This window comes from Columba livia, chromosome Z, assembly GCF_036013475.1.
Source record: "Columba livia isolate bColLiv1 breed racing homer chromosome Z, bColLiv1.pat.W.v2, whole genome shotgun sequence".
Classification (NCBI taxonomy): domain Eukaryota; kingdom Metazoa; phylum Chordata; class Aves; order Columbiformes; family Columbidae; genus Columba; species Columba livia.
Genome location: NC_088642.1, coordinates 56,861,197 through 56,977,022, shown reverse-complemented (window position 1 = coordinate 56,977,022; position 115,826 = coordinate 56,861,197). Strand labels below are relative to the sequence as shown.

Below are 115,826 nucleotides of genomic sequence, written 5' to 3'. Positions count from 1 at the left end.
ACAAATATCCCTGACTTCTTCTATGACAGTGTCTCTTGTGTTAGGTCTGCTAACTCTTGTATACTTCAATTGCTTCCTGTTTCAGTAAAAACCGTCAAATTTTTTATTCTTCTATTTCCTCCTGTGGTCTGAATGCAGCCACCTACATGGATGACTTCCTGATTAATTCAGAGTAAGTTAGGCTGAGTTGGGCTTTTTATTTTGCTTTTATGTATTCCCTGAGCTTCAGACAAGACACAGACTCCCTCAGACTTGTATTACATGTCTCTGATCATGAGACTAGCACTTGAAAAGGGATTGCATACAATTAGTAGCCGCTTCAAAACGAAGAAAAAATAATAATTCACTGGCACTTCTCTTTCAAACAGTGTTTAAAGGAGCACTTCCAGTCCTGCCAGGCAGTGTGGTAAAGCCTACGATGTAAACAGGTGCAAAGTGCTCAAACTGGAGGCGTGATACAATGTGATGTATTTTGTGCATGCGATAGCTACTACTGCAACATTTACATGCTTCAAAGAAGAAATGGTAAATGATCACACCTGGTATCTGTCATGAGCTTAATCTTAAAATAATAAGACTTGCAGCGTGTTCTGGAAGCCCCCCGGTGCAAGTGATCTGCCGGATCCAGTAGATCACCAGTAGGAGGGAGCTTATGCACCCTAGGATTGTTCACTGGTAGCACCTCCTTTTGCTCTCTCTGGGACTCCTTGGGGCTACCAGTGCAAGTGCCTCAGCTGAGGTTCCTCCCACTTGCTGAAAAGCAAAGCCAAAGCTATTGTGAAGTATGCCAGTGCCAAGCCATTAATTTGGAACCTGAGATTGCAGACAGGAGGCTATTGATTCAAAAACTGTATCTCAGCCTAATTCTAGCCTGGTTTTGCCAAGCGGTTGGGGTGTTGCCATGACTGGTCTCTAAAACATCACATGAAATGCTGGAAGTACCTGACTTCAGGAAGCAGCTCACCAGTTTGGCTTGTTGCTGAAGTGACAAAAAATCCCCATCAAGAAAAAAATCCAGTTGCCTGGCTAATGACAGAGTCTTTTGGGGTTTTTTCACATTTTGTCGAGTAAGCACTTCTTCTGTCCGTGCTTCCTGCAAGTGTCTTTGGCTTGGCTTCCTCTGCCTCGCCAACAGATGGAACAGGCACTGACCCTGCCAAGTTCTACACTTCAGCCTTGCAAACCACATGCCACTGCTGCCTTCCCCAAACTAGGCTTTAGACTCACTCATGTCCCTCTCCCTGAGACACCTGTGCTATAATGAAAAGACAAAATGGAGGTGAAGTTATTGGTAAAATCACACTGCTAGAAGACACACAATCCAGAACATATCTTTTAACTTTCTTCCTCTGTGTAGATGACTCTGAACCACAGGATGGGACTCTGCAGAGTTGCTGTTAAGGAAGGTCATTCTGTGGAACTGACGATTTTTTATCTCCATCTACTGCCAGGTTTTAGATGAGGAAGGGCAAGGTACCGTTGAATTGTCCCATCTACTGCGTAGATCTCATCAGCAGGTAAATGAATGTACAAAACCAGCAGTGGAGCTGTTTGGTGCACTTTGGCAGCGTGCTGGCAAGGATTGCTGAGGGAAATGGTTCAGGTCAGAAAATAAAGGCCTGGAAAATAGGAAGCCAAAGAAATACAAGTGACATTGAAATGTCCTTACTAAGAAGCTTAACACAGAAGATATCCAGAAGGAAAATGCTTGTGTCACAGGAGCTTTTGGTGAGGGCAAAGAGAAGGCATTTTCAGCAAGACCTTGTTCCTTACCTCTTGCCTGCAAAATCCCTTCATACAACACAGCCACAGGGACATAATGGCAGTGCCAGTGGCTGTCACCAGGAGACCCAAACTCTCAGTTCCAGCAACTGCAAACAACCAGGATGCTAAGAACAGGTCAGCCCCTCAAAATTTCACATATGGAGGTAGCTGAGGAGGGGTATAAGGTAAAGTACATCAAGTCAGTCTTTTCCAGGCTCCCTGTGCTTCCTCTCCCACTGTTTGCATGTGCTGGCTCCTGTAACCCCCTGAAGATCTGTCAGGATAAAACAGCAAGGGCAGCTGGCATATTTAATTTAAACTTTTTATTCCTTCTGAGAGGTTCCTGATACGTAAGTTTTGCTAAAGATTCCCTTGTGCACCTGTATGAACAATATTAAAAACCCCAGTTGGGTGTATGAAACGTAAGATAACTGTCTTTGACTTAATTGGCCTCACTAAATATCACATGCTGTTCAAGGCTACTCCGAGAAAACACAGCCAAAGCAGTATGAAGCCACGTATTTTACACAGACAAATTCTTCAATCCGATTATAAAGCAAGGTGCTTTATACTCACTACACAAACACTTCTTTAGATTGTTATACCTAAAAAACACATTTTATTTTCCATCACTGTGGACATTAGAAGTCCTAGAGTGTCTGTATCGTAGTCTGAATAGACACTGTAATTTATAATACAAAGGAGATTTTCTCAAATTGTCTTTAAACTGCTACAGCTTTTTAGAAAAATATACATTTTTGGTTTATTCAACAATTCTATGTATATAACCACTACCAGCGTCATCGCTTATGTACGCTTATGTCTCAAAAAAACTGTCTAAACAGTATGAAAAAGTGACTTATTCACTAGTGAAGGGGAAGAGTGAAACAAAATTCTCTACAGTGTGCAGAAAGGGAGATAGTGAATTGAGAGTGACCTTCAATAGATTACACTCCTTTAACATATTTCCAGAGCTTCAGAACTGCCTAGTTTAATGTGTTATTGCTGAATTCCTCAAATACTACCACATAACTCTATATTATCTATAAGGATGATTCCTGACTGATTATTTGTTTCCTTCTATTATACCTGAAGCTTTCAGATTTTTTTGATGTCTTTGGGAACTTATTTATTTTGTGATTAAGTCTATCGCCTAGTATTCTGGAGGGCACAGCAGTTTTACTTTATTATACCCCGAAGAGCTTTCTGCCTGCCAGCTGTCTATTTAAGGCCTCTTCATGGATGAGGCTTCATTCTTTATAATTTAAATTAATTAAATATTTAGTGTATGGTCCATCAGGCAAAGTAAATGTTTCAAAGCATAACTAGTGATATACTGTCCCCTTAGACTATGATAGCATTAGAAAATGGGCAATCTCTTTTTACAGGCTATGGGTGGGCAGACTACAATAATTGCAACCCACTGGAAGTGAAGTTTTATTTTCTAATGTATGGGATGCCTGCTACAAGGCTTGCCCAATAAGATGAAGTGAATAATCAGAAAATAAGATTAGTAGAAATCTGCACTGAACTTTTAGGGAGGAATGACCAATGTTTAAAACAGTACTAGGAGGCTTCAAGGGGCAGTGGATCCCAACTACTTAGAATCATTTTGGTCAAAAGTGACCCTCAAGATAATTGAGTCCACATTAGAGGTTATCTTGCTGGCAAATTACGAGATACATTCAAAGAAAAGGGAGAAAGAGCATTTACAAAATAGAAACTTCGAGATATTCCAGTACTACCTTAAAGGCTACACCTATTCAAGTGATACAGAAAATGCCAGGCATTCTCCATGTGCACTGGTCTAGTGCTCAGTAGTGCTTGAATATATTTGAAGGTATCATTCCCCCACAGGAAAACAATTTACGAAGGAAATTGCCTGTGGAACCTAACCTATTTGCTGCTAATAAATTACAGACTGGATGCAGACACACAGAGCAAAATGTTACAGGTACGTTATATGGTAAATGAGTACAGCTGACAAACTAGTGGCTTCTAGGCTTAAAAAACATAGATCTGACTCCATGCTCCTGACTTAGTTATTTCAGATCAAGCTAATCAAGAAGATAAGATGGTTGAGTCTAGGAGATTTTACTCATAAAACTATCGTCCTTCAGTTCATTGGCCCAGTATCAGAATTTGAAAACATTTCAGTTTCTAAAAGCTACCTACATCAGTACCAGCAAGCACCTCTGAAACAGCCCACACTCTTCTAGCAGCAGACACTTCACACACCACTGGAGTCAGAGATTAATGCATTCTGACATATAAAAGCTGTAATCCCAAGCTTTCAGTGAGTAAAAAGCATTCATTTCTGTCCCTCGTGGATCTTGAGCTGACCTTAAAACTATGTCAAGCTTGCATTGGTCTTTTCAGCCTGTAAGAGCTGTTCTGTCATTGGCCCAAGGCTGAAAGTAGCAAGTCACAGACCTAAAACCATTACAGTGTCCAACTCCTGAAAATACACCCAAGCTGACTAGATTAGTAGACCAAGGCAGTAAAAAGTGTCTGACCTGCCATGGCCAAGGCTTTTCTCTAGGCTACTAGATATATATATAAATAGAGGTGGAATGTAGACAAGCTGAATACAATTAATGTACTCTGTAGAGCATGTTTTTTTTCTGAGAAGAGAAACCTTCAGCATAACTTCTCCCCCTTTCAAATAGACAGGCCCAGCTAATGAGATGTCTGCATGAAACCTGTGCCAGGCTCTTCCCTGTGAAGTATGTGCTTTCTCAATACTCACACAGCAGCTTGTGCCAAATTACCCTAAAATATTGCAAGAATAAAGGCAGACCATGGCATTCTGGAGCAGATTTAGAAACCCCATACGACTCTGTCCACAAAGCCCAGAGGAGTTCTGTGTGTATGTAGGGAAAAAGGGGAACGAGGGCTCTCTAAAATCTGACAATTTCCATCTGCCTTTCTACTTTCCCAGCAATGCTGAGCGGCAAGCGTAATCACAGGCCATATGTGAGGCAGCAAAGCTGGTCTCAGTTGGTGCAGGACTTCTGGGAAGAAAGGCCTGTTTACACTCATTTTCCCCTAAGACAAGCATGTCTTGGTCACTGGGGGGGCACCGAGCCTTAAAAACCATTGACAACAGTATGATGCAAATACTGGTCTTTAAACTGAAATACAGGGTGGGGAACCTACATACAATGAAAAATGGGTTCACTGTAAATAGCATTATTTACAAAGCAAGAGTGCCTGAATATGCCAGAAGCCGTCTGATCTGCATTTTTTACAGATTACCCCAATGACTTGGAAAACTGTCACCCTCATAGGTTACCATTTAATGTCCAGCAGACTGTATAGATTCATTCACAGCATTACTTCATTTTATAAATGTTGCAGATTAGTCTTGGTGCTTTTGATAGGTTTTATTTACTAAATTTAAATGCAAACGGGTCGGTTTTAAAAGGGCAGCTTATGTTTGTCCAGCAGCATAACTTCATGTAAGCATGGTTTTACAAATCTCAAACACGTTTCTACATCTGCAGAAAGAGGCAGAACAAAACTGTGTTGAATAAATAAAAGCTTTACCTTGAAAACAATCAGACCTCAATTTCCAGCATTTCAATTGCAAAAATGGAAAGAGAAAGAAATTGACTAAACAATGGTCAGATTGAGAACATGTAAGAGCCTGAAGGTCAATGCTAATGCAATGTACTAGTACTGTTGCATTAGCAGTAGCATCTCTTCTGTTTCAGAGACAAACTCTGTGCTAGAAGACCTGTCATGATGACTTGTCAAACAAATGGGGTAAAATGGAGCTCTGGAAGAAAAATGCATTTAGATATGGAACTTTCCTTGGATATAATTTATCAGTTATGAAGACTGTTATTATTAGCATTTTGAAATTATAAGAACATAAGTGAATAAGGTAGCTCGGGAGGGACCTCTTGAGGTCATCTGGTCAAATCTCCCTCTTAAAGCGGGGCAAATTTAGATAACATTCAGTCCTAACTGCTTCATTATTTTGAGAAGAAGGAGAGAAAGAAGGAATTTAGTCATAGGTAAACTGTTTCACCTAATGTAACTATCCAGGAATCAATAGCTTTGGAAGTCTCTCATGTGCCTTCTATACACCCTAAATTGTGGTAACATACTGGGAACATATATTGGGAATATACTGGGGCCATATATCCCAGACATAGAAAAGAAGAAGAGCACAGAGATCCGCCCCAGGTTTTTTCATTTTCACTACAAAAGTTATTAGATTGGAAGATGTCTCCAGGGTAAGAAAGAAAAATATCAATAAATAAGAACTATTAGCAAACGAGGAAAAAAAATGAAGTGTTTCACTGTATTAAAATAGAGGAAAGGATTTTGCTAGCAGCTATCTAAGCAACAAAAGTAACTCACATTTTGTTAACTTCTTCCTTCTTTTTAAAAAATATTTTTTCATACTGTCATTTTCGTAGTCTTCATTTATGCAGTACTGCAGGAGTTTGGCTAGGATATAAAAGTACAGCTGTGATTAGGAGATGGCTGAACCATATCACAATGGGGGATACCCTATCACCAAGAACCAGAAAATCTCTTTCAGATATGTATTTGGGTGGGGAAAAACAGAATTATATTCCAAACTAACCCCATGTTATAATAGCAACTAATTACAAGCCCTTATATGCATAGATGGCTTATAGATAGTTTGTAGTGGGGTATACCTAAACACAGATGTTTACCGCATTCTTTGAAGACACAGGTTCATAACACTGTCAAAATGTACCAATTTAGTTTGCAAATACTACAATTTTGCATTAGTTGTTAGGCATCTTAGTCTCCTACCCTTTTTTAAATGGAAAACTGATCAGATATCAATTGAAAAAAAAAAAAAGTTAATTTATTCTGCTAGTTTATTTGGGTTATGACTGTCCAGCCATATTGATTTAAATACCACAAAATGAAAGACGCTAGCTTGAGAAATTTAGGGTTTTGTTAATACATGTGGAATCACTGAGGCAGTGATGTATGGGAGCAGCACCTTGGAGCAGCAGTTACAAAATACAATAGCTATTCAGCCCGGCCTTAACGCTACGTTCATATATGCGAACAGGGGCATAAGTAGCCCCCTTTCAGGGAAGAGGAACTGGTAAAAACTCTATGGTGAGGCAATAAGCCTCCACAGAGGCTGCTGGCACACTTTGGTTAGGTGTGCGGCACCACGGTGTTTGCTTCTTCTTCACAGCTGTGGAGGATGCCCAGGGCCGGCTGGCAGCTGCACTGCCTGGCACATCCACCTCGACACGCCGCAGCTCCCCACCGGGAGCCTGCTCCTCTCCCGTGGGACAAGCCACGGCTCCGGGCCCGTGCGGAGGGGAAGTTGAGAGAAAGAAACGGTCAAGGTCCGCGCCCTGCCGGGCCACCCTCGCTCTGTACTACCCACGCAAGAACCGGCATGTCAGAGGGTTTTGCCAGGGGCTACTTCTGCACCGTCCGAGGAGTAGCGCTGCTCGGTGCCGGGCACCCTCTGGACGACGACGGGCCACTCTGACCCCCCGCGGGGCCGTCCCTCAGCCCGCCGGGGCAGCCCAGGGCTTCACCCGCCCCTGCGGAGCCTCCGCCCCGGTACCCCGCGCCCGCCGCTCCCCCACGGCTCTCCGCGGCGTGCGGGGCTGAGCGGGGCGGGCGGGCGCGCTGACGCGGGGAGGGCGGCGCGGCAGGAGGGGCCGGGCCGGGCGGTGCTGGCGGCGGCAGGAGGAAGATGGTGGCGGCGGGAGCAGCGGCTGGCTGCCGGGCTTTCCGCCCTGCGCTGCGCTGCCACCCCCGCCGGAGCCGCCCTGCCTGCTGAGGAGGGGGCGCAGACCCGCACCAGGTGCGGAGGGGCCGGGAGCAGGAGCGGAGTCCTTGTCCCCCGCGTCGGTGGGTGGCGGGGAGGCCGGCGGGCCCTCGGGCGGGGGGCGCGGGTTCGGCGCCTGCTGCTGCACTCGCGGAGCCTCCCGGCCACGGGGGACTGCGGCCGGGGCTGCGGCGGGGCTCCGTGTGCGCCCGCAGGGCTGTGCGGGCATCTGCGAGCGGGCGGGGGCGGCTCTGCACCTGCCCCGGGCCGCGGGCAGCGGCGTCAACACGTACATGGATGCCTCGGTTCCAGCCTCCGGCGGGCAATTACGTGCTTTCGTTTATTTCGTCTTTTTAATTATTTTATTCGGTGTTGGTGTGATATGCGTGGAATAATACCGCGTGGAGGTGGGCATACCTTACTGCACTGGTTTTGATTTATCCCTCTCCCTCTATGCATCCTTTCTGTGGTGAAAGGAGAAATGGGGGGGTGGGGGGGATGTGGAGATTCTGCAGCCGCCGATCGAGCCGTCACGGCCGCAGCAGGACGGGGAGCCAGCCCTCTCCTGCAGGAGGTGCTGCCGGTCCCTCCGCCCCCGTCCCGGTTTGCAGGGGGGAGCCCAGCGGCGCCCGGATCTTCCCATCCTCTCTGTGGGGTGCTGCGAGTGGCCCGTTCTGCTCTCCATCACTGGGCTGGGGGGTGAGGTGACATCTGCTACCATCACGTACTAGTTTCAAGAAAGGGAAGGCATCTTGATCTTTTCTTCCCAGAAAAGCAGTCTGGTATAACGGTTGCCTAAATGACAGTCATGGTCAGTGCAGCCGTATGTGCTGCATCTGCTTTCTGGAAAGATCAGTGGTAACAGGAGTGATTTACCAAGACTTCTATTGCCATCATCTATAAATCTGCCTTTTAAGAGAGAAGGGAACTTGGGCCTAGACTGGAAAACTGCAACATCTTTTGCTTTCCCCAGTTGTAGCTTTTTTGGATTATGGAATTACAGTTTGCTTTAGAGAGCGTGTTGCAGATCTGGCTGTTTTCATAGCTGCTGAGGAAATAGAAGGCAGAGATGTTTGCCTGACTCTGCATATATTAAGACTGAGCTAATGTGGGTGTAGGGCACATCAGGCATGTAGCATTTTTCTTGTCTTTGACATGCGTCATCTTATAACAGCTGATAAGAGTACACCCAGGTGGCTGCAGGTTTGCGCCTGCTCTGCGACTGCGGCCCATTGGGTCCCAAACAACTTGCCCTGGAAAATATTCCAGTCACAGTACTCCAGGTTCTGCTGCATTGCTGTCAAAATCTGGATGGGCTGCACCTGCCTTTGCAGCATGTGGCTGGAACAAGTATGTGATGCCTGATTTTTCCCAAACTATGACAGTGACATAGTGTGTGCTTATTCTCTAGGTGCCATGTTTTAGTGGTATGCAGATGACCAAAAGTGAGGTGCCTGTTTACCTTGTGCTGTAAGGGGGGAAAGGTGTGGGCAAGGGGAGCAGTAGGCTGCCTGGAAACACTGTTTGGGAGTGAAAGAGAACACTCACCATCAAATTCTGTACATTTGTGTTTACTTATACTGAAAAATCACATGCTCAGGAAATAATAATGGAAGACCACAGGAAACTCTGCAAAAGCAGAAAATTTAGCATTCTAATGTACCTTGGGACAGATGTTGTGGATGTCTAACAAGTAAGTGTAAACCTGAGAGGGAGACAGCGTGCCTTGGTTAGAAAATGTGATGTGAGACTGAGAGATCTATGAGCTTTTAGGCTAAACTGATTTCTGCAAACTAATGGCAGTTCCAGGTTGGCTTTATAATATGAATTATATGATTCATTGGCCTAAGTTTTTTTGGACACTTGTAGTTGTATCTTGAATCAATACATTTATGTTAAATTAGTGCATAGTCCTCACTTAAAATAGCAATTTTTCTGGCTACTGTGCTGTCTTTTAACAGATGCAAGGCCAGCCTTTTGGAAGGCTATTAAAATGGAGATATTAACAGATGAACACTTCGGTTATAAAGTGTATGGCTCATGGAAAGGTGATTTGGTATACTTAGGTAGATAGAAATGGTGTGTTGAAGAGAAGAGAAAGAAACCAAGGCTTTTTAGTATAATTCTTTTTGGTTACTTAATGGAAAACAATTTTTGTGATTTCCTGAATTAATGATTTAATTTTTAACCATTTGTTTATGATAATTTTGCAGTTCCTTATGTGTTGGGAAGAGTGTAAATGCATTCCCGATTTTTTACTTGTTAAAACTGTCTTTATGTGTTTAAACCGTAGGAAGCAATGCTTTGGAAGAAATGTGGTGGTGCTGGATGTGGTTGGTGCCAGGAATTGGCTTCTGACTTCTTTGATATAGTTGTAAGCCACAGTCATATATAATGCTTATGTTCTGAAACTTTAAAAGCCTGCGATACAAGGGTTATGTGCATCTCTGAAACGTCGTTAACCTTTTCGTAAGCGGTCCCTACCACTGCTAGACCTGACATGAAACACACTGGGCGCAGAGAAATGGAATCTCCCGTTCAGCTGCTTATTTTGTGTTTTTAACATGTCGACACGGGTAGTCATTAGTAGTGGTTTTGCTGTTTGCCTTTAGGTTGTCTCAGTGTGTGGTAGTGTTTATGGCACACAAAATCAGAAAAATCAAATAGTAAATCCAGAAAAGGTAGCTTGGAAAATAAACACCACATTGATTCTGTAGTGTTACTGCACGTGTGTGAGTTCAGAGTTAGTATCCAAAACTAATCATGAGGATACGAAAAAGCAAAACCAACCAACCTACCAAACAAAAAAAACAAAAGAAAACCAAACCAACCAAGTGAAAAAAACCCAAACAAAACCAAACAAAAACCCCAAACAAAATCAAACAAAAAAACCCAAGTGAAAACCAAACCAATAAAACCAAAAAACGACCCACTAAACAAAAACAAATAAAACCCAAACAAACCAACCAACCAAACAAAAAAACAAAACCAAAAACCCAAACAAAAACCAAGCAACAACCCTCCCCCACCAAAAGCAAACCAAACAAAAAACGACCAAACAAAAAAACCCAACCAACCAAACCAAACTTCAGAATCATCAAGTAGACAAAATGAAGGAAAAATCAAACAGAGAGCTAAAACTTTTAATTTATATCTCGTGGCCTAGATACTTCAGACCAGATTCAGTATTTTTCCCTCAACACTCAACTTGTCTGCTATTGATCATTCATGTTCTGGATTCATATGTGATTATGAATTAGAAGAATCAGACCTTTTCCTATACTCAAAAAAAAAAAAAAAGTAGTAGCAGTAATAATAATAATAAATAGAGGTGCTTCGCATAGTTTAATACATGTTGCCCATAGGCAGTGCAGCTTGATTAATTGAAACTTAACTTTGAACAGGATCCTATTACTGTGGGTTTGAGTCAAACCTTGATGTTCCACTAATGCATTTTCAATGTGTTTTTCTGGTTTCGCAGAAGGTGAAGATTGCTGCCTAATGAGAGGTCTAGCAAGCAACCCTCTGCTCATTTGTGTCAGGCAGATTGTGCGTAACACATATTGTGAAGGGGTTAAAGGTTTCTAAAAAGCAGATTGATTGGTTTTGCTTCATAGTATTGATTGATTTGATAAGCCAGCTGCTCAGAGCAGTGTGATAGTATTTTTGTTTTCGCTGCATGAGACTGTATTCTTCTAAAAAAGCTGTATGTTTGTTGCTTTGCTGAAAGGGCCTAGGGAAACATATTTATTTGCTGCTTTCACATATGTGGGCAAATGATTATAATAATACCTGTCCTAACTCTGAAGAAATAAACACAGGGGTAGCATAATGGGTACGCAACAGCTGTGAGTGGCAGAGGACTTAGCTGAGGACACTGTAGGACCAAGGGATGGTATTTTTCTGCTGAACTCTTTCTGCAGGAGAGGGTCCATCTTGACATGGGAGGAGGAGTGAGAGTGCAAATCTGTTTCCATGGAGCCAATAAGGAGGTACCACTGGGAAAGTAGCATCTTACCTGGTACATCACATTGTCCTTGCAGGATCATGTCTTACAAGGTATTTCGTGTGCTGTGTTCTAACTGCAAATCCTTACCGGGAGAACTTTCCATCATCCAATAAGCCTGTATAAACAACTATTTGTGGATCAGCAGTGGGGTTTTGTACATTCTCAAGGAAACTAGTGAAGTAAATTGATTAGAAGTAGTTAAAACAATAAATAATCTCAGTGAGGTAGACCACTCTGGGAGCCTCAAAGGAGGAGAAAATGCTCTGTGACATTTAGCCAATGATTTCACAATGTTTAAAAAATGTAGAGTGTTTAAATTATCGTGTTTTTGTTGTTAGACATGTTCCCTTACCCCATGCTGTCCGGTATATTATTGGATTATCTGTTTGGTCTGTCAAATCTTACTCATAAACCAGCAATTACACATTACTTGCTTATTTCTTTTTAATAAGCACTTCAATTGAAATTACTCTCTGTAAGAAGGTGTCCACCTTGTCACCCATCTGAAGAAAATGTGAAAACAGGGAATGAGATACTTCATTGAAAGTCTGTGAGTGAATGTGGCAGATGAGCAGAACATCCTTGGAATTTGGGCTGAATCCTTTTAGTGGTAATTTCTTTTTTTCAACTAAATAAACTCTTCTGAACTTCTGGGCACCTTTTTGTGCATCAAGAGCATCCCTGTTGAATTTGATATTCAAACTTTCACATCTAAAAGATGAACACAGATCCAGAAAACATTGGGACAGCAGGGCCGGAGTGTCTTCAGAACTTGGCCATCTGCTGCCAAGATCAATAGAACAACTACCCTAAATTCAATCACTTGCTTTATTTTTTCTAAGCTGGGGATATATATCAGGGAAGAACTACCTTTCTATATGTGTGTGGTTGAGGTATTGGTTTGATATCTAGCAGATAAGGTTTGATGCCCTGTATTGATCTGGATAAATAATTTTGTTTCTCTGCAATTATTTTCATTTTTGTATATAAGAGAAAAGGTTTCTGATTGTTCATTTTCGGGTGACCACTCAGAATTTTTGTTTTTTTAAAGAGACATATTTTGCTCAAAAATTGGAGGGGAATTCAGGTGGGCAAGAGCTTAGGGGCTGGGAAAATAAGTTATTTCTAAACAGAAGGAGGTGGAAAAAAATAAGAACATAATAGAAGATTTAAAACATACATGAACGTGGCTTTTTTTTCTCTAACATATGCTTAGGTTTTATTCATGATTAAAAAAAATTATTATATGAGTTGCAATTCTTACCAACAGTGCTACTGTTACTGTGTATTTATACAATGTCTGTTCTGATGGGACTTTGATCATCTTTGAAATCTTGGTTCTTTGGAAATATTAACTATAACTCTTCTTTAGACTAAATAAATTTAAATTAGAAAAGCATTTAAAAAAAAAAAAATCGAGAGTAATATCTAAAAAAGCTCCCACCAGAGCAGGGGGTGAAAGTGGAGGGTAAAAGCTCTTGTTCTATGCCTTCTCCAGGCTAGCGTAAGCAAAATGCTTTAATTAACACTCTTCAGATTCAAAGAACAGGCAAAGCCAGTAGTTTTCTATATGTTGACTGTCTCAGGTGAATTTTGGGAGGGTGGGTAGTGCCTCCACTGCTAGAAGAGGGAATCGGTACGTTTTGTGTGGTGTGTGGGGGGAGCTAAGGGTTTTTTTCTTCACTTTTCTTAACAGCTTTCTCGCACCAGCATTTTTATGATCACAGAGTAACTTGAGTTGGAAAGGATCCCTAAATGCCATCTGATCTAAGCTCAAATTGGGTGACTAAGGCAAGGGCTGCACATGCCACCTTGGCTTAACTAAAGCAAGCCTTCCTCCGAACTGCCTTCCTCCTCTTCCTCCTCTGGCCAAGCCGCCGTGCAGAGCTGCTGGCTCAGGCACTGCCACCGGGGCAGAGGAGGGCTGGGGTGAAGAGTGCCTGCTGTGTGACAGAAACGGTGACTACCTCCTGGTGGGCACTGGTTTCTAAATCCATCTTACCATAGTCATTCAACTCAGGAAAGGGCTGAAATACAGTTATATTTGCTGTATTAGGCTTATCCAGTGACCGGATAATTTTTTACTTCTTAAAAATTGCATTTTTAAGACCATCAAAACAGAGAAAAGTAGCATTCAGAAGTTTAGAAAACAACTTTTTGTGTTAAATTATGTTACAACAGTTTAAAAATTAGAGCACTGTTTTTAAAACATGATTCTATGATTCGAGGACAGCCATGGACCTGTTGGAGAGGGGCCAGAGGAGGCCACAGAAATGTTCAGAGGGCTGGAACAGCTCTGCTGTGAGGACAGACTGAGAGACTTGGGGTTGTTCAGCCTGGAGAAGAGAAGGCTCTGGGGAGACCGTATCACAGCCTTTCAATACTTAAAAGGGGCTTATAAGAAAGATGGGGACAGACCTTTTGGCAGGGCCTGTTGTGATAGGACAAAGGGTGATCGTTTTAGACTAAAAGAGGGGAGATTCAGGCTAGACATGAGGAAGAAATGTTTTTACAATGAAGGTGGTGAAACACTGGCCCAGGTTGCCCAGAGAGGTGGTAGATGCCCCATCCATGGAGGCATCCCAGGCCAGGCTGGACGGGGCTCTGAGCAACCTGATCTAGTTGCAGACGTCCCTGCTCATTGCAGGGTGTTGGACTATATGGCTGTTGAAGGTCTCTTCCAACCCAAACTACTCTATGATTCTTAGAAGTGAAAGACATATTAAGCAGAATTCCTACTAATTATGTGCTGTGCAGTTACCCTTTACTTAAGGAAGAAAATCTCCCCCAGTAACTTTATGACGAGCTGACAGGAATTTGTGTTAAACAAAAGAATCGGTGTGAAACTGGTCTGTATCTTTGTAATTCCGTTGCATTTTCAGTGGACATTTTACATACCTTTTCCACAAACTTAACATGTATTTATCATACCCCAGCTATTGTACCTTTTGTCTCAGAGTGATAAATAGGGATGAACTCGAGGTTCTGCTCTCGCTCAAGAATTATCTTCCCTTGCTGATAAATGATTAATGTAATCCACTTATGAGATTGCGGTGACATCATTCAGATTTTGGCATGCTTAATTTTATTTCATAACAATGAGAAAATCCCAAAGCCCTTGAAAGCTTCTTCTCGCACAACTGTGCTGGGGCTGCGAGGAGCTTGGGAGAGACATTTGAGCTCGATGCCATCTTGGCAGGGGGCTGGGCATCAGTCCCAGGGAACAGCCCTGTGCTTCGTAACCTTGGCTCTGCGTTAGCTTCAGCATCCAGGCTTGAGTTTTAACTACAGCCTTACGATAATTAGTCTGATTGCTTTAGCCATAGTTTAAAGTCCTGTCCAAGTCAGGCAGTTTTAGTGGGTTGTGTGAGTGCAGTATCCTTTGGGTCTCACCAGTTTTGGAATCGGCAGTTTTAGTTGCAGTTGAAGTTGAGTTGGAGACTTAGCATGCTGTCACGTATTAGAAAGAAATTAGAAAGAAATTCTTTACAGAGAGAGTGGTCAGGCATTGGAATGGCCTGCCCAGGGAGGTGGTGGACTCGCTGTTTTTAAACTGAGGTTGGACATGCCACTTAGTGCCATGATCTAGTAAACGGACTAGAGTTGGACCAAGGGTTGGACTCGATGAGCTCTGAGGTCTTTTCCAACCCAGTCGATTCTGTGATTCTGTATCTGTTTATTTTTATACCTAAGAAAACTGTAGAGACTGAACGTCTTTATTTCAGTCTAGGTCAAGCTGCTTTTAAATGCAAATTAAAATGTAATTTAGGTTAAAAAAAACACATCTATGTTTTAGGAATTACATTTAATGCTTCACTATACAATATGTTGAAGCATGTTATGGATTCAAATCTAACTACTTTATTAAAAAGAACTAGTATTTCTAGTTAGCTTCTGACTTGATTATTTCTGGTTTTGAAGCCACGATCTCTCAGTCTCCTGAACAAAATTTTTGTCTCAAGGAAATCCAGATAAGTAATCTGGACAGAGAAGGGAAGATTTAGTTGACTTGGGTATCTATAAGCTGCATCTATGACTGCTTATTTTAGATAAAAAGTAGGCTCAGTAATGTGTCAGGTAACTCTTTGGGTTACGTTATGGGGAGCATCACCTGATGTCTTCTGCTGCACTGATTATGAGAGTTGGGTTGTTAGCTGTCATCAGGCAGGAATCACAAAACCTTTCCCAGAGGAGATCTGGTTCTCTGTCAGATTCCTCTCAGCATAAATTACCCCCTGATAACCGATAGAAGCATTTTGAACTCAGTGGCAGTGTGGTAATAAAGTTGCATGAAAAGTAAATGTTAAAAGCACAGTCCTAGCTTTTATATATTTATGATGTTCTCAAAAAAGTAGTAAGTTCTCTACTCCAAAAATGGGTGCCTTTTGGAGGTACTCTAGGAATTAAAACTGCAATTAGCAGCCTTTTTGCACATGGCACAAAGGCAATTTTTATCGGTCAAGTTTCTGGTGTGCAAATTCATATTTTATTGAAGATACTTTTCTTCAGTATCTTTATCCATGAATATAATGACTTCATATGTAGAGGTCCAAAGGAATTTTTGATTTTTTTTCCTTCCAGTGCATAACTCTGTTGAAACCTGAGCAGTTCATAACTCAATTTTGATCTGCAGTGTTAAATTCTGTGTTATCGTCTTGTCAGCAGTGGCCTCCACAGGCACTGTGGTACAGGTTTATATACATGTACTAGATACATTCTGGATAACAGAACAGGACAAACAGCAGTAAGATAAGAGTTTAGTGGGGGTTTTTTTTGTTTGTTTGTTTTGTTCATTTGTTTTTTGGTTTTGTTCTTTGTATGTGTGTGTGTTTTGTTTTTATTTTTCTTTTCCCTTTCCCTCTCCCTTTCCCTTTCCCTTTCCCTTTCCCTTTCCCTTTCCCTTTCCCTTTCCCTTTCCCTTTCCCTTTCCCTTTCCCTTTCCCTTTCCCTTTCCCTTTCCCTTTCCCTTTCCCTTTCCCTTTCCCTTTCCCTTTTTTTTTCTTTTTTCTTCTTTTTCTTTTTCTTTTTCTTTTTCTTTTTCTTTTTCTTTTTCTTTTTCTTTTTCTTTTTCTTTTTCTTTTTCTTTTTCTTTTTCTTTTTCTTTTTCTTTTTCTTTTTCTTTTCCTTTTCCTTTTCCTTTTCCTTTTCCTTTTTCTTTTTCCTCTTCTTTTTCTTCTTCTTTTTCTTCTTCTTTTTCTTCTTCTTTTCCTTCTTCTTTTCCTTCTTCTTTTCCTTCTTCTTTTTCTTCTTCTTTTTCTTCTTCTTCTTCTTCCTTTTTCTTCTTCCTTTTTCTTCTTCCTTTTTCTTCTTCCTTTTTCTTCTTCCTTTTTCTTCTTCCTTTTTCTTCTTCCTTTTTCTTCTTCCTTTTTCTTCTTCTCTTCCTCTTCCTCTTCCTCTTCCTCTTCCTCTTCCTCTTCCTCTTCCTCTTCCTCTTCCTCTTCCTCTTCCTCTTCCTCTTCCTCTTCCTCTTCCTCTTCCTCTTCCTTTTCTTTTTTTCTTTTCCTTTTCTTTTTTTCTTTTTCTTAATTGAGAAACTGCACTTCATTTATTTGGAAAACAGAGACTTTTTTGACTGTCTGTTCAAGAGCCCTGTAGGGCAGTGACTTCAGGGCCGTTGGTCTTTGGAAATGCTGAGGGTTATGTACTATATGTTTGTAGGTGTTTTACACCTGAAACCAGCAGGTGAAATTACCAGAAAGGAATTCACAGGGTGGGGTTGAATAATTCAGGGCTTCTTGTGGTGCAAGGAAGAAGAACATATTTTTTCAGCCAGTTAAGATACTTTTAAAGTCAGCTTGAAGGTTTAATAATCCTGTGAACTGCAAGGACTCAGTGACAGTACATACACACAAAAATCTGTTATTCTTCCTATTTGATAATATTCTGTGTCTCAGTTATCAGACACATCCCACTTAAAGGTTGACCTTCTCCAACTAGGTGCACATCTACCATCACTTTAGTTACTCTGCGTGTTGAAGATTTTCCCGCTTTCCAATGTTGAACAGGAATTGTGCTGCTTCATGGCCTTTTGTAGTATCTCACACAGTTATTATGTGGTAGTGGCATCCTTTTTGTGTTGGCTTTTCAGGTGTAGTGAAATGTTGAACAGTGGGTGTACCTGATAATTCTGATAAAATTCACTGCTTTAGTGGCTCTGAGAAGAATCCACTGAAGTCTTTGGGTGGATTTCCATGGTCTTCACCTGGCACCTGTGGGGCTTCATGCTAGGGAGAGAAGATAGTTCTCAAAGACAAAGTCATCAAACCTTTCAAGTGTGAAGTGGTGTGCTGTGTAGTCACGTATGATTATTCATACCTAGTTTGAATAGCGTGGGAAACCTGGCTGAAGTGCTGGTGACTTTAGGAAGACTCCGCTTGCAGAGAAGTTGCTCAATGTCAAGCTGGAAACCCACCCGTGTTCCTCTGGTGCCACTCGCTGGGGAAAAGGCCCTGCACCATTGTTGTGGCCGTTTTGTCCAGTGTCAGGAGTCGACAGGTGGCCTGTGTGCATAAGAGGGAGAATACGGTAAAGGAAAGGTTCAGTTAATTTTTTTTTCCCCGTAAGAAGACCAGTTGAGATGTTGAAAATACAAAAAAAGTATCAGTCACCTGTTAAGGCAGTGTCACGGGAGCTTTCATGAGGTTGGCGGCAGGAGTGGATTATTTAGGAGAAAATCAAACTTGCCCGAGACTTCCAGTTGTGTATAGTTCTGTGTTCACCCTGGTCTAACTACCCCTTCCCGCAGCCTCACAAGCACTATGGCAGTACAGCTTTGTAAGTAGTTTCAAGATCAAGACTGCATTTTACCATTAGTTTTGACTAAAGTAATTGGAGCAGTCATTACACTTTGGTAGATAAGTAATTATCAGCATAGTATTTTCCATGTTGTCATCCATCATTGCTCTTTAAAATTTACATCCTGTTTGGAGCAGAGGAGTGGGGAAGGGAAGAGACTTTGTGTAACCGGAGTATCCATCTGATGCAATTTGATGACACAGCATGCTAGGGAGTTATCTCATAGTTGCTGTAACCATGCCAATGCCATCTGCATAACGAGGACTTGGCATACAGTATAAAAAGTACCTCCTATTGTACTTGAATATTATCTATTCAGACTCTTAGAATTTCTGGTCTGTTTATTCTTGTTTATTAACGGAATCCTTTGAAGACATTCTAAAGATGTTCATTAAATAAGAACTTTTTTTATCAAGAGGAAGGAATACCCCTAAAGATCTCCACCGTCCTTTTATTATCCAAAGAGCAAATTTCCTGTATGTAGTCCTCTCTAAAAAGAAAATGTATGAGTCAAGATGCTAAGCTTCAGGGAAGCAAATCTGGAAGCCATTTTCTGCTGCAGAGCGACTGAAGCTTCAGAAGTTTAGTCTTTTTTTTTTTTTTCTGTTGCTCATTAGCTGTGATACAGTTTCCCCGCAGGCAGTGGTTTCTGAATTATCTTTTATTGGCTCCCACATCTGTTCTTACTGATGTTTGCAGCTTACCAAGCAGTGACACAGAGAACTGACGAGATTTTTGACACTTCGACTGTGAGCAGGCATTTGAGTGTCAGAAGTAAACATGGAGTAAAAACATAACAGGTTCAGTTTGCATTTCATGAGATGGCAGTGGTATTGTTGCCAGTTTTTGTCTGGGGACTTAGGACAGTAGCAGTGCTTTTATTTGTATTTCCAGGATTTTCTTTATGATCACAGATTCTTCAGGCTCAGACCCAGATACCTCAGAGGAAACCTTCCTGTGTGCTAATTATAATTTTATTTTTCCTGTCCCTAAGTGTAGCATGTGAAAATTGAATTTCTTCTTGTAAGGCACAGCATTGTCATCCTTCAGCTCCATCTGTATGTACAGCACACTTGTGACAAGATCTGGAAGGTAATCTTGTGTTCACATTTTATTTTGCATCTAGTGTGTATCAGTTCACATTTTGCTGTGGGTACTGTGTATTTTAAATGCCTTTGAATTGTGTGTGGTGAGGACTTAATCCTCTTTTTTTTTTTTTTTCCCCTCTCCCCTCCCATCTGTATCTGGTTTGTAAGTTATGTCATCGTGTTTCCACTTGTTCTTCTTTGTCCTGAGGAGGCTAATTCTTCCTCATCTAAATGTAGCCCCATTCATGAGTTCCCAGTACATGTGACACATTCCCCAAGGCAGAGCAATGATGTCATAGTGGATTTTTATCTGTGAGGGACTGAGGTTAGAAAAAATGTCTTTGCAAAGGATTTGATGAAGCTTTGGGGGACACATGGGGAGAGAGTTGAGTGAGTTCATCTCTGGGTGTGCATTTAATATAGAAACACTTGTTTTTAGTAAAAGATAACTTTATCTTTCGGGAATTACAGAAGAATCATGGACTGAGTTAATGGGAAAACCTTAGAGTTTAAAAATTGGCAGATGCCTCACCATTGTGACAGAAACAGCTTCACAGTTGATTGTGTGGAGTCAGTGGCCCACAGTGGCTAAATAAATCTTAGTCTCTTCATGCTAAAGACTTGGCGGTGAGTGGTTACTGTTCTGCATGGCACTGATACTCCAGACTGGGGGAAACTCTTTCCATTTTCTGTGGCCTAGTGAAGTTGCACTCAAATAAATTATTGTCAATTTTACATTTTTTTTTTCTTTAATAATGCTGAATATATTGCTTGGATGATATCTGTATGTACATGAATAAGATTCTACCACACTAATAAAGATGCTCAGTGAATTACAGAAAGAGAAGACCTTGTTGTGATGGGGGTGGACACAGTTTCTCTTGTTATCATCTGCATATAAGTACGTGGTACTTCTGTAGTGTTCGGTTGGCAAAGCGGAGTTACCCCATTGTTGCTGCTGTGATTGTACACTGCCTTATGTGTTTTATTGATTCGTTTAGGAACAGATGCATTTCTGGATTGCAGATGCAAACTTTATGCCATCAAGAAAAGAATTACAGTAATTTGGGACAGAAGTTGGGCCATTAGTCTACCCTATGAAAATTACATTTTGTTTCAGCACCAATAAAAGCCATATTTTGTTCAACTCTCTGAATTGAGACATGGCAGAAGTCCAAGGTTAGTGGTTTTGAGTGCCTCTTCTGAGACAAAGATTTCACTCTTCCAGTTTTTGACAACTGAAGAGAGATGGCAAGGAATACACGAACTGAATTAAGGGTAAGGTTAGAATCCTAGTAGCAAGTTTCCAGTGTTGGAACCTAACTTGCCATTGAAGCTCTTTGCTTCAAAAGAACCTATAAACTTTTGATATCTGTCTTAGTTGTGTGCCTCTTACAAGGTGGGTTGTTTGTCTTGAAATAAATAACACAGGGATTTTCAAAGGGTAGGAATGATTCCTAGTAACTGGCGAGGGCTGGAATGTTATCTGTCTTTTGGGGAATAATCTTACTTCCTAACTGAAAAGCCCTAGCAGAAGCAGCAGGAAACGAAGCTATGTGTGGTCAGAAAGACCTAACTGTGAATCATGGGATAAGATACAGAAAGAAGACTCAATGGAATCAATGATCTCAAGGGTCCCTTCCAACTGAAATTATTCTAGGAGAACTAAGCATTGGAAAAACAGCTTAGCACTGAGGTCTACTAGACTGTGAAATCATCTTCCAGGGAGTGAGGAAAGATACATTTTTGGAGAAGTGAATACTCAGTGGTGCAAAAGCTTCAACAATACAATAGGGAACAATCTTCAACTTGAAAAATCTCGTTCTGAGAGATTTTGACCATCTAGGATGACTATATCCTTAAAATGGGTATAAGCAGATTTTCTTTTCTTCTTTTGTTTCTTTGTTTGTCACCAGATGTAGTTTTCTCATCATGCTGTTTTTTCCCACGAGAACAAGCATTTAGTGATGTGGTAAATTATTTTCTATTTTGGTTTTGCCCTTGAAGCAGAATTCCATGACTCTTTCAATGGTCAACTGCTTTAGGTTGATATTTAAAGTTTGATTAAAATACAGTAAAGGTTAGGAATTAACATCAGTATGTTTGATTCTTGCAAAATAAGGTCAGGAGTTATTGATGAGTCAGTATCATCTGTCTCACAGGTGATAATAGTGTAGTTGTATATGGTGATGCTTTGTAGTGATCTTTTTATTCCTTTGCAAGTGAGTGGAATGCTTATAACACACGAGCCCTGTACCAATGGGTCTGTCTTTGATGTAATTCCAAACATGACCACAATTTGTGCTACTTGTCTTTTCTCCTTAAAAAATACAGGGAAAGTAAAATCTGTAGAAAAATCAGCTTAAATTGTTAGAATCAGTTGGATACACAGTGAGTGGCAGAGGGAGCGCAATACACCTGCTGGGTTAAAAGAGATTAAAAGAAAAATGGGAATCCTGTACAAGCAAACTCAATGAAATAATGTCCAGCATGGGGAGGGGGCTAGTTAAATTTTTGAAAGTGGTGAAACAAAGAAGGATGTTTGGGTGTTAAAGGTGTCAGAATAAATAATTCTAAATGTTACAAGAAACCGTGATAATAATGCTGGATTAACTGGAACACCGCTAGGGAATATGTTTGGAAATGATTGATAGGATTAGAGAGTTAATATAGTGGATCAACAAAGAGGTTTTTAGGTGCTGATTGTTAGAGTTTTTTCCTTCCAGGGAGAGTATAATTTCTAGCTGAGGTGTCTTTGATTGCCACAGCTAGCTATCAAAAGAAGGTATTGTGTGTTTGTACACAAACTTTTTCTCCTGGAAAGATGAAGTGGATACTATGATTGCAAGATGCTTTTAGCTATTTCAGAACACCTCCTCTCCTTGCTTCCACTGTGGCCCTGTGGACTCTCATTGTTACTTCTCTACAAATCTTGTTTCCCCATGCTCTTAAAATCTGGCATTGTGGCAAATTCTCATGAGTGATTGAAGAATGATTAACGTTATTTCTGTAGACTATTGCTGTCTCTGTAATCATTCTGAATTTCATGATGTTCTTTATCATAAGCCCACATTTACACATTTTACCCATCACTGTCATTGCTTCAGCATGCAAAGCAGACAGCGCTGCCTGTTGATCCGTCACAACCTGTACTTGCACAGGATCAAAAGACAATAATTAGGCTTCAAACCTGACTCCACTGAGTAGTGAGGTTTTGATTGCAAATGGTGTATTTTCAATTGTGTAGAACTGGTGTAGTGGCTTCAGTGCTACTCAGAATTGAGATTATTGTGTAGCATGTCATAGAATTAGCTGATTCCTTGAACGTATTTTGCTTGCAAGTATTTAATGGTCTAGCTGGTTGTATATATTTTTTCTCCTAGTGGTCTAGCAGGTTGTACATATTGTTTCATCTTGCCTTGCTCCTGCAGCTTTTTTGCCAAAGAGGCTAAATTTCGAGTCAGAGCCAAAGAACTCTCCAGTCTCCATAAAGCAGCTTCTGTAAGTGGTATTCAGCAGATATGGACATATTTAATCTCTTCAAGATATTTTTCCTGCTTTTGAAAGCTGTGTGAAATCCATTAATTTACCAGACCCTTCCAGACCTGGAACAGTGGTGAAGCAGAGTGGAGAAGGCAGCGTGGCCCAGTGGGGTGACCCAAAAGGCTGCTGCAGCCGCGGTTTCTGATGTGGATGCCTGGTCAGAGAAGCCGAGAAGTTACCTGCTGTACTCCTGGTCTGCCTGCCAGTGGTGCCTCACAGCCGCTGTACTATTCCTGGGTTGTGTCATTAGTGTGAGGAGCTTGAAGACATGCTATGGCATCGAGGAACTTGAAAGCACACCCTAAAATCTGCCGGAGAACTATCAACATGTGGTTTTGGTTTTTAAGTTCCATAATAAATTGCTGATGTTGTTATTGCATGTGTAAACCAGATCAGAAGTCAGTGAGAGAGTGGTGGAATGGTAGGGCAGCTCTGGTGCAGAATTTGTGACTTCCAGAAACCTACTGTGGTTTAGAATAATACTAACTTTGTCTTTTCAATAAATACAAAATATGTAATTTAACAAATACTGCCTGATGCCTGGGACTTGTTGTTAAGGCAGTTCACAATTTTTCATGATTTTTAGCTAAATTCACTGAATCTTGAGCAAAGGTTTAACTTTTATGTGTATCATGTGAAAAGTGCTACAAAGACCTGGAAATGAAAAATATTTCCAAGTGCCCTTCTACTTGTTTCTTTCTATACAGAGCAACCAAAAAACCCCAAAAGGTGACATTGCTGCTTCAGTGTTGGGAGAGTAAGTGTAGAATAATGAATTCATAATCCTCTGTGTGTGGGGGATTACCTTTTTTTTTTTTTTTTTAAGTAGCACTTGGTTTATTTTGATAGTAGTTATTACATTGAATGTTTCTGTTTACATATCCACTAACTGCTTGCCCTAGAATAGCTTCTGGAAATGCCTCATGGAGATGAGCACACTGGTGTTTTCTGAGCTAATAGAGCGTGGCATTGTGGAAGCCATGGGTAGAAGGCTATGTTTTAAGCCACAACATCCAAAATCTATGAGGTGGAAATTAGAGAAAGTGAAGGGTATTATCAACAGTGTTCTTTCTGAATTTATCTGTATCTTTCCTAAGTGGGATTTTCTTCTGGGGGATCCCAGGGTTACAAATCCTTGGGGAGCTGAAAAAGAAGATGACAAGGAAATAGAAAATATCTGAGAGTCTCAAAGAGTATTTGACTTAGCAGGTCTCACTGATCTGCTTCTAGCATAACTAACCAAGGCCCAAACACTGATCTTCACTTGCTCCAGGAATGTAGAAGCAGCAGTATTTTTAATAAGGAAAAAACAGTCCAGAGGCATCTGATTTAAATCTCTGTAGCTCTGCTATAATCCTGTCAGTGACACAAAGCTGTATTTAATTTCGTGGAGTTACATTTATTTGGAATCCATTGGGGCCAATCCTTAGTATTTAATCCATGTGTTTGTTACTGTCAAAGGTTTACTGAGGAGCTAAGCTGAGGTGGCATTGACGTGTTGTGGGTGTCTCTTGGGGATATGCCCACATTCTATTTGGAAGCAATTTTGCCACGTAAGTTTCCACATTTCCTTTTTTTGCACTATTCTCAAACCAAATCTGTTTAAGTAACTCTTTTCTCATTGTACGCATGACAAGGGTATGGTATACAGCTTACACTCTTAAATTCAGAATAGCTCAGTTTATTAAAGGCTTTTTCAACTTTCTTGTGAGCTCAAAAGCAAAGATAAATTTTTAAAATTTTTACACTTGTAGCTAGGGACAAAATACACCGAGGGAAATCTGTGAGAGAACAAACATACTGAATAAATAGACAGATTCCTAAATAGTGTTCTTATCCATATCTCTCTTCAGGAAAAATGACTTTATTATTATTCTATCTCTTTTCCTCACAATGGTCATTTTGATTCTTTTCTTGCTGGAAGAATTTACTTCTCTGTTTTTTATTTTGTTTGTTTGGTTGTTGTTGTTTTAGTTAGGAGATCTATTGGGAAATATAGTAAAAATGAACAAACAAACAAAACCCACCACCAACAAAAAAACCTCGCACCCCAGGCCATGAAACCAGTCAATTTAGATTCTGGTCAGCTGTTTTAAGGAAATTTTGGTGTTAAGAGTTGTGGGGTTTTTTTTATTATGAGCAACTAAAAATTGTTCTCCTCTAATGTACAGGTTTATGAAGCTTGAGAGAAATTAAAAAAAAAAAAAAAAAAAGAAAGAAAAGAAAAAAAAAGAAAAAAGGAAAAAAGTTTCCTAGCCAGATCTTATTTGTGAGAATGTAGACAGGGTGAAAAAAGTATTCTAAATCAATAGTTATACTCTGGTTTCCACATGAAAGACTAAGGTAGTTTAAATTGCCTGCCTTAAACAACATGGATGCATTTCTTTAGATAAAGCTTCCAAAAGCTTTTAATTATTGTTTTGTTTGTTTATTTCAAAGTTTTCACACAATTTAGTGTTTCTGGCATTGATAAGCATCATGAGAGTTTGATGCACAGGATTCTTTAGTTCTTTCTCCACAGTGACAGACTGTGTAGCACACATGACTGGAGTGTGGTCATGGATGGCTATGTCCTTTTCAGGAAAGACAGGCCACCCAGGCGTGGTGGTGGAGTTGCTCTTTATGTGAGAGAACAACTACAATGTATTGGGTATTGTCCAGGCACAGGTGAGGGGTGAGTTGAGAGTCTGTGGGTGAAAGTTAAGGGACAGGCTGGCAAGGGTGATACTGTTGTGGGCGTCTGTTACAGGCCACCAGATCAGGGTGAGGAAGTTGATGAAGCCTTCTACAGGCAGCTGAGAGCGGCCTCACAATCAGAGGCCCTCATTGTTGTGGGGGATTTTAACTTCCCTGATGTTTGCTGGAAGGACTACTCGGCCGGCCAGCCACTGTCTAGGAGGTTCCTCCTGTGCCTTGATGATAACTTTCTGATGCAAAGGGTGGAGGAGCCAACTAGAAGAGGTGCACTGCTGGACCTCATCCTCACTAACAAGGAAGGTCTGGTTGAAGCAATAAAGGTTGAGGGCTGCCTTAGTTGCAGTGACCATGAGATGGTGGAGTTCAGGATCTCATGTGGTAGGAGCAGGATAGCAAGCAGAATTGCAAGCCTGAATTTCAGCAGGGCAAACTTTGGCCTTTTCAGGCAATTGCTAAGGGAAATCCCATGGGCAAGGCTGCTTGAAGGTAAAGGAAGGTCAAGGAAGGGAGCCAGGAGACCTGTGTGGTTAAACAGGGAACTGCTGGGTAAGCTCAAGTGTAAGAGAAGAGTTTATAGATCATGGAAGGAGGGGCTGGCCACTTGGAGAGAATATAAGGCTGTTGTCGGAGGGTGTAGGGAGGCAACTAGGAAAGCTAAGGCCTCCTTAGAATTAAAGCTGGTGAGAGGGGTCAAGGACAACAGGAAGAGCTTTTTCAAATACGTGGCAGATAAAATTAACAGCAGAGGCAATGTAGACCACCTGATGAATGAGGTGGGTGCCCTGGTGACAGAAGATACAGAGAAGGCAGAGTTACTGAATGTCTTCTTTGTCTCTGTCTACTCTGCCGGAGGCTGTTCTGAGAGCCCTGAACCCCTGAGGCCCCAGAGGAAGGCAGGACAATGGAGGAGTTTGCCTTGGTTGATGAGGACTGGGTTAGGAAGCAATTAGGCAATCTGGACATCCATAAATCCATGGGTCTGGATGGGATGCACCCGCCAGTGCTGAGGGAGCTGGCTGAGGTCATTGCTGGACCGCTCTCCATCATCTTTGCCAAGTCTTGGGAAATGGGAGAGGTGCCTGAGGACTGGAGGAAAGCAAATGTCACTCCAGTCTTCAAAAAGGGCAAGAAGGAGGACCTGGGTAACTATAGACCGGTCAGCCTTACCTCCATCCCTGCGAAAGTGACGGACTGACTTCTCCTTGGTGCCATCTCAAGGCATATCAGGGATAAGAGGGTCATTAGGGGCAGTCAACATGGCTTCACCAAAGGGAAGTCATGCTTGACCAACCTTACTGACTTTTATGAGGACATAACAAGATGGATGGATGATGGCAGAGCGGTAGACGTGGTCTACCTTGACTTCAGTGAGGCATTTGACACAGTCTCCCGCAGCATCCTTGCAGCTAAACTGAGGAAGTGTGGTCTGGATGACTGGGTAGTGAGGTGGACTGTGAGCTGTCTGAATGGAGGAAGCCAGAGAGTCATGGTCAATGGGGTGCAGTCTAGTTGGAGGCCTGTACCTAGTGGAGTGCCTCAGTGGTCAGTACTGGAGACTGTATTATTCAATATATTCATCAATGATTTGGATGAGGGAATAGAATGTAGTATCAGCAAGTTTGCTGATGACACCAAGCTGGGAGGAGTGGCTGACACGCCAGAAGGCTGTGCCGCCATCCAGCGGGATCTGGACAGGCTGGAAAGTTTGGTGGAGAAAAATTTAATGAAATATAACAAGCAAAAGTGTAGCATCTTACATCTGGGTAGGAAAAACCTCAGGTTACAGTATAAGTTGGGGAATAACCTATTAGAGAGCAGTGTAAGGGAAAGGGACCTGGGGGTCCTGGTGGACAGCAGGGTGACCATGAGCCAGCACTGTGCCCTTGTGGCCAGGAAGGCCAATGGCATCCTGAGTTATATTAGAAGAGGGGTGGTTAGTAGATCGAGAGAGGTTCTCCTTCCCCTCTACTTTGCCCTGGTGAGGCCACATCTGGAGTATTGTGTCCAGTTCTGGGCCCCTCAGTTCAAGAAGGACAGGGAACTGCTGGAGAGAGTCCAGCATAGCGCAACAAAGATGATTAAGGGAGTGGAGCATCTCCTTTATGAGGAAAGGCTGAGGGAGCTGGGTCTCTTTAGCTTGGAGAAGAGGAGACTGAGGGCTGAGCTCATTAATGTTTACAGATATATAAAGGGTGAGTGTCACGAGGATGGAGCCAGGCTCTTCTCAGTCACAGCCAATGATAGGACAAGGGGTAATGGGTACAAACTGGAACACAAAAGGTTCCACTTAAATTTGAGAAGAAACTTCTTCTCAATGAGGGTGACAGAGCACTGGAACAGGCTGCCCAGGGAGGTTGTGGAGTCTCCTACTCTGGAGGCATTCAAGACCTGCCTGGACACCTTCCTGAGTAACCTCATCTAAGTGTTCCTGCTCTGGCAGGGGGATTGGACTAGATGATTTTTCAAGGTCCTAGCATTCTGTGATTCTGTGATTCTGTGTAGGTTAATACAAAAGCCAGTAGTGAAATCCAGCATATGCTTTTTGGATGGAAGAGGCATCATTTAACCTTGTTTTCTGGCTATATTTTTAACTTCTCCTAGGAATGATTAGGTGGATGGGAAAATGCCCTTTCAAGGATTTGCCTCTTCTAGATCTGTATTTCTGTATTTGAGAAGTGCTTCTGTACAGTTACTTCTATGTTTAATCTTTTGCTTCTTGTCACAGTTTGTCTTCATTTGATGGTACTGTCAGAACCCAACGAAGTTTAATAGGCAGGCTGCAAAATTTGGAAGACATCAGTCCTGGAGTAAAGCCAAGCAGGAGCATCCATTTATCAAAGAAATGATTGCTAAGTAGCTGGGAAGGAGCTACACTTTTGAGTAGTTTGATGTTTGAACGTTTTTATAGTTATTAAACTTGCAGTTGATAAGGATATAACCGGCAAATGGAGTATCTTCCCTTGTATCACTCGTAACCCATTCCATACCTGCCCAGACATCAGCACCTGGCAGGCAAAGGTGGGACTCCTTCTGCTCCCTCCTACAGTGGTGTAGAACTGTGTCAGCACCAGGTGATTTAAAATTTAAAGCCTTTTCAGTTTCTTGGATAAAGCAGCAGGCTGTCTGTACTACTCACTTTCACAATACAGTTTACATTTGGGGATGATTTAAAGTGAATTTAGGAAGCCTGGCACAAGACTGGCTAGCACAGCTAGGGGAATGAATACAATCTCTTCCCCCTGCCTCTGCCAGAGACCTAGTGACCTTTCCATGTAGTGTGCATGTCCCATGCAGAACCCTGGTGTGCTCTTGAATACATCTTCCTTGTGGCTTTTTCCATGGGATTTTGTGGTGTGCTTTGTAATGTGCATCAGGTTCATTGTGATAGCGTAATGCAAAACCTGGGGAATCACAGAATCACAGAATGGTTGGGGTTGAAAAGGACCTCTGGAGATCAACTAGTCCAACCCACCTGTGAAAGCAGGGTCGCCTGAAGTAGATCACACAGGAATGTGTCCGGGTGGGTTTTGAATGTCTCCAGAGGAGACTCCACAACCTCTCTGGGCAGCCTGTTCCAGTGCTCTGTCACCCTCAAAGTAAAGAAGTTTCTCCTCATATTCAGGTGGAACCTTTAATGCTTCAATCTGTGGCCGTTGCCCCTCATCCTATTGTTGGGCACCACTGAAAGGAGTCTGGTCCCATCATCTTGACATCCACACTTGAGATATTTATAAACATTGATGAGAATCCCTCTCAGCCTTCTGTCCTCCAGGCTGAACAGAGCCAGCTCTCTCAGTCTCTCCTTATAAGAAATGTGCTCTAGACCACTCATCATCTTCGTAGCCCAGCACTGGACTCCCTCCAGTAATTTCTTGGCCTTCTTAAGACGGGGAGCCCAGACCTGGACACAGTACTCAGATGCGGCCTCACAAGGGCAGAGTAGATGGGGAAGAAGGGATGGGCAGGTCTCCTGGCTGGCATCAGGGCCACCCAGTAAGTGACAGGTGGGTGCAAGGTTTTAAGCATGGATGTGGAAGTGCAGCTATGGGGAAGAGCTTTCATGAGAATGACTGGGAGCTGGGCCTGGTCTGAAGACAGAATTGATTAAATGACCAGAGTCTGGCATTGGGTATCTGAGTGATGCACTAAAGACAGCCACAGGACTGCAATTTCCCCAGTGCGTTGGAGAAGAACACAAATCTCCCAAGAAAGCCAGGAAATTGGTTTGGAATCAGCAGAGGGTGAGGATAATGTCAGGCTGAGCACCTGCTGAACTGCTGGACTGGCCGTGCCCACGGTTCCATCTGCCCACTGCTGTCAGACTTTGCTCACCTTCCCCCTGTGGGGAGAATGAACCAGCATTGCCTGTGTAGCTCAAACAAAGTCCATTGTCTTTAAGACTTTCATAAAACAAATCTATAATTGGCCAGTGTCTAAAACTTAAGGATAAGAAATAAATGTTCAATCCCTCTAAAGTATTGTTTGTGGATTATCCACCTAATAAAAGAGCCTGCCTTCCAAGCTGTTTAGTCATAGAGGTTTCTTTTTTTTTTCAGTGTAATATTATGCATAGGTTTTAAATCTTACAAGCTTGTGTGATTCTTTCTTTTCTTTTTGGTAATCAGTAGCTGAAAACCAGCAACATAATATATTAAGTCTTTAATTAAGCTTTAATTATGTCTTTGCATTTTTGCTCGAGTCATATCACCTTGTATAAAAACATCATGTATACTTCACATATGTGACAGCCTCTTCACAAAACTGATTACATACAGATAAAATAACATTCATCTGGTTTTTATTTTATGAGAAGTTCTTTCTTGGTTGTGGCTCTGGTAAACACGTGTGTGTTTGGGTTTTGTATGGGTCTTCAAAGTGTTAATGTTTTATAAAGTATAGAATTCAGATTTATGTATCTAAAAACAGATTTTAAATGATTTACTCTTGAAGAAGAGAATTTACTTTGTAATTCTGGATAGACTATATATCAGACCATGACTACTTTTTCTTCTTCTTTTGTACTTCACATTTTTCTTTCTCACAGACACTTGAGTTATGATTAATTGAATAAACAATTACTGAAGGAGATTATTAGAAACCTTATGTGGCTTTTCTTAGTTTCAGTACTTGTCATTTTGCATTTGCAGTGATCTTTCATAAAAATATCAGGCAGTTAATTGTAATACTTCTATGTGCACAATTTTTGCAAATGAATGAGCTCTTCAGGAGAGTATTTTCTGTTACTTTAGAAGAAATGTAACTTTGTGATAATCAGAGTTTTGCTTTTTCAAAGTATTTTCTTTTGACATTTTTCAATAGACATTTGAAATAATTTTTAATCCTTGCCATCAATATCAGTTGTGCCACTGCTGCTGTACGATGAAAAGCAGTGGGTTATGGAGAGGAAACTCATCAGTTAGAAATCTGTTTGCTAGACACTACACTGATTTCATGTGTAACCTTTTCACTGCCATGAAACAGGATTTAAGCCATCGAAAGGTATTAGCATACGTAAGTGGAAAGGGATAGCATTTAGACTTTTTTTTGTATTTTGTTTTCTATCTTGGATGTTATTATCTGAGAAGTGAAAATACAGTGGGCATTTTTTATTCTCGGCAGCAGGATGATAACAGGATGTGTTTCTTGCCAGCATTTTTATCTGCCTTACAACAATAAGCCAGCACAATTTCTCCATAGCTATAATTTTCTGACAATACTGTTGTATTTTCACGCTATACGTCTGATTACTCAGGTAGACTATGACAGAACTCTGCCATATTGGAAAGCATACAGTTGCTATTGAGGTATTTTACTTTTTTGGGGGGTTGGTTTTGTTTGATGCTAAAATTTAAACGGAACACAAAGCTTATTTGAATCTCAGAAGATTTGAATTTCTTTAATTTTCTAGCCTGTGCTTTGACCTTCCACTCAATTTCCCATTTTTCTTTCCCAGTTGATAAATTTTCATTCAGAAGTACTGGACTATTAATTCCACTTAAGCAGGAGACACGAGAGTGCCAAACAGTATTCCCACGCAGTCTTTGTAGGATGTCTTTAGCAGAGGGTGCTGCTCAGTAGCGTTCGTGGAGGAGGTGGTACCTCATTCCATCTCAGAGGTCAAGAATGCCCTTTGTGGTTTCACACACCAGCACTCTCTCAGTACCGGGGATTTTACTGCTGGGCCACAGAACCAGGTGTGATGCTGTGGTGGGGTTTACTGGCTGAACCTGAACTGAGGCATTTTGTCCCTGTTTTCACACATCTTTTATGGTTGAAAACTTGTTGGTTAGTGGCTGAAGAAGGGATTTTTAGCCTGCTGCTCGTTATTATAAATTAGCGTTTGCTCTTCTGTGAAGTGCCTGCATACTCAAGTAATGGGAGCTCTGTGTGTTGTTATAGTGAGAAAGCAGTTAAGTCTGTAGGAGTTTTAAAGCAGGATGCATCACACTCTGTCACATTGAGTGTTGTGCAAAACTATGTTGACCTTACATTGGTACAACAGTGCTTTCAGAGGCTGTGAACTGTGGAACAAGGTTAAGTAGCTTAAGGAGATATATGTGTTCTTTGTCAGTGCTGAATCAAGAGATTTACTTTGAAAAGCAGGTTAACGATGTAAGAAAGCATCTAATCATAGTAAGTTACTATTTTTTCCCTTTTGAATAATTAAAAAAAATTATTTTTATTTTATTAATGTAAGATTTTTTTAATCTGTTACCTTCTACATTTTTAATTCCACTTCCTGAGGGAGAATTGTGCAAAGACTATGACTGTTTTGATGATTGATTATTTTTGCAATGTTTTTAATAATTTTTTCCTCTGGTAAGTGTGAGGTACAAAGGTATCCTTGTTGTACAAGTTGAGGCAACTTTTTTTTTGTTTTAAATCTAGTATTTTTCTTCTCTTTGCAGAAGGTTTCCTGATATGGTTCTGATCTAGATGTTGGGGTTTTTTTTCAGTGGCAGTGGGAAGAGGCTGGGTGAGTTCCACTTTGTTCTTTCTGTGAGATTCATATTAATCTCGGCTGTAAACTATATTATGCAAATTGCAGAAAGGAATCTAGTAACTCTTTGCGGAAATGAAAAAGTACATCAAGGTGGGTTTTGCAGGTTTTGTCAGTAGTAGTCAACATTTTCATTACAGTTGTGAAAACCAGAGCAGAGCCGCTGCAGTCTGGGCGCACCCACCAGGGTGTTGGAAGATGGAAAAACATTCACAATGAGTCTTCAGAGGGGAAAGGAGGAGGGAAGTGCTTTTCAGCAGGGACCAGAGCAAGGGGCATGATACCACAGTGAGGGAGCAGCTGGCTAAGTAGCTGGTCTGCAGAAACATCTGTGGGGGTTGCAGCTAATTACAGTGTAAAATGGGTTGTTAGTGTTGTATTAGTACCAAAAGGCAGTTGCTGTACTGAGAGAAAAGGAATATAGCCTTGGGAGAGGCACAAAGGATGCTTGGTGAAGGTGCAGATGCTGTATTATGTTTGGCATGCTGTGTTGGAAAGAGTTTGAAGGAGAGTGCTTGAGGTCTGTAAGTGGAAAAGCAAGACCATGAGGAGTGAATCCTATCAAGGAGGGACTATTTAGGCCAAAGAATCACAGAACCGTTCTGGTTGGAAAAGACCTTTAGGAGCACAGAGTTCAACTCTTAACCTAACACTGCCAGGTTCACCTCTAAACCATGTTCCTAAGCACCACATTTTTGCGTCTTTTAAATACCACTCCAGGGATGGTGGCTCAACCACTTCCCTGGGCAGCCTGTTCCAATACTTGATAACCCTTTCCATGACAAAATTCTTCCTAATATCCAATCTAAGCCTCCCCTGGCACAACTAGAGGCCATTTCCTCTTGTCCTATCACTTGCTACTTGGGAGAAGAGACCAACACCCTCCATGCTACAACCTCCTTTCAGGTAGTTGTAGACAGCGATCAGGTCTCCCCTCAGCCTCCTTTTCTCCAGGCTAAACAGCCCCAGTTCCCACAGCTGCTCCTCATCAGACTTGTGCTCCAGGCTCACCAGCTTTGTCGTCTCCTCTGCACTCTCTCCAGCCCCTCAATGTCTTTCTTGTAGTGAGGGGCCCAAAACTGAACACAGGATTCAAGGTGGGGCCTCACCAGTGCCAAGTACATGGGAGACAATCACTTCTCTAGTCCTGCTGGCCATATTATTCCTGATACAAGCCAGGATGTTGTTGGCCTTTTTGGCCACCTGGGCACACTGCCGGCTCATATTCAGCCAGCTGTCAATCAACACCCCAGATCCCTTTCTGCCAGGCAGCTTTCCAGCCACTCTTTCCACTCTTCCCCATGAAGAGAGGTTCCATACAAGGCACTGAAAGCAGGTGTGGTAAAAAGGCAGCGGGCAAACTGTGGTTGGTTTGGCAGTACTGGGTATAATTAACCAGCTCCTACCAAAATGGTCAAGAGTCAGATGAGAAACAAACAAATCTGAACAACCAATCATGGATGTTTGGAGGCCTTTGAGAATGGGTAAATGTCAGCAGTGTCACTGATGCTGACGTCAGGGACAAGGACATCAATATAATTGTGTCAGGCAGCATCTCAAGATAGGACTCAGTGACTGCAGAGTTTTTGGTATGCTGTCATGTGACTGTGTGGTTTGATTGTTTTTGTGCATGTGGGTAAAATCAATCCACTGGAGGGGATTTGAACATTCTCTTTTTTTTTTCTTCTTCTTTCCCTCCAACTTGGTATTGTAAAGAAGTAAAGAAATTTGCACAAGCCTCTGTTTTCCTTTTTCTTCCCCGCAGTACCCTGGCTGATTAATTTCAGCCAAATTTGGAAGAAGAGTAGCAATGTTAAAAGTAAATAAAGCCATTCATTTGTAATAAAACTGATGATCAGATAATGAGAAGATACATTGATTTTCTGCTCTGAGAAGAAGACAAGCTGAACTCATTTATATATAAATTTTACAGTCACCAGTTGCCTAGGCAGTTGTGTGTATTGGACAACCATTACTTGTGTGACTCTGGACTCATTGTAGATTGTTCTGATTCCTGTCTGATCAGGATTTCTTCAGGTGTTAAGATTAACTTTGTTATAGTAATAATGGAAGATGGTTTAGAAAACAAATAATAGAAAACCATAGCGATATGCACTCCTTTTGAGTTGTCTGAGTCAGCAGAATTGTTTTAATTTATAAAGCAGTAATGTCAGCTGTTCACAGAAAGATTACCTTTATCACAATACTTATGTATATAATTTTATGACCACTTTTATAGCTATTGATTCCATCCATTGTTTTTCCTTTGTACTTCTTGGATTTAATATGTAATCTGTAGTAGGCAAGGTAAGAACCGTGTGTGTGTTTTTAAGAGTACCAGTGGCCTTGTCAGAATTGTCACTGGTGATTTCCAACATATAATTTAGATGCTGAGCTGAAATCTTAATGACATATACTCAGGAGGCACCTGAAAAGGGAGTCTGTTTACAGTTGATGGTTTTAAGTGAGGGCTGTAAATCCAACGTAATGGCTGCTTGTTTGCTAGTGGTTTAAACCTGTTAACTTGTATTCTGTATTGAATGCCAGCTGTCTCCTCTGTTGACTAGAAATTGTAACACATCTGAGCATCCTCTTTACTTGGGTAATACGTAGGTGGAGTGGAATGAGCCTGGCTTTCTTGCTTTTCGGATAGATGTGAAATCTCAGAAAGCTCAGATTGGCTGAGCCTCTCTCTGTTAGAAGCAGAAGCCTCCACACTTATCTATACTTGTGAACTATTTTCACCTGACATGGATCCTCTGTAGTTGGTAGTCTGACAAGAAGCTTTGATTTATAGTGGAGCATGGGTTGAGGTAGGACACATTTACTCTGTGAGCTGTGATTATGGCTTGTTTCCTGCCCATTTCCTTGTTTCCTTTGAATGCAAGTTCTGTGAGTAGATGCTTGCAAATTAACAATGTCAAATCCACAACTGAAACCTGGAGTAATCAGTTCTGCAGGCTGATGTTGCTGTTGCTCAGTTTTCATGGGTGTTGTCTTAAAAAACACTTGTCCTCTGTTTTTTTGTTTACTGAGTGATTCTACATGGGGGAAAATGTCCAAGATAATTTCCAGAGAAAATGAAGAAATTTGGAGCAGATTGATTTGTTGTGAAATACTGTCATATCTCTAAATAATTCAAAATAGCAATATTGTTTGGTTCATGTCACAAATAGAACAGTATGCCTGAGAGAATGCAAATGGAAATTGCTTATGCAGGAAGGGAGAGTGAACTGTCATATGGTGGGTACTATTTTGCAAATATAATCCACAAATCCATTCTGCTCAGATTCTTATCCTATGCCTTTCTCTGTAGTGTTACAGAGGGCTTCAGTATAAATGAACAGGTAATGTAATTAGTTTCTCTCAGCATTTCTGTATGTTGAGTTTCAACACAAATTGTACCTGGGGACATCTTGTTTTCTGGTGTGCTGTTAAGTTGCTAGAGCTTTCAGAGGAAAGAGTATAATTACATTTATAAAAGTGTTTCAAACTGTAATTAGGTTTCTTTTACAGTACAAAAGCAAAACAATAATATGTAAAATCAAAACAAAGAAAAGGAGTGCTAAAAATGAACAATCAGGAACTATTCTGGTTCAAGAACAGCTGTTTTCCATCTTTTATTTTAGTTTTGGGTGGGTAGTGACTACACAGAAGTTATTTATACTGTCTATGTTCCAGAAATCAAGTTTTAATCTGAAAAGATTTGCATGGGTGTTCTCTCATCTTCAAAAGATCACGTGGATTGGGAAAAGTCGTCTTTAGCTTGAGAAAGGCAAATGTTGCACCCATCTTCAAAAGAAAACATCAGTCATGGAAACTACAGTCTGATTAGCCTCACTTATATCCCTGGAAAAATGTTGGAGTGAGTCATGTTGGAAGACATTTCTGGGCACGTGAGGGAGGAGGCAGTCATCAGGAGCAGTGGTATGGGTTGACCAAGGGTGGATCATGCCTGACCCAGCTGATTGTTTTCTCTGATTAAATGACCAGGTTTGCAGACAATGGGAGAGCAGTGGATGTTAGTTTCCTTGACTCCAGCAAGGTTTTGACACTGTCTGCTCTACAATATTCTTGTATCCAACTGGGATATTACAGTCTGAAAGGGAGGACAAGCAGATGGGTAAAAAGCTGTTGGAATGGTTGAGCTCAGAGGTTATGGTTAATAGGTCATGCACTGTCTGAAGACCAGTCTCAAGGGTTTTTGGAGAGGTGTGTCCTGGGACCTGTTGTGTTCAATATCTCTCAGTGACTCTGAGGAGAGAACAAAAGGCACTTGCATAAATTTTAAAAAATGGCACTGTACTGGAGGGACAAGTCGATATGTTGAAGGGCAAGGCTGCTATTTAGAGGACCTGACCAACAGAGACCTGATGAAATTTTAAAAGGACAAAGGCTGAGCCCTGCTTCAGGGGTTGCAAAGCCCCTGGCAATGCTGCAGGATTGGACAAAAGGAGGCAGAGAGCAGCTCTACAGAGACCACGAACGACTATGTGCAGGAGGATGGGGAATAGGGGGGATTGCAGTCAGTCCATGACATCTCTCTGCTGTTCCTTCCTCCTCACACTGTTCCCCTGCTTCAGCATGAGGTCCCTCCCATGCGATACAGTCCTTCATTGATTGCTCTGTTACATGGCATGGGGCAGCCCCTAGTTTCTGCTCACAGAGGCCTGCGGCCATCTGCTACCAAAACCTTGCCGCATAAATCAAATGGCAGGACTAAAACTCATGAAGACAACTGTTGTCCACCAAAACCTCAGACAGTTGGGGAAGCACATGGCATTGTTGCACAGACTTACTTAAGGCTGCTGGAAGGGAGGAGAAACAGAGGAGACATGTGGCTGGAGCTGTGCTCTTGGAAGGAGATGACCCACACTGGATGGATGAAATTCCCAAGGGACTGCAGCTTCCAAACAACCAGGCTGAGGCAGGTTGCTCCAAGACATCACAAGTCTTGGAGGACCTTCACCAGTGCAGGGACACCCCTGACAGGCTGCAGCCCAATAAGGAACTGGAGGATGAGTTAGAAGCAAGCAGCAGTGGAGGAAGGCAAGTAGGAAGCAAGGAGCAGCAGAAAGAAACCATACAATAGTGGCTCCAACCTCATGCATTGCATGTTGCATGGCCATCGCAATTAGGAATGACCAAGTGAAACATGCAGTGAAAACAAGAGAAGTTGAGACTAGCGAGGGGAAGGAAGGGGTGTTGGACTGAAGCTGAGCGTGGAGAAGGGAGAGTAAAATGCTTCCCTAAGGGTTTAATTGTTTGTGTTTTTTTCTCAATATCCATATCAGTAGCTATGTACAACTACACTGTATTACTGTACATTTTTGTAAAAATATAACAAAATTTCATAGATCAAAAAAAAGCCTACAAGAATAGTTCTACAGTGTTAGTAAAGTCCATTGTCCAAGTGTCCTGTTAATAGCTATGAATGCTTAGGAAAAAGTATAAAACCATGGACAGTGTGATCTGATGGTTTCTCAGCCTCACAGCATTTCAAGAACTTCCTCATTCAGAAGTACAGAATTATCTTTTCAAAACAAGAAGAGAGAGAAACTTACATAGAAATACCATGCTACCGCTATTTGGTGTGTTTTCACTAATTTCTGATGTCTCAGGTAATCCCTTACATAAAATTTTGCTGGTTTAAGAACAGCTAGGATTGCAAGTTTTTTGTTGCTTGCACTAGAACTCCCATTTGAAAGCTGCTGCACAACCATGTTATTTCCTGTCTGGATCTTATTTCTGCCTATTTGTCGTTTTACCAACATCAGCCTTCAGTTTAAAAACGGGTTTGTGGGTTTTTTCCATTTTTCTTTTTTTGTTTGTTTGTTTTTTGTTTTGTTTTGTTTTGCTTTGCTTTGCTTTTTATTTCCAGCATCTCAAGTTTTTATTTTGTTAAGATCAAGTTCAGCTCTTCCAGACTTTTTTTGTAGGGAATGAGAAAGCTTGTCCTAATTATATCCTTGTGCATTGCCTCTGTGCCTGTTCGTTGTTTCCGACTGTGAGATTCCAGCTGAGGCCTGAATGAGGTCTTGTGGTTTGGTTGTGGTTTTGTTTGGTTTGGTGCTTGAATTCTGATCCCAGTTCCTGGGAACTCCAAACAAAAGCTGTCCTGGGCTACGCAGACCAAGAGAACCCCTGGTATTGAATACACGTAACTGTTTCTCTTTGGCAAATATGTGAGTGAGTATATTTACCGCCCCCTTGGCCCATGAAGATGTGCTTACAGCTTTTTAAATTGATGTCTAGTTCTTGAGCAGTAAATCTTCAGATGCAGTAGTCTAGAGGGCGTTAGAATTATTTTAAAATATGTGAGATCATGAAATCAATGCAATTAGATATTTAATTCCTCTAAATTTTATCTTTACCTTGATTACCCTGGTCTTATAGGTCCTTATAGGTTTTCACAATTCATTTTTTTGTTTATTTTGTTGGGGGAGGGTGATTTGATATTGTTGATTTGTGTGTGTGTGTGTGTGTGTGTTGTTTTTTTAAATTCTGTGCTCGTCTTTGTGCTTAGTAACCTTTATCTGAAGTTTAAACTGTGATCCTTTGGGGGTTTTTGTTCAATGCTGAACTTGTAAATAAAATACACAACAGGATGGCAAAACAACACTTGCATTCAGAAAATCAGTTCTCAATGTATTTCTGAAGTTATTTCTCCTCTCCAAGGAGGAAGTTTGACAATATTTTTCACAACACTATATTTACTTCACTTTAAAAGTATTTCAGACTGAACCCTTGTTAAAGTACCTTTTCAGTCTTCCCAGGACACTTCTGAAAAGTATGTTGTGAAGGCACTGAAAATTAGCTTAAAAAAAATTAGGATTTGTTTTTGCCAATGTGTTTGTGTTTACCTCTTGTAGATGCTGGATGAGTGTGAGGTCCATAACCTTGTTGGACTCTCAAATCAAAGGGAGGACTACAAGAACTGATCCTTCTGCGCATTCACTGAGATTTGCTTGTCCTGTAGTATGAGCTGTTGGGTCCACTTGCAGGACTAATGACATTGAGGCTGGAATTTGCAAATTGAGGTTGTCACTCAGCTGCATTTAAGAAACATGAAATGGATAGATTGGTTAAGTAAGGTTTTCCATACAGCATGGTTGCCTATACACTGCATTCATTCACCTTGTTAGTGTGTCTGCAACTTTTAATCCTAAATAGTTAAAATGTAAGTTGTGTTCCATATCTCTATGTGCATTCAGCTCTGTCTGCTGAGAAAGCAAATGTGTGGATCACAACCTCTTGTTCTTACCTTGAATATGGACATGCTATAACCCAGGACAGTGGACAAGTTTGCCTTGTTGCGTAGCTGTCCATGTTTCAGGAAGCCAACTGGAATGCTGCACATTATGGTTCCACCAAAATCCAATCCCTTGGGATTATGTAGTTAGCCGAGAAGCTGGGACTGGTATCTGTGTTTACTCTGGAAGGAAAAATCTGATCCATTTTTTCTGAGAACAAATGTGCTTAAACTTGCCTCCCACCCTGTCCACGGAATTAGAAAAAAAAATACTTAAAGCAGGTGACATTAATCCCTGATAGAACTCAAGAAAGTTGAATTGGGCCATTATTTTGAGGCCAGTGTCGGTGAGATTATAGGTTTTAAAATCCTATGTCTTGAAAACTATGTAGTCTTTTTTAATTAGTTGTAAGGTGGCATTGTTAATGAAAAAAATGTGTTTGGAAGGTTTTTTAGCTTTTTCTCTTTGTCACCCCACTCTGCTGAGTTGAGTGGTCTTAATAAAATGCCATTATTGAATTCTACCATAAGAAGGATTTGCATTTTTCAATAATTTTTTAAGGCAAAAAGAACTGGGATTTTAAATATTTTGTAGCAGGTGACAAAGCCTGAGACCTCTCCCTGAGCTCTGTTAGAAGCCACTGGCAGTTTTCCTTGCAAAGTAGTTTCAAGATTAGATAGGCAGCATACGTGGATTAATGGGATCAGTCTGTCTTGGCTTGTGAGCCTTCTGAAGAGAATCTGGGTCTGCCCTGTGGTGGGAGTGGAACCGCTGTGCTGTGAAACTGCCAAATTGCTCTTTGCCCTAAGAAGTGGTTCCCATTATATGTACAGACATTTACAAGGAATCTGACCTATTCCTGGTGCCTGTTTGTTTCACTGAGGCTACAGCAAGTAGGACTCGCCAAGCAGTCCTAAACCATATAAACTGAGATATTCTGTACTTTTGCTGAAAAATTTAGCATTGATTTCAAATGTAAAGCTGCCAACAGCTATCTAATACTTGGAGGATCTCAAAGAGTAATTCAGCTCACTTCATTAGTGAGACCTCTTCACTGTCTTAAAAGCATACCTGATTTCAAGTGCTGTCCAGTTTGATTTAAAGAACATAGAATAATCCTATTCCTAATCTCCTGCGTTTCTGTCAGGGTGCACAGAGAATTTAGTGATACATTTCACAGTTAAATTCACAGTTCCTATTTATAGATGTTTCAATCTAAGTCAGCTGCAGTATGCCTGACTTAATTTGCAGTCAAAAATTCACATCACGTATAATTAATGTGCTTGAGATATGTTTGATTTCATTACTGCTGTTGCATGTGCTTATGTACCAAGTCCATATTTCTGATAAACACTCCCAGATGATTAAATTCAGATTTGTTTCAGGATGACATTGTTTCTATATTTATAAACTGAGTGTTTAAATAGACTTGCCTTGGTTTAAGCTTTATTTTTGTCCCTGCTACAAAAATAAAATACATGAAGGAAATAGGATGCAACTGTTCCCTATGCTTATAGAAACTGTATTTCAAAAAAATGGTTTCTCTTCCTTACTCTTCATGTTGTCAGTGCTGTGTCATTTTAGGACTCCTTGCTGATGCAAATTGTCCTTTTCACTTTCAGAATTCCCTGCAAATAAGCAGTGATTAATTTTAACTGCTGTCTAGTACCCTGATAATTTTTTGTGTCGTGCTATTTGTTTGTTACAGATAGGGACACTAAAGGAGAGATTTTATGCTGCTCGTCCCTACTGTCAGTGAAGAGATTAGACAGAAATCAAGAGCTTCTGACTGCAAGCTTGTCCTTAGAGGATTCCTTTCTGTTGTAGTACAAAAATAATCAAAATATTACAAACTTGAAGCAGTGGAACAAGGTTTATCATAGAAATTGCTTAAGCATTGCAGCCACCTATTTCTTTGTTAGTCTTAATGAAGAAAATTGGACTCTTACAATGTTTCTTCAAAGACACTTTCCTAGTGGTGATTGGTAGAAATACTCCATTTTTGTCAATACTGCTTGTATTTAATGATTTTTCAACCCATAATATTGTGAGTCAAAATGATTTTGATTTATTAATAGCTTGGTGGGAGTATTGTACATTGATGGCATATATGGTTTATAGAGCAGGTACAGTCTTGTCTATATTTGGTTTAATACGACACTGCTAGAGGAAAATAGATCACACCAGATCCAGCAGCCTGAGCAAGGTGAGGCAGCTGCTGCTCCGTGGCTCCACATCCATCCAGTCGCAAGGTTGAGCCAGTGTTCCCAGTGGACACGTTGCACGCAGCACACACAAACACCAGACATTACACATGTATGCACAGATGGATCAGATGGGCAGACAGAGAACTCATTCAAGGACAGACAGCTCCAGGGGCCTCATCCTGCTCCTCTCTCTCACAGGGAATGACTGGGTCCCCTAGTGAGACCCACATATATAAATATGGGAAACATGGATCCCATCAGCAGCTGCGGGCAGCCTGTCTGCCCTGTAGCTGCTGACATTGGGGCATACGAGCTCCTGAGGCCACAGCCCTGCTCCAGTTGCTGATACTGACCATATCACTTGCACACACACACACACACACACACATACACACAGAGTTGACCAGGACTCCCCTGGTCCTGTAGCTGACCCCACTGTGCTCTCAGCCTCCGAGATGCATGGGATCCATCCCACCAAGGGCTGGCTGTTAGAGGCCACTCTGCCTCTGTGTCCTTGGCCACTTGCCCTGTTTACCAGCTGGTCCCAATTTACATTTGATCACACACTCAGTTGCATGTGCTGCAGTGCCAGGGACACACAGGCACTGCAGCTGGTGGTCTGACTCCAGCTGTTGCACCCAGACTCCCAGTCACATACACCTGAAGTAAACAGTCCCTCACACAGGAATGAGTTAGAAAAGCATTTATGGAGAAAATAGGTCAGGCTGCCCTGCTCAGGCACAGGCCATGGCCAGACAGGCATACCAACCAGCCCACTGTTCACATGCAACTAGTCCTTTTTATCCCCCTGCCCCTTCATCTTCCTTTACTTCCTCACCAAATCAACTAAATCCATCCCTTCCCTTCTGTCTTCAGTTCCTCTCCTAAACTTCCTGTTATGAGTCCTGTGCAATCCCCAAATGCTCTTCTGCTGCATCGCATCATGTTCCCTCACACCCCTGAACAGCAGCCCCACTTAGTCTGAAAGGTGATCGAGTGGGCTGCTGCAAATGACTCCTTTGGTGGCTTTCACACCTGGGCACAAGGGCTGAGGCTCTCCTGGGTGAGCTCTGGGGTGGCTCAGACATGGTGTTCCTTCCTCAGGAGTCTACGGTTTAGGTTCTTATCTGCAGTTGCATGCCCTTGGCTCCTCTGGGCTTGTGGAGATGGACCTTTGATGGGCTGATGGCTTCTGGGGTGGGACAGGGGTAGCTGAGGCAGTGTATTATTTGAGGTTTGCTCCCGCCATTGTTTCTCAGTGCTGCTTTGTGGTTGAGATTTTGTCACATAGCCTCACTCATACATCCTACAGGGAAGTCAGAAATAATGGCTATGTGGATACATTTATGTTACTGCCACGGTTTGACACTCTACCATTTAGAATGGAGACTTGAGACTTAGCTGGTGTGAATTACTAAGATGTTTATTGATTAATGAGCACTCTAAGAGGAAATAGGAAAAGCAGCAAAATAATCTATACTCTATGCAATTAAATATACCAATTTCTTATTTTATTATGATACAGAATGCAGATTCTATGGAATCATGTATGTGATTACTACTAAATTACATTTTTTTAAATATTGAGGTGTAAATCTGTTTACTGCCTCCCACATCTTAAGAACGTAAACCTGAGGAAGAGTCCAGCATGTCTTCCAAGGGGATTTCCTCTAGCCTCCTCGTGGACTTGAATCCATATGTCAGCATTACTACCATCTGTAGGTCCACACACCTACCTTTGGAAGACCTATCTTCCTTTTTTCTCCACTCAGTTTGCCATTTTATTCTGTATTTGGTATTTTATTCTCCATTTTTTTCAGAGTTTGGCCCCAGCTTTTCATTAGCCTTACACCTTCTTGTTTCTGTCAAAGCTGTTCTCAAGCAAACAGCCCTCTCATAATTACTGTTTTGACAGTGGTCCCAGTTTTGCTACATCCATACCGAGATGTCATATTTCATATTATTATACACATAATGTAAGCTTTATGTAGTGTTATAAACAGGATTGCCTCAGTATGAGTGGCTTGGCAGCCCAAAATTCATCTGTTATTATCAGCTTAGAGTGATTGCATTGGGTTTACGCTTATCAATCACTAGATATATTCTGTTTTAGCCCTGGATCTCTACCTAGGTCCAATTCATCATCATCAGGTTCTTACCATGTATGCTGGAGCACATGCCAGAGCAGCAGAGTAACTTTCACACTTTTTCACACTTCCGCTGTGGGCTCTCATGGTGAGGTGCAGAAATGACCTTACAGCCCTTGAGGTTGTAAGGAAGGTATGTATTTATGATGTCGAACACTCACAGGGAATAGCTTCACTCAAGATGCGTGTGTGTTTTACAGTAGTTGTGAGCTTGGTTAAATACAGTAAAGTGTAACATATTAATGAAAGTTTTTAGGAACGCATATACATATTCATAAACTGTCCCCAAGAAGGCAGTTCTTGTTACAATGAGTTCCGGCAGACCATTTCCATAGTCTCCACCTCCGGCTCCTCCTGGTTGCAGCTGCACAGTGATCATGAACCCGGGTCCTCTTTCTCTGTACATGGTCACCTTTGGTCCGGTGTGATGAGTTGGTTAGGACTCAGACTGCTGAGTTGGTTAAAACTGGTGTATCTCCTGTCCTGTGCCCAGATTTCTGTTATCTAGTTCACCCAAGGATGCACCAAGGATGCACCCAAGGATTATTATCTCTGCAAGGCATCAGCAAATTCCTGTTTCTTGTACAATAACTTACACAAAGCTAAGCAAGGCTATGTGGGTTAAAGGGTTAGCTCTCTGTTGGCTCTTTAGTGATGTGGGGTAGGGTTAGTTCTTTAAGTGTCAAGTGTTAGTTCTTCAAGTGTTAATTAGTTAATTGTCAATTCCCTGTATCAATGGTTCCTTACCAGGGCCCTAGCTACTGGGAGGCCTTGTGCTCTGGTTTGGCTTCATAGTCACAGTTTCCTTTACATACAATCCATTTGTTACTGAAGTACTTCTGTTTAATTTGCTTGGAAATAAATGAGTACCTTGATTAAAGACCTAGAGCTGAATTTCCTTATTTTCTTGCCTTAAAGAAGCCTATACATGTTTTAATAAGCAAGAAAAGCTTACTACTGTGAAATATGTTTATCAGTAATGCGGAAATACAGGGCCAGAAGGTTTTTCCAGACATTAATCTAATTCATTGCTCTGAATAAAGGCATGACAAATCATACCTATATGATCTAATCATCTTTGATTAGATATTTTTCTAAGCTCCTCTTACGTCTCCAGAGAAGGAGACAGGATATTCCACAGCCTCTGAAAGTAATCAGTGTCAAAACTGCATTATCCTTTAAAGTTACAAATGTAATTTTGTTTGCTTTGCTTGTTTGGTTTGTTAGTTGCTTTGTTTTTTGTTTCTTTCCCCTTCCACCCCGCAAATCTGAGCTCAGTATTTTTAAGTTGTCTTTTTAGGCTGATTTTTTTTTCCCCACATGGGACTAAATAAACTCATTTCTTTAAATCTTTTCTCAGAGGCCTTGTGTTCTAAGCATCTTGTAGTTATTTGTTCTTCTCTGGTGCCTCTCCCAAGTCCATTACCCTCATCCTGTCACACTCAGAATCCTGCTGTTTTTACAATGCTAAACTTCATTGTTTTGTGATTGTGACACAATTATCTATCACAGTTCATTTTTCACTACTAATTCCTCCATGTTTAGTCAGAATAAAATGTCCTTTCCTCGTTACCTTTTCAGCTTTCTTAAGTAACAAGATCCTTGCACACCTCTCGTGACTACATTCCATCACTTTCTCACCAAGTGCCAGAGTTCTTGTATTTTACCATCATAGGCTGTTGTTTGGGTAGTTAACTAGTTAAGAAAAAATGTCTGTAATTGCTTCAAAACTTGAGAATCTGTTCCACCTGTAATAGTGCTTTTGTTGTTTTCTTTGTGACTTCCATCTTAACTTCAGTCCTCTCTTTTATCTTCTCTTGAATGCCAGAATAAATGCACTATTCTTGAAGTATGATATAGAACCTTGTTACTCATTTCTTCTTGCCATGGTTGCCCTTCATGAATGAGCTGTTGCCTTCTATGTTACTATTACAGTTGGTTTTAGTTGTCCCACAGAGTTTATGGTGCTGGCTAGGACATACTGCAGAACTTCTCAGATGGCTTGGTATTTTTGGCATTTGTGTGAACATCACTAGTGTTTAGGAAACTGTCTTTTGACCTTTTGTCTTTATTTCTTCCATAATCCTATTGCAATTTCTAACTGCTTCCTAAAGGCTAGTTCTAAGACAAAGTTACTGTTGTCTTCATCTATAAGAGCTTTTCCCATTAGTTTCCCCAAAAACTAGTTTAGTACCTTTTTGCTGTTGCTGAGTTAGCATGCTGAACAGCTCCTCCATCTCTGCATTTTTTGGTCCATCTCTCATTTGCCAAACAGGCTCTCTCAGTTGAGAAAATTAAAAGCCTTCTGCTGATGCTGTTAGTGCAGCCATTTGTTCATTTCCAGTTATGCATCTGCTGCTACTTGGGTCTTTACACCTGACTAGAGGATTGAGGAGGGAGCCACCTGTGTCTCTGACTACTTCAGCTGTTTCCTAGAAACTAAATATTTCTGATCTGTTACAGCCATATCTGTCAATGTCTTTAGTACCAGGTGACTAGGTAGCATAGGGCAGCAGGGGCCCAAAGCGGAGAACAGACAGGTAATTAAACTATTTGAAACAAATAGTGTTTTAATATTATAGAACAGAATGCTACATGTTTGTTTGGAAGCCTGTACTGTTTTCAAGTCATGCAGTATTTAAGCTTCCTAAATCACTTTTGAAAGTGAGACTTAGGCAGCAGCATTAACATGGCTGCTTCCAAATCCATCTGTGGTCCTTCAGCTGTATTTCAGAGCATGAGTACAGAGGAAATCCTGTTACCTCGATGTTCTCAGTCTGTGCTCTTCAGATTAATTAGGTGGTCGCTGCAGTTTCCTTTTTTTTTTTGGTCCACCTTCTTGAATTGCAGAGACCTGAGACATTTCTGCAATGAGATATTTGCGGACAGAATCATATGCATGGATCTGTCAACCCATTTAATGGAAGAGTTGCTAGCATGTTGCTCTGAGGTGCCCTAGACCAACCACATTTTACCAGCTGAAGCTTTTTGGAAGTTTGTTTGTTTGTTCTTCTTGCTGAAATAATTTGTAGGAACAGAATGATAACCTCTTGTTTAATGAAATGCAGAAACTTAGAGGTTTTTAGGAATGGATTTCAAAGAGAAGCTGATTTCCTCTTGCAAAGTGGGTGACATTTATTTCTGAAAATTTAGTATATTGACTTAACTTCAGTGCACCATATGCCATGTGTTACAATAAGGACAAGTATGTGGATTTTGGTCAAGGAGATTGTTTGCACCAGTTGCCTGATATCAATGATGTTCAAGTTGCACCAGTGATTATTTACATTGTTAATGAAAAGACACTTGAAATGTAACAACGTAACAACTTACATGAGAATCATTCTGAATAATCATGTTGGCTGTTACAAACTGTAAATCACTTTGTAAAAAAATATTGTTAAAACACAAGTCAGATATAATACATTATTTAGTTTAATTCAGACGTTGTTGAATAGGTCATTAGATTTGGACATCAGCTTGACGTTTTGTATAATCTGATGTTCCTTACAAGAAAAACGGAACTAAAGTTGAATTTTGGACTTCTGCGGCATTCTAGCTCCAAAGGATGTCAAGAAACTTCTAGTCAAGTAGTCAGTAGGTTAACCCAAGCTTGAGTGTAAACTGTTAATTTTACCAATATTAGCTTCCTGGGACAAAACCAACTTCTTTGGTATTCCCAGCAATGCATTCTATTTAAAAAGAAAAAAAAAAATCCTTACAGTGTAAAATTAGCAACCGTCTGTATTGCTGATATCTGTTTTTAGCGCATTGTGTGATGCCTGCAGTGTAGCAATTAACTGATCTAAAACATTGCAGTTCTCATAGAAGGAAAGTAAAATCTGGTCTGAAAATTATTAGTTAATTTTGAGTTCTGAAAGTTCTGACCTTTAGACTTCTCTTTGCAATTCTGTTAAGGCAACACCATATGTTGCCATCTGAGGCAGCTGAAGGTCACAAGTAGCACAGAGCACTCCCAAAAGATTTGGAGAGTATTAAAAATCATGGTGTTTGTGTTTTGCTGCATCAGAACATCTAGAGAAACTTTGTATTAAAAAACCACAAAGCAATTCTGCATGAAAGTACTTCCACCAATGACAAAATGGCCCGGAGGAGAGAGTGCTCACTAAACTTGGAAGAACCATGGGAGTATGTAGCTGCTTATCTATGCTGCTTTTGAGTATACAGGTTGTTTCAAAAAGATGGACCCAATCTAAAATCACAAGGCTTTGAATTTGGGTCCATCTTTTTGAAAAACTGTGTACTATGGTAAGGCGGCACAATGGCTTTACCTTTGTCATAGTGCTACATTGGGTGAGAAGGAATTGGACTTTGTGTTTGAGACTCTTGTGACAGAAACTGCCACCAGAGCTGAAAGTATACAAAAGTATACGCAAACCATACTCCATTTAGATTTTAGGACAAGACTTAGCCCTGACAAAAAAACAGACAAGAGTGTAGATAAGGATTTTGAGGATTTAAATCACTTATGTTGCCATTGAATAATAAGCTAGGTGAGGCAATTTCAGAGAGGGTTTCTAATTTATTCCTACAGTGCAGTCTGTAAAAAGGGCTTTTCACTGCCAAGATAGAGGATTGAAAAAAATCAACACAGCTTTCGAATCTCTATTCAGTTGATATTTTTGTATTATTTTTACAAATACCACCTCTGTTTACTAGTGCTGAAAGGACTTAGAAGGAAAAAAAAATATTTCGAGTGTTTTCCCCACCCTGCCACCCCTTCCTATAATTTTAAGTTGTATACCTATTAGTATACCTATTAGCAGTCTCTAATGTATGTTTTCTTCTGCGTTGAACAAAGAGTTCCAAAGGCTTGGTCTTGAGAACACTGCAAAAAAGAGCCTTGTTACCTACACATGTGAAGCTGGTTCTCCCCATATCTGTACTGAATTAAAGAGAGTTGAATACATGTTGATACTTTTTTTCTTAATATTTTTCTTTTGGTGAGCATGCGGTGGGTTGATCTTGGCTGGCTGGCAACCTGTCCCCACCCTCAGCCTCTCTCCCTCTCCTCCCCGTCAACAGGGCAGCAGGGAGAAACGAAGATGAAGAAGTTTGTAAGTTGAGATAAAAGAGACTGGTTTCCAGTTGGTGTCATGGGCAAAACAGACTTCACTTGGGGAAAATTAATTACCAATTAAGACAGAGTTGCACGGTGACAAAAAAAAAGACAAAAAGCTAAAACCACTTTCATGCCCTCCTCCCAGCTTCTCCCTAGGCTCAACTTCACTCCTTCACTCCCCACTCTTCTACCTCCTCCACCCCAGGCAGTGCAGGGGGATGAGGAATTGGGGGTTGTGGTCAGTCCATGACAGCCCCTCTGGCGCTGCTCCCTCCACATGCTGTTCCCCTACTCTGGCACGGGGTCCCTCCTGCGGGACACAGGCCTCCAGGAGCTGCTCCAGCGTGGGTCCTTCCCTGTGGCTCAGTCTGTCAGAACAGCCTGTGCCAGCGTGGGTGCCACACCGGCCATGGCTGCTGCCAGCAGCCTGCTCCTGCCTGGGCTCTGCGTCAGCTGCTGCTGCCCTCAGGGGCAGTTAGCTCGGAGGGGGAACAGCAAGGTGATGTCTTCTTCCTAAATTATGACTCAGGTTTTGCAAGTGTGTGTACTGGGAAGCTTAGGGCCTGGAGGTGGTTACGGCAGTGCGTAGCTGAAGAGTTGTGCGTAGCTGTGGGTTCACTCAGGGTACACGGGGTGGGCGGTTTTGGGGTTTGCCAGGGGAGAGCAGTGCAGCTGCCTGGCACCTCAGGCTTTTTGTGTAGTGACAGGAAACATGCAGGCCATGGGACAAAAAGGGTAGAAAGTGTGGTTTATTGAAAAAAATACAACAAAACCCTCACATTGGTAGAAAATCTGGGGAAGCTAGTGATATTGCAGATAGTCCTTCAATACAGTCACCAGAGTGCATAGGCTTGTGGTTGGCAATGCCCCTACACCAGCTGGTGCTGCAGGTGTTGGTCTGGGCATGGACTTCTCTCCCACTTCCTGGCTAAGCTGTCACAGAAGGGACCCTTCTTTCCCATATGTGTGCATGCATAAAAAGCATTGCCTGGCATTTCACCAAAACAATTTTTTTTGCTGGGGGAAGAGGCAGGGAACAGAAATAGTTTATTACCACATTTCTTTAATACTGTTATTTTGAGGAGTTCAGATTCTTCTGGGCAGAACAGGCAGCAAACAGAAGCACAGCTGCGTTTTCTAAAATACGGGAATGGGTCCACAGTGAGGAAAACACGGGCAGTGATGCTAGGGCCTGATACTGGCAAAGCCAACCTCTCTAGGACCCACGGGGAACATGTGGGGATGGCATCGAGCTGCACTTGCCATGGCTGGGAGCCAGGGGAGCTGCCGTGTTGTCGCTGCTTGGCGGCCTTCAGCTGCTGTGTTTTGTAGTCACTCACATGCTGTCATTGCCTGCACGGTCTCAACCAACGCCCTCTTGCTTATTTTCCTTTAATGTTTTATGGTTTAGCTCTTCAAAGTAGGTGTGGATTATTGATCTTGAGCTTGTTGACTCTGATTCAATCTGCTTTGTTGTGCCTTCAGTAGGACTGGTGGGTTTGCTGCTTTTCTCTAATATTCAGGTTTCCTGGGTGAGCCATCTAAACTGTATGTCTCCATGTTGTTATTCCTATAATCTGAAAAAATAAATCAGCATTTCAATTTCTCAGTATGTTTGGTTACCTGAATTATGATTGGTATTGTTTTTCCCAAACCATGTGACGTTACTGTAGTACAAAGAATTAATTGTTTTGCTTTGAATCTTTGGGGGGAGGGGGGGAGGGATTTTCTGTGTTAATTTTTATAATGTAGCAGGGTTTTTGTGTCACTGTAGTCTATTTTTTTCTGTTAGGCTTTTACTGTTAGGTTTATCTATTTCGTATTTTCTTTCAACTTTGCTGTGGCAGGTGTTTGCATAAGATGTATCTTGCTTTGCACATGAGGCACAGTGCTTATGTTTGTTCTGATGTGCTTGGAATTGTATGCAGAGTTGGGAATCTTGCTTTACTGCTGTTATTTAGGTCCATTTTAATACTTCGTAAAGTAATTGAGGTCGTAGTTTATCTTTTCTATTGCTGACCTTTTTCTAGCTTTCAGTATTTCCATTTATGGTTACACACTGTCTCCTTGAGAAAATAATCAGCCTAGTATTTGCTAATTTGCTTTTTCCTTGATGACTTTGCACACCACTATAACATGCAAAATTTTTACTGCTTGGTTCCAGGCTGTTTTAAATATTTGGTATTTGGTTTATATACTTGGGCATTATACTCGGGTGCGAAGACCAGTCCAGTTTGAGCTATGCGAGGAAAAGCTATTTTTACACTTTGGATTTTTTGTAACCTGCTTTTAAGAGGAAGGTTTTGAATGCTTGCCTCCACCTTAGAGCTTGGTGGGGGGCGTATTTCTGTAGTATTTCTCATGTTTGTGGCTGTGAGTAGCTTACAGCTAAATATGCTGGGTTTGCAAAGACATGCCGAGAGGGCAGGGTGGCAGGGCATTGTGAGATTCCTTTCCCTGTGAATGTTAGAGGTTTTGTGATGTTGGAGTTTGTCCCTCTGTTGCATCTTTTCTCCCTGAAATCTGTAGTTGGGGAGCTTGCAGGAAAATCTGAGCAGTCTGTTCCACTTTGGTGGACCTGCTTTTGAGGAGTCAGGACATGACATCATATGATCCATTCCCACGGTCTGATCCATAGTGTCCTGCAACTTTTCCTGTGTGTGTTGGAATGCCTGTCTCATTGGATTAAAATAGCCTTCTGATGTCAAATGTTTTGACAAGTGCCTCCAAAAGCTGGATATGCACTTGTTTTCCTTTGGTTTGTACATTATCCTTCCAGCCTGATCTGAGGCTTGCATGTCTATGCTTTGACTAATGTAGACTCGACCTACTGCTTATCTCTGCTTTGCAGCTGATAACCTCTTAGAGTGTGTCAGGTGTTTGGTATATAGATGTTTGAACCAAATTTCAGACTTAGCTTTACAATAGCTTAATGTTAGTAATTCAAAGAGTAAAAATAAATAAATAACCAAATAAATAAATAAATCAGTTTTATGTGGAACATCTTATTGTCTTTGTTACTGGAGATAATTCTGAAAATACAGCTCAGAAGGGAATAGGTCATATAAGTTTGGGAATTTACTTTTTCTTTTGATAAATATAATTCTACAAACAAATTACATCAGAAATGTCTGTGCTTGCAAGGGTCGTTCTAGATCTTAGCAGAAATTAGAGGCAAATTTTATGTTAGCTGTTCCTAGTCTGGATACAGATTAATACATTGCTCTATTTTTTCCTGAAGGAGGTTTACACATTTATCGTAACAGTCCCTCTTGTGATGGCAGCTATCTAGAAAAGATACATTTCCAGTGGATGGAAAAGACAATCTGCAGGCTTAAAAAGTGGCCTTTTGTCTGGGATAGAGGTAGAGAAGCTACCTCTTCAGGACTAAGATGAATTTTAGATCACTTGTTACAGAATGGTTTGTCTTGGAAGGGACCTTCAAAGGTAATCTAGTCCAACCCCCCATGTTGTCACAAGGATCATATAGCCTGGGGACTTGACCTGTGAGCAGTGTTACCTTGTTCATAAAGCCAGATGACCCTACTGTAATTTTGGTTGACAAAAGGTGAGATCTGCTTAGTTTAAAACAGCTGTCCTTGTCTGTTTCTTACCTCAAAACAACACACAAAAGAGAAAAAGGATTTGAACACTGCTTTAAAAAAGTAAGTGCTATTAAAACAGATGTATGTCTCTGTCAAATCTTAAGTAATATTGAAAGACAACACTGTCATTAGCTAATCTGCTTCATGGACAAGTCTTTTCTACTTGTGCCATTTCTGGTTTTTGTTTATTTTCTTAAATGTTTGGTCTTTTTAGGAAGCTACTTGTGATAACCTACACTGCAAACTCTTTTGATTTTAAGCGTTCATCTAGTGGTGGATGCAGCTTTGGAAAGGTGCTGCCTGTTTTCTGATATCCTGTCAGATTATTTTGGTAGGACCTGAAATGAAATAGCTGACTCTGTCTTCATGCAAGAAGTACCACGGGAAGAAGAAGTGATGCAAAAGTTGAAACTCATGGGAAAACATTTTTGAACGTGAAATGTTTGTCAGAGTCCATAGATGGCCCTTAGTGATTGTTAAGCCAGAATAACTCTGGCAGGTAATAGCAGAAGGAGTTTTGAGTAGCATAGTTTTGTTTCATGGCAAAGCATCATAAATTGTTTTGATTTCTGCACAACAAGCCATGCTCTTTCATTCTGCCTAAAGTGCTGTGTATGCTTGTAAGAGTGATAGAGCAACTGGTGCCATCAGTTTGGAGGTGAATTTTGTCTGTCGAACATTACTGCTTTTCCCTAGTTTTGTGGTTTCTTGAAGCAGTTTTCTTCCAGTGGCTCAGAGGTAAATTTACTTGCAGAAATCAAGTGTTGAGAGGTGTTAGATCAGACACTTTTGACAAATTACAATGCTGTATTAAGGCTTGCAGGTGTTTTTCTGAGAATTTTCCCAAGGCTGCTCTGAAGGCCTTAATTTTGTGCTTGTACAAGTGGAAGAGTCATTAAACTGTGCTGCAGCCTCACGTTGCCAGCACCATTAGTCATTTCAGGAAGTAGTGTGAGTATGCTTAGGAGCCTGTAAACAAACCAACATGTAGACAGAGTTGCTCTAGAATTACAGGTTTAAATTTTTTAGCCTTTAATAGGTGGGAGGTCAGGGAAGATTTTTTACTGGTCCTAAGAAAAAGTCTGAGTGCCTGCATGCAGTGCTTACCTTTCAGGAGTGACAGCATAACGGAATTAAGTCAGAAAGCCATTTTTTTTCTTCAAGTAGTGGAAAGTGCCTTCTTGATCATCACTAAAGTTTTACATTGGTACAACCAGTACACTGTGCTCTTGAACCCTGTGTTTGCGGGGCGAGGTTTTGGTAGCAGAGGCCTACAGGGGTGGCTTCTGTGAGGAGATGCCAGAAGCTTCCCCTGTGTCCAGTAGAGCCAATGCCAACCAGTTCCAAGACATTCCCACTGCTGGCCAAGGCTGAGCCCATCAGTGATGGTGGTACCACCTCTCTGATAATGTATTTAGGAAGAGGAAAAAAACTGCTGCACAACAGCAGATGGAAGAGAAGTGAGAACATGGGAGAGAAAGAAACAGAGCTCAGTGGAGCAGGAGGGCAGGAGGTGCTCCAGGCGCTGGAGCAGCGATTCCCCTGCAGCCCGTGGTGCAGACCACGGTGAGGCCAGCTGTCCCCTGCAGCCCAAAGGAGGCTGTGACTCCCTGGGAAGCCCGTGCTGGAGCAGGCTCCTGGCAGCACCTGTGGCCCCATGGAGAGAGGAGCCCAGGCTGGAGCAGGTTTGCTGGCAGGGCTTGTTGACCCCATGGGGGACCCAGGCTGGAGCAGTCTGTTCCTGAAGGACTGCACCCCGTGGTAAGGAACTATGCTGCAGCAATTCATGAAGAACTGCAGCCCAAGGGAAGGGCCCACATTGGAGAAGTTAATGTAGGACTGTCTCCTGTGGGAGGGACCCCATGCTCGAGCAGGGCAAGAGAGTGAGGAGAAAGGAGTGGCAGAGACAATGTGTGATGAACTGACCACAGCCCCCTTTCCCTGTCCATCTGTGCTGCTCAGGAGAGGAGGTAGAGAATTTGGGAGTGAAGTTGAGCCCAAGAAGAAGGGAAGGGTAGGGGGAAAGTCTTTACGATTTAGTTTTATTTCTCATTGTCCTACTCTCTTTTGGTTGTTAATGAATTAAATTGATTTTCCTGTATCAAGTCTGTTTTGCTCATGATGGTGATTGGTGAATGATCTCTACTTGCCCTTATCTTGATGCACGAGCCTTTTGTCCTAGCTTTCTCTCCCTCGTGTCCAGTCGAGGAAGGGAGTGACAGAGCAGCTTGGTGGGCACCTGGCATCCAGCCACTGTCAACCTATCACACCCTGGTACATAAAAGAAGAATCTGTTAGTTGCTTCTTCAGATGTGGTTGCATGGGAAGTTACAGTCTTTTGGTTAGAAAACATTGCATTTATGCAAAGATACTGGAGCTGTAGTTTCACTGAACAATTCCAGTCTAAAATCACAGTCATTCAGAAGTCTGTTTTTAACTGAATTAGGTTAATGTGATTTTTTGAAACTTTCTAGTGCCACCAGATAAAGCCAACATCTAATGATCCCAGACAATGAAATTCACAATATAGTAAAGAGTAAAAAATGGAATTTCTAAATACTGTTTAGAGAAATTAAATGCCAGGTTTCCCTCTCTCATTATTTTTCCCTGGGGCATCTTGTTTTTCTTTATAGCTTATATAGTTTTGTTATGATTCTTAATGCTTTTTTAAGGCAAAAGATACCAGGACATGTGCAAAGAAAATGGAAGCAAAACATGGCCATGGATTTAATAATAAGGAGGTGGCATTGACTCTCATGTCTTTCTTGTTTTTGTAAGAGTGAGGAGTCTGAACACTGATGTGAAGAGTAAAGAATAATTTAAATTATTGAACAATTGTACTATTGGCAAGGTTTTAAAATAAAATGCCAGGTCTTTAGCTATATTACTTGCAAGTACTTGAATGAGAGATAATTGGAGAAGGCACTATTACAAAGCAATTCTTGCCTTGTTAATACACCTTATGTGTCATATTCCTCTTATTTTCTGTGCCACTCCACCCATCATTTTTGCTTTAAGTTGCTTTAGGACAAAAGGAAATGGCCTCAAGTTGCTCTGTGGAAGGTTCAGACTGGATATGAGGAAAAGTTTCTCCATGGAAAGGGTTGTGAAGTATTGAAACAGGCTGCCCAGGGGATGGTTGAATGGCCATCCCTGGAAGTTTTTAAAAGATGCACAGATTAAGTACTTAGGGATATGATTTAATGCCAGAGTTAGGTTATGGTTGGACTTGATGATCTTGAGGGTCTCTTCCAGCCAAAAGGATTCTAAGATTCTAAGTTCTTCTTTCTCCTGGTCCTCTGGATGTTTTATTCCCTGAGCAGATCTATAAGATGAAATGTATGGTACCAAGGACCAAACATACAGCCTTATGCACATTTGATGAGTCTCATATCATGTTAGCTCTGGACTGGTCCTGTGCCTGAATGCTCGCCAGCAGGTTGAACAAATTAGGTGCACTACTGGATCACATTCTACCAACTGATTGCTGTTTGAAAGAAATCCCTTATGTGATCTCCACTTCTGCTCTGCAGTGTGTACTGACCTGCAGTGTGTGGGCACCATTGGAAGTTGCTCTTCAAAAGCATACTTCGGATCCAAACTAGAACACTATGTAGACCCACTCTTGAGAAATCTATTCACTATTGCAAGCTGCAGATTTTTTTTTCTCATTCCCTGCCTTCCCCTCCCCTTCCGCACCCCTCTCTTTTTTCCAGACTTTTTTTTTCCCTTGGAACCGATGAGAGTCAGAAGTTCAGAGACTTTCAGAAAATCTAAAACTCCAGTCATAGGTCTGAAGGAGCAAATGGTTTTTTCCTGAGAGTGACTGTGATTTATTTTTTTTAATTATGTGTCTGCTTTAACGTAATTTTTGAAACATTACTTCATCTTGTAATGACTCTTGTAGTTCCAGATCTTGAATGTTGTCTATTTGAGCTCAGGATCTGCACAAGTAACTGTCTGCAGAAACTGGCCTGTTCAAAAGTCTTGAAACTTGGCCATGCTAAATTCCTGCTGTTGACCAGCTGCTTTTCTACATATTCAGGTAACTAATTTAAATTTTTAAAAGGGTGTGGCACAAAAGCATTTTGGACTGTTAACTTTCAATAGCTATGATAACAATGTCAGAATCCTAGAAAACTCTAAGGAAGTGTATATAGTGCCAGTACTTTAAAAGGTAAAGTGAACTGATATAAAGTGAATTGATAATAGTAGAGTGGCAGCTTAGCATCAGCCCTGTGTAGGATAATGGAATGGATGTTGTGGGTTGATAGACTTTGAAAATTGCAGATATTTCTAAATGGTTTTGCTGCAGTTCAAGCAAGCAAGAGTTTAGGGGGTTATAATGTGGAGGTTGGATTTACTGATCGCCATGGGTTTTTACAACTTTTATAGAGTTCAAAGCTTCACTTCTCCAGAGAAGTCTATGTAACAAAGCCAATAAAAGCTATCTGCCTGACCAATTTGAAACACAGTGTTAAATTCTGTAGTAAAGTGGTAATCTTAACACAATCCTGTAGCAACCTACAGAGCTGTGAGAAATATGGAATTCTTTATTTTCATTGCTTTTTTAACCCACTTCCATATTTAGAGTTAATTCATTGGCTTCCTGCCTTCATTTTTAAGTATGTTTCCTTGAGATGGATCATGTCCTCAATACTTCTTGTCCTGAACTTGAGAAATTAAAACCAAGATGATGCTGTAGTAGAGCAAAGAAAAGGGATGTCAGCATGTGCATGCTTATAAGGTCACTTTCGCAAAGGTCAGATATTTGAAGAAGGATGCAAACTGTTCCTTAGCCTGATGGATAGCAGAGACCAGACTAGCATGGTGTTTAATTTGAGTTAAATATCAGTAGAGAATAGAGCCTTCAATGCCACACTTCAGCTTGGATGTCAGAAGAGAAAGACATTCTGTTGTTGGATGGATGATCCTTCCTTGAAAAGAAATAAAAAGATAGAACAGAATGACTTTAAAATTCCATTCTCTGGCATTGTTGAATCCGTCTTCTCTAGGTTTCACAAAACATTTAAGAAGCATCTTGTTTTCTCTGTATAAAACATAATAAAGCAAAATAATTAGGACTTCTGTTTACTGGAGAGAAAGGTTCTTCAGTGTCTTTGAAATACATTGCCTTAATAATTACTTCTGAGCCTAAGTGAAAGGAGCCACTGACTCTCAGACTGTCTGCAAGCAAAAAGGAGAAAAATGTTAATAGATGAATACCTAAATATTTTAATTATTTCAGGTATTGAAAGATTTCAAGAATGCACTGTTCTTCCTCTAAGTTTACCCACGTGAAATGTATTTTTCCTTAAAACTGCCCTTTTTAGTTGCAGCTTTTCTCTGCTATAATTCCACTGGTGGGGTGTATTAGGAATATAAAAACATTTGCTAAGGTTAAGAATTAATAATAAATATATTTTAAATGGAGTATACCCTTCTACTAAAATCTAAGTATTGCTGTATAAAAAGACAAAACAAAGTAACCTACTTTTACAGAAATGTGAGCCATCTGAAGTTGTTTTTTTTTTTGAAGTCAGCACTGTTTGGAAGGGAGACAAGAACACTGCAGGGGGGAATTAAATAATTTTTAAAAGAAGATGACTGCCACACTACATGCGTTTAGAAAATGTTTTATTTATGCTCTGTTTCACTTGTGACTGCATCTTTAAATGCTGTTACACGTTTTGGTTTCCCACCCCATTGTCTGTATGTATTACTTGACTTGGAATCATTTGTGTGGAGGTTTTAGCTGTAAATCTTGCACAGGTATGTTAAAAGTGTGTTTGGGTGACACTCCTAAATTGTCTTTCTTTTCTTCTGAATTCTCTCCTGTGTAATTATGTTCTGCTAAGTTTGTTTTCTTAGTGGATAGAGACTGGCAAGTGTATGGAAAGCTTTGTGGTTTTGACAGAATGCATCTGGTTTTGATTTTCTTGATCTGGCAGTGGTGTGATATCTGGTTAACTTGATTAGCATCAGCAGATCTTTTTTTTTTTCTTAACCTGATGGGACCCCTGTGGCTGTAGCTGGGCATCAATCCCATCTCCCTGGCTCAGGCTGTAATTTCTGAGCAAGCTGCCATTTGAGAGACAGATCTGAGGACCCTGAGCTGTGCACAGTGCAATTACTAATACTCGTCAAGTTCTGTTCTATGCTGAAGTAGTGGAGAAATGCCAGCCTTCATTAGGGTTTAATTATGTCTGGGGAACAGATTTCATACGTAGTTGCCTTGGAGCAGCTAGTTCCACTAACAGAAATGTGCTTCTGCTGAGAAGTAGGTCTCGGTCAAAATCTTCCTCAGTGCAGAGAAAACAAAGTGATGTTGATGTCCTGCTTGTTGGAATAACTAACCCTTCTCATCAGCTCTGAAAAAGAGCACAGAATGTTGCTTCCTAAGTCACTGAAGGTGCAGAAATTGTTAATGTTTTAGGTTAGAAAAAGCTTTGCTGTTGGGAAGCCTGGAACAGGCAGACAGGTCTGGTTGAGGCCAGTCAAATGCAGGCAGGTACATGCTGGTCTACCCAGACAGGTCTCTTGCAGTTGAAAATTGGGTTTGTAGTGCCCAGTGGTGCATCTGCTGTGGTGCTGACAAGTGGCCATGGCATTTGAGAAGGGTCGTAACAGTGGAATATGCGCTTGAGAATTTTTCTCTAATCACTCAGGACTAATGCTTGGGAAGTAAATATATAACCTCCTTCCATGTGGTTTTGGAGAGGACCATGGGGCTGTCTTTACAGTATAGCACTGTAATACAGTTGCAAATCTGTGAGAAAATGAAAGTGGAAGATCAGTTTTCCTTCAAGCCTTTGGAAACTCATGAGCTGGTCTGTGCAGCTTTGGGTTTGTGGTTTTTTTGAGGTTGTGTTGTTTTGTAATGTGGACTGATTCAGCAGTCTGTCCTTGAAGAAGTAAGAGAATCTGAAGGTGTTGTCAGAATTTGATAGTTGTATATGACATTTGGCTTACTATGTGGGCTAAAATGGCAACAGAAATTACAACAGAAAAGAAAGCTGTCCATGGGCGGGGGTGGGGGGGAGTTAATTTTGATCTCCTGTAACCTACGTCTGTGCATTCCTGCTTACTCCTCCTTTGCATCTGTTGTTTTGTTCCATAGTTTCTTGTGACATTCTTCCCCCTGCCCTGCCCCGAGAACTGAAGTTATATAGATGCAAGCTCAAATCTATTGAGGTAGCTTTTAATTCCAGGAACATTGCAGCTTGAAGCCAGTAAGATTTTATCTTGTTGTTGTTGTTGTTGTAACTTTGTAAATTTTCAGCTGTGTCTGTACCTATACATGAAATCTTCTTGTTAGTGGGATTTCACTGTTTCTTCACACAATTCTGATAGCCTACAGCACTTATGTGTTCTTGCTTACCTAATTCCCGTGTATAGAAGCAGATATTGGTTGTGGTGTATTGCTGCCACTCTGAAGGAAGACAAACTATTTGATACTTAAAGCTGCCCTCTCAATAATGTAATCCAGGCATACATCAAGTCCTTGATAATAAACTTGTGGTATGACAGCTAGAAAGTGTTAATTCAGCTGTTTTGAATGGTTAGAAGTGGATGCAAAAGAGATTATATGCCCATCATATTAAAATACTTTGGAATTTTAGTTATCCCTATCTCTCTGTCTTCCTCATTCTTCTGCAGTCTGAATAACATCTCCACATCTTATATATTGCCATTTTCAAGCCTTTCTAGAAAAAGTCATTGTCAAAAAACATGTTGTAAAGTCTAAGTTGAATTGAAATAATAATTGAAATAAGAGCTGTTAGGTTTGAGGCTTTTGTTTTTCTAGGAGGCAGGCAAGAGCGGGAGTGATTGTAAAATCTGGTGTTTTCAGTGGCTGGGTGTTACAGTTGCCAGGCAGGGGTACATTTTTAAGTACATGTTACACTGTGAAAGGTAGGCAAATTCTGTATCCCATCCATCCTGCTTTCCCAGATTAAGGTGAGTATAACTCCTTTGAAACTTGTGAAATAAAGTGAATTAAAGGAGGATCAGGTCGCTTATACTGTCTGAGCCATGGTTGCTTTTTCCTGAGGGAGTATCCACAGTTTGAAGCTCTGGCGTAATAATGAGCGCCTCAGAACTAATCCTTCTACTGATCCTACTGACAGAATCTAGGAAAATAACTGGGGTTTCAGCACTGTTTCTGCACCATTTCAATATGATCCTGTACTTTTGACTTTGGGTTTGGAAAGATGGGAAACAGATTTTTGGATCAAAATGTGTTGCTCAGTTATCTTGCTAACTACTAGATTTGTTACAGATACATTTAAGAACTGAAAAAGTTATTGCTTAGGTGTCCTGAGGCTTTTTTTTTGCCCTCCACATGTGTACTATTTTGCTGCTTTAGCCTTTTTTCTTTGAAATGATCTCTCCTGGAAGCAATATTCTGCAACTTGTTTTTCTCAACTGAAGGGATATCATTAGACTAACAGACTAACTAGCTGAACTTTCTGTTGTTTAACTTGGTTTTCCTGAAGGCTGCACATTTGCTGAAGAGCCTTCTCTCATATTCTAGCTGACTTTATTTTCTTGAAGTAGTCTCAACACCATCTAAATGTTTCTGTGTACCCAACACAACATATGTCTTGATTGTGTTAAAGAATTCAAAAAATCTAGAGTTTGACTCACTTGAAAACTTTGCTTTCCATAACAAAATTGATAAACTTGATTTTTCTCTCACGGTATAATTTTAAGTTATTGTATCTGGAGGACTGAATGGCAAAAACGTTTCAATAGATGAAGAGTGTTCTCAGTTTTGGTTCTTGGCTGGTACATCTTCTGTTTCGCTTGTATTGAAGATAACGTTGCATCAAGACTCTGCAGCACCGACCAAGGAGACATCTGAGTAGATTGTCTCAACCAGTTTGGATGAAGTCCTCATGTGTAGGCAGAGGAGAAAAATCCAAGGTTTGGTTTGGTTTGTTGTTGTTGTTTTGGTTTTGGTGGTGTGGGGTGGTTTTTTGTTTGTTTGTTGGGGGGGGGGGGTTGTTTTGTTTGTTTGTTTGTTTTTGTTTCTTTTTCTTTTTTTACATACTAGTAAAAGTATGTTGTGAGTGAAGCTTGAGGCATTCTTAGTCACCCCGAAGGACTATCATGCTCTGCAGCTTACTGAATCATATTTTTTAGCTCTATCTATGGTTTTCAGTATTACACTTTCAATGGCATCTGAAAGGACATGGAAAGGGTATTTGGCTTGCTGGGTTGATTTTTTTTTTTTCTTTTTTTCTTTTTTTTTTTTTTTTTGTAATATAAATCTAATCTCTCTTTGTATATTATTTTCATTGATATAAAAATATCGCTACTGTAAAGATAACTTCATTTGCATTCAGGATTTATCACTGGAGAGTCAGCATTTTCCGTTGTGCTCTCTGAAACAGTTCTGCCCTTTTACACAGAGAAGAAAAAATGGTAAATTACAAACAACCATATGCTCAGATTTAGTAAAGACTCATTTTTAATGATAGTACCTGTAACGGAGATTGAAGCTAGACTCATATTGTAATATTGATATTAAATGTTGTGCTTTGACATTGTTTATGTACTATTTCAATTTATTTTTCTTCTTTGGAAATTGATTTTATTAGTAACCATAATTTATATACCACAGTATTTAAATACCAATTCCAGTAGTCAAAATTTTAGATTATCCAGCTGCTAATTAAACATGCAGTCCATAAGACACCCAGGAATTAAACCAGCAGTAACCTGTCTGAGGATCACAGCAGAGTGAAAGAGAAGCCCAAATTTCCTTAGCTTAGCTGTTACAGGACTCTTACTTAAGATGCTTAATCATTCTAGTTGGTGAGAACAGACATTGCCTGTGGATGGTTGTCAAGATTTTTCTCCACTGCTTTTGGTTCATGTCTTCTGTTTGGGCCATAGTATCAGTTAACCTTCCTCTGGCAGCAGAGGGATGACTTCAGATACTCCCGGAGTTCATTGCCTCTGTTTCTTCTGTGGGCAGGAATTCAGTGTTAAAAGGTGGTGAAAAGGGTCTGTTACTTTCCTTATCTCTGTCCAGTGCCCTAAAGCATTGCCAACCCTGTTCTCAGGAGACCTCTGTCACTTGCTTCTTCCTCATGAGATCCGGCCTGTCCGCTCTGAAATTACTGAATGGTGTTTCTTGCTACAGTTTAAATATGAGTTTTGAATAAGATGTGAATGGGAGGGGAGAAAAGTTGAATGTTTTTCGAGAACTTATTAACTCTGGTAGTTCTACGTCTGTTTACTATTCACAAAAGATTTCTTGTGTGCTTTCAGTTGTGAGGAAACCTAAATGATCAGCCACTGAGTATTGTGCTATGGCCAAGCTGATGTTGTAAGCATAGGCTAGTGTACAGTTCACTTTTATTCTAACAACAGTATTTCCTTACTTCATGTTACAAATATGTGTAGTCTTCTAGACTAGTTGTAGTCAGAAAAGACTGATGCAGGTAGAAGCTACCTCCTTTTGAAATTCATGTACCTTAGTAGGTTTCTGTTGAACATGGACTAGTGTGTATTTCTCCTGCTGGGTTCAGCAGCAGACATAGGACTCAGAAATGGAAACTTCCAGGGATGTTATGAATAAAATTGGAGTAAAATACTTGCAGAAAATATTAAAGGCAAATTATAGTGTTGCAACTAATGTGTTAAACTTGTTTAAAATAGTACAGTGGTACAAGGATGCCACAAGCACCTGCAGAAAACTGTGTACAGAGCAATTTTGTGCATGCAGCTTTTTGCATTACAGTTACAATATTAGGAATGCTCGTAGTTGTTCACCCTCATCAGTATGAACCATGTGTGTATGTGTGTGTATGTGGTGAGGTTTTAATGTCACTTTCCAGGTGCTTTCAGTGACTTGCACAAAACATACTTAGTTTAAAGCATTTTTGGTTGAGTTTACTTAGCACACGTCAGCAGAAGCAACCAGGTTTCCAAGCAGGTTAGAGTTCAGAAAAAAGAGTTGTCTAGCACAGGAGAGGTGGGGAATTCTCTTGATGGGAACATTGCATATGCTGTTGAATTCTCAGCCATTTTAAACCACAGTGGCTCTTTAAAAAAATAACAATAAAAATTGAAGATGTGTCTCAAAGACATGTGTTTGCCGAGATACTATGTTGGGTTTTTTGAAAGGTAGTTTATGTTCATATGAGAGAACGTGCCAAGACAACTTGCACTCAGGGTGAGATACCAGAGGTCTCTCTGCTTTTACTGTGGCTTGGAGTTATGGGTAAATATGTTCAAAGAATAGGTATTTTTTACAGAAGACATAGGTAAATATGCCCAAAGATTTTTAGGGGAGAAAGAACCTTTTTTGTTTACATGCTCAACCAGCATACCAACTTTTCCTTTGCAAAAGTTCTGCAAAATGAGAGGAAATTGTTATAATTCCTATAAATAAAAGCATTAATTAAATATATATATATATATATATGTGAATACCCTTCACAGTGATGCAGGCTGGGGTTGATGAGGGCAAGGAGCAGCTCTGGGGCATGGCCTGGGTAGCAAAAAAAGCAACAGTGAAGCCCGGTGGGGTGTGAGCAGTAAATCGCCCCAGAGCTGGGGGAGGGCAGTGATTGTCCCATCTGCTCAGCGCCCTGCCAGGTGCCACTGGGGTACTGCCTCCAGTTTGGGTCCCCAGTACAGGGATGACATTGCCAAATTGTTGGGAGGTGAGGGGAGTCCACTAAGGCAGTAAGGATGGAGCCCTTGTCCTGTGAGGAGGGGCTGCAGGACCAAGGCTGGTTTAGCTGGGAGGAAGGATAGCATTGGGGTCACGCAACACCAGCCCATGGGATGGAGATGTGGCTGGTGCTTCCCAGTAGCGTGTGGTGGAAGAGTGGGTTAGAGATGTCTGGCACATGTTGGAATGAGGGAGATTCAAACTGACTAGAAGGAAGAAACATTTTTCCCACAAGGACAAGCCAGCAATGAAGCCAGGGCCCAGACAGGTTGTGCCATCTCCAGCCTTGGAGGTTATCAATCCCCAGCTGGATAAAGGCCCGAGCAGCCTGGTCTAAGCCCAGAGCTGACTGTGCTTTGGGCAGGGCTTGTAGTGGAGACCTCCTGTGGCTCCCTCCTGAGTTATCCTGTTATCCGATGTGTGGCAAAAAACAGTGTGTATATGTGTGTGTAGTTGTAGTCTTGGTTCCACATGAAACACAGCTTTGTTTTGATATAGCAACAATACTATACAGACTTATCGAAAGCATGATATTTTTTTTTCAAAAACAGGATTGGCCCGTGAAAATATGGTGCATAACGCTCCTATAAAGTAAGGTCTAAAATGGCATATTTGGAATTTAAAAAAAAAAGTATATTAATTTCTGTCTGCATGCACGGGAGAGCAAACAATTACACATCTGGACTTGGGAAACAAATAGTAAGCCAAACTGTAACCTGAATACTCATATTTTCTCCTTTACTTATTGCATGTCTTTTTCTGAGTAGTACTGGGCATGCATGTTGTGATCTTGCTCCAAGATGACAGCGTGCCCTTTGCTGCTATTTTAAATACTTCTTTTTTAATGTAAAGTAGCAGAGAAAATAAAAATCCTTAAACTTCAAGCTTTTTCTTTATGCTACTGGAGAAATATGTGGAGATGTTTAATTTTTCATCTTTACAGGCAGTAAGGTAGTTTAACCTTCAGCAAAGAGCTAGTTGCAGTAGTACTCAGCCTCTGATTTCTCTATTTTAGAGACAGATTCATCCATCAAGTCCTGAGTGCAAAGCTGAGAGTGCTTACAGAGCACTTTCCCATATATGTTTGATTACTGGAGCACAGCTGCTGTTCTGCGTAATTAATGTGAGGGTATAATATCTTTCAGATGGGTGCTGTGTCTTTATGTCCAAGGTCAGATGGCCTCTCTTGCTTATATTCTCTTCTGTTTATGGCAGTTTATGTAGCTTATTGATTTTTGTTTACTTGCTGGAACTCAAGTGCCTTTCTGAAGGCCTGGTGAGAAAAATCAGGCAGATCTTGTATCTGCTTGAGGGAAATGCTACTAAGAATTAAAAAAAAAAAAAAAAAAGGTGAGTTTTAATAGTCTTCCAGCTACTGTGTATGAAAAGAGATTTAGTGCTTCTAACCTCAACCTAAATAGGTGGTTCTTTACATTACTGTCCTGAAGACTGATTGTTAAACAGCCAAATAAATGTACTTGACTTAGAAGCTTACTTTTCATTGAAGGTTATTGGGGCATAGGTGACCTAAGGGTGTTTATTCAGATCTACAATTGTATAAGTAAACTTCTTTTTTGACAATCACAATTTCTCTTTTGGAAAAAAAAATCAGAATACATTTCAAAATAATATTTTATTGTTTGCAAATTGAAAAGTGAAATTAAATTGAAATTATGGGAGGGAAGGGCAAACAGAAGACAACCTTTTCCAGTAAAAAGCTTTAAGTAAAGCTTAGAGTTTCTTCCTCATCCCCTCAAAAGACACAACCTTGAAAATTTCAGGATATCTGTATTTGAAATTAACCTGAGATCATTCTTCAAATGAGAGCAGTTTCACAAGTGAAACTTTCAGTTTTCAAAAGAAAAGTGTTAGGGCGCTCAGGTCGTTTATAGCAATATTTTGTAATGTTTGTAATCTCTGTAATTTTTTTCTCATAGCTAGACATGTCAGCGATGCTGTCTGTCGATAGTATGCTAATATGTGGTGGGCATATATTAAGACTATTAAAACAGGATCACATATTTTCAGCTATTATCAACTCTTTAGTTGTAAATATCATGACATTCAATACCTTATTTCACTTGAGGTATAGGTGAGGTATAGTCTTCAAGCAGCTAAATTTTACCTTCTTTCCTAATTCAATTTAATTTAATTTAGTTAAAGATGTGGCAGGACACATGTCATGAAGATTTCAGGAAGCTGGTCATCATCCTCCGTTTCTGTGGCACTTAATTTCTTTCAACTAGTACTGCCCTTTTTCTACAGGTGACCAGTGACAGGTGCAAGTCAGGGGCTACTTTGAATGTGACAGATTTAAGGTAGAATTTTTAAACAGTCCTCTATTTTAGCCTAATTCTGTTTATGTGCAAAGCAATGGAAATTTTGTAACTCACTTCAGTGGAAGCAGGAAATCTTTCTTGGGGTGGATGTTTCAAAGGGTTGTTATGTCTTGGAATCTTCACCCTTCATTTTGTGGGCTTCAAATGGAAAGCTCTCCAATGTTGTTGTTCTTGTTTACTTAAATAATATTTCGTATGCTGCGAGGAGGAGAGTGTTTGGTTTATTAGCTCTGGCACACACCTGTGTTCTTTCCCAATTTCTTGGAAGCCTCAGCTGGAAAAGATCTTGTCACTGAAGGCTTCTTGCTAACATACCTTCTTTAGCTGGAAAAAAAACAAACTGAGTTTTTTCATAGTTGTTTTGAAAAAGGACTAGTTTGTGTAGAACATATTTATCTGTTCAGTTAATGTGATGTTTTAGCTATTATTTTATAACTGTATTGGTTGTATACTATTTGGTATACTATACGTTTTTATTTTTTTGCAATGTGGGTGAGAAACGTGAATCTTGGAAGTTAAACACAGCATGCTAGATTTGCAAAAAGCTATCTGTGTATGGACGGTACCTGAGCATGAAAATATCTGTCTGTAACAATGGCCAAGATGTATTTTGTTTCTTTTTCTTTCTTTGTACTCATAAGTTGTACAGGCTAAAACATTAGGCATATTACAAGAAGGAGTGCACTCACTAGAAGAACAGCACAAGTAACTCCCCTCTAGCCTTCCCTGCCTGTCAGCTTTTCTAATAGCAACTGAAATTACTGTTCCTTTCTCATCACAGGAAGTTATTGCCACGGCTCTTTTGCACAAAGCTCATTTAGTCAGGAAAGTGTCACTTGAGTCTCCCTGCCTCAGGGCAGTAGATTTAGTTCAAGTTCTATTTTACATTCAGGTTATTTTTTTTAATTGGTAATTTACATACACCTTTAGAGATCCCTCGAGTTCGAAGTCTTCCAAGAATTAACTTTTCTTTTAGTGCTGATCAGTAAGTCACAGGCTAGAGCTGTATTTTACTTGTGGATGTGCCGTTTGACTTAGAGACCTAAGAGGACATAAAATATCCTTTTTATTGCACTGTGTTTTAAAAACATAGGGCAAGGTTCAAAATAGCTGAAGCTGTTAGATAAAAATGAAACTTTCTGAGCTAGATAGGTCTGTTTGCACAACGAAACTTACAGAAGATAATCTGTATTCTTAGGGAGTTTTCCTATTTCTATGGCCAGCATGTTTATTATTCCACAGCTCTCTAATAATATATCATCTTTTGAGTCAGCAAGGCTAAGATGCCTCACTAGTCTCAATGTGATCATGGTTATGAATATTAGTAATGTCTTCTCCATGTTTTAGGAAAGGTGTTCAGTGCAGAAGCCATCTTAAGTGATTATAGATACATTCCACAAAGGTAACTATAATATTTAGCTGTTATGTGCTTCTCTAGGGAGAAGAAACAGGTGCTTCAGATGCACCCTGAGAGTGCATTTTTACTTCTAATGATTTTTTAAAGTACATGGGGTGACTAGCTCAGCTGAAGATACTGTACTGAAGAAGTGTCGTATGCATAGCTGCCATGTGTCTGAGCAATTGCAGACTCCTGTGATGGGACTAAATCTGTCATTTTACATTACAGCATCCTTCCTTTGCACTGAGTTAGTGAGCTGTAGGGAGAGCGGTGGAGCAAAGGTGGAATATTTCTGTCTTATTTCTACCACAGTTGAGCCTTTGGCAAAGGTTAACTTTTCTAACATGCAACATCCTCGAAATGCCACAGCAGCCCATAGAAGCATCTCCAAGGAGGTGCTTGGAAATTATTTTTCTACAGAGAGTTTGTCTGTAGAAGTGAGAAGTGCAGTCCCCAAAGGGATAGTTGTTGGTTGCTGCTGTTGGAGGTCGTTTTCATGGGAGATCACACTGTTGTGCTGGCTGTCGACTGACTTCGGAGCTGATGAAGTCAAATGCTTGTCTGCTGGGGAAAGAGGGACACCTTTTGTTACTTCTGTTTATTGACTCCACTTTTTTTTAAGAGTAACATCAGAGTTTGTTTGTTTGTTTTCTTTCCAGCTGTGATAGACAAAATGTCAATAGAATAAGTGACCTGCCCACCAGAAATTGCCATGAACCATTTGGCTGGACCGCCTGAGGGGGAGGTAAGTGAAGAGCCAGCAAATGGAGCAGTGAACGAGTCAGTGGAGGCTGACCTGGAGCACTCAGAGCTGGAAGAGGAACAGCGGTATGCAACTCGCTACCCAAGACATACAAACAGCAGCCAAGGGGGCCTGTCTGGGCAGGAGGAGGAAGGGATGTTAGCTCGGTCAGCCAGCACTGAGAGTGGTTTCCACAACCACACGGATACTGCAGAAGGGGATGTGATAGCCACAGTAGAGGACAGTTATGACACAGAGAGAGTTCAGGAAAATGAGGATGAGAGTGCATATGCGGTGCAGTACAGGCCTGAGTCTGAGGAGTACACAGAGAATGCAGAGGCTGAGCACGGCGAGGCCATTCATAATCGAACATTGCCGAATCACTTACATTTCCATTCCATTGAACACGAGGAAGCCATGAATGCAGCCTACTCGGGTTATGTCTACACACATCGGCTCTTCCACCGAGGAGAGGATGAACAGTATGCTGAACCTTACGCTGACTACGGACTGCAGGAGCATGTGTATGAGGAGATAGGAGATACACCAGACCTCGATGTCAGGGAGGGGATCCAGCAGTATGAGCGTGAAAGGGAGGAGGCTGACAATTATCGCAAGGAGGCACTTGGTGCCCGCCTTCACCATTATGATGAACGGTCTGATGGAGAGTCTGACAGCCCTGAGAAGGAGGCAGAGTTTGCGCCTTACCCTAGAATGGATAGTTATGAACAAGAGGAGGACATTGACCAGATTGTAGCAGAGGTGAAGCAGAGCATGAGCTCCCAGAGCTTAGACAAGGCAGCTGAAGACATGCCAGAGGCGGAGCAGAGTTTAGAGCATGGTCATGCTCTTGCCGGTGGTGGGCATGAAAGTAACGGCCAGCTCCCAGCTGGTTCTCGAGTTACGTCCAGTTCAGGAGAATCTGTACAGAGGTACAGCAAGGAAAAGAGAGATGCGATTTCACTGGCCATCAAGGATATTAAAGAGGCTATTGAGGAAGTGAAGACAAGGACCATCCGTTCTCCTTACACCCCTGATGAACCTAAAGAGCCCATCTGGGTGATGAGGCAGGACATCAGCCCGACCAGGGACTCTGACGACCAGAGGCCACTAGATGGAGACGTAAGTATACAAAGCTTTCATCTCTCAGGTTATGTGTGTCTTGTTCGTTTGCTCCTTTAATTGTGACATACATGGCAGTGAATGATGGTGCATTTTGTTCTTGTCCTGTGACTCATCATTCATTAAAGTATATAGTGCTCGGTCTATTTTATATTCGTACTTTAGAGGGCATGTAAGAGGTAAGTAAGTGCATTATCAGTGGGCCAATTTTTTCTTTTTGAAGCACTACTGACCCCAGAATTTGTCACATGAACCTCTTAGTTTTTTTTTTTCCGGAAACAAATACTGTTAAGTTTTTTACAGCCATGAGATGTTTTAGAATAGCTACTGAACGCTCCATCTTCTGTTATCTATCCTTGTGTGTTTCTCTTAATTCTAGGTTTCTAAGTTTCATTTTCTGTCACATAACCCTCCTAACAGTTTCATCAGAAATCTGTTAATATTCTTTAAGGTGATATTATAGATCAGATTAATATTGCAGAAAAGTTGCAGGTTTTTTGTCCAGTTGCAGGCTCTAGAAATGTGTTATGAACCTCCGTATATTAGATTACCACTGTAAAGTGTATTCACTTTACAGCAACCCAAGTATTAAAGGCTGTTGTTCAGATGTACAGCATCAGCATTTCTGAAATTCTGTACTTTTGACATGAGGCTTTGCTTGGATCAGAATCAGTTCACAGTTTGTGGTTCCAGCTGCCTGTACGATAATCTTTCCTTGAAGTTTTATGGATTTTATGCATTTCTAATAAAATAAACTCATAAAGAACTGTTAACGGCATTAAATTTATGCCTGATATGAAAATAACTGCTAGGCTAAATTTACTGACGAAAAATGGTCTATCATATGGAATGCTATTACTTCAAGGATAACTGCACTGGAAACATCTGCTCCATCCTTTTTATTGCTGTGCAGTGTTTTCTGTGACCTTTGCTTTTTTTGAAAGAACACCAAAAGCTAGAACTCTTTGTGTGTTGTTTGGTGTTTTAAACTGAGTTATTGTAACCTTCTAGGAATGCATCAGGACTATCCAAAACACCTCAGCCTCTGCAAGGTAATTCAGATAGTGAAAACACATCACATACAGGGTAGACATGTAACAGGCTTCTGATTTTTTTTATCTGCCATCAAAACACTGAAGGCTGGTATTTTACAAATGGTAAGGCATTTTTGGAGCGTGGTGTTTGAGTTGCTGAAAAAACCTACAAGTTGACTGAGACATGTAGCTTACAAATTTTATTTTTCCTTGAAAACCATTGGAAACACACAGTAGTGAGTATGTTTTGGTTGCTTTTTTGTTTCTTCAAGGTTTCAGTGAAATTTTTGAAAGCCCCAAACAAAACAAAAACATTTATTTTAAATATTACTTCAAAAAATATTTTTAAAATTATGTTACAGAGTGGATTAACAGTCATGTAGAGGGCTAAAGCAGTCTTCCTGGATTGGGAGAACAATTACTTTTAACTTCTTTAAACATTTCCAGAAGCTGTAATTATTTCTCTCTCCTTTTTGAAACAGATTACATTATCCATTTGCTGTGCATTTTGTTCACCATATTGTCTGTGTCTGTAAGTGCTGTCTTTGGGAGGATCAGAGAACTTACTGTTCTTCCTGACTGTCGGATCGTAACACTCAGTACCATGATGGTCCTGGTGACATTAGGTTTGGGATCCTGAGATCCCTGAGTCCTTCCTGAAGGTGCTCCAACTGCTCTCCAAAATCTTGCTGGACCTTTCAGAATTTGACTTTTCTAAGGTATGATGGTAGGACTTAGCCAGGTGTGTTCATATAGAAGCCCAGGTATTTGTGTTGGTCTGTATCTGTATTAGTATGGAAGTACACAGGAGTTTCTGTTTTGCATAAAAAGTTAATTTCTCATTTGATACTTTTCATTGCTAGTCAGATAAGAACCTGACTGAGATTTTCAGTGCTGGCTGTAATCAGAACAGTGATGTATAGTGACAGTATAGCTCAGTGCAAAGATAAATGATGGCTGTAGATGTGCAGTATGTGTTCTTGGAAACAGGAATTAAATTAAGCAAATAGTTAGGAAGATCAGTAGCAGATTGAGGGGAATACATGTTCTAGAAGAATGGACTTGGGACTGGGTAGGAATTTTGTTTTTCACTGAAGATGAGGTAAGTTATGCACTTTACTGGACTCTAATTCAGACACCACCTCATGAACAGTCTGAAGAGTCTGTTTCTTCAACAAATACTCCTAGAATTGCTTAGCAGTGAATTGGTCAAAATTAGTTTGTGTTAACTATGTGACCATGAGTGATCCATTATAATAAAAATATACTTGAAGCATATTCATCTAAATGTCTTATCTGTCTCCCATGAGAAAGAAGCAGAATCTCAGACAGGAGCTTTTCAGTGTAACAAGTATATGCCAGAGATGTTACTCAGTCTGATTTGTAACATTGGCCTTGAAATAACAAGGAATTGCATAAAGAGAGTAATTATTCCCACTGTACTTCAAACTGATGGTCTGTGCTGTTTCCCTGTTTTTTCAATTCAACAGTTTCAAACTTGACTTTCACACCAAGAATCTTACCGGTTCAGCTCCTTTTGCACCACTTGAGCAGCTTTGGAGAACACAGGAACTAAGCACAAAGCTCCAGCTCTTGATTATTCTAGTGAAGGAAGTCTCTGAAGCCTGAGAGGTGCCTTGGCCACGGTTAAATCCTTCTTTTGCTCCAGCTGTTGTGGCCAGTGGCTGCAGGTTGCTGTCACTCAGACTCGTGCCAGGTAGCACAAGCTACAGCAGGTTTTGTACTGCTTAGGCCAGGACTGAGGAACTGCAACTGGTCTTTGCCTCAGCTCCTCTTTCTTCCCTCTCTTACCTGATTGCAGTTAACGTGAGGAGATTTCCTTACCTCAGCCACAGGGAAATGGCTGAAGTTGGTCTGTTTTTCCTGGGCCTCTCTCCCCAGCCTGGCTTTGACCCCTAACACAACAGGTTTGTGCTGAGTGCAGGCAGTGAGGAAGGGCCAAAATCACCCTTGGAATCCAATATTTATGTTATGTTCGGGAGCTTGGCTCTTAACTGCTCTTCTCCTGAGCTAGAGCAGCAAGCAGCTTTGGACCACTTGGGAAGAGACTGAAATACTGCTGGATGTGTCTCGGGGACATGCATTTGGAGCACCATTCTGAAGGGGAGCAGCTGAGGGACCTGGGGTTTCAGCCTGGAGGAGGCTGAGGGGTGACCTTCTTGCTCTCTGCAGCTGCCTGAAAGGGGGTTGGAGCCAGGAAGTTCTGGCTCTGCTCCAAAGGGACAAGCATCAGGATGAGAGGAAACAGTCTGAAGTTGCACCGGAGCAGGTTCAGATTAGATATTGGGGACAATTTCTTCCTGGAAAGGGCTGTCAGGCATTCGAACAAGCTGCCCAGGGCAGTGGTGAAGACACCATCCCTGGAGCGGTTGAACAGACACAGAGATGAGGTTCTCAGGGACAGGGGTTAGTGCCAGGGTTGGGTTAACGGTTGGACTCGATGAGCTTGAGGGTCTCTTCCAACCAGAATGATTCTGTGATTCTGTGATTTTACCTTCAGGAGGGCACTACTTTCTTCCCCCAGAAATATTAAGGAACTGCAGACAAGTGATACAAATTGTGTGCTTTTGTTACCTTCCATTATTTTGTGGGTCATCTTTGGAAATTGTCCCTATATTATTTTTTAAAAAAACTATTTTGCTTTTAGAGATAAAACTTTCTTGAAAATACTTGTAATAATTTTATGTTGTTTATCATATGATTTTGAAACTGGTAAGACCTCTTTAGACCAGGAGCAAGCACTTTTTATTTGGCTAGGAGCATTCCATGATAGAGCAGTAGAACCAGGGAGTCAGAAGAACGATTTGCAGTTGAGACTCATTAAATATGACAACCTTTTTTGTCTTTTTTTTTCACAAGAAAGCACCTGCCATTCCCCAGTGCTGAGCATTTGAATGATACATTAACAGCAGAATGTTTGGTAGGATCCCCATTGGTAGTATCCAGAGACTATTTCGAGAAGCTAACAATCCTGAAGTGTTCAGCTAGCCTGCAGCTGGGTAATTGTTGTGGCTATTAGGAAAGACATGCAACAACTGTAGTGATAAGAAAGCTAACAGGTCAACTGTATACATTCATTTTTAAGATGCCCTTTTTTCCAGGTTTGTTCTCAGTTTAATTTATCAGGAATTTGAGTCATTCCTAGGAATTTCTTCTTAAAATGAAAGTTTGGTACGCATGCAAAAAAAGGAAAAAGGCTCATAGCCCACGGACAATTTGACTGTAATAAACTCTTGCCGTCATGTGATGTAGAGGCAGGCAGCAGATTTCTTTGAATAAATAAATAGTGTACTAAAGTATCTGCTTAATATTTAACAATGGAGAGTATTTGTTGTTGTTTGCCTTGTGTACCCTGGTTTACTGATTCGTGCTTTCACTTGAATAAGAGATGATCTGGACATCTGGTTTGTGGGGAAGGTGTTGTACCTGTGTATTTGATAAAAGCCCAAAAGTTATCTCAGTGTCCTTTGAATAAATATGGTAAGTTGGATTGGTTTGGGGTTTTTTTGTAGTTTTCCACACATGAGATTTGAGCAATTGACATATATTTCCAAAATCTATTTATCAGAAACGTTTTTAACCAAAGCAGACTATCACTTTTTCAAATACAATAGCAGTTAGAGCTGCACAATTGCAAGGAATGTGACATCAGGAAACTGACCCATGATGGAAAACACTGTGGAACTGCAGTTAGGTTGCATTTTCTGAGTGTGAAATGGGAGATAATCTGTTCACATTGTACTGAATGATGTTACTTGTTGGAGACCAGCATGGAGCTTATAGTGTGCACATGTCTAAGAATGATGGAGGGGGATACCCTTTAGGAAAAGGTGTTCTTCCAGATGCACACAGTTATTTCACTGGAAGGGGAGGCCCATATCCTATTTAGGTAGCTCTTGCCTCTCATTCTTTGTCAGTTTCTCTGCCAGAAACCTGCTGTGAATGTGCCTAGCCACATACAGAACTAGTGGTGTTTAAAGGCCTAAATAAAAGACATCTGGAGTGCATGGATCTGGATTTAAGGATTAACACGTGTTCAAGTGGAAAAGAAAATAGTTTTGAGTAGTAGATATCTCAGAATACAGTTAAATATTCTGGTGTACAAACTGTATGGAAGGTCTTAAAAAGCATCTTTAAAATGTCATAGAGCTATGAGAAGAGTGGCTTGCTTAGTTTTGGAAGTACACAGATTTGCTTAGAAAAACACTGAAAGGCACAGTTCGAGATTTTTTTGTTTGTTTGTTTGTTTGTTTTTCCTGGCATTTAAAGAACATTTGTATCTTCTCATATCTAGAGAAGACAAGCAGGCTGTCTGCTTCACTTCTGCCATAATCAGGAGAAAATGGTGGTTTGGAGGGAGAAGTTCTCCGTTTCAGAACTAAATACTGTGACCTTTTGCTGAGGTCCATTCAGTTATCCATGGGGTAGCAGATCTGAAAGCCAGGTTTTGCTGACATGCCGGGCACAGTTTGTTGCTGTGTGCAAAGGCTTTGGTTTTGCAAAGCCCTTTCATTAGTGTTCACAGCCTCTGTTCCTCTGCAAATACTTGATGTGGTACAATGTTAGATTAAGTCCTGTTATAAAATAAAACCACTTACATGGGTGGTTTGGATTTGTGAAGTAGAAATTCAGAACTGAAGACAAGCCCTTTAGGCAAAACAGAGCTGAGATGTATTGTTCTTTTTGGTTATGTATATTTTATTTCAACCTTCAGCTGTAGGATTTTCTCAGTTCTGGTAACTCCAGAAGCAAAATGCTTTCACAGAGATGAATTTGCTTCACTTTTTCCACAGCAGGAGTAATGTATTATTAACAAGGCAATAGAGAAGTCTGTTTTAAATAATTAAGCAGGTTTCAGTAATAGATGAACAAAGTGGGGCGGGAGGGAAAGAAAAGAAAGTAAATGAAGATGAGTTTATATTGATGGAGTACTGTTTTCTTCTTCTGAGCAGACCTTTTAAATTTGTTGATTGAGCGCACAGAATACAGGTCATCTTTCTGTCATCTATGCAAGACCACAGTCTTAACACTATACAGCAAAAAAACCACTCCAAAAACTGCAAGCCAAAAATGATCTAAAAAAAAGACCAAAACGAAGCAAAATGCATCTTACCAGCTTATCTTATCTTATCTGAATCAGCTTTATGCTGATTCATCAATCACACTGAAGAAAGCTTAAATTTATCAATTAGTTTGCTTGAAATTAAACACTCTGCAGATGAGTTACAGGCTTTTAAATTATAGTGAGCACACATAACCCCTTGAATTTTATAGTTCTGTTATGTTTTTTAATTATTGAAAGATGAAAGTAATTTCAAGTGTTTTTTCCGTGCTGTTTAAAACTGGAACAGCACTTGTCACACTTTCGAAGTCTTTTGAAAACACAGGAGAGCGCTACACTAATTTTGTCAGGCTGACACATGAAGCTCCATTTGAACTAGAAGTTAAAGTTCAGCTAAGGAATTCCATAGTTGAGAGAGAGCATCAGCCAGCACTGACCCAGCTCACAGGAGCCTTGCTGTGCTGGCAGCTGTCCATCCAGCCTGAGTGCTGCTGGACAGACCCTACCCATATAGCTCTGTGTGTGTGATCTGATGGGCAGTCAGAGTCTGTACAGCCTAAGGTTTTATTCAAAGGGAAGTTAGCAGTTCACAAAGTGTAGCTGTGGTACTGCATGGTTACTGCTACTGACTTGTGTGGCCAAGAGACTCTTTGAAATGAGCAAAATAAAGGGCCATCTTGCCCTAGCAGCCTCAGTTACTTATATTGTTTCCTCACTCAGACTTTTCTCTGTCAGATCTGAACCTCTGTCTATTCGTAGATATATTTTATTTTGCTTTTAAGACTTAGTAATGTAACAGTAACAGATGGGTGTCTTTCTTCAAAGACTTTGACAGAGGTACACAGTTACTGCTTATGTCAAAACCTCTGGTTTTGTAACAAATTATTTTTACTGAAGAATTACAACTCAGCGGTGTTCTGCAGACACTCTTGGACAGTGTGTTTGTTTCTAAAAAACTGCTTTATTCAGAGCTCTTGCACAGTGTAACGTGTGGACAGTCAGATCTCTCAAGTAGGATTGTCAGCCATTGTCCAGATGGTGGTATGTGGCAGGAGGCTCTATCTTTGCAGGGCATTGTCAGCCGAATCAGGAGAGATTCCCCAAACTGCATTTGTTCTCAGGTCTTACATGCAGCTGGTCTTTGATCCTACATGACCACTCTAGCACCTCTGGTCCATTGCTATAGTTTACCTACGCACAACACACTTCCTATGGTAACTGTGCACATTAGGACTGTCATACATCTGTGGGAATAGCTTCTGTTGACTAGCAGCAAATATCTTATCCATGTAGTGTTTGGTCATTTTTGTAGCAGAAACTCTTCAGGAGTGCTGTTGGGTCAGCCAGAGTCGATAGCCAGGACTGTAGTTAGCACCCTGAAATTAGGAAAGGTGCCTCTCCCTTCTCATGTGCGCAGGAGAATCCTGCTGGGGGAATATTCCTGTATGGAGAGGTCCTAGAACAGTTAGTTAAATGCTTTGTTCTGTAGGGAGCAATTTAGTCAGTCACCTAGTCTCAAGTCAGCTTGTGTCAGCTGTGCACAAACTGTCAGGGGTAGGTCCTGGACCACCCAGCAAAAGGATGGGTAAGTGCACTGGGCATGCGCGGAGGCAGTTACACCACAACTACAGTTACACGACAACCACAAACTTAAATTTCATCCTTTGTCACAGTTACAAAAATTAAATTGCATTGCTTGTGCTATGGTATGCATGTATGTGTACAACAGTTCTGAGTTGGTTTTATTTTTTCAAACTCTCCATTTTTAGCACTACAGTTAAAGTAAATTTAAACAAAGACAGCTGCTGATGATGATGATTTATATTGTGAGGACATTTAGCTTTCAGCTCCATTCTTCATGGGTACTTTATGCTGTCTAAAAGTTGTGAATATATGTTGATGATCTCAGTCTACTTTTCAGTGGATAGAATTCCAACTGTTCAAGCCACGGTAGAAATTCTGCCACAACATGGTTGTGCTAAAACCCAAGAGATTTACTTCCACAGTTCTGTACTGGGTGGTGTTTGTAAAATCATGCATCTGACTATACTTCCATGTTGGACCTGAATATTTCATAGTGCTTTGACCTTTGCCCAGTGTGGTTGGTACCTCTCAGAAGACTTTTTATCACTGAAATAAAATAAATTTAAAAGCCTTGCTTTATCCAGTTGTTGCCTGACCTAATGTACAGGAAGACTCTGCCATTCCTCTGCCAGGAAGCCAGTAGGTGGACATTAGTGTCATATGAGTAATGGACTTTTGTTTAAGTAAATCTTGCATTGCTGAAGTATTTAATCATTTCATCCCCTATCCTGGCCTTCTATGTGGTGGTGCGACCCACTAGGTTACACTCTTGTCAGATAAGCAGCTGCTAAATGCAGGTAAAACAACTCTGCTTTTATAAAACAAGAGCAAGTTGTTGTATAAGAAGATGTTTCAATGTCAGTTATGTTTGTCTTCATGAGCTATTCAGTAGCCAGCTGGGTTGACCTGGATAGGTTGCATGCAACATGATGCAGATGCAGCACCATCCTCTCATGTTACAGTTTCTGTTACTAAATCCCTCTGCACAATAGCAAAGAAGGTTTCTCAGGTGGAGTGGGTTGCATGTTAGTTAGAGTCAAACAACACCAAAATTGAGATGGAGAATTTTTGGATGTACCAGATTGAGTATCGTAAGAAAAATGTAAGTAGATTTTTTGAAGGGGAGAAATGGGGTAACTCGTACTGTTGTTTTTTATTGCTGTGCTTAAGAAAACATTTTGTAATTCCATTGATGGACTTCTTTCCATAATTGCAGCACACTTCATATGAACTTACTGTCTTTGTTCTGACAGCATTTTTGTTAGACTTCTAAAAGTTTTTATGTTAACAGCCGGTGAAGCAGTCACTCAGCATTTATTTTAGACTTCAGTTGTAATGTTTTGAGCAGGCATTCATTTGTCTATCCACTACAATGTATCAAAATATTTCTTGTTATTGCTGTGACTGCGTTCTTTCCTTGTGCATGGTATATGTACCTCTAAAAATACATTTTGATGCAGAAGAGAACTGAGTGTTTATTGTTCAAATACCGAATTTTTTTGTACAAATGTTTTTGAGGACAGCTCTCCTGTCATGTAGAGAACTTTATAGAATGTTTGATATTTGGGTCTGGTAGGTTTGAATTTGTGTTTTTTTCACAGAAAAATTTGAGCAGACGTTCAAACAGCACATGGAAAGCTGTGTGATCATTTTGAATAGTTGCTAAATTCTGATACTTTTAAATGAAAATAGCTGAGTAAAGGTATTTGTAGTGCTACTGGAGCAACTGTTAATACATTTTAAATGGTGCAAAATTTCTTAATGTCAGCAACCAACTGGTTTAAATGAAATAATTTATTATCACTTTAGTGTGCAAATATGAGAGCTTTCAGGGATTTTTTTTTATGCTAAAGTATGGTGTGTTTTGCTTCCTTTATTTGTTTACTATTTAAAGCTCAATCCTACAATATCCTGATGCAATTATTAGGTTTATGGTATTGTGCACCTTTTATATTTAATCCTAATACAGAAAGACTGTAACTACTGGGAATGTGACCACTGTGAGGATGCTTCCTCAGGTGAATAGGAGCTGCTGTTTGTGCAGTTGAGCCACTGTGTCACCGTAACTCTGGTAGTTACACAGCAGGTCAGGGGAGCCTGTATCTCTCGCACCAGCCCCGCGTGGTGCAGTGACCAATACTTCAGTCTGAAGGCACCAGCACAGGCCAGCATTCCTTGGACCATTTCACAGCTGCATCTCCTTTTTGCCTTACAGTTGTTATTCAGAATATAGGGGTATGCAAGGACTGTTCTTTTACCCAGGAGATATCTGTAAAAGGAAGTGCTTCTGTACTCTTTGGAAGCCTTTCTTTGTTAACTGTAATTCTGATATTTAGTAATTTGCCAAGATAAACCTTTCAAAGGCATGAGGGTGAAGAGAAATATAAGGGAATTGTATTTATGCTTGTTCCATATCTGCGAAGCTAGACTTGCAAAACTCGAGATTTTTTTGCACACAGTTTCATTGAACTCAGTGTTTCAGCTGAAGTGGAGGCATAGCAGGAGAGCACCACTGGACAGGAGCTGCTGCCAGCTCAGAGCACTGGAAGTTTAGCTCTTCTCTGGTATGACTCATTGGCTTAGAGAAAAGCCATGTCATGTAATTGTTTATGAAACCAGTATTTGACTGTTTTACCATCAGTGATGAACTGTTGAGCTGGCAAAACTGGGGCCAAAGGAGGTTGTAGAATGCGAGGGCTGCTGGGCTAAACAGCCAGTTTGCATAGCTAAATGCTAAACCTTCTTGGAGGATTCACATTTTATCATGGGCACCAACCTGTTTTTCAGATAAGTCCTTAAGATCTGTCTTCAAAAGTGCCTGCTGTGTTGAAGATTTGTGCTCTGTTTCATTTTGGTCACTTTCTTTAATTCTACACTGTGTTTTTGTGTCATACCCCCACACCAGGCCCTCTTGCTCTGGTACATACCTCACTATGACTTTCTTGTGTCACCAGCATTCACTAGGAGTTGCCTGTGATGAGAATATCCTTTCCCAAAGCATTCTTTCCCTTCACCAAGGTACTTACTAATGGATCATATAGGTCAAGATATTCTGTGGTACTGCTTTTCTATGCTATACCCTTTGTTTTTCTGCTATGACATTCTTGATGATTGTGAATGACTATGACATGATCGGAAAGACAGTTCCTCCACTGAATTGTTTATGGTGAAGGGAGACAAAGGAGTAAGTCTTGCCTACAGAGAATGTATAGTACTAAGACCATAGCACAAACTGTGAAATATTTTCCAAGTTTGTGCTGTATCTAGGATGAGGAACCATAGCCCTTGGTGACACTGGAATTGAGTAGTCCTTAAATATATTCATACATTGCATACATTAGTATTACTTTGTGCAATTTATGAAAGTTCTCTAAGATGACAGAATAACATTTATGGACAACTATTGCAGCCTGTATCTGCTCATATTACATTAGTTTAGCACGTCAAATTAATTATACCTGAGACCATGTGTGCTTATGGGGAAATTACAGTCTTTTCCTCACTCCCCCCAGTTTGACAACTAAGTAATCTTTACCTGAATCTGTGTGTTCTAGTCACAATGAGTTCACCTGGCTCCCATCACAGCTTACTTCTTAATGACTTTATCTTTTCTTTCCTAGAAAGTCAGAGCTTACGACATCAGTCTGCCTTGGCTGCAGCCTTCAGTAAGCTTACAGTCATTAGCCTGCATGCAATAGGCAGGTACTCATGCAGTTCAAAGTCCTGTAACTGCAGCTTAGTTGGATGCTGACAGTAAGTATAAGCAGTTGGCCTAATACCGATGTCAGATGATCCTACATTTGTCTTGCAAAAATACAGCTTTATGACACACTTTTTGGCTGAGTTTTGCTTACCACTGTGTACAGCTTTTTGGGTTTCCAAATGCTTCACTTCATACATTACTGACAAATAAACACAGGTGGTTTTTTGAAGGATTTAGCTGTTTAGACAAAGTTCACTGAGGTACTGCTATGTGGTCATTATGATAAAAAGCAAGGGTTACAACATTTTAAAAGTGTTTGTCCTGAGCCTTTTTTTGTTCATTGCGTTGTTTGTTGTTGTTCTTTGTTTGTTTCCCTCTCATCTCTTATTTCCACTGCCAAGTTAGAGGAAAATAGGAAAGAATAATTTCCACATTGGTCACTCAGATCATTATTTAATTTTCTTGCTGTGTCTAGTCTCCATCCCCAGATTCCTCTTCACCTCGGGGTGCTGAATCGTCAAGTAGACAACATCACCAGGATGTCTGCAGTACGGCAGAGGCCTCCACTAATAAAGAGGTAGAGTGAGATATATTTAAAAGCCACAGTCATGCTCATGCTGCTTATGCCATTTATTTTCCCTTCCCCCCCCGGTGCCTGTGCGGTCTCTTCTCCCAAAATTGAACAGATGATTTGTAGCTCCTTTTCCTTTTGCTAGTCTGTCTGTCTGACTGATTTTCTAGCATACTTAGGACTGTTTATCATGGCATTTCTGACTCTGCATTCAACTGCCACTACATTTTACAGGCTGGGAAGTTTATTGGTTTACCAGCCACTATGTATTAGAGGCAAAAGGAAGAAGCTCTTTTTTCCATGCAGAATGTCTTCCTGCAAATAAAAGAGTGTTTCTCAGACACATGAAGAAGCTTGCTTAAATATAATTAATTAGGTAGTAAAATTATGTTGCTTGATATTTTGTCATTGTAGAAACTGACTTGCCAGTGATCCACAGTCAGAATTCAATTCCTGACTCCAGGCTCCTCAAAATAAAGCTAAATACTTACTTTCTCTTTGTTTTACTTTATTTTCTTCTTTCTTTTTTTTCTTATTCTTTTCACCTCATTTGACAGCTTTTTACACTGCAGTAGTTCCACCGACACAAAATGAGAAGTGTGAGTTGAACTTGTTGCAGTGTGAAAAGAAAATTATTTGGCATTAAGAGTATTTGGATTAGTATAGAATGTCTGGCTCTATAAACAGAAAAATCTGCAAATATTTGGTTTGTTTGGTTTTTGGGTTTTAAACTTCAAAAAAATGTAGAACCTTTAGTCTAAGAATATACCATATTGTTACTGAGAGCAATGCATGCGTTATCTTCCACAATGAAAAAAAACAGATCTACCATAACTGGAAATGCTGATTAGAATTGAAAAACTAATTAGTAATCCATTCTTTCTTTTTTTCTTTTATTATTATCAAGAGATAAAAAAGCTTGTAACATGTATGTATTTGTGCCTGTCTGTATTTGCATTCAGAAAACAGAGAAAGTTTTCAAGACTTAAGAAACTCAATTTCTCATGTCCTAAAGCCTTCAACAATAGATTGTGCTGTTAAATTTTCATCAGCTGTATTGTTGTCTTGTTAAAGCCTTCAGCTTTCTTCAGTAGAGATTTTGTCACTTTATATATATCCTAGCTTTTAGTGTCGATAAACTTACCCAAAGGAAGAAAACACAGAAGATGCTAATAATTTCATTTTTTAGGATGTGCTCACATGTAGCGTCAGAGGTGGTAAACCAGGTTTCACAGTAAGATGTGTCAGGCTGTTTGTTACCCTCTGATGAGCAATAATACCTACTTTAGTACTTCTACTGCAAGAACAACAGTGATAAAGCAGCCTCATAATTTTGGGGAATGACTTTTAGGTCTTAGTAAAACTTTTCTTTAAAAAAATGATTTTATTATACTAGGTGGCAACAAGATGAACAAGAGTAATGAAACATTAATGACCTTGATGTTTCATAATTCATGGGTATGTAAACTCAAAAGGTGTAGTTTTCCTCCCACTGGTGACTTTACCTGTTACTTTACTATTCCTGTGGACTTAGTAGAATGTCTTTCAGCCTGGGAAATGAACAAAACACTTGATTTTGCGTGTGAGATTTTGCAATAAAAGCATGTATGGTGACAGTTTACTTCACTCTACCCTGAAAAGAAGCTGCATCAGCTAGTCAGGTTGCTGAATAGTTGCCAAATGTGTAATTACAGACTTTGTTCACTCTATTTGAAAAATAAAAGTACTTTGGCAAGGACATTTATACACATGACCTGCCTCTGGTGTGCAGGGGATTTGTCCTCTGGGCCTGTCACAGTCCAGTGGTTGAATTTCACTCTCAGCGCTACTCCAGCAGCAATTAAAAAACAGTTGTTGAAGTCTGCATGGATAGGTGGTCCAGTAAAAACATTAATCTGAAGAGATGAAAGAGCCACAGATCTGAGGAGGCATGTCAGTGTCCTCACAGCAGCTTAAATGCTTTGGCAGCAGGAGATAGTTGTTTATTGACATCTTTATTTATGCTAGTACAATCTCTGATGGAGAGCTTTCTTGGTTTTGCAGTACAGCATAGTCATTTTGAGAATGAACAGCAAGTACTTAAAGGCTGCACGGGCTCTGCTGTCGGTGTGTCACACACCTTTTGTTTTTATTTCACTAGTCATTTTGTTTTATAGCAAGACAAGCATAATTGGTTGAAAAATGTTAATTGATGCATCCATTTTCTATTTGTTACAATAGAAAACACTCCCTCAGGTTAGTGACTCAACCTGTCATGTAACTGTGACCTTCTGGTTTACCTGTTTTTTCCACTAATATGCAGAACCTAGTAAGTTGCCCATCATAAAGGAGAATAATCTGGCGTATATTTCAATGGATATTGTCTGGAAATGTACTGGAAGTTGTCTAAGATATTATGCATTATTATGAACATATTGTGATTTTCTTTTATAAAACTATATTAAGCAGTCATTGGAGGAGTTACTGCTACTATAATCAGTTGTAGATTCATTAGAGTTTTGTAATCCTTGGACTGTCCAAAATTCTTATCTGCAACACATATGACAGCAGCAGTTTTTCCAATTTACCTGTTACCATCTATATATTGCCACACATAATTTTCTTTGAGTTTTCCAATGTGTTTTAAGTTATTGATTATAACAAAATAGTGAGTCTCACCCACTGAAAGCTGTAGTTTCCAGGTGTTTGAAGTGTTAGCTACAGTCACTCACGTAACATTGCAGTTGGAGATAAGGTCTTACTTTACACTGTGTATTTACATGTGCAAGGCAGGATTTTTTCTTACTTCTTCACCTGTTATGAAATTGAAGTTACCAGGTGTGGTTTTGTGCTTGATACAGTGTAAACATGGTGGTGAGGTGTTAGTGAATGTAATTACCCCATAGAACACAGGTTGCTACCAAACCTGTTAAAATTTAGAAAGCTTTTTGTAGGTTGTATTAATGTGAGGGATGCATCTAAGAACAATCCTAATGAATAACAGAATTTTGTTAGTGAATAACTGATTGGGTTGATGGTTGAATTCATGAATAATAACAGTATAGCATAATTTCATCTATTCCTGCATGTATTTATTTGTAGTTGGAAGAGCTAGTGTCTTTGAGATATGTATTTTCCTGCATACTTCTTGATTAGCAAAAGCAGAGCACCTATTGGTAGAGGGTTAATATACTGTTCAATACCAACAAGTAACTGAAAACTGGGTTTAGCATGTTATCTGTTAAAGGCACAAACAGAATACATTGAATTTCACTCTAATAGGTGCTTAGACTTTGAAAATATGAAATACAATAATAACTCTTAATAAATGGTTATTTTCCTCTGCTAATAATTATGAGTGATTTATTTTTTTAATCTTTTTGGCATGGAGAAATTTTCAATGCATATTTGTGCACGCTCTGTTCTGTTTGAAATTCTTTCTGTATTAATTACAGCCCAGAAAAAGCTTGGCTTCATTTCCAACTTATGTTGAAGGTAAGATAGTTCTACAATTTCTAAATATTTTTTCATATCTTAAAAACTCCAATATTTATAATGTATAAAATTTTATTTCTATTTGTTGAATAGAAAAGCTGGCAGGGTTGGGTATACTGATTTAGATTAAATTGTGTCCAATCTGAAACCTGAGCTAAATCCTACTGTGCTCTTTCCAAAATTCAGATACATGGAACTTCTGCTTTTTTAGTGTTTCATTCATAGTTTCTGTGTCATTTATGCTGTTTTATTGTCAGTATCACTTAAAACACTAATAATTTTTTATGGTATTTACACAACACATGTGAATGTGTGTGGACAAGGAAAACAGGTTAGGCAAGAAGAGTGTAATGCTCTCTCTCCAGCACCGATTTCAATTGTCAGGCTCAAGCCAGCCTCGGTTGCATTAATTAGAGGAATTGAATTAATTTGATTAGTTGGCAGGCCTGCCAGAGGAAATCTGCACTGTCCTCTAACTAAATAGTGCTTCCTGTCTGAAAGTTAAGCTTGCTCTTGTGCTAGTGCTGAAGTCATTCAGAACAATGTGAAAAAGCAAGTTACCAGCTACATGAACTGCTGTTGCCTTTTGTATGAGCCTGCATCCTGTGTATACAGGAAGCCTGCATGCTGTAAAACCCAGTTATTTTTTTATGAGAGCATGACAAAAGCAGAACATTTGAAGTTTCATTTGTTTTTTCCCCCACTGGCAGCAGTTGTCCATGTGCTTGATGAAATGCAGTTGCTATGATACGTCATTGGAGCCATCTTGGAACTCCTTGGATTGCTTTACAGTGTGCTGTGTTTAAACGATAACGTGATCGTTCTCTTTTGACTGCAAGTTGATCATTGGTTTAGTCCTCAGTGTATGAGTTGCATATTTTGGCGTCTGTGGCCAGAATATCAACTAATGTAAATTCCATACATTTTTTGAAACTAGCTTGAGTTTTGGAATTTTGCAGCAATGAAGCATCTCTCTGAACTGAAATTCATCTCCTAGTGGTAGCCCTGTCCGTCAAGGGCTATCTTAAATAATCCTTCCCTCCTTTAAACAAACAAACAAATGAAAGTAAACTAAAATTTTCTTAGATTTTGCTCCAGTGCAAAATCTACTAAAAACCCCCAAATTTTGCATTTTTATGCACTAGCAGTCCAAGAAAAACTTGTTAGTACCTGTGCTATACTTTTGTTCAGATAATAATTTCATTGTCAGAGGTAAGAAATCAAGGGGGTCTTGTAGAAAGCAGTGCAATCTCTGTGTTCACCTCTCATGCAAATAGAGCACATATCTTTCTTGGTTTTAATTGTAGGAAACAATTATCTTGCAAATATAATATGTCCGGGCAGGACCTCTCAGCAAAGTGTATTTTAATAATGATTTTGCAAGATTGGGTGTTCTACCTAAAGATGGGCACACAGAATAGGGCAAAAAGCCCCTGCTTATATTCCCCTCAAATCCCAGGTGAAAATTCCCTCCCCTGTTCCCCATTGGTTGGGTACTTCAGGATTTACAGACTACCCAACACCTGCCTTAGTTTACATATTTCATTCATCTAATTCTAACAACCTTCTCCCCTTATTGATTTATTTAAAATATGGATTCCTGGCTCTTTGGTTATGCTTTCCCATAGCTTAACTTTTTAAATACAGTAATCAGTTTGCATTTTGGGATTAGTTCGAGGAGACTTTGTTTTACATTAAGGATTCATAGTCTGATGTCTCTCAGTTCTTCCCACCTGCTGGAGTCAGGTGCCAGATCAGTTGTAAAAACAACATTCCTTCAATATGCTTCCTTCTGGGAGTCTTATCTACACCTTTGTCAGCCTATACTTATGTTCTTTGTGTTTTGATCAGAAATTGTACTATAAAGGACTTTATACCCTTTACAGTGAAGTGGTGAAAAGGCTTTGACGTGTAGAGTAACAAACAGCAACACTTAAAATGCTTTATGGTTTCAGGACTGGAAGAGTGTGCAAATATGTAATATAATACTTCCAGAAACATAAATTTCCATAAAGAAAAAAATTAGTTTCTTTGGGTCGTGTACTTGAAAGTGAACTGAAAGTTCATTTTGAGAGTTTTCCAGATACACAGTATCTGAGTAAATTCTGTGCACTGGAGATGAGCATCTTAAAACTGGTAGTCATAAATTCTCATATTTAAAGAAACTGTAAAGGGGACAAGCTTGCTCCTAAGATTTATCCATCTACTTCTGTCTTTGCATATAGTTCCAGTGTGATACTTATGTCCGGCTCTTTCTTTACCTCAATATCCTTATTGAGACTGAGAATGATCTTTAAAGGTCCGTGGCATAAAAGTACTTTGCTTAATTGGGCAATCAGTCTTCTTGGTAAAGGGAGACTTGTACCTGTAAAGCATTCCTGGGAGTTTCCTCTGCCTGTTGTACCAACTGTGGCCAACACACAAGTGAGCAAGTGGCTGATGGCTGGTATTAAATTGCTCCTGTCCTCTTTCTGTTTGTCACTGTCAGTCTTAGAAGTGCAAGGCTGGTTTTGGTGGGTGAGGGGCAAACTGAGATTTTTTTTGCTTCAGGGTGATCCCTGCTCAGAAAAGAATGAGCTATTGTGAGAGACAGGCTGGATTAACAATTACAGCTTTTGCTGGAGAGATGTTGAGAGCATTGACTTGATGTTCTGTACCTTTGAAAGTACTCATTGCCGTATCATCATACTAAACTGCAGTGTTTCAGAGAAGGATTTGCAGCCATCAGGTGCAGACTCAAGTTGTCAGAGTGCTGCTGTTTTGCTCTTGTTCAGTATTATATTCTTCGGTGATTGCTTTTCTGTGTTACAGTTCCTGGACCTTGTGATCCTGAAGACTTGATCGATGGAATCATTTTTGCAGCCAATTACCTTGGCTCAACGCAACTCCTTTCTGATAAAACTCCTTCCAAGAACGTGAGAATGATGCAGGCTCAGGAAGCTGTCAGCAGGATCAAGGTGAGGAATAATTCCTGCTGCTTCTCAAAAGGTTGCAGATATGAACTTCTTACCTATGAGTAGTTTCTTCATGTGGGGTTATCTGTGGTTTCAGAAAGGTTAAGTGCCTCATCCCTTTTTTCAGCAAAATAAATCGCATGTTTAATGCACCTTTTGGAGCAAAATAAGGAAAGGTTACCAGATTATTTTAATTCCCTATAGCAATACCTGTGCTGTGTACTCTAAGCCAGAATCTGAAGTGAGTGGTGGTCTAAATTATATATTACGTGGGTGTTGAGAGAAAACAGGTTTGGAGTAGAACTAGTCAGTACTGCAGCTGCTTCTGGCTCGGCACTTGCTGGAACTGGTACTGTGGTAATGTTTGCAGTTATTTTTGACCCTGCTGTGGATGCTGTTTTCTCCATGACATAACAGCTAGAAACTGAATAAAAAAGAAAAGCCTGTGATGATACAGACATGTACGGGAAAAAAGTAGTTTTTCCTGGAATCTGGTATGTTTGTTTGGAAAACAGAAATGCATGCTGATTTCTGTACTGGCCGTGGCAAGCAATGGGTGTGCTGCTGTATTGTAAGTTACAATGATGACATTGCTAACTGAAATCGAAGTATGTGGATGAACTATTGCAGGGTTGTAGAGGATGCTGCAATATTCTCACTACCCGTACATGACTAGGTGGTAGACACACGGCTTCATCTTCTGCTAATTCAGCTAACCAACACCATCTCATCTGAAAGTTTTCCTTAGTTTAATATTGATGTGTTCTTCTTTTGTATAGTTTCTTTTGGCTTCCAACTCAGACTCTGTGTACAATTGTATAAAAGAGAGAGGAAGAGAAACAACATGCTATCAGCAAGGCGATAGCACTATCTGTTAAGGTTGGCTGATGCTTCCTACTGTTATTCCTTCCTATGTTTTCCATGCCAGATGTCTAGTTCAGTCAGTGTGCAGAACTTTCACAGGGAAGCTCCAACTAGAAACATTGAGAGACTTCCAGAAATTGTGATTTTGCTGCTGTTCAAATACATAAGTTCTTGTAACCTTGTCTCTGAAAATCACTAACACTCTAGCATTTTAGAGGAGGTAGGAATGTAGCCTTCTTGTTACAGATAAGTCTTCTTCTGCCATCTCTGTATAAGTTTCCACAAACTTAAGCAACTACTGAGCCTGTTGAAAAAGAATGATTTATCTGTGTTCACTGGAGATTCTGTATTCAGTGACGTTTTTGAAAAGGATTTTTCACACAGCTCTCTCAACCCCATCAGGTTTTGGTGGGTTCTTTCCAAAGCTACAGTGCAGACTTTCCATTACAGAGTATGCTTCTTTCCTGCTCTGCGTGCAAGTAAGGCTGTGCCTGTCTCCTTAGTAGTCCCCGTGTGTTCTTTCCTGACACTTGGCTGCATGGCAGAAAAGTTTTCTGATTTGAATGCACAGGAAACTAAAGGTAAAACAGAGAAGGGAGAGAAATAAGAGCTTCAGTGAGGCTGGATCTAGGAGGGACACATCACTGGAGACTGAAAGATTAGCATCAGCTGTCATAGGAAACTGGTTTCAGGAGGTGAATTTGAGCCTGGGGTTGGGCAGGAAGTTTGTGCCAATGAGGTAAAGCTTGCATAGACAAAGACTGAAGTGATGTTTTAGAGAAAATGGGAACAGAACTGATTCAAAGCAGGTCTATGAGGTATAAGAGCGTGGATCTTTCTCTGTTACTAAATGTGTTTCTTAGAAATTCATTAATGAAATAAAGTTCTTTCTGAGGATTCTATTATGCCTCAGCACTGCTGTACCTCAAAAAAGAATAAATCTCTTTAGTTCATTTCACTCATAAACCCCATTATTTATACATCCATATAAATCAGCAGGCCTGCATATTTCTGGTTGTAGTAAATTTGTTGCAGGGCAGAAGCCCAAGTAATTGCATTGTTGACCTGGTAGAACCCTAGCTTGTGCATGTAATTTTCAGCAACTGTAAGTGTATTTCTGAAAATTGTTGGCTTACTGCATGGCACACAATGCCATTGTATACTTTTTTGACAGTTACTGCTTTTCTGCTTCTGGGCAAAGCTCAGGCAATGTAAATATGCCTCCATGAACCTCGGGGTCTTTTGGTTTATTACGGTTAGTTTTGGCTGATTTTATTGCTGATTACCATTAAAGCTAAACTTTTTTAGTGAGAAATCCATTGCAACAGATGGAGTTCCGGCTGCCAAATTCATCACTGCATAAGACAGCCTTTGTAGAGGGGGTCATAGTATGTCCTGAGTTGGAAGGGGCCCACAAGGATCATCGAGTCCAGCTCCTGTCCCTGCATTTGGCAACCCCACAGTTCACACCATGTGTCTGAGGGTGTTGTCCAGTCTCTTCTTGAACACTGTCAGGCTTGGGGCTGTGACACCTCCCTGGGGAGCCTGTTCCAGTGCTCCACCACCCTCTGGGGGAAGAACCTTTTCCTAATGTCCAACCTAAACCTTTTCTGGCACATCTTCCTGCCATTCCCTTGGGTTCTGTCGTTGGTCACCAGAGAGAAGAGATCAGTGCCTGCCCCTTCTCCCCTTGTGAGGAAGCTGTAGCTGCCATGAGGTCTTCTCTCAGTCTCCTCCAGGCTAAACAAACCGAGTGACTTTAGCTCCTCCTCCTATGGCTTCCCCTCCAAACCTGTCACCAACTTTGTAGCCTCTTCTGGGCACGCTCCAGTAGCTTTATATCCTTTTTATCCTGTGGCACCCAGACCTGCACACAGTGCTCCAGGTGAGGCCGCACCAGTGCAGAGCAGAGTGGGACAATCACCTCCCTTGCCCCCTGGCAATACTGTGCTTGATGCACCCAGGACATGGGTGGCCCTCTTGGCTGCCAGGGCACTGTTGACTGAAGTTCAACTTGCCATAGGCCAGAACACCCAGATCCCTGGGTGTCTTTTCTATTGTCCTTCACAGTACCATCCAGCTTCAATTCTAATTGACCTTTGGCAGCACGAATTTCCTTCCTACAGTGGCAAGCAGCATCGCTATAGTCCTCCCATGTTGCGTGACTTTGCTTCCACTGGCCATATAATTTCTTCTTTTGCCTTAGTTCAAAGAGATCCCTGTTCAACCAAGCTGGCATTTTGCCTTGCCTGCTAGATTTTTGGCATTTTGTAATTGCCTGATCCTGTGCTCTTAGTAGGTGGCACTTAAAAAGTGACCAACAGTGGTGGACTCAAACACTTTCAAAAGCTTCTTCCCAGGGAATTTTACTAAGTAGAGCAGCCTGAAGTGTGCTCTCCTCATACGCAGAGTTCAGGGCCAGCTGGCAGTTTTCCTCCCATTAGCAAAGATTTTGAACCTGACTGCTTTGTAGTCACTGTGGCCAAGGGAGCCACCTGTCACCACTTCACCCACAAGATTCTCTCTGTTAGTGAGCAGCAAGTCCAGGAAGGCACCTGTCCTGGTTGGTTCCCTTAGTACCTGCACCAAGAAGTTATTGTCCAGATGCTTTAGGAATCTTCTGAGCCTGTTGGTGTCTGCTGTGTGACATTCCCAGTTGACATCTGGCAAGCTGAAGTTCCCCATAAGGACAAGGGCGGGTGACTTAGAGGCTTTGCTTAGTTCCTTAAAGAATAACTCGTCAGTGTCATCATCCAGGCTGGGTGGCTTATAGTAGACACTCACAATGATATCGACTTTATTTGTCTGCCTCTTAATCCTTACCCAGAGGTTCTCAACTTCACCGTCATGAGCTGCCAGCTCTGTGCATTCCAGCCACTCTGCTATGTACAGTGCCACCCCCCACCTCTTCTACCCTGACTGTTCCTACTGAAGAGCCTGTAACCATCCATCATGGCGCACCAGTCACAGGATTCATCCCAGCAGGTTTAGCTAATGCCAATTATATCATTTCCGTGGGACCAGGCCAAGACTTCTGGTTCATCTTGCTTGTTCCTCATGCTGCGTGCTTTAGTGTAGAAGTACTTCAAGTGTGGTTCTTTGTACCCGTCACCTTGTGGCACAGTCTGAAGAATCTCACTAGCTCACAGCTCCTCAAGCTTAGGTGTGCCATCCCGCTGCTCATCACTGACTGGCCTGGTACTGCCCCCTTCCAGTCTAGTTGAAAGCTTTAGCCCAAATGTCTAAAATATTGCTCACACAATGAGCCCTACTTGCGCCCTACTCATCTTTGTTTACAGAGTGTGTTAGGTGTTGCACGTGAAACATTTATCTGTAGTTAAAGAAAACAAAGGTTATAAATTAAGAACAGGCTTTTAAAAATTTGCAGAGCATTAAAAAGCGGAGAAGAGCTTTGTTTAAGGCCCACTGTGTACGCATGCCTTCCATATGTGTGTTCCTTTTGAATTTAATAATCCCTATAATGCTTCCTTTTAGCAAAGCCTTCAGACCACACACTCATTCATTTAGAATATGAACAGATTTTGAAAACAGTTCTCCATGCTGCTTCTTTACACAAGTCTTTTTTCAATTAAATGTACAAGAGTTGGATGTTTTTGTGCTTTGGCTTTCATCTCTGTGAAGCCCAGCTAAGTTAAAACAGATACACTTCATTGAAAATGTTCATCCAATGTAGTCATTATGTATTTCCACTAGGAGGTACTTTTAGTAATAGAAAAGGTATTTCACCATTATCAGACTGTAGTCTCATTTCTTCACATGGTGTAGAAAGAAATATATTTTCACATTTTACTTGGAGGGGATCCATAATATTTGTAACAGTAAAAAAGATGATGTTAATAGTTACAATTCATATCTGATCTGTGCTGTTAAGTTTCACATGTGAGCTAACGACTTTCATTTTTATTTTTCGTCAGCAGATTTGAGCTGTGTGGCAGTTTTAAACATTTTAGATAACACCTGATTTGATGACAGAATGTAATTTAAGAAAATATGTGGAAATAATATAATATTTTACATATTTTGATTACTCATTGTCATCTGGGTGTTCACTGAGTCACAGTTCATTTTTTGTAGATGTTAAATAGTTTGAGTATATTTAAGATATCCTTGTAGCAGAAGTTGCTGTTTTTTAACAATTTAGAATTTTTGAAATAGCTATATTTCACTTACCTTGATTGAAAAGCTTGGACTATGTATATTTAAAAAAAAATAATACTTTGTTTAGGTTAGGTAGTTTGTGTTTTTTCCTAAGAATATAGAAAGAACCTTTTGATTTAAATTAGCAGAATAATGTGATGAAGAGGATTTGTCAGATAAAATGTTTTGCACAGAATTATCCCGTTGTTTTTTTATTTTTTTTCCAGGGACCATAACTACTTTTATGACATTTTTGTGCAGTGTCAAATCAGTTATTAAAATTAATTGTTCGATATCTTTACGTTAGTTTTATGAAGTATTTGAAAGACATTCTTCAAAAAATCAAAATACCACTAAGACCAGATTCTTCCATTGCAAGAGCATAATTTTCAATAAATTGGATGACAGTGTATTTTGATTAATCTTTGATTCTGCATTGTAAACTTTGAGGATTTTTTCCCGCATTTCTTCTTTTTGGCCTATGCTTTTCTTCTTTTGTGGGGTCCATCACTCTGTAAAGTTCAGGGAATGGGGGACATTGTCTGAAGGGAAGCTTGATTTTCGGAAGCAATTTATATGCTCTATCTCATTAGTGTCTTCCCCTTGTCCAGTGTATGGTAGGTAGCTATCATTCAAGATTAATATATTGTTTCTGAGTACCAATGAATATTAATGTAATGAAGAGCCTCCAGCACGAGCCAGGTCTGATTGCTTTTGCAATTGTCTGCAATCATGAGGAAGAAATATTTTACAAAGAGGGTGGTAAGACACTGGCACAAGTTGCCCAGAGAGGTGGTAGATGCCCCATCCCTGGTAACATTCAAGATCAGGCTAGATGGGGCTCTGAGCAACCTGATCTAATTGCAGATGTCCCTGCTCATTGCAGAGGGGTTGGGCTGGATGACCTTGAAGGTCCCTTCCAGCCTAAACTGTTCTATGATTCTATAAATCACAACATTACCAAATATTTCTTAGTTTTTAAAAGGCGACTAAAAGCTGGTATGCGAATGTTTATATTTGTAAATAAGCAGCACAGTCCAAAGTTTCGGTATCTGCTTTCAGATTTGTTTAGGCAAAACCTGACAGATATAAGTTGTGAGCATCAGTATAAAATGTTTGATGCATCTTGTGATTCAGGCCTCCTGTTGTTTTTCATAATAGTACTTAGCCGTGAATCTCTATGAAGCCTGTAGTAGTAAGTCTCCTTCCCACCACAAGGATACCTGCTTATTTAATTAGCTAAGGGGCTCTTAACTGTTGGAAGTGAAAGTGTATGTGCCAGCCTGGTAAGTATTCCATTTCTTCAGTAAGCAGGTCCATAAGTCCAGTTCACCTTGGTTTGAATTATTAACTACAAGACTGTAAGAATGATGCTTATTTGTGTTGTTGCCACAGTGGCGGCACTTAAGGAAGCAGCTTGTTGTAACGGGTTCCTACATCTCTGGATATAAATAATTTAAACTATTTAGTGAAAAGAGACCTGTTTTCAGGTGTTTGTGGAACTGAAGTACATCCTCCACTGCCTCCTTGAAAAAATGCGGTGGTATGCACAAAACTTTGTACAGGTGCCACAGGAAAACCTGTTTTCTAGATATGCAATGCTAATGTTGGTATAAGTGCGTTTGCATAGAAAGAGGAGAAAATGGAGGGGGCAGTTACCTTCTGTCATTTAGATTTTCCAAGGAAAAGTAGCATATTTTTAGAGAGGTTATTTTTTGAAGACTGTTTGAGAGCATTAAAAAACTTCACTCTAAATTCTTTAGAAAAAAAAAGCTGGAAATAATAATGATTAAAATTCTTCTCTCACCTTTTACTCTGGTGTTGCTTTAGAAGAAGTAACCTCATGGTTTACACTGCTGTAAATGAGGAGAAACTGGAAACAAACAACAACAAAAGCACATACACACACAAAACCAACAACAAACCATCCTTGTTTAATGCAACTAATGTTTTAAATGAAAGAAAATAAAAATCCTTTTGTGTTCTTCCTGACTCTTTTGGTGTGGTTTCTTTTCATTTTTTAAAGTACTTGTGCTAAACATTTTTTTTTTAAGCCAAAAAGAAAGGAGGAAATTAATCTAAGCAGGGACTAATTTAGAACAGCTAGTAGTCTGTGAGCCCTGACATTAGCATGCAGATTCCTGCTTGACTTGGAGTCTCTGTAAGTTCTTCTCTAACTATTCTCCTGTCTCTGTTTGTTCCATGCTAAGCAGATGGCCCAGAAATTAGCCAAAAGCAGGAAGAAGGTGCAGTACAAACTCCATCAGCTTGATGTTATGCCTGTTCTTTTGTTTTCTGGGAGGGTTTTTTACCTTTCTTTTTATTTTGTGTTTTTATTTTCTGCATCCAGCAAGTTTTTTTTTTAAGATTTATTTATGAGCCACCATACAAATTAACATTTCTCAGAAATCAGTTGCCTGATTGGCCATTTTTTGTTGCTTATCATTAGCCATTTCATGTTAGAAATAGAGTAAAGATTGGATTTATCAAATGGTTACAGGCAGTACCCAAAATACGTACTAAAGAAACAGGACTGGCATGGCAAAGGTTTTAACTCTGTAAAATGATAGGTTAAAATCAAGTATTTATTTATTTTGTCTTTCTATAGGACTGCTTTGTTTGATTCACATGTGTTTCAAATTGCTGGATGCAAAAAAAAAGTATACATACAAACTAATACACTGCTGAGATTGACCCATCTTAGTAATAAGTTTCATTTATGGAGTTTTTAAGTATATTTTAACAAATCTAATTAAAAAAAATACACGCATTTGCTTTCTCTTAACAAAATATGATTTCCAAAGTGGGTTAGTGCTTGAATAGTGTGCTGTTTGACTTTGAAGGTCTTCTTACCAGAACTGCATTATGAATTGCTTAAACTGCACCCACCTGTGGTACAGCTTTTTCCATTGTTATTGACTGTCTCTGTTAACCCATATAGAAATTCCTCAGGCAAGAGTTGCTGTTAGGCCTTTCTGTGGCATGTTTGAAAAACCTTCTTTAAAGTGGGATTCATAGTGTGGAGAAAATGGGACAATCATTTTGATTTTAATGAAATCTTTATATAGTTAATGTTGCAATCAGGTATAATTTTACTCAGTCAGGAAAAATATCAGGAAAGCTTTTATGGGGTTAACAATTTTTCAAATAATATCCAATTCACTTTCACATATATATATATATGTATCTATTTTCCATATATTTGTGTTTATCTTTAGCTTTTGCAGTCTAATACTCTTATCTTGCATTGCTGTTCTGGTGACTGTGTCTTAGTGCACCCCTGTTCGTGAACCTAACATCATTAGTAAGTATATTATCTAATGTGTTTGTTTGACAGTAATCCATTTATTTGCAGGCTCCAGAAGGTGAATCTCAACCCATGACTGAAGTGGACCTCTTCATTTCTACACAGAGAATAAAAGTACTGAATGCAGACACACAGGTATAGACAAAGATCCTTTTGTCAGTATTGTAGTAGTAGGTTTCTGACATAGACTTTCAGCTGCCTGCCGAAATTTGTCCTTCAAAAAGTGATGGCTCTTGTATTTCCCCCCAGGATTTTCTAGTAAAAAATCCATGCTCAAGAACCATGTCATACATGTAGTTACTTTGGTGTGTCTGACTGTAGAAATTATTAGAATTTGTGGGTAAGCCAGTTGCAGTTGGCTCATTTCTTACGAGCTGTGATGCATCAAGTATTGATTGTGCCCAGAGTGGCCCAAAATATTTGGCTGAGATAATTTGAAGTTCATAGTCCTTTGCACATACATACCCAGAATATTCAGGTTCTGATACTGAGGTCTTTATGTGCTTTTCCACAGAAAACACAACAGTAGTTTGTAAAACTTGCTTTCTTTTACTTTCGGAAAGTGAAGCTCTTGTACTATCTTGGCATCTCCCTTCATGCATGATGGGTGTTACACACTTCACTTAACAGACATCTTATGTTGCCATTTTTTTGTTTTTCTAATGCTAGGTTTGCAATAAGAACTTCATTGCAACAGCTGCTCATGTTGTTTTCTGTATTCCCCAGGAAACCATGATGGATCATCCCCTGCGGACCATTTCTTACATTGCTGATATAGGAAATATAGTTGTTTTGATGGCACGTAGACGAATGCCACGGTCTAACTCCCAGGATAATGTGGAAGCATCTCACCCTTCCCAAGATGGAAAGAGGCAGTACAAAATGATTTGCCATGTCTTTGAGTCTGAGGATGTAAGGAATTACTGTCTTGTAATTTTCTAAGGGTGGAGATGTAGGCATATTCTGGTGGGCTTTAAGTGCATTGCAAGTGCTCCTATTTGTTCATGAATTGCAACCAAATATTTTGTCTGAGCAGAGGAAGTTGGATTCTGTTTGCGTTTTGCTCACAAAATTGGTGTTTATAGAAATGCTCCCCATTTTAAGCTACTTCAGTTCCTTCCAGTAAAAGTGAGAAGAGAGTCCGGTTGCCACAGCTTACAAACACCAGCTCAGATTCTACATGTAAGAGTGAAAGTCTGTCAGAAATTCTTATTTTCCTAGGGAAATTATGATCCCAAGTATTGCATCAAGGGTCATTGACACATACTAGAAGGGTGATTTGGTGGTTGGATTTTTGAGGAGGAGGCTTGTGTTGCAGAGTAGCTGCTGACATGACATCGATAAGACGGCAAAGAGAGGTGGCAATTTCAGCAATCCCAGAGCATGCTGAATAGAGAGAGACACAGCTGAGTAAATTTTAGTCTGTGGCACAGGTTAATAAATTATCTTATCTAGGACTGTGCATAACTTGCTGATTTTATGCACTTTTTAAACCCGGAAACTGAAAAGTAAAATCAAAGATATCAGATTGAAGTAGTTAGATATGTAGTTGCCAGGATCATAATCAAGTTAGACCTAGTAATTTGGGAGAATAAATAATCTCAGTCCTAAGACCTCCGAATTGCAGAATATTACTTAAGAGAAGTAAAGTGAAAAATATAAGTTTCTTATAAAATCCTCATATGTCTTCCACTCTATAGTGTATCAGCAAGAACTTTGAGATGGGAAGGTTTTCTTGAATAAGCACCTGATTTTATGTAATGATGAACCTGTTCTAAGCCCATGTGTGGATAAATTGTCTGGTTGCAGATGTATGTGCATATGCAGCCCACTGCTGAGGTTAAAAAGTAAGGACAGGAGTGCTGATAGAAGTAATCCTCTACCAAAATGTTGACAGAGACCATAAAAAATTATGGATTTTTTTTTTTACCCCAAAATAACGTGCAAGCCAGTTTGGCAAAGTGCAACAATTAGAAATGACAGACAGCGGGATGCAGACAGAGATTTATGCACAGACAGAGATCTTGTTCAGGAAGGAGCACAGAGCCAGGCAGAGCAGAGAGCTAAGCTAGGCTAGGCCTTTATTAGCCATTGACAGTTTATAGGATTTACAGATAGGGGCCTGGACTAAGATGTTACATAAGATGTTTTTCCAATAAGTGTTATTAAAAACACACTACACTCATGTTGTGTTTGTCTCACTTGTTTTCCCACTCATTCACAGACCAGGCCCCAGGACATTCACACATCCCATGCACTTGGGAACGGTTATCTGGCCCAAGATACCATTCTCACAAGTCTGGGCTATAACTCTTTACAATTACGAGAAATGTACTTCAATACAATCTGTGCAAGGCCCTTTATGTTTAGTTATGATCTCATTATGTTAGTGTTATTTCTTTGACTGTCCAGATACGTGTTAGTATTGATCTTCCTTTATCATCAGGTGCCTGGAACCGCACATCTTGCTTTCCCGCAGCAAAGCCTTTCAAGAAACTGGTCTGAAAATAAAAATATTAGCCAATTTTTTTTTGTCTTAATGCCACTTGATATGCTGCCTGCTTTGTGGCTGCCATTGCTGTGTTTCTAGTCAGAAGTTTGGGACTGCTGGGTCTCTTACTGGCCAGCTGAAAAAGCAAAAATCAACCTGTCAGATGACAGAGACTGGGGCTTGTTTTCCTTCAGCATGTGGTGGTCTGCCTGTGATCCAGACTTGTTTCTCTGGCTACTGTTAGTGCTTTGGCTAGCTCGAGTCTGTGCTTCCATTTGGGGATCACTGGCATTGTTTTCTGTGGTTCGTTTGGATCAGCCCATGTTAATGTCAGATGTGATCCTCCCTTTGCCACTAGATATTGGCTTGGAAGACACATGCCTGTAGATCCAATGAAAGTATTGCCCAGTCATGTGAAAATATGCTGAGAAATTGCAGAAGGGTATATTAGCTTGCCTTAGTCAAATAACTTGCAAAAATTTTCTAATGTACCCAAATTACTAAGAAAGAATTAAAATAGAAGCATTGTAGCACCTGTTAGCAGCAAGGAGATGGCAACCTCAGAGATCCTGTACATCCAGTGGAGTAATTTAGCCTGTTTATATTATAAAACTCATGTATGTATCATTGTCACCTTTTCTTCTTCTGGGACAGCTGGGTATTTAGAAGAATTTACCCAGTAACTGACACAGAAGCTCTAAGCCCTCAAGCAGGTGTTGGCCAGAAGGTGTCTCTGCTTGGAAGTACAGCACCAGATTTTCAACTGTATTTAGAGCTGGATCTACAAATGAGCTGAACCTCATGTATCCAAATGCTGGGTGTCTAAATGGGAACTGATCACTTCTTGGAGAGAAGATATATGTGTATTAATGCAGAGTCTGCACTTGTGTCCTCTGAGCTATGGACGTGTAGCTTTCCCATTTTCTTGCTGTCAAAACTGGGTTGATCTGAGCACTGGTAAAATACTGCAAGTCTAGACATTAGCCTTTTCAGCAACAGCCACCATGCTATTCTCATCAGCAAGTGTAGTGCTAGTTTGAGTTGCTTTAAGATACAATCAACTTTTTATTTCAGGATTGGGAACCTTTCCTTTATTAGGGACCAAACTGGACTTTAACTACAGCTGGTAGGCTCTTTAAAAATATACCTCGGCAGTATTCATTCTTCCCTAACACTCCCTCAGGCCTGTGTTGCCAGCTCTCCTCTGCTCTCCCTTCCCCACAGACAGTGCTGTGCTCCAGGGGACTGTTTCAGTGCACGTTGTGGCCAACTCCTCTGCACTACACAGTGCTTACTGAGTGTATTGCTCCAGTTATGCACAGCAGTACACTGCACCCTGCTGTGCCACTTTCCTCTCCTGCCTCATACTAACCATGATGACTGCCTCAAAGGGAAGCATCCCTCTGCCCTGCTGTTTCCAGCTGTTCCCCACTTTGCAAGACACAGAGCTTTCCCTGTGTCTGCCTTGTGCCCGATTTCTCTCGCAGAGCTGCAGATGTGGAACAGCTCATGGTGGGAGCAATGCAACGTAATCAGTGGCGCATTTGATGGCTTAAGGTGGAGAGAAGGCTGCAGGAAGCTGCAGGGACAAGAGGGTGCAGCCAAAGGACAGGCTGAGAAGGAAAGGGTCAGGGAACTGGCAAAGTCGTGGGAGTTTGAGGAAGGGGAACAAGAAATGTAGAGGAGAGAAGCTGGAGGAGGTAGCAGGATGGAGATCATGACCATTTCCAGTCACTTCAAGGTCACTAGTTGCTGCCCTTTTCTTGTTTCATCTGAGACTGGGGTAGGAGCAGCCAATATGGAGGGGGCAGGAGGGTAAGAAAAGAAGGAAATATCCTCTTAAATGTGGTTATGTGTTTTCTAGTAGACATTTTCATTTTCACTGCTGGCTTGTCAGAGAATGGCATTGCCTCTGCTAGAAGGGGGAACCATCTGGGAGCTGCACGTGTGGGAAGAATCGTAGGTACAAGCTACGGTCACTGCAGTGGGTATACCTTTATGTTTATATTAGCAGTTCTTACCTGTGAAAGGATGGCTTTGTTTCTATTTCTCATTTATAATTGCTTACCAAGCTGGATTCATGGCACAGGTTAATATGTTGACATTTTGTGGGTCTTTTAAATTGATTTTTAATGCACACATATTTTTTAAACTGGATTTCAGTAACTTGACTTGATCCATTTTACAGTGTGTTTGTAGCAGAGTAGGTGTCAGTGGACAAGACCATCAGAATGTTTCACTTTTTTCTTCTCTCTTCCCTGTGAACTGCGACAGGCACAGCTGATTGCACAGTCCATAGGTCAGGCATTCAGTGTGGCCTACCAGGAATTTCTGAGGGCGAATGGAATCAACCCAGAAGACCTTAGCCAGAAGGAATACAGTGACTTGCTCAATACCCAGGACATGTACAATGACGACCTGATTCACTTCTCCAAATCTGAAAACTGCAAAGATGTATGTCTTTTTCTTCCCCGCCCCCCCCCGCCCCCCCCCCAATAACAGCATTAAGCTGCTCTGTACCAAATCCTGACAGAAAACAGAAATCCACTAGTACTTCCTGTAAATTACCTCAGTGAGCCTAGAATATCCTCCCAAGTAGGACAACCTGTCATCAGTTCTGTTTCAGAGGCAAATAGCGAACCCAAAATTTATCAGCCGTGAAATGATTTACCATCTGTTTCTGTTCTTTTTGCCAAGCAATTTTCAGACTTGTTTGACATTGTATATTAATGAAATGTATTTAAAACAGATTAAGAGAATAATACAATTTAACAGATTATAATAAAAATATAAAATAGGTGTTGGTGAAAGTGGATGATTCTAGATTTTAAATTATTATACTTGGAGCTTGTTTAATAAAAATGCACCAGTGCACCACTGCAACACAGAGGCAGTACTTTTCCAATCCACAGTCATAAACTCTTGCAATCTCTTCCTGTTTCGCTTTGTCCACCAAAGCCCAAGGCACCAAGGTTTCTTCCACTCCAGTTTCCTCTGCTCATATGCAGAATTAAGTTGTATGAGGTGTTTTGCACTAAGCAGAATCTATATTATGTAGTGTTGATTGTTTCATATTTGAATACAAATTAAATGTAGTAAAACGTGTACCCTGTTTTGTCTTGCCTTTGAGTTAGAAACACAGTTTGCAAATAAGGAGGGGTGTGTGTTTGTTGATTATATGAATGTTTGGGAGGGAAGGTATTAGTTCCAAATGTGTGAAGAAGCTTTGTTTTGAAACTCTTTTTCATGTGGTACAGGTTTACATTGAAAAGCAAAAGGGAGAAATCCTAGGTGTAGTGATTGTGGAGTCTGGATGGGGATCCATTCTGCCTACAGTTATCATAGCCAACATGATGCATGGAGGACCAGCAGAGAAGTCTGGAAAGCTCAACATAGGGGACCAGATCATGTCAATCAATGGGACCAGTTTGGTTGGTTTACCACTGTCAACATGTCAGAGCATTATAAAGGTACAGAAAATGTTTCTGGAAGTTACATGGTTTCAAAGGGTTGCATAATAGGAGAGGTGAAAGTATAGAATTCTTAAGTAAATTCTTAACAAATATTTGTACAGAACTTTCCATTTTGTGATCTTTAAACTACAGTAGGATTTATGCTACACTGATTTTATGACTCCCAGAAACTGAGCTGTGCCGTTTACCTGCATAGACGATGACTCTGCAGAACTTCACAAGATAATATTTTATTCAGAAGGAAGATATTACCATATATACATCTGAAGATACTTAAAATTTTATGTAACAAATGGAGGCACAGGTGTCTAATATTCTCCTGGTCCATTTTAGCTGTTTAAATGCATCCTGGTATCTGGCTGAAACAGAGCTGATGCTTTGTTTGTTTGTTTATAACTATTTTTAAAACTTTTAAACTTTGAATTAAAGACATACTTATCTTCTGTAGAAACTTTGCCTGATTTATTTGAAAGTGTGATGCTTCTTGTTGCTTGGCTAAATGGAATATTTTAATTGGAAGAGCTGTTTTCTAGTTGCCAGAAAAATATGTGACTGTAAAAAGCATACAGGTCAGTCGGAACTAAACAGTGTCTGAGGTAGCTGTAGCGTACAAGGGAATAGATATTTAAACATCAGAGTTTAAAGAGCTATAAAGATGCACCTATAGAGCAGGTTTGAGATGAAGCTATACGGACTTCATTATTTATCAAAATAGCCTCACAGAACTCCTGCAGATCATAACATGTAGACAGGTAATGTAGTGCTGGTGGTGTACTGTACAGAAATCCTTCTCTCTGATTTCTAGGAATAAGCCTGTTTAACTTCTTTATTTATGCAACTTTCTGGTAACAAGTTTGATTGTGTAGTATAATTACAGAGCAAATTTTTCTTCTTTGTCCATGAATTAGTTTCTTAATATTTGAACAAAAATGTTTGGCGTAATGGCTTCTCATTCTGTTTTCCAAAAATGTTAATGCTGAGTTCTGATGAGTAATAGATACATAAGCCACTGAACCAGCCATTTTAGATTCAGTGAGTAGAAATGATAGCCTGGAAGTGTAGCATACTGAAAACATGGCAAAACTAGTTTTAAATTTATGAGGGAAGGAAAAAAAAATCGTATTTGATATCTTTGTGGCAGCTTCAGTGGAACAAAACTTCCTGCAAGTTTAGGCTTTTCATGCTAGCCATATTTGTTTCCTGTCCCACATCAGTTTTATTTCTAAAACTGTGAGGAGTTACGCTTCTCTGATTCAGAGCCCTTTCAGGTGGAGTTTTGTTGTGCTTGTCTTTACTTTCTCAAAACAGAAACAACCAGCTTTGCTGTTTCCAGCTTCTGCAGCACTTTCTCCTCCACACTGATACTTAACTGCTGTTGCCATAGGAACTGCTAGTGATTTATTTTGTCTTTTTAAGAAGAAGATAGTCTGAATGATCTAAGTGCACATTTAAATGTGTCAGAAGTACCTCAGGATTTCAGAGTTCTTTAGCACACTGTAAGGACTCCTATGAAAATACGATAATATTATGTAGATAAGAAGAATGTCTTGCAAGCACTTGAAATAAGATAATTTCAGTATTATGGATCTGATCTCTGCTACTAATTGACCATAAACCAATTGCAAACTGACAGAGCTTGGAAGAAGCTTTCAATATGTGGTGGTTATTCCCTAATTGTATTATGCTGCTTGCATCTTTTTCAGAAGCATCTGGTGCTGGCTACTATGAGAAGCAGAAACTACCTAAGCAAATAAGTTGTCAAATGATGGAATTCTTTTGCTTCTGATCAGCACGTATTACCAGTCTGCATAATACCGGAAATCAGCCACTTTTGAAATAAATGCTCTTTCTGCAAAATTAGAAAATTATTTATTGGGCTCCACATTTTTTTTTCCAATGAATACGTATATTAATAAATAACTTACACATTCATCATGGAAATAAGATTGCAATGATACCAGCTTTGTGGAGGGCATGTAACCTGAATGAACTCAGATGACTGAAGTTAGACACCTAAATTCCTCATAGAAATGGGCGTCTCCAGTACTCTGCATGGCTCCTGCTCTCCTGGATTTAGAAGGCTGAGGCAGAAACCCCTCAGACTTTTGAGTAAACACTGGACCTGCAGATTGCTACAGGTTGATTAGTCCCTGTCTTCTCCTCTGTGTGTTGTTGTGATGACCTGAGTATAGAAAATGAGTGGCCCTTGAGCATGTGTGGTGTGCTGCTAACTCCTCACCAGAGTGGAGGAGTCCATAGTCATGGAGGAGATGGTGTTTGCATCTTCTTTCTGCTGAGACTGGAGTACAGGCAGTTCCCACAGTCATGTGCTTTCTCATTTTGTGTTCACATAGCCCTTCTCATGGAGCCACGTTCAGTAATAAGCCAGGCCAAGCTCAGTGCTGTGTGGAAGTGAGGGCAGCTCTTCCCGTGTGACAGCTGCATCCAGTTTAAGGCAGTGACAAGAAAACAGACTCTAAGGCAGTTCACGCTGGTAGGATGATTCTGTGATGCCGATCTGGTTATTCAAGTCACTGCTGAATCTGGAGTTTAGCTCAACAGAATCAACAGCAGTAAATTGGATGTACCTCAGCTATAGTAGGAATTATTGTCAGAATTAACCTTTTACAAGTCTGTGTCAGATACCTGTTAGTAGCAGTGGGACCCAAATTTCAATTTGACATATTAAAGGAATTCAGAAGTGGATACTAGAATTGGTAGGTCTTGTATTAAGTGAGGTGGAAGTTGCTGTATTCTTTATAAAACATTTAGCTCTTTATGTGGATTTTACTTATTTATGGCTAATATTTTATGGGAATGGAATGTTTCCGAAAAATGTCTTAGCAATCTCCAGGAGCTCTGAATACTTGAAATTGTACAAGGAGTCAGATTGCAGTTATCTGCATATTTTACATTTCAGTTTTAATGGAGCCATACAATCACAGAGTTTCTGAGGCTGGCAGTCACTGCTGAGGCTAGTCTAGACCAACACTCCAGTTCAAAGTAGAGCAGGTTATTTATGGCTATGCCCACTGGGGTTTAAATAACTCCAAGGCTGGATACTCTGCAACCTATCTGGGTTATCTGTTCAAGTGTTTTACCACACTGATAATAAAAATAAATTTTCCTCCTTCAGTTTTCTTCTCTTAGCAAGGAGTTAATGGTGAATGTGATATAATTCATTTAGAAGGGAGGAGGAACAGAAATTAGTAGCACTGCTTACACAAACACGAGATCAGCAGAACCTGCTGTTTGCTTGACAGAATTTAATATATTCTATTAGGGAAGCCACTTATTTGTAACTATATTAACTACATGTTTAAAATTTTATTTCCCATCCATAGTCATTGTCTTTTTTGGTGAGCTGTATAGACCTGTTTAATACTTTTTTTATACATTATTCGTGTTATCAAATGAAGAAGTTCCTGTAGGAAGCTAGTTTTCCTAAAACAACTGTGTCAGCTTCTTGGAAAGAAAAACTTGTTATTTTGTCACTCATTTCACTGAATATTTTGATGCTTTTGTGTGGCATTTGGAGATCAGATTCTGCTACAATGCCTGTAAAGAGCTGTTTATTCAGGGCTGTTCCCACGTCAAGAATTTAACATCTTTTTTCCCTTCACAGTGCTTATATTAGATGTTTCACTCTGCCACCATTTTTCACATTGATTTCTTTTTGCAGGGTTTGAAAAACCAGGCCCGGGTTAAACTGAACATTGTTAGGTGTCCTCCAGTAACCACAGTCTTGATCAGGAGACCTGACCTCAGATACCAGTTGGGCTTCAGTGTGCAGAATGGGATTGTAAGTAGCTTCCACACACTCTAGTTAAGCTTTAATATAGATGAAACTTCTTATCTACTTGTGGTAAGTTTCAGTATTGGAAGAGGGAAGCTACCACTTTCTCCCTTACAGGAAGAACGACTTTCCACGTGTGTTAAGTCTAAGATACAAAAGCTGAGTTAATCTGAGTTGGTGGGCTGGTTTGGGGGTTTTTTTTACTGACTTCACAGCTTTAGGGTCAGCCATTGGAACCGAAAACATGGTTTATGTTAGAGAAACAAAAATGTGTAGAAGAAGCTGTTTTCAGTATGCATTATTCATGTCTCTCACCAAGCCATTGCATGATCTCAAAAGAAAAAGACGGTCCTTGATCCTTTTTTGTGGTAAGGCATCTGCATCCTGAACATTGTTTAACTGTGGTCTTTCGTACCTTTTGTCATGATTTAACCCAAAATAGCAATATAAAAGTGACAGCAACTCGCTTACCTGTCTCCCAACCCCCCAGGTAGGGGAGAAAATCAAAAATGAAGGGAGAAACCTGAACTGAGATGGACACAGTTTAATTAAACAACAAAATACTTATACACTACTAGTAAATATATATATCTCTATATAAAAACTAAAAATAAAATATAAAATGGAAGATACTCAATGCAATTCCACACAAATTCTGTCCACACCAAGCTGCCAGTCCCAGGAAACAGGACCTGGTCCCAACAGCCAATCCTGAAGAGAGAAAAGAGGAAAAGGCAGAAAAGCCCAGAGGCTTCTGCAAAATGGCAGGATGACAAAAGGCCGAACTAACAAAAGTCCTGAACAGAACTCCCCTGAACAGGTCTGCAAGAGCAAAGAGAAGAACCAGAGAGAGAGAGGGCCCAAAAGATTCCGACTCTCCTTAAATATGAAGCATGACGCTAATGGGATGGAGTGCTCTCATTGATCAGTCTGGATGTCAGTGAAGCTCTGCCCCATCCATGCCCCCTTCCTTGGTGCCTCACACCTGTGGGCAGAGCACTGAGAACATCCTTGGCTCTCAGACCAGAGCAATTAAAAACATTAACTCAGTGTGCGGTGTTATCTCTTCTTTTCAAACTAAGTCCAAATAATAACTGAGCTAGCTATGAAAAAGAAAGGTTTCTAACTGCATGAAGAAAATTAACTCATTTTCAGTCAAACCAGCACACTCTTAAATTTCCAAACCACAGCATGTGGGACATACAGTGCAAACAGCCTTTTCTGACAGTTTGTTCTGCTCTTGGAAGAGAACATCCAGTAGTTATTTGTCACTATCAAATTTTCCTTTCAATCAGTGATTGGTTACATTTTACAGTTTGTCACAAGCCTCTGTCTTTAAATGCTGAATTACAATTTACAGGCAAAACCAGGTAATCTAAAGCCTCTGTTCCTTATCCATGCCCTGATAAATTTGTCTTTTCCCTTCCAGATCTGTAGCCTTATGAGAGGAGGCATAGCAGAGCGAGGAGGTGTGCGTGTCGGCCATCGGATCATTGAAATTAATGGACAGAGTGTTGTGGCAACACCCCATGAGAAAATTGTTCACATTCTCTCAAATGCTGTGGGTGAGGTAAGAGTGGGCAATGTGTCTAGGCAATATAACATAATTCTTCACTGTTACTAATAACAACCAGTGGAATCCAGTAACAAGTGGTGTCCCTCGAGAGACAATAATGGGACCAATACTCTCTAATGTCTTCATCAATGACATAGCTAGCAGGATTGAATGCACTTTCAGCAAGTTTGCAGATGATACCATGCTGAGTGATGCTCAAGTTGATAGCTCAAGGAAATGCTGAGTTGATAGCTCAAGGAAAAGGAGGCCATTAGGGCGACCTTGACAGGCTTGAAAAGAGAGCCTTATGAAGTTCAACAAGGCCAAGTGCAAGGTCCTGCACCTGGATCAGGACTGTCACCAGTATCAGCACAGGCTGTGGGATAAAGGGATTGAGAATAGCACTGCAGAGAAGGACTTGAGGGTACGGGTGGATGAAAAGCTGGACAAGAGTCAGCAATGTGTGCTTGCAACCCAGAAGGCCAGTCCTACCCTGGGCTGCATCAAAAGCGGTGGGGCCAGCTGTTTGAGGGAGGTGATTCTGCCCCTCTGCTCTTCTCTGATGAGACCCTACCTGGAGTCCTGTGTCCAGTTCTGGAGCCCTCAGTACAGGAAAGACATGGACCTGTTGGAGAGGGGCCAGAGGAGGCCACAGAAATGATCAGGGCACTGGAACAGCTCTGCTGTAAGGACAGGCTGAGAGACCTGGGGTTGTTCAGCCTGGAGAAGAGAAGTCCCTGGGGAGACCTTAGTGCAGCCTTTTGATATATAAAGTGGTCTTCTCAGAAAGATGGAGAGAGGCTTTTTAGCAGAGCCTGCAGTGACAGGACAAGGAGACAACAGTTTTAAACTGAAAGAAAGTAGATTGAGATTGGGCATAAAGAAGAAATCTTTTACAATGAGGGTGATGAGTCACAGGGAAGCTGTGGGTGCCCCATCCCTGGATATGTTCAGAGTCAGGTAGGATGGGGCTTTGAGCAACCTGATTTGGTGAAAAATGTCCCTACATGTGGCAGAGGGGTTGGACTAGATAGTGTTCAAAGATCTCTTCCAACACAAACTCTTCCATAATTCTGTAATTCTACCTCAGCCTGTTGGTATTCAAATCTACAAAGTGGAAGTGAGGGCGAGCCAGCACACTGTTCTTTTAGTATTTACCCATAGTTCTCCTATATTTTAGAAGAACCCTAATCTGAAAATAGGAAGTGTCCATGACTTTAGGTGATTCATTGATACTAAACATCCTGTCTCATAATATCACCACCTGCAGTACTTTAATAAGGGTATGAAAACTCTCAGGTGTTACCTTTCCCTTCTGTCCTGTATGACCCTAGCTAGTTTCTTCACCAATGCTCTGTTGTAGGATGCATGTTATGAGCATAGATTAACTTGTCTTATTTCCTCTAGATTCATATGAAGACTATGCCAGCTGCCATGTACAGACTGTTGACTGCACAAGAGCAACCAGTTTACATCTAAAGCCGACAGCTCACCGTCACAATGTGCATGGAGGATGTTTTTCCTCATTAGTGCTTGTCTCTAGTGCTGTATTTCTGTGTCTACAGAGACATTTCTTTCTCTCTCTCCTTCACAGACACACACACATTCTGTCCCCCCCCCACACTCTCTTTTTCCTCTTCTCCCCACCATTTTCCTGTATTTTGGGAAGGGGCAAATATATTTATAGGAATATTTTGATTGCATCTTTTTACAAGTGAAACTTCATGCCGTTCCACATGCAAACCAGGAAAATAACAGCAGCATTGTTCACAGCAGGATTCACAAAGGGTATTAGCTCTGCTCCATGCTGCATAATGTTTTATTGTTGTGGCTATAATTTGTCAAACTGAGTAAATTCGATGTTGCTGACTGAACGATGTATTTACCAAAAAGATAAAAGTGTAGAGTGCAAAGTGTTCTCTTGGATATCCTGCATGTGACTTTGCTTTTCTTGCCCTATTTTCCCACAGGCACTGAGCTCACTATTAAAGGTTTATGTCTGTAGGGAAAGTAGAATACCAGAAGGATAGTTTTGCCTTCAGGAAGAATTACCTGCTTATGAAGAACTCAGTAGATGCTGCTGTTGCAAAATGGACTGTCCAAATACACACTTTTTAATTCCCCTCTGTCATCAGTTCTTCACAGCAGTAGGACCCCAAGAGGTACTCTGTGAGTTGCTGGAACATGTTACACTTGCATTACTTACACTATGTAATTTGGGAGGCATTTTTTACAACTGCATCCCACTCTTTGCCCTCAGGTTTCTAACTCTTTGTTTTCTTCTACTTTGTTTTTAAATACAACATGTATTTTATAGTCCCTTTCCTATTTTAGAGATTAAAAGAGGGGGAGAGGATCTTTAAATATCTACACAAGAAATAGTGAGGGGCTTTCCTGCATAGCTACACTTTTTCTAGGCTCTTAATTCCAAATTGGGTGCACACAGCCATGTGTGTCAGTGTATATAGACATTTTTAAATTGTGCTTGCTGTTTATGAAGTTTGAATATAGGGGATATGCAGACTATTATAAATAATTTTGTTCTCTGAGCCAGATTTAACATACATTTTTGTCCAAAGACCTGTCTGATTCTATTACTTTCTCCTTAGTTCATGATATAGATAACAGTGGAAGGGGTGAGGTGGGAATAAATTTATTTATTTTGTTATATAATTTAACTTGTGATTTTTTTTCCATATGTGTGGCACTTAAAGGAGATAATGCGTGTACTATATGCACTTGTGTGAAGATGATAAACTGTAGAGATGTATGAAATCTAGGATTTGATTGGCCTCTAACTTGCATGCTAGAGAAAAAAGGGGAAAACGGGGTTGGATTGTTGTTGTTTTGGTTTTGTTTGTTTTTTGTTTTTTGTTTTTTTTTTTTTTAAGAGGGAAAGAAAAAAGAAAAAAAAAAGAATCAGTGGCTTTTCCTCCTAGTGAGAGGAAAATTCTCTGTTCTCTGTAGTTACTCTCTACCAGGCCTGTATACTGGTGTTTATGCTGAAGTTGAACCATGCATTTAGTCTGAGCTAATATGTTGATTTATTTTAAGGAGACAGTTTCTGCTGTGTTTTACTGTGATGGAAAGGCTCAGTGAGCTGAAAACAAGAGCGGGCCACACACAGCCACACACCACTTCTGCTTTGCAAATGTGCTGTTGGCCGTAGTCACTTGTTTCTCAATTCCTGTGGGTCGCACCATGCCATGTAAAGTTGCTAGCAGCCTGGTAATGATGCCTAGACGTTACTCTGGCAATCTGTGGAAGTGGATGTCTCTGTGTGTGCATGCAGACGCACACTTGGTGCAAACACTGCTGACAGCCACTGGGCACACTTGCCAGAGGTCCATTTTTGGCATTCAGAAATCATGGATACCTATGAGCTGATCAGAGGTAGAGAATAAACTTTGTATTTCAGTGGGCAGTAAATATTTAAGGGGGATAATGAAGTGATACATAAACTATTGTAGTAAGTGAATATGTTATAGTGTTGAGGTTGATGTATGATGACTTGATTTTACTACAGTTCTTGTTGTTACCTAACTTAATCCCGATCTCCAGAATAGCAGATTGCACAAGAGAGTGGTGTTAGTATTCCAAGTTAGTACTTACCTCTGCTACCTGACTGATGCAACTAGATAGTGAATGAATTGTGAGTATATCGTTTAACTGTAGACATCTGGTTTATGATCATTTTAACTTCTTTCCAGAGCTTTCCATATATATAGTAATATATGTAAATATGATATATAACCATGTACAATTTAGAAGATTATATACAGTGCAGCCTTTCCATAAGTTGCCTGAGGAAACTCAGTGAACTCTTGAAGACACAGTTATCATGCTTCTGGTTCCTGCTATGTTTACACCCTCAGCTTCACTTGTTTCTGTGGTTCTGTCCAGCTCATGTGTTGGGGTCTTTAACTCCCTTCACTGGGAAATGATGAAGACCTGAACATGCAAATATACTTAGACGTGAAACAACTGTTTCTTTGGAAATCTTGAAGTCAAGATTCTGCAGAATTACTGGCACTTGAGTGCTTGAACAGTTAATGGTAAATAGGTGCTTAACATTAAGCAAGTGAATGCTTGCAGGATCAGAGTCTAGCAAAAAAAAAATCTCAGTTTTTCCAGTTACAGTGTGTGCATAAGTTTTATCAACTCGGATGTTCATAGTGTGTGCACACTTCTCAGAACTCTTGTAAACAATCCCTTTTTACTTTGTAAAGGGAAAGAGTTTCAAGAAAAAGGAGATTGAAAGGGAAAGCTGGCAGTTCTCTAGACTGTTGCAGCAGTTTGTTAGATTACATATGTGAATTCTTTAAAGATTCAAAAGAATAAACTGCTGATTTACATTCCTTCTTCAGTGACAGACCTGAAGTCTTTTTCATCCTTGCTGCTTCATACAGTCTAATTAACTCTTCAGTGTTTACATTAAGGATGAAACATCCCTTAATTTTTTTTTTATTGGCAAGTTTTGCATACTTGTTATGAGTCTTGTTTGAATTTGAGACTCAATGGGGATATCCAAGTTTGCTTGCTTTAGTTGTTTTCTAAATGAAACGTATTTCTGAATACAGCAGTGTGGTTGGGATCTCTTGTACATATTTAGCGCAGTACCTAGACTATGAAGTTGTACTATTGTTCTGTAAAGAGGATGAATAGAAATTATTGTAAAGCGTTCGGAAAAGTATAGTATTGTATTTGTAACTATTGTTCTTTGTAAACATTTAATGATCTCTATATATAAATATAAATATATATATAAACATATGTGAGCCTGGAATGTTGATACTGCACATCTACTGAATGTAATTCCTCTGATGTTTTTTGCCACAGGTCTCTGACCTCTGTAACGAAGCTGCAGTGGTTTGATTTGGGAGGTGAGCAGGGGGGAGAGAAGTGGACTTTTTGTTTTGGGTGGGGCAGGGTGGGGGGTTTCTGGCCCAGCTGTTTTGTTGTGATGTATTTACTGTGCTACATTCCTTTATTTAACAGAGCGCTAACGTCTGTAAGATTTGCAACAATAAAATATGAAACAAAAATACCTCAGACAAGGCTGAGTTTGCTCATACTGATCTAGGGGTTGGCTTGCCAACACTGAGCGTGTGGATGCCTGAAAGGTGCCTGAGCTTCTGTTTCACCACTTAGGCTGGAGTAATACCATATGTGTTTCTGCAGATGTGTAGAACGCTGTTAACTTTATTTTAGAAACAGCATTATTTTCAGGTAATAAATTACACTAGTCCTTCTAAATTAAGCTGATTTATTACCAAGGCTGCATCCCAGTTTTTACCATGTGAAATGTCACCATGTTTGCATCTTCCAAAAGATTGTTATTTCAAGATGCCTTTTATATAACAGAAGTATTATTTCATTGTCTGAATAACTTTAAATATTCTTTTTTTCCTAAATGAGGCCTTGCTAATAATTCTTTCTAATTCCTATCATTTCTGAAGCCACTCTTTTTCTTCAAATGTCATCAGCATGGTTTATTCTTAAAGACCTAATACCATTAATAAAAAGTAGAATTCTAGTGTGTCTGTCCTCAGAATAAAGCTTGCAACTGCCCATGCTAAGGTTAAAAGATATTTGTATAATGAGAGATTGATTATGGAAAACATCATGGTATTTGAAAGTCAGCCATCAAAAGCCAATAAAGAAGCATTTCTTCAGGTGAGGCTTCACAGGATTTTCTGTGCTTCACAGGTTGTGACAAGTACTTTGAACCTACAGAAATGAAAACATACCCCACAGCTGATTCAGAAGAAATGTAAATGTGGCCCTTCAGCCCCTGAGTGGCTCTTCATAACATGAAATATAAATATTGCCAACACGGAGAATGAAGAATTTCTTACCTTTTCACCTTATTTGCTTAAATGATAGATTCAGGAAGTAGTGAAGGCTTTGGTAAACGATGTAGCAGACAGGCTGAAGTTGCGTTCCGTGTTTCCCTGTGTACCACCCTCCTGTTTATCGTTGTTAAACCTTTACATCCAGATTTGCAAAATTTTGCATTTCAGTGGGTAAACCTGACTTTTCCTTTAGCAGTACAGATAAAAATTTCACAGACTTGCTGTCTTTACAGTGGACATTTTTCTTGCCCTTGCCTCCAGTGTTCTGGGAGGGCGCCCAGACTGGGAAGGTGAGCAGACCCCACCTCAGTTCCAGCGTCCTGTAGTGCCTTGCAGGCTGGAGAGCTGGTGCCCATATTCTGTGGGGACTGAGAGTGTCTGAGAACAGGACTAGGATTATGATTTAAATAAATGTTCAGTGTGGGGGTACATGATGCCAATCCTGACCTGGAGAACCTTGTATGTGGAGATGTCGGTGACCCACATGCCAGTTAACCTCTGCAGGCCCAGGCCTGTGCTGTGCTGCTTGGACAGTGTGTCCTTCAGGAATGTCCTTGGCCACCGCCTGAGTTTAGCTGGTTATAGGAGAGGAGCCTGCAGGCAGCCCCGACTTGATACTGGTGGTGACACTGCCTGTGTGTTCTTGCCTTTGTCCAGAAGTGCTGCAAGAAGTTTTCATCTGAACATCCTTTTTGTTTGACAGTAGAAGTAATGGATGTTGTTATTTTCTTCTAAGAAAATCTTGTAATAGCTCAAATGACCAAAATGGGGTAACTCTTGCATGGATGAGATCTGCACAAATTGTTGCACCCTCCCGTTAGACCTGTTTGATGCTGCACAATTTGGAGTTCACAGCATCTGAAGGGATATGAAATTCTCTGTGTTATCCTCTTTCTTCATAGCATTAGCCCTAATAAATAGTATTTAAAATGAGACTTTACAGAGTCCAAGCACCTTTCTTACTGGGATGATAGCAAACCAGCACTTCCTGGTACAAAACACATGGAGTTTTGGTTTTGATTCTGTCAGTGGGGCAAGAATAATGTCCTGCCATTAAGTGACAAAGTCACCGGGCAAAAAGAGAACTTCTTTCAGACAGTTTGTGTTTTAATTACAGTTCACAAATTAACAGCCTTTTATAAAGGATAGTGTTATAAATCTGAACACTAGTTTTTCCTTAAACCCTGTTTCGTATTTGAAGGCCCACCTTTTATGACAAGAGCTTTTAACTTAAATCATAGTACTGGTAATCTGCAAGGTTCTTCAATATTGATTTTGACAGCTGGTTCCACTAGAATGGTGTATAATTACACCCTGTAACTGCACAGGTTATCAAACTTCAGAGCCAAGAAAATGTTTCTGGTTTGTGACTTCAAAGAAGGTGGCACGTAAAATGCCCAGATTGTGGAATGTCCTTCCTGGTAGATTCTCTTCCTGGCTTTTCAGTAATGTAACAAGCACTGAATAGTGGTTTCATTGGCCTTCACAATGAAGTGTGACTGTAGGCCCTAAGTTGTATAGAACAGTCATAACTCTTTAGAGAAACTGTTAGATATTGATGGGATTGGTGTACAGGAGTAGGGTATGTGTATGTGTTTAGCAAACAGAATTGTGTATAAGGACATTATCCATGAACTGCATGCTGACTTTT

General features: G+C 40.4%; 1 protein-coding gene across 4 annotated transcripts; it reads left to right on the top strand.

The window, feature by feature from the left end:
- The first annotated feature begins 7,445 nt into the window (after positions 1-7,445).
- Positions 7,446-111,200, top strand: APBA1 (amyloid beta precursor protein binding family A member 1). 4 transcript variants are annotated; one of them, XM_065045955.1, is made up of 14 exons: positions 7,457-7,588; positions 32,593-32,660; positions 69,069-70,273; positions 82,153-82,254; positions 85,683-85,722; positions 88,534-88,679; positions 95,912-95,944; positions 97,054-97,140; positions 97,732-97,917; positions 101,771-101,950; positions 102,754-102,966; positions 106,652-106,771; positions 108,195-108,335; positions 109,728-111,200. In XM_065045955.1, the coding sequence occupies exons 3-14, from the start codon at positions 69,122-69,124 to the stop codon at positions 109,797-109,799; spliced, it is 2,472 nt and encodes an 823-aa protein (XP_064902027.1). In that variant the 5' UTR covers positions 7,457-7,588; positions 32,593-32,660; positions 69,069-69,121; the 3' UTR covers positions 109,800-111,200. The 4 variants fall into 4 exon arrangements, with proteins under 4 accessions (XP_064902026.1, XP_064902029.1, XP_064902027.1 ...); XM_065045954.1 differs by lacking the exon at positions 32,593-32,660 and having other exon boundaries at positions 7,446-7,588; XM_065045956.1 differs by lacking the exons at positions 7,457-7,588; positions 32,593-32,660 and adding an exon at positions 11,592-11,611.
- The last annotated feature ends 4,626 nt before the right edge of the window (positions 111,201-115,826 follow it).

What these genes read in the sequence shown, in the direction of transcription:
- APBA1 (XM_065045954.1), top strand. Translation starts at nt 69,122, where the DNA reads ATGAACCATTTGGCTGGACCGCCTGAGGGGGAGGTAAGTGAAGAGCCA. An exon ending in AAGCTGTCAGCAGGATCAAG is followed by an intron (nt 88,680 to 95,911) that starts GTGAGGAATAAT and finishes CATGCTAAGCAG; the next exon opens with ATGGCCCAGAAATTAGCCAA. An exon ending in AATCTGAAAACTGCAAAGAT is followed by an intron (nt 101,951 to 102,753) that starts GTATGTCTTTTT and finishes CATGTGGTACAG; the next exon opens with GTTTACATTGAAAAGCAAAA.